Source organism: Oreochromis niloticus, linkage group LG18 (genome assembly GCF_001858045.2).
Source record: "Oreochromis niloticus isolate F11D_XX linkage group LG18, O_niloticus_UMD_NMBU, whole genome shotgun sequence".
NCBI lineage: Eukaryota > Metazoa > Chordata > Actinopteri > Cichliformes > Cichlidae > Oreochromis > Oreochromis niloticus.
In genome coordinates this window covers 19,338,936-19,483,114 of record NC_031982.2, presented here as the reverse complement: position 1 = coordinate 19,483,114, position 144,179 = coordinate 19,338,936, and the positions used below count along the sequence as shown (strand labels likewise).

Below are 144,179 nucleotides of genomic sequence, written 5' to 3'. Positions count from 1 at the left end.
GGTTGAAAGTTTGACAGCAAACAGGCACAAAAATGTTTGCATTTGCAGTTATAGCTAATATGTCAAGAGGGCATGGAGAGAAGCAGGAAAGCTTAAGAGCCACAGCTGTGAGTAAAAGATTACCCAGTATCTCTTCCTTGGGCTCTGCTGGCTTGTCTGCTTCAGTGGTCATTACTCAAGGCTTTTTAAGCGGTTCAGTCGTCCTTGCTAAACAAGAGGAGACACTCTGACAACCCTACCCAATCTCTCCTTCATAGCAAATGTTCATTGTGTGGTACTTATAAGGCATGCCCAGTGAAGCTACTACTCGTGATTTTATGAAAGCTGAAAGTTGATTGTGCTTACTTTATTACTTACTTATCGTCAAATTCTAGCACTCTAGCAAAACCTCTCTGGTCTCCACTTCTCAGATGTGAGTATTTGCTGGTTTCCTCAGTCTTCTGATGTTGAACTGATTAGCTTTGCCCTTTTCCCAGCAATAAACAGCCACGAATAATAACGCTCACCAGCCTTTGACATGTTCTCAAACAGAAGTGGTCAGACGCGTCCTTTTTTTTTTCTCTTCCCTTAACCTTCCAAATCTGTATATTCAGTTATGAAGCAAAACAAACAAACGAAAATCTTCACTTGAAGGAATGGTAATGGTTGTAGGCGCTCTGTCTCCCTCCTGGTGTGTGTGTGAAAATTAAACAAAATCTGTCCTCTTCTCTCATGTTCAACTGAGAAAAGCCGCTTCTTTAAACTTTAAAGTCGGACTGAAAAAATGATCCCAAGCACTGAGCACATTTGAAAAGAACATATGGTACGGGGAATAAACAAGTTAGACTTAATACTCACCACATTCAGTATGCACCGATGTGATCATTCTCATTAGCTCATTTCTGAAATTCATTGAAGCGTCTAAAGTGAAGTAGAGTGGCAGTCATAGATCCTCTCTTCCTCCCTTCATAAGGGATTCATTCTTCAGCTTGTCAGTACTGTGTACAATAGGCTTGTTCGACATGATGAACCTTACAGAAGTGCTCAGTAACCTTCAGTTGCCTGCTATTACTTACTCCAAGGTCTTTGATTTGTTTCGCCTTAAAACTAAATGAGCTGTTCGTCATGCAGAAACTTTATAAGCTTGCTCAGAAAACAGACCATTTCTTTCACTGAGCGTTCATAGGCTGCGTAAGCCTGTTATTAGGCACAAAAAGGCTTAATGGTAAAAGCTAATATTAACCTACAAATGTTCATAAATGTAAACTCAGACGACTGTATCACCAGCATCATTATTCATTGTATCTGGGTGGGGCTGAAAAAACAGAGCAATACATGAAATATATTTTAAAATTCTGTCTGGACTAAAGAAGGAGACTGACCAACCTTTCGATAAAAAAATTAATAAATGTCATTTTTTCTGTTTGCATATTTCTGTTTCTTCAAGATGAAATATACAGTAAAGTGCAAAAGCCTTGAGCCCACAGTACAGAAATGATGGCAAACACACTGCCAGTGCAGTAAAAGCATACCTGGATAGAAAAACACAGGCACACACAATGGAACTTCTGTTACTCGTGGATTAGCCTACCGAGAGCCCAGATCTTCACATTGCTGAAACAGTGTGGGATCATCGTGACAGAGAACAGAACAAAAGGCAGCCAAGATCCAAAGAAGAGCTTTGAATGTCCTTTAGAAACCCGGAGAAACTATTCCTTCAGACTACTTAAAGAAATTACAAGAAATCTGCCTAAGAGAGTTCAGGCTGTGCTGAAGAATACTTGAAAGTCATTTTTTTTTGGTATGACCACCTGTTCATACAAAAATATTCACTTTTGAGCTTGCTGGAATTGTACAAACTCTATTTATGCCGTACATACTGTATTTCCAAGGACACACACATGTTTCAATAAATCATTTCACCTTAATTCCTGCTTTTTCTGACAGAATATGAAGACATGAGTACTGTACATGCATATACGTTTTGATTCTATTATAGGTAATGTACTAATGGAGTGAGTAATTACACATTAAAGTAATTATATATGTATGAGAACACTGTAAAAGTCATGATATACTAGAATGAGCGTGTTTGAGACCAAGATTTTCCTTTAAATTCCTTTAAATATCCTTTGAATTCATAGAATTTCTGGATTGAAGTGAGGCAATTTGTTATAAACATGTTCTGTACAGACTTTTAGTATTTAGTGATTATTTCATGATGTATCCAACCCACATCTATCTAAGATGCAAAGCAAATCTGACTTTTTTGTTTTTGGTACAATGAGCAGTGAAGGGTTTTATAGACTGATTTCAGTGTGTGTTTTTTTTTCAAATAAGTGTATAAACTGTATAAATTGTAAATGAGACTTTATTGCCTATATAGAATAATCAGAAAACGTTGTTTTATGACAAATCATTGCCCAAACGTTGGCTTTTTACTAAATGAAGTCGAACTTTAAGAAACTCAAATTTGATTTTTGCAAGTGAACTTTTAAAGAAAGACGTTCCTGCTCTGTGTATTCAGCATGGATGCAGAATAAAGACATCAAAGTAAGCCAGCTGCTGTTTGGGTGAGCATTTCTTGTTGCCAAAGCTTTTAGAGTAGCCCCATATGTCTTTTGTTGATTAGCTCAGTGGGGGTCGACCAGTGCTTGTGTGGTTAGGTGGCCCATGAGGCTGCTCTACGGCTGGGTCTTTCTGAGAGTTTTCTCTCTGTAAACCTAGTGAAGCGTTTCTACAGCCACATCTCCAGCTGCCATCTCAATTGTCAGCTGTAGGAGGAAGAGCATGACACTAAGGCTTAAAGTCGCTCTGAGAAAACACAGAGGCTACAGTGGGATTTTCGACTCAGACAGATTCCCTGCGCTAAATTTAAACATCCATGTGTTAATGGCTTTAGTACATATTTACACAAGACATTTTTCTTATCCATGGTGGCTGTGGTCTCAAGATCTATATTGCATTTAAGCTATAAGATCTGTTGTACAGTAAAAATGGATGACTAATTTTGTCAGCAGAAATATGTCAGGAACATTTCTGCACAAGCCTGTGTGCAGCACAACTGTGCATGAGCTACTGCTTCCCTTGGGCTGTTCCCTTTATAGAAGTCATGAGTGTGCGTAGATTTCACACGAGTCTGATTATAAAACAGAGATATTCACCGCAGTCTGCTAAATGGGTGTTTGATTTATAAACTTTAAAAGTTTGCATTTATTTTTCATTTTATTAGTGGCAACATCTAATTTATTTGTTTGGTAAAAGAAGGATCTTATGATATAATACTTGAAAGCAAACACTGCTTTTTATGAAGCTGGTGACAGGCCTTGCACTAAGGTGTTGACTACTGGTAGACATAAATGCATGTGAAAACACAAAAAAGCTCAGTGCTTAATGGCACCAAAAGGGCTTGTCTGCGAAATGAGTTTAAATCCTTTGTGATGTATGCTTGACTTTGATCTAACAACGTCTGGGCTTTTAGTAATGTCGCAGAATGAATCACCCAGAGATTTATTTCAGGTAATCCAGCCTCAGAGTGTGCTGATAATGCCAGAGAGCCAGAGACTGTTTTGGTTTGAAAAGGATCAGCACCTCTGACAAAATGTATAACAGAGTTAATGTGACAAGGACGAGACAGTAGGTTTTTGGAAAGTTGTTTAGCTGCCACGTTGTCTTTGATCAAACTGAGGTCAATGAAGGGCTTCGGAACAGCTGCATTTTAATGCAGCTGTGTTGACATGTCAGTGTTGACGGGTTGGGCTCACTGGAGACATTTTATGATCTGAACCACCGGTGATCTGGGTCAAACATAAATCTTTGGGAAGCTGGAGGCAGTGAAATATTTTTTTAAATAAAAATAATTACTTTTTTAAGGCGGAGAATGCTTGCTTCCTGCTTTCATCAGCACAAGTCAATCACAAGTGTATTCTCTGTGTGTTTTGGGCTGACATACCATTTAGGCCAACTCCTTGTGGGAGACATGTGATCAAAAGGGAAAAAAAATGCCCTTTGAAACGGACTCATTTGCAAGAGAAAAAGGGCTAGGTCAGTCGCTGACACATAAAAAAAGAACATGTGATGCTATCCCAAAAAAGGAAACCGTCCTGACAATGTTAAAAAAAGCAACCCAAAAACTCACATTATAAAACAGCTCCAGACAAATAGTGTAAATACATATAAAAATAATACTATGAAGTCATTTTTGCAGTTATATAGCATCTGTTTAAAGCCATCTCCTTGTAAAGCTTACAATATTAGAGAAAGAACCCCACAGATCCAGCGATAAACCTGTGTCCAAGCATTAAGATGATAAGAATTTCTGGAACCAAAAGGCTGGACGAACATACTCAGGTTGGCAGTGACTCAAAACAAGCTTTTAGAGTGAATACTCAAGTAGAAGGAGCGAGCAGGCTCAGAGAGCAGAGAAGCAGACGGAGGACTGATGCCAGCGGCAGAGAGTGTGTGGTGTGGCAGCCTGAGTGAGAGTGGGCAGGTGACTCTCCCGTCACTCCTCCGTCTCTGTAGATGAACTGACGAGCGGAAGCTTGGGTGGGCAGGCAGGGAATGCGTTTGTAAGTCTAACCATCACAGAGTTCAATTAGTTCCGACCAAAAGACATACGCAGAGTACAGCATAGCATAACTACCACAGCAGCAGTCAGAAAGCTCTAGCGAGCAATGACTGCAGACAAGGGCATACTGCACAAAATTGAGCGCTTGAACCACAGGTGTGCACACTGATTGGAGTGGATCCAGGAGAGTGGGAGATGGAGGGCGCCGCATAAACCACTCACAAACACAGATGCAACACAGCAGAGATGGAAAATAAAACACGAGTCAAAAAGAAGAGCGGAGAAAGAAAAGGACACATGGGGGGAAAGCAATGGGTACAAAGACAGCATGACAAATTAAGATACTGCAATACATGACTTTCAGTAAGCAAGAGCAGTAGTTGTGTTAGATAGAGCTCACACATGCTGGAGGATCAACTTTTACAGACACATAAAATAAGGATTTTTGTAATTATCAGTGCTGTTAATTGAGGTCAGCTGCGGCGTAAACCGTACATTGGGTGGTGGTCTAATAAAATTGCTAAGCTCTACGTGAATTTAACAAAAACCTCAACTAACTGAATGAAATCAGTCATGTAGTTCAGAAAGTAAGTTTCCCAATGCAACTCTAGTAAGAGTGAGTGAGTGAAACAGAACTTTGAGTTGCATAAGAGATAAACACATTTTAGAGTAATGCATCGTATCGCTGCTGAACCACAAAGCGTAGATGCAAAGAAGCGGTTTATTCAGCAGGATTTTGAAAATCCAAAGCAACAGAATGAGCGATGTCACCCTTTTGTTCCAGCCAGAGTTTCTTTTTCAAAACGACGAGACTTACAGTACTTAATGAATTTATTAGGCCACCTGTCATAAAAATAAGGAAGCACAAATATTTTAGAAATCTCTCAAATTATTTATCAGGCAATTAACAAACTGAATTAATGTCTTTCTACCCAAACTTGAGCCGGCACACTGAATTTATCCGAGAAGTCAGAAATTAATTAATCATAATAGTGGAACACTAAGACCGTTTTTTTCTGTTTAGAAATGCAAGCAAATGAATGTAATTTGTCATCTTAACTAAAGTATAATAATAGGTTTTACTATTTTTCCCTGCTTTTAAAAAAAATGGGGAATTTGAAAAATCATTGATAATAGCAATGATAATAATTTAGCACTAAAAACATCATTTTGATTAAAGAGCTTGCACATACTGCTGGATTAACTGTTAAATACCAGTACAGTTCATTTAGGGCTGCTGTGGCATGAACCTTACACTGAGTGGTGGGCTAATAAATCTGTGAAGTACTGTATGTACTTAAGAAAAAACCTTAGTTAACTGAATGTAATTTAGAATTGAGTTTTGCCACCTAGTAATACTAGTAAGAGTGAGTCACCACCAAGACCGGGCAGATTTTAAAAGATAAATGCAACAGAATGAGCCCTTTTTTCTCACCCGAGTTCTTCTTTTTCAAAACTAAGTAAGACGTATATACACATATACGTCTTGCAGAGGCCCATAGTGGCCACAGTTTAGTATAAACATTAAACTGGGACCACCGTTTCCTCAAAATTATTCATTGGACTAATTGGCTGGTAAATAATTCATTCATTTTCTTTAATCCTCTTGACTTTATGTCCTTGCTTGTTCTCTGACGTAGATGTCTGTAATATGGCAGCTTTGCTCTAGTTCCTGCTGCTTGAATAAAATATCAAAGTGCAATGAGCTATGAGATTCCCATGTTATTGTATGGCCTAGTTTATTCCATCTACTCAGCTCATGAAATCAAATTTCATATGGCTCGAAGTAAAAGCTGCTGTAACTGGCTCAGGTGCATGGCTTTAATGTGATGCTTTCACTCAGTTTTTAGATATCTTAGCCTTTCAACTTCACTATATTTTGAAACTTATCCACATAAAAAAACCTCAGATTTAGTGACTATTTCTCAAAACAGTAGAAAAAAAGTGGGTAATTTTTGATAGCCTATAAAGAGCGGCTTGGTCTTTTGAGGAGGCGTAAAAGTCATGTCAAGTTTTTCTTTTCTTTTTTAACCCAACCACCTGGGATAAGAGGAGGTCAGAGCAATCAAACACCACAGCCTTGTGCAAACATTAAGTGAAATATTCCTGTTTATTGTAGCTTCACAGTTGGTGTAGCACAGCTGACAGCACAGCCCACAGATAAAAGAAACAGGTCAAGTTTAGCTGAAGTGAAAAGGCACTGATTTGTTCTTTGGATTAGGTGTTTTTTTCCCCAAATTTATTTTACAGTTTCAATCAAGATCAAGCAATATTTAGTGTTTTTAATCATCTGTCTGAACATTTATGCATGAACAACCAAGCCACACTAAATTTAAAAGCTCTTTTCCTCATTTAGAGCTTCCAGTTTTTCTAATCTTTGAACAGCCGTACAGTGTTTGTTTGCATGCCTCCAAGAATGAGAACTGGCAGAGTGGCTAGCTGAAGAGGTGGGCTTTGTTGGCAAAGACTACATCAGTTGGAAGTTGCACGTTTCTTCCATCTTCTTGTGCGTCTTTACCCCAGTGGAGTGTGGTCAGTGTTAAGTCGCTTACAGCATTGTTAGCACCTCACATGGAAGCTTTTAATCCTCCTCCCAAACTAGCAGAATGAGTCATTTAGAGATTTTTTTAAAAACTGCGTGAATATAATACCCTGTAAGGATAATATGAAGAAAAAAGCCTCATCATGCCCACTGCACAGATGGTTTGTCAGAAATGTGCTCTCCCTGCACCAGTGCTTTGAATTAGTCCTGCCTCAGTGGTGTAGCTCACAGGGAGAAATCCACAACCTGCTCCCCTTCCTCTCTTTCTTCACCTTCGCTGCTTGATTCGCAAACACAGTAGGATACTTGGAAAGTAACTGGAAAGTACTTTGTGCTTTAGCTATAATAATAGCTTAGCTTACTTGAAGGTGTCACTTCCTATTAATATGGATATTAAGTTAATGAGATTTTAAAATATGTGTTTTCACACAGATTAAAAATAATGAATCAAAAGTGCCTGGAGGAATTTTGGCTGTTAATACATTTAAGCAATGCAATCATCCTGTTAATGCCATCATACTGACTTTTAGCTTTATTTGCCTAAACTGAGACACCTGTGATTACTCTTCTTTTGTAATAAATGTGAGAAAATGTTTTTAATACCTTATTTATTTGCTGCTCAGTAGCAGCCACAGATTAAAATAAAAATAATTTGCTGTTCTAGTTTTGTTAATTCAACAAGCTTAAATTTGCTTCCCTGAGAACCATTGCACTAGCTCAGTAAGGCAGTTTGCAAGCTGCAAGTAATGAGTGAAGTGGTTACGGTGACACTACACTACACATCAAAGTCTCGGCATGTTTTTAAAATATCTTGGCGTTGTGCTTCATAAGTTGTCCCTGGACAGAAATGTGGCGATGCAGCATTTAATCAGTATTTAATTCAAAATAGTGGTTTTTCTACACTACAAGCCACATTCACATTGCACTCTTTTCTATGCCTTTAAAGGGACTATCACACCCACCACTGGATGCCAAGGTGGAAAACTGAACCATTGACCTTATGATTGCTACATGGCTCCGAGTGCAAGACGAGCACGACCACACCTGACATTTCTAATTCTGCAGTTCAGTTTAAGCTGCTATCATCTTCCATTTCTCCCTACTAAAATGATCCTTTTCAGCTATTTTAAGCATGTTGCCTCCAAATGAATGCAATCTGTTGAAGTAATGCTCCTGTTGGAGATCCTTGACGTCTTCACTGCTTGTAAAAACAACAAATTAAAAAAAAAAAAAAAAAAATCCAGGATCTCTCATTTGTTTGAATCGAACTTTAAACCCTGCAGAAATGGAGACTTAAATGCATCGGGACTTTGCTGAATGCCACATGGCACTTGATCAATAAACACACCGAGGCAGTTTTCACACGATGAATATGGTTTTGGAATATTTAAAAAAACCAACTAATTCACGGTGTCGTATACCACAGAGTCAGTTGTTTTATTGGTTTCACTGAATTGCCACTATGCCTGCACAAGTCGATCCCTCTCACATGGCTGAGAATTAGGATTTTCCCTCATGAAGAGCACAAAACATTCTGCAGTCACGACGTGTCGCCATCAGTCAAGTGAAGAGCTTAAACCAAGCTCATTTTAAATCTTATTTCTCCTTGTCTTGTGTAGCTGCCACAAGCAGTTTTGTGGTCTCTGCTGTCAAACAGCAAAACTGTCACATTATATAACATTAAATTGAATGCAAAGGATATTACTCTGTTCCCGCCACTGCTTCAAAAATCGCTGTAGGCACTTCTGAGGTGGACGTTGTCCTCGCTTTCTGTTTTGTTGTTGACAAGAATGTTTGAATTAAGATGGGTTAATGTGAATGTTACAGTTTACAGTTGGGTATGATATCATTTTTCTATAACAATAATCCCCAGGGAAAAAAACCAATGCAGTTTTCAAAACGTCCAGAGGAATACATTTATTCATTCAACAATGCTTATTGTCAGGAAACCTTGCAGGATAATAAGTTAAATTAATGATTGCATGGATTTTGAAAACTGCACAAATTAGTTAAATAAAGGAAAAAAGTGGATTAAATGATTACTTTAATTGGTCATCATAATAATACAAAGGCAGAAACATGCTGCTGTGTTCCCCCCTGCCCTCTATACATTTTAGTGTTAAAGAGATAACAAGAGCCCACTGATTACACAAGGAAGAACTTCAAAACGAAAAATGCAGTTCAAAGTTGATTATGGGAAGCGGGTTTTTAGAGATATGCAAATAAACTGACAGAGTAAGAGGCTTTGCATTTCTCTCCCATGAATAAAAATTTGTATTGCTAAATTGGTCTTCTGAGTGAGAGTCAGACGGATAGTAGTGCTCAACTTTGAACTGAGCTCTGAAGAAATTACAAGGATGGTTTAGCTTACCTACTTGGAAAACACTACTGTAACAGCAAATCACTGGTTTATGCCTGCACTTGACTTAGCTGATTACAGTGCTTTGGAATAATGAATACGTGAGATCTGTATTTATCTTTATAGCGCAACGTGCATTTTAAAACAATATGTTTGCGATAATGCCAAAGCTTTACCTTTTCTTTTCTTTTCTTGCAGGGAGCGCTTACAGGGAATGTATGGATAACGGAACATGGGCGCTGAAGAGTAATTACTCCAACTGTGAACCCATTTTGGAGGAGAAGGTAGGTGTGGTGACACGGGAGCGAATCCTGCAGTCCTTCAGATAAACACCGATCATCGTCAGAAAAATTGCAATCAGATGTAACAATGAAAATGAACCAAACAGAACCGTATGTCCCTTTATGATATGGTGCTGTTAAAAAAAACCCACTTCAAAACATGTTCTTTTTGTGCAGTTTTGTCTGTGTCTTTGTAAACAAAGCCGGAGGACAAACTGCAAGAGCGATGCACTGTATGTAGCAAGTTTTGGCCCGATTACCTCGTACTGTGGCTCTGATTCTGTGTCTTGCTCTATATTCTTAGATAATTTTAAGCCAAGACTGAAGTATGTCAATGACATTTGCTTTTTATAATCATAGTTAAACCTCAGTACAATGAAGCCTAGATAGAGAAGCAGCTGAAACGCTGCAGAGACAGCCCTCTCATACAAATGATGTTCTTGTTATCATTCTCTTGCCATTAATTCAAAAATCTCGGACTAAAGTTATTTAACTGCAGCCTAAGGGAAACGTATTTGCTCCACCAATGTTGGGATCATTAGGTCTCTCAATAATGTTTGAGAATGGAACAGTTTAAAAGACAAAAAAACCCTATTTTCATTCAAGCATAGAATACTTTACTAACTGCTTCATTAAAGATGAGTGATTATTTGCATCAGTAATATAAAAGCTTGGCTTTGAATGCACTCTGCATGCCACTGCCTCTTGGTTCCTCTACTGTTGTCACGACCTAAGCATGTAATTACTTGTGACGACCCATTAGTGCACTGAACATGTATTAACATTAAAAATTTGCAGGGAAAGGCACTCTTGTTGTTAAACTGCATGCACTAGATAGGTTCTTCCACTGTGTTTATACATTGCTTTGTCTTTGTTTCTATTATCCAGCTGTAACATTAAAGAAGTAATTCATGGGCTGTCTTTTCAGAGAAAATATCCGATGCATTATAAAATAGCGCTGATCATCAACTACTTAGGCCATTGCATCTCTGTGGGAGCTCTTGTCGTGGCCTTCATTCTCTTCTTGTGCTTAAGGCAAGTACGAAAATAGTGCATATTTCAAACGTGTCCTGTATGCACCTCATGGAAGACAATCAGTGAAATCCACATCATACTCACACTGCTTATCATTAACTCGCTTATGTCAGATGAATAGAACTCTGCAGCTCAGCCGCGATGGAGCACTCGGGCACAGAAGGGCCTAATGTGCGTTTCCCAACACTTGTGTTTGAAGTTGTATCTCTTTTCATATCCTGGCTTGAAAACACGCACACACACACACACACACACACACACACACACACTCCCACTCGTTACATCAGTTATGACAAAAAAGGGCAAACACCAGCATCCTGAGATACTTTGTGTACTGAGGTTAGATCAATATGGGCTTCTGAAAGCAAATACCGATTATTTCAGCTTGGAAACTAAAATAGTTATTGTCTTCTGAGGTTAAATCTCCCTAGACTTCACAGAAAAATCAGCAACTACTTCTCCACATATATATTTATTCTTGGCCGTTTTGGGAAATGCATTTGAAGAATCACCTGCAACTATAAGGCAGTGCTAAATCTTGTACAAAGATTAACTTTCAGCAGCGTTTTAAAGCTGAAGATGTCTACATTTTTTTTAATGTAAAACCCTAATTTGCATGAAAGTGCCTGTTCCCTGAGTCAGAACTGTGTCAAATCTGAGCACACAAACATTATACATGCATTTTTAGAGTTAGCACACTTTCAGCTTATCGTGAAGTTTTATGTAGTGCTAAACTAATCTAGTAATAATTGCCTGCAAACAAGAACTGGCAACTGGAAAAAATTGATTGGCCTAAAAAAGGCTCAGTTTTCACACACTGCCTGCAATTACAGAACTGCCAGAAAATTGATCAAAGGTGTAAAAGCCAATAACCGAGCAAACCATTACAGGGTCTCATCCCAAGTATAAACTTATTCTGTCAATATTACAGCCTATAATGTCATCTTACTGTGAATAAACTGTCCTTTATTTTTAAACTTTTGGCACTTAGACAATGATGCAGGAGAGCACAAAAGAAGCAGAAAAAAAGTGCCTTGTGAAATTTTAAGACATTCTCTAAACACATATCAGGAGGCTGTCAAGGTCTTGAGAAACAAATGCTTTATTTATTTCTCCTTACCCCAGCAGATGAAGAATCCTGTTCAGCAATCGGTTTTGTCCTGAACCACACTGCCTCTATCTTTCCAAGTCATTCTCCTGCATTGTGCGACAGCTTTCTAAATTTTTTCTTCATACGATCTCACTTCTTAGAATTAATGCTGCATTGTACAGCTGGTTCAAAATGCTGCTGCTAGACTTCTGACAGGTACACGGAAGCACAATCGTATCTAGCCCTGTCTTAAATCGTAACACTGGCTTCCTGAGACGTACAGGATGAATTTCAAAATATTGTGGCTCACATATAAGAGGTTGAATGGGCTCGCTCCAGGTTATCTATCAGACATTTTACAGTCCTACATCCCATGCCACTCACTTATGTCCGCTGATTAACGTCTTACAGTAATTGGCTTGTGCAGATGACCTGGCAGCCTTGGAATTGTCTCTGTTTCTGGATTAGATCATTTTCCTCAGTAACCCAATCCAACTGAAAACATACATCTTCTCATTAGTTTTTCTTTTCAGCTCAAATTACAGTAATTTTGATTTATTTTGTCATTTTCATTCATTAATTTCATTAATTTTCATTAATTTAGTTGCTTAAAAAATTATATTTTATTTCTAGTTCTTAAATCATTTTGTATTGTTTCTGTGATAATCGTACTTGTTGTGCAGCACGTTGGTTTGTGTGTCGTGTGCTTAAACGTGCTAGATACAGTAATTAAACGGACCGGACTTGAGTTTGTTTTTAAAAACATCCTAATCAGCCGTCTGCGTTTGTCTTATTGTTTTAGGAGCATACGATGTCTTCGAAACATCATCCACTGGAACTTAATCACCACCTTCATACTGAGGAATGTTATGTGGTTTTTGCTTCAGCTGATTGACCACAATATCCATGAGAGCAATGAGGTAACAGCAGTGATGTGTTATGGGGTTTGAAAGTATCATTAAGGTGTTAATTTACCAATACAAAGTCTTTAAAGTCTTTTCTGAATTCTTTTTTTTCAGCCTTGGTGTCGCTTAATAACGACAATATACAACTACTTTGTGGTGACAAACTTTTTCTGGATGTTTGTTGAAGGATGCTACCTTCACACAGCCATTGTAATGACATATTCAACTGATAAGCTGAGAAAGTGGGTCTTCCTGTTTATCGGCTGGTGTAAGTATGATTGTTATCAGTGCATTTGTCATGCTATATTCAGCTCAAGGCGTTTTTTTTATGAAACACATTTCACATTTCAAAACCGTAGTGCTTTATAAACTCTTCAAAATAAACAGGCTGAATATACAGACTCTAGTTTAATAAAATGGTAAAATCTCACATAAAATGAAACAAAATAAGACAAAGTATTATTAGGTAACATTACCTTTACCTTAAGCCAAGCTATCATCTGTTTGGACACAATGAACATAAGCTTTCCTTTGATGAACCAATACTTTTAAATGAGTGGATTATGTAAAATGCACCATTTCAAAGGCCTTGAATAAATCTAAAAACAGTGCACAGCAATGATATTTTTATCCACTGTGTTATTAAAATCTGTCACCGTATTTATAGAAGTTTTTTTCATTTTACTATACTCTGATCTCTCTAAAAACTGGTTGATAAGGTTATAAGACATTTCTTTAGAAGATTAAAGTACAGCAGAAAAAAATTGGAAAGCGGCCCGTACGAATGTCAAATATTTATTTGTGTTATTGATTTCTGAAGGACATACATAATCAGCTAATCATTAAATCAGCAACCAAAGCACACATGCATTTAGACATGTAAACATGATCAAGACGGCCTGCTGAAGTTCAAACCAAGCATTGAATTGGGGAAGAAAGGTGATTTAATTGACTTTGAACATAGCTGGGATTTTTCAGTAAATCCTCTTGAGAATTTACAGAGAATAATTAAAAAAAACAAAACAAAAAAACAGTTCCCTGGGTGAAAATACCTTGTTGATATCAGAGGTCAGAGGAGAATGAAAAGACTGCTTCAAGCTGGTGAAAAGGCAGCAGTAACCACTCATTACAACCAAGAAGAGCATCTCTGAATGCACAACTCTTCAAACCTTGAAGCCGCGTCAGAAGATGACACTGGGCGCCACTCCTGCCAGCTAAGAACAGGAAAGTGAGGCTCCAATTCACACAGGCTCACCGAAATTGTACAACAGAAGATTGGAAAAATGTTGTCTGGCCTAATGACCCTCAGTATGTTCTGCAGCACTGTCAGAATTTGGTGGAAACAGCATGAACAGAGGTGGCAAAAGTACAGACGTTCTGTACTTAAGTCAAAGTACAGATACTAGCTAAAAAAAAAAAATACTCCAGTCAAATTGATTTAAATTTTTTACTCAAGTAAAAGTACCGGCTCTAAAATATACTCAAAGTAAGAAAGTAAAAAGTGGGTCCTTGAAGAACATTTATACCAACCTTGTGGTATATCAGTGTAATAATAAAATACTAGTATATAGTTACACAATTTTTATCTCAATTTAAATAATCCTTAAATGTACTCAGCTTGAATCAGTTCAAGAGAAAATGACCAGAAAAAAAGAAGGAAAATGAAAAATAGCTGTTTTCTGTTGCCCACATTGTAGAAGGTAACTTTGCTTGCCTCTAACGAGGAGCATGAGTAGGGAAGAGGTTAAAGTGGGATTAAGCAGGTGAGGAAACCCTAAAATCAGTTGTAGTGGCTCAGCGTGGGGAAAAAGAATCGCAACTCACAGTAATTTCTATTGAGAGCTCCAGTAGGTTTTCTTAATGTAGAGGCTGTGATCAGCTGATCTAAATCCATCACAGTGCAGCAAGCTAACCTGTTTATCCTGCACTAACCTGCAGAGTATTTTCATGCAACCTTTAAATAACACAGTTAGTCTAGCTCAGTTTCTTTTGCAGCATGTTTCAGAATATGAAAAAAAAAACATGTTGCATTTACAGACCTGTACATACCTGATTAAAAAATATGAAAACTTACATATCCAATTTATCAAACACTACTGAGCAGTCCTTAAATTTAAATCTAACCTCTGTTCTTCATCTCCCGTCGAGCCTTTCTGATCTTTCTCTGAGTGACGTTAGCTCTTTCTTTTCTCTCCCTGTGAAATACAGCAGCTGGACCTTCAGCTAGCAAAACACTAAAATAAACTGCGCACAGACAGTTTGTTTGTTAAGCTGATAGAAACACTGCATTTGAAATTACCTGCCACAGTGACAAAACGTCACTCCTTTAATACTCGCTTGTCTTCTGTGGAGCTGACTATGGCACACGTTTGGTTTTTGTGTGTGTTTCTGATGCTGTTATGTCAGTATGGACCAAAAGCTTTGAGGAATTCAACCTCATTCAATCTATGCCATGAAATATTAAGGCAGTTTTAAATGCAAAATTGGATCCAACACGGCGCTAGCAAGCTGTAACTAACAGAGTGACTGGTGAATGTGCTCAAAATTAGAAAAAGAACAGTTTGTCAAACCATACATATACTCAAAAGGAGAATTTTACTTTTCTTGCATTCATTGAAAACCAGGTTGTGACAAAACACTGTTATCAGGCGTTATTGTTTGAACTGAACACGTGCCCGAGAGTACAATCACTTCTCCAGTGAAGAGGAGGGAAACTCTTTAGTGGTTCATATCCGAGATAAGACTTTAATTTAATGAAAGAACCGGCATGCAACGTGCTTGACTTTGAGTCCTGAATATGCAGCAGATATCCCATCATGACCCTATAAATTATCTACGCTCACCTTGACTGATAAAGCAAGCATATTATATGCTGTACAGAGCCAACATCATGAGGCACAAAAATACACAAAGTATTCTGCTTGCATGCTTCCCGGAAACACTGAGATTTTCTGCTTCTGTTTATGTAATGGACATAGTGTGCTCAGCAGAAGAAGAAAAAAAAAAAAACACACTTTACTTCAAACTAGGTCATGAGAAAATGAGTTAATGGAGCTTTGTGAGCACAAGATTAAAATATGAAGTCTTATCAGCAGATGTAGAGAGTAGATGACGGTGAACGACAGATGGATGATACTATTGGGAAGCTAATGTTAGCTTTGAAATAGAAATTAAAAAAAGATCTCACACATATTAATCAGATTTTTAATTCTCTAATATGATTTTAATAAGAATATAATAGTAAGTACTGGCAGCTTGTTTTATAAAGATTAGATTAGCAGAGTAGTTCCTATTTGCAGGTCCACTCATCCACTCTGCTCTCTGTTGAAATTTAATATGACTGGACTCCATATATAAAGTATTATCCATTTAAGTTGTTAATTTCATGTTAACAATCATAGACTACATACAATATAATATATGCTTTATTTTAAATTGGCTTATTGCAGGTGCTTTCTCACTGGGTTTCATTTGAAGAGGCTTCTAATTAATTTCATTAGGAGGTGATAGAAGTGGGGCGCATGAAATCTGTCCGCTACCAAAGGTCTGATGAGCTGGGATCAAAACTGCTTTTGATGTGTGTTTTATTTAAAGAACATTTCGTCCGATTTGTGGACATTTTCCTCCTGCAAAGCTCGACTACATCTGCTCAGCGTTCTGTCTGCTTTTAATATTTCTGATTTATGCAATGGATAAGCTACCTGGAAGATATTTAGCTCAATTAGCGTGTCAGATCAGTCGCAGAGGGAACACGAGTAGAATCAGCTGCATGTTGAAAAGGAGTGGACTTTCCCTGAACCGTGGTCTGGACTGCTTTTGGGCAGCACTGAGATATTCTTTACTTTTTCACTTTAATGTTACATGTAACAAAAAGCCTTTGATGGAAAACAGTCTGAAGACAGCTAATAAAATTTGTATGCTCTGAACGATGATTGCATTCGCGTTAAAACAAACAGCAGACTGCAGATTGATACGGTCAGTGGAGTTGCTCTTTTCTGGAAAGGTCAATGTTTTTTTTGTTTGTTTTTTTTTAAAATCTCAGCCTATTCAAGCACACTTGGTCTTACTTTGTCAGGCCTGGTACCTAACACGCTGATTTGACACATTGTTAACGCATGGCCTTTATTCAGCAGCGACTAATATTAGAGATATGGGGAATGGTCCTTTTTCATTTTATTAAAGCAGTTAAAAAAGATTGTTTTGATTTCAACGTGCGTGTTGTTTGTTTTATATGTGAAAAACCTTCTATTTACTTTGTCAAAGCATTGACATCAAATAATTTTTCCAGATATACATTACATGCTGGACTAGGGGGAAGCAGTTGTGATTCATGAGTTATATGGTATGACTCTGAAGCCCCTTTTGGCAGAAATTATGTTACTGTTGCCGTTACACTATAACCCTTGAGGGCAGGAAAAATGGGAGCATGTTCTGTTTTAACTTTATTCTTTGTAGTTGAAGCGTGTTGGCTTGTTACCCCCTCCCCCTCCCCATGGCTGTGCATGTAACAAAACAAAAACCGAAAAGCAAAGAAAAATCAAATTCTTTGATTCTCGTCTTTATTATTCTGACCTTCTTTCTTCAATGCCATGAAAAAGAAAATCTGTTTACCAAATACGTTTTATTTTATTTCCACGACTCTTCTTTGTTATTCCAGGTATTCCATGTCCTATAATTGTGGCTTGGGCCATAGGAAAGCTGTATTATGAAAATGAACAGTAAGAAATCCCCTAATAATTTGTGGCCACAATAATTTGAATGTTTTCTGGATGATTTCTTTAATTAATGGTACGTTTCTTCTTTTTTTCCTGTCAACAGATGCTGGTTTGGTAAAGAACCTGGAAAATACATGGACTACATTTACCAGGGGCCTGTTATTCTTGTGCTTTTGGTGAGCTACAACAAAGAAAACCGACTGTAAATTTATTGCCATCAATTTGACATTATTTGCTAATTAATCTAGAAAATCTGCCCTAAACTGATTTTTTTTTTTGCATTTCTGTGCAGTGACTTGATTAGAAAGTCACAAAAGCAGTACAGTGCAAACGTACTGAGCCCCTCATTTTTGAATATTTTGTGCAGCCATTTATTGAAACGTGCAAACATGGAACATTTTTGGTGTGACCACCTTTATTCTTCAACACAGCCTGAGCTCTCTTAGGCAAGCTTTCCAGCAATTCCTTTAAGCAGCCTTCAGGCTCAAAAAAGAACTTTTACAATACCAGCAAGCTTCAAAGGCAGCACGACCGTCTGGTCATACCAACATACTGACTTTCAAGTATTCTTCAGGACAGTCTGGACTCTCTTAGACAAGCTTTCTTGTAATTTCTTTAAGTAGTCTTCAGGAATAGGCTTCTTTGAAGGACATCAAAAGCTTTTCTTTGGATGTTGTGTTTTGTTCTGTTCTCCATGAAGATGATCCTACACTTTTTCAACAATGTTGAGGTCTTGACTCTGGGGAGGCCAATCCATGACTAATAGTATTCCACTGTGTTTTTCTATCCAGGTAGGATTTTAGTATATTGATTGTTTGAAGTACAACAAAAAACAAAACAAAAAACAAGCTGTTGCCAATCAGATGCTTTAAATATGATATTACGTAGTTAATCAACATCAATTAATTTCACTTTTCTGCATTTTTGATTCCATCAGTTTTGAGAAGATCCAAAAGACATATGAAAAATACAGCCCCAAAGCAGGACACAGCTTCATGTTTTTTTTCATATGGCCAGTGGTCAGCATCAAGTGAGCTGACAAACAAAAAGCATTCCACTGAAAGTGGTCAGGTACAAGGACTGGACTGAAAACTTCTGTCTGACTCCTTTGAAGCTAAATATAAAGAAATGAGGGGTGACTCATGACTTTTGCACAGAACTGTAGTCTTAAGGGTTTCCAAACAAAAGACTTCTGAAAATAAGAAACTGATTTCACATAAATGTATGTGCTTATGTAAGTCCTTGTGCAAGTCCTTATCAACATGTAATATGATTAATCACTGCCTTGTTAAGGAAGATTATATGCTTTGACTGGTGTTGCTTCTTCTCTCCCAGCTCAACACTGACTGAGCTGTCTGATATTTTTCCCTCTGTATAATATAAGTCATTAGCACAGCATTTTAAAGTAATAATTTCCTTATGTCTTCTTCTTCTAGATAAACTTTGTTTTCCTCTTCAATATAGTTCGAATTCTTATGACCAAACTAAGAGCTTCAACCACATCAGAGACAATACAGTACAGGTGAGTTGACTCTGTTGGTAACTGCGTATAAATTTAGCAGCAGTACACTTTGTCTTCCTTTGTTTCAAGGACATTAAGGAGTGTTTCAGAAGAAGCACGTTTTTAGAGTTAGTAGACTCATTTAAACGTTTATCATCAGCATCAGACCTCATTTCATACAAATCTAAGAGCGTTAATATCCTATCAGTGAACAGATGTTTGGTGATCAAAGGGTCCGGTGTTAATGATAATTAAATCAAACTGCTATTAAGGAAGAGATCTGTTATTGTGGTTGTGACTTTTGCCTTATGACTTTAAGGCTAAGTATTGGAAATTTTGTGGGAAAAGAAAACAACTTCACTAAAAAACTTTAGCTGTGATTTGGTGGCTTAAAATTTGGATGGTAGAGTCAGAGACCACATGAAAGCATCCATCCAACCTTGTATGAATGGCTCAGGCTTTTGGTGGTGCTGTGATGGTGTAGGGGGGATATTTTCTTGACATACACTGGGCCCTGTAGTACTAAATGATCGTCATTTAAACACTGACCACCTCCATCCCTTTGTGACTACAGTGTACCCATCGTCTGATGGCTGCTTCCATCAAAATAATCCTCCATGTCACAAAGCTCAAATCATCTCCAAGTGGTTTCTTCGACATGACAATAAATTCACTTCGCAAATGCCAAATGTCGCCACATGTCAATCCAACAGTGCACCTTTGGGATGTGGTGAATGGGAGGTTCACATCATGGATGTGCAGCTGACAAATCGACAGCAACTGCGAGATGCCGTCATGTTAAAATGGATCAAAGTCTCTGAGGAATGTTTGAGGAACCTTATTCAAACTACGCCACAAAGGATTAATGCAGTTCTAAAGGCAAATGGGGATCCAACCCAGAACTATCCTGGTAACCAGTGTGCTTAATAAAGTATATAATAATAATATAAGCCTGAAACAAGATAAGTATATTTTCTTGTCTTTTAACTTATTACAGGACACTGCAAAAGTATTATAAATGTGCTTCTTACCCATAAAAAAAAGATTCTAGACAAATGCCTCAACCTGAGTAAACTCAGTTGAAATACTTCATGCAAGAGGTTCTTTCATTTACACGCACTAGTAACAGTTAAAGGGGAAAAACCTTGAATTTGTCTGATTCTGTGTGCCTGAGAAGAGAGCAGAGATTTGGTGTACGCTTGAGAGGCCCGAGCTGAGTGCATACCCGAATTGTGTTGTTAGGCTGTGTATCTGAAATGGCTGAAATCGCTAAAATAGTGAGCTTGTTTTCCTACCTGCTGTTACTGTGTCAAGTGTGTTTTTCTCCAGTGGAGATTATTTCAAGCGCACAGAGTGTTTTCAGTGTCACGGCTCAGACAATTTGAGTGTAGTCTTTTCAGGCTGGGGCTGGATTTCTGGTGGTTGTTGTGAGCCATGCAAATTTAAGCAAATGAAGCACAAGGATTTCAAGATGAACTTCTTGACCTTAAAAAAATTGATTTTTTTTAAAATTAAAATTATAATCAGTAAGGGCAAAGAAAGGTTTGTGGTCATCCCTAAATTATGGGACTGTCATAGCTCATATTAAAAGTCCCCACCATGGTCTTTTCTGTTATTCCTCGAATTATGTTTGGCTGTTGCCCTTATGATCTTGAATCTTTTTCTCATGTGAGTGCTTTCAGAGTTTTCCCTGTCTGAGCCCGTGTGTATTTTGTTCTGCAAGTATTGTTTTTTTGTCCTTCTTTCTTTTACTTGCCCTTTTGTTTTCCTTATGTGGCTTTATGTGTTTTCACTTTCTTCCTTTTATTTCTTTTTCCACCCTGTATTGATTGATTTCACCTGTGTCTTATTATCCCTCTCCCTAGCCCGTATAGGCCTTGTCACATCTCTCGCCTGTTCTCGAGACTCCCTTGTTTTCTGCTGCCTCCCTGTGTTTTGGATTGTTCCTGTTGGGTTTTGGATTCCCTTCATTTGAGTTTTTCCATCAGACTGCACACTGCTTTTGGTTGTCTATGAGTTCTAGATTAAGGTTTCTAGTTTATCCATCCACTTGCCAGTGCCTGTTGTGTCTGCTTATTGGATCCTCTTGTGAACATTTCAAAGTATGGGACAGTTTGAGCTTTATTTTGAAAAACAAATTCAGAGAGCCAAAGCAAAAATGGCTTGGACATGCTCAGAGGAGGCGTAGTGGACATGTTGGACATGTGACAGGACCACAGAGAAGGTTTATGGATGCAGTGGAGGAGGACATGCAGAAGATGGCGAGACAGATGATAAATCATCCATATTTTTATCTATAGATGTGATGGCCTTTTGCTGCATTGCAAAACCAGGAAAGCTAAACTTTGCTCTTGTTCACACTGTCAAAATTATTACAGAAAGAACCAGAATTAATTGTGACATACATATTTTTGCTACCCCTGAAAAGGGCCCATCTTCCAATCTGAAGCATCCATGTGGTGGAGGGTGACATTTTTATTTTTATCCCAGTCTGCCGCTGACACAGAGTCATGCATTTTCCAGAATCAACTGGGCTGACATTCAAGGCTCCATTTTTGCAATTCTATAAATGAGACTCCAACTCTGTCTTCACAGAAAAGCCGTGAAAGCAACACTAGTCTTGCTACCTCTGCTCGGCATCACCTACATGCTCTTCTTTGTGAATCCGGGGGAGGATGACATCTCGCAAATTGTGTTCATCTATTTCAACTCCTTTCTACAGTCTTTTCAGGTGAGATTATGATTAATAATACAGTGTGACAGTGGCCAGAGTTTGAAAGCCCACACTCACTGCCCACAAAGTTAAAAATATGAATCATTCTGATTTCTTAATGTGTTTTTATCTCAGAGTTGTATCGCTACTTTCAAGAGTGACTTTTCAGGTTCTAAGGCTTCTTGTGGGAAGATGATTTGAAGTAGCATCCTGGCTGCGCTTACACACAACATGGCCCTCCTACCTCATGTTCAGTGCTCTCAGCTGTCAGGAATAACAGAGCCATGTGGGCATGATTTCTGCTCTGTGGCTATTTTTTATTTATTTATGTATTTATTTATCTCCTGTGCTGAAATGTAGGGCTGAGTAGGGGGAGGGGGGGTTCGAATAGAGCTTTAAAAATTCTATATTTTGCTTTGGAAATTTGTTTTGCCTTTTCTTTATAATGATTGCGTCTAATTACAGTGCCATTACATAATACAGGCACATTTTCTGCTTCTAATTCTAATGTGTCTTATTTTGCAGGGGTTCTTTGTGTCAGTGTTTTACTGCTTCCTAAACGGAGAGGTGAGTCACTGGAGTTTAGCAAAACACCTGTTATTTATGATGTTAATTTTACTGTCAATGTCTTTGGGTTTTTTTCTTTGATGCACAAGCTTAATAAAACCGTAAATTGATAGCCTTAATTAGTTTTAATATTGTTTTTCTAACTTGCCTCCAAGTTAACGTTTTTATGTTCAACCAGGGGGAGGATCAGGTAGCCGTAATAGAAAAGAAAATGCCAAAGAGTTTCCGTGCAGTCAGTGAAATAACAGCATAGAAAACTTTCATGAGGCTGTCTCATTTTTGTCTGATTGAAATAAAAGCAAATTACCAAAACTCCAGCTGGTTAAAAGTCATTAACGCCATTATGATTACACATAAATTGTGATGAATTGTGATAGAAAAAAAATGAAGGACTCTCTTGCTGCGCGCTCTCATCCCTCAAATTATTGAAACTCGGGGGTAAAGAGTTTGTTCATTTAATGACGTGATGTGAAGAAATTGAGTCACCCTATTTGAACAGATATTTAATGCAATTTAGGACCTCAAGTGGCAAACAACAAAACAAAAAAAGCAATTGTGTGACTTAATAGAATATGTTTCAGGCATGTTTTTAGGCCACATTACAAACGACTGCTGTAAAGCAATCCTTATTTAAAACCTGAAAAATTAGCAGGCTTGGCTTAACTATTGCTATTTATTATATGATTTTGCTAGAATAGTGCATAAAACCCACATAGCCCAGCTCTGTCACAGCTTGTTGTTTTCAGATTTTGGTTTTTGTCCATATGGACATTCTGGCTTCCTGTTTTTCTGTGTCTGGCTTTAGCATCATTTTTAGAAAAAGAAATAGTGCATAAATATGTAGAACACTTTTCAAACCACAGTTACAAAATGCTCCACTAATATAACACAAAATGACAAATACCACAAATATAGAAATGTCATTAAAACTTAGGCTCCCTTTTTATGTGAGCTGTCAGGCTGGGTGTGACACTTTAATATAACCCCTGATTTTGCTTCATTAGTTGGAAGGAAATTTGGACCTATCCAGCTTTGTATTGCTGACAGACAGACAGGGATCTGAGAATGGTCAGTATAGTTTATATATCATCTGACATAAATAGAAGTAGAATCAAGACTAATGAGAGACTAATATATCTATTTGCAGGACTCAAACTGAAATTGATTAAATTGGCTACTGACGTGGTTCATAAGACAAAATACTTAATAAACACAAAAATATCTAATACCAGGGGATCCAATTATTAATTTCCTCTGCAGTGGTCAAAGTCAAACTCTGTTATGTTTACTACTGTCAGTTATCTAGACACAGAACAAGTGTTAATTGAAAGAATTTGTGAGGAAAAAAATCAAAACATCCTTTTTCTGTCATAACGCTGTGTGAGGCAGGCAGGAATAGGACCCAAAAACTAAACTAACTAAAAAACTAAACAAAACTAAACTGGAATGACACTAAGAAACTAAACAGCCAGAATACACAGCCGGAGGAATGAGGAGGAGGAATGAGGGAGTACAAGAAGAGGCAGGAGGAGACACGGGCAATATATACATCAGAGGGAATCAGGGCAGAGAGGAAACACCTGGGAAACACAGCTGGACATAATCTAACTGACGAGACAGGGGAACCAAAACTGAACAAGACGCACACAGGACAAGAGACTGTCAGAATAAAACAAGAAACATGAGAAACATGCACTGAGCCACAGACTGACTGAATACAGGGAACAGAGGGAGGAGGAGGAGACAAGAGTAGGTAGACACAGACAGGGGGCAAGAGAGCGAGAGAAACCAGACAGACACACAGAGACATGACTGGGAAACAGGCGAATAAACATGGAGACAAGAGAGACTTCACAGGGAGGCACAAATAACTAACACAGGAGATGCTGGGGAGATGCTAGCACCATGACAGTTTCAGAAAGTGGGTTAATTATAGACCAGCAAGCCATTGAAATCAAATGAAACATTACATCCTTCAAGTCTAAAGGATGCATTTATTTACATAGTGAGGCATAGTGTTAGCGTGTTTAGTAGGAAATTTGAAGCGTTGACTTAACGCAGGGGTGTCCAACTCCAGGCCTCGAGGGCCGGTGTCCTGCAGGCTTTAGATGTGTCCTTGATCCAACACAGCTGATTTTTAAATGGCTAAATTACCTCCTCAACATGTCTTGAAATTCTCCAGAGGCCTGGTAATGAACTAATCATTTGATTCAGGTGTGTTGACCCAGGGTGAGATCTAAAACCTGCAGGACACCGGCCCTTGAGGCCTGGAGTCGGACACCCCTGACTTAAAGGTATACTGATTGAGTTGATTCTCTTGAGTTGATGTAACGTGGTTGTAATTTTGTAGCAAGGATTTTGCTTATCGGGACTTTTGGATTAATATTGATGTTATCTGGAATTTTTGAGCCTGTTTAGCAATCAGAAACACTGAGGCATGTACAGTGTGATGGAAAGAAAGATTCCTGAATAAAAAGCTGTTGGAGGATTTCATAATGACAGGGACTGCATTTCCCGCTCTTAACCCAAATGAATCAATCAGATGCTTTCTGGCAGCCAAACTATGAAACAAATTAGTCACTCATGTTGTTACAAGTGCACAGTTTCAACATTTTAGTGGTAGACATAAATATGCGTAGTGAAGATGTTGTTTTTCTTAGTTTACTGTACCCATATTAATTAAACTGGCATTTCCTCAGTGGTCTGGTGGAATGAGTCAGAGATGAGGATTGTGTCGGGACTCTCGATTGAGCCGATAGTGAAGCCAAAATGTTGTGTAACTCTTCACAAGTGAAGTAGACGTAGAACTTCTGAGAAAGAAACCTTTTTCTTCCAGGGCAAAGTTGCCAGGCCTTTTAAGCAGTTTCACTCAATGATTTGATGCATGCAATTTTTATGTTCTGGGGGATCATTGAAATTCCCATTCTTTTAAATGGGGTCTTTAAAATAAGTGCTCAAATAACTGCGTGAAAGTGTTAAGAAGATGTCAAGTCCTAGCAAGTGGCAGGACTTGCATCAAAGAACATTGACTGCAGTCATTAAAATTAATGTGAGCGTGGAAAACTTTGTACCTGACTTGGATTCAAAGGACTGAATACGGACACGGGGAGGTGGATGAGCAGCAGAGACAGAAATTAGGTTTTGTGGCCAAATATGCTGAAATCACCGTTTATTTGATTTTAAAATATAACGCCAGATCATGGTGGAAGGTTGTGAAGGTGACTTTTATTAAGAATCATATTCAGAAAATTTTAATAAAAGAAAAACCTATAAATCGAGACAAAAGGACAACAGACGTGGAGTATAACGATTATGTCACGTTTGATTGTAATCGAGAGTAAACAGAAATTAAATCAGTAAAATAATAGGGTTTAATTTATACATAAAGACACACATTGTGGGAACAGAGCCCTTTAAATTATTGGTAAAAATGTTATAATTTTTTAATATAACATTTTTACCTGAATATTATTTTTCATTAGTTAGTTAGTTAATGTGTTTATGGTCTCATAGTCTACTGGATAGAGTGTGATACATTTACAGTCATGAGAAAATCAGAGTTTTAACAGGACTCATTATAATCTCATTAAAAGCTAAGCACACCCTTACTGCTTCCACAGGAATTAAGTGGGTATTATAAGTAGCAGCCAGGTGCTGCTAATCAAATGCACTCGATCAGCTGCTCATCAACAAGTGTGACAACCTCTTTGGTGACAGAAATAGCAAAAAATCCAAGAACCACATCGCAGACTCTACAGGATTTAGTTAGCATGTTAAGTGTTAAAGTTCATGAGAGTATAATTAGAAGAAGAATGAGCAAGCATGGTTTGTTTAAAAGGGCTGTCCCGAGAAAGCATCTCAAAAATCACATGGCAGGAAGGCTTAGGTTTGCAAAGTTGCAACTGAACAAACCACAAAAAGTCTGGAACAATGGAACAATTTGGACATGTGAGACCAAAGTAGGGATGTTTCAGCACAAACACCTGAGACCAACTGCCAGCATGGTGTTGGAGAGCTGATGATTTGGGCTGTTTTTTGCTGTTACAGGACCTGGGCACCTTGCAGTCACTGAGTCGCCCACAAACTCGACTCGCAGGACCTTATGCTTAAGCTTAGAGCTGTGCATAAACAAATGCCTACAAAAAGTCAATGAACTGAAGTGTTGTAAAGAAATGTGGGTCCTCCACATTGATGCGAGAGACTGGAAGTCATACAGAAAACAATACTTCAAGTTAAGGAGTGCTAAAGGTGGTTTCTACAAGCTGAACTGAATCATGGAGTTTCACAGGACTGCACAGAACAAAAACAATTATTTATTCACATGGCTCTTCTTTACATTAAACAATTAAAATGACTTCCCAAAATGTTGTATAATATCTTAAAAAATAATTTGAAGTTTATTGTAGTATTCTTTTCTTCTCTTTATATCTTGTTATTAGGATTGTTAACATACCGGTATCCTCATCGTTGTAGGTTCGCTCAGCAGTAAGAAAACGGTGGCACCGCTGGCAGGACAACCACGCTCTTCGAGTTCGAGTGGCACGAGCCATGTCTATCCCGACCTCTCCGACTAGGATCAGCTTCCACAGCATCAAACAGACCACAGCCGTGTGACCACAGAAACACGCAATCTCCAGACTGATTCCTCCAGCAAGGTCACTGTTTGTCCAGTGTGACTAAGGAGTTATGCGATTTATTTTGCCTGGCGACAAAAGTACATTTTAACTGCACAAAAATGACATGAAGTTCTCGTTATAAGGTACCGTTTGTGACGTAGAGGGGCTGGGTTTTTCTAAACAACGGAATGGTTCGATCGTCACATCACAGCAGGTTTGACCCTATAATTTTAGTGTTGTTACTACCGGCATCCAACTTGCCTAGTGGTTATGAGTACTTGAAATTTGACTGACCATGACGCATTCATATGTTGCCAAAACTGCCATTTGTATCTATTATGATAAAAATGCTAAACTGCTCTTTGAATTACCTTCTCTTTATCAACAGCTTAATTTGAAAGAAAGAAGCTTTTTGTGGATGAAGAAAACAGAAAACAGCACAGAGTAAAATAAATAAAAAATGAGTCATAACTCTCTGAAGTGAAAAGAGACTGAAAACAATTTAACGTAGAGTCATCAACTGCTTTTTTTTTTTTTTTTTTTTAACTAAAACACAATCTCAACACATGATATGTTTTGGTTAATGTGAGATGTGGCTATTTTATACAAACAAGCCATTTTAAGAAGCTTTTATAATGTGTCTTTTTTTAAATCCCTTTTCTTCTCTTTCTTTTTTACATCTTTCTTACTGTTGTAAACATTGGTAAATACTTCTTTTTCCTCTTTGTTCTGAGGATTTGATTTCACAACTATTTTTATTTCCTTTTGTTAGACTTGGTCTTATTTTTTTTGTTGCTTTTTTTTACTGTGCAAGGAAGGTGTCAACATAAAGAGCAATTTAACGTGTTATGTGTTTGAACTCCCCGAGAGCGATAAATGAGCGTTCCCAACTTAGAGTTCTCTTGCAGACGAGGAAAGATATGATCATATATACATTATTTTATGGAGCCAAGTGATTCTCATTTATGTAATCTGTTAAGTGCTGTGCATGGATTTGTCATGCAGGCACAGTGGAAGCAGATTAAATTCTTTTGGCTTTATGAAATCCTTGTGGCTTCCTTATAATCAGTGTCACATACTAAGCTTCTGGGTCAAAGGAAGAGGAGCTTGACAATATGAGGAGGACCGATCCTTTTCCTAAACCCTTGCTCTGGTGAGATCAACCTTCTGCCTGCCTGTAACCCCGGATCTTACAGCTGCTAAGGCTGCTCACCCAATAGTAAATTAAACAGCCATGTATGGACCTTCAGATAAAAATAAGGGAGGGAATGTTTGTTATGAAAAGGTTTATTGATCAAAAAGTGAATTACAGCAAGCTTACATTTTGATGCAGCACGGTGGCATGGTGGTTAGCACTGTTGCCGCACAGCAAGAAGGTCCTGAGTTCAATTCCACCACCAGGCCGGGGTCTTTCTGTGTGGAGTTTGCATGTTCTCCCCGTGTTTGCGTGGGTTCTCTCCGGGTACTCCGGCTTCCTCCCACCGTCCAAAGACATGCAGCTTGTGGGGATAGGTTAATTGGATAATCCAAATTGCCACTAGGTGTGAATGTGAGTGCGAATGGTTGTCTGTCCCTGTGTGTTAGCCCTGCGACAGACTGGCGACCTGTCCAGGGTGTACCCCGCCTCTCGCCCTATGACAGCTGGGATAGGCTCCAGCGCCCCCCGCGACCCTGAAAAGGATAAGCGGAAGAGAATGGATGGATATTCCCTTCTGCGTTGATAAATTAGCTACACATCTGTTAAATAAAGCTGTCTGACATTTGATGGGTGGCAAAATCAGCATCACTCATTTCTCTTAAATGTGTGTTTTGTATGGATTTAACAATAACGCTTAATACTGCGATTGAGCTCTAGAGGGGTCATTAAGAAGATTTTGTAAGCTTCAGACAGAAAGTGGATGACCTTCCCCTGTTTTATTCATTTATTAATTTTATGTATTTATTTCAGATTATATTTGAATTGATATCAGGCTTTTTATTTAAAAGTGTCACATAAAACATCCAGAATTTATTTCAAAATCTGAACCCATGTGAAGATGGTGTACATAACACAAAATATTTAATCACATCTTGATGTTAAAAAAAAGAAGTATTTTGTAAACTTTTGCTACATTACAACATCTGTTTCTGTTGATCTTGGTTCATTTTTGCTGTTGCTGCTTGATGACGCTTGATGTTAGCTGGTAAATACTGATCACCTCTCATTATTTACCCATTAATATATAACTCTGATCAAGGGCATCATAATTTAGCCATGACATTATGCAAACTCCCAAGACTTCACATACAAAGTGTACTACATTACATTACAACTGTGAAGTATTTTCATAAAGAAACTTTTTTTAAACAAATGTGAATAAAATATAAATAAAACTATATTTTATTTGAACTCACCAAAGAGAGAAACCATGTTTACTGACATACTGACTTTTTAACTGCCTATGTATTTCTATTATTTCCACTGGACTTTGTCGACCAAATCTTGTTTATTTTGTACATCGTTTGTTGTACATGATGTGTATTCAGTGCTGTTTGATGTCAGACATCATTTTATAAAAAATCAAACTCTTTGTTGAACAACCCGGGTTGCCTTATAAACAAAAGACAAAAAACATTTCTGTGAAAATGAAGCCGTTGTCTCTGTAAATGATGTATCTTTGTGTTACTTGTATACACTTGGACTGTATGTGTGAAAAAATGATTTTGATTAAAATTGTACTTTAAATTATATAACACACTACATATGTTGGAGGGGGGGGCATTTCAGTGCATTGGGTCCATACAGTTTGAAAATCTTACAAAAGCCACAGATTGCACTAATAGGATCTGTTCAGCTGATTCATTTGCTGTGTATCTCCCTCACCTCCAGGCACTTTATAAAATAAATACAGCAGTTTTATAATGATCCAATCTCACACTTATTCTTCTGATAGACTGAATGACTGCTGCTTCACTGGCATTGTGGCATGGCATTTCCTGATCTGAAATTGTAGTTTTTACTCACAGAATGGAAGACACACTCAGAGAGCGCTTGCTAGACACAGTTTCATACGCTTCAGGCTTGGCTGGAGTGAAATGGAGCAGAAACTACAGCCTATGCCCAGAACCCTCAGGACTCGAGTTATACATCCCCAAACAATCAGCCGGGACTCTGATGTAGCCCAATCAAGCCTTATTGTGACAATTAATGTTTCTAATGGTTTCCAGCATTGCAAAAGATAGACAATGCTATCAGATTCTTCAGTATCATGCCAGACGTGTGCAGCACATCTGCACAGCATCATGGATTATTTGCCCTGAACTCCCATGTGTCTGCATTAAACTGCATTCCACATTGCATCAACTAAAAATAAATAACCAGCATGACAACATAAGGCTGCCACTAAGCCTCAGATGCTTTGTGAATTTCAAAATAAACCCATCTGTAATGTAATATTTATATCGTAAGCTCAGATAAACTAATAAATGACCTCGCTTAATGAAGTATCTCCCATCGCTTAATTATTGCTGCTTTAAGCTGAAACTGTCATGCAAAGGTCACCCTGCTGATTTTATACATATAGGTAAGTTAATAGCAATTCCCACAGGCAGCATCCTTCAGCCTGTGAAAATGTCAATTATGGCTGTAAAGGAACTTTATTAAGTTTGAGTTTTCAACTTCAGACTTCAAGACTACAAATTTCTAAAAGAAGGTATGCATCACATGTGCACGTAGAGGGCGGAGTAAACCTTAAAAACACATTCATCAGACTGGTGGGGCTAAGAAAACAATGTTTTTGGTGGTATTTGCCTTCAAGGTTTTCTGGCAGAGAAATTCTCGACAATGTAGCGAGAGGATATATTTTAATCCAATCCCTAATATTATTCTAAGCCTTACCAAGTGGTTTTGTTGCTTAAAAATAACCAACAGCACCTGGAAACTGAAAACATTACAAAAGAAAATAAAGCTCTCTGTCAGGAAGCCTTGAAGGGAAACTACTCCCACTGGCAGCTGCTCACATCTTCACCACTGGCAAAACAGTTCTTACTGGTTGACTTGAAATGAGTCAGAACCACTGTGCCAGCGCATGAATGTCATCAGCGACACCGGATTTATAGCTCTGCTTTAATGTTACCTCGTGATGATGGGCCTAATCAGCATTGTGTGAACTCAGTTGGCAAGGGGTCTAATGTAAATTATGCTCTCTGGCTTTAAAATTCTTGATCTTAAAAACTAATTTGACACAACAGAATAACTCTTTCTTTTTTTTCTCTGGAGAAGCACCATGCTTACAGTTACACAGGTAACAGGTAATTCAAAGTAAACCAGGACTTTTTAAACAATACTTGATTTTTCCTTAAGGGTAAGCCTTCAGGGTGAATAGCATTAAAATATATAAACTGTTTTCTACCAGGAGTTTTGTTATTATATGGAATTAATGTGGAAATTATTCCAATATCATGCTGCCAGTTTACTGAATTACTCAAACCATACAGTCAATATGTCCCAGCAACTAAACTGGTGCCAGCCTAGCCGTCTGGTGGAAAATTGGCTGTGAACACATAATAGGTAAATATACTATATAGCCTGAAGCGGCCGGATGAGGAAGGCAGACTGAAAAAGATTATGCGGCATGATGAAGGTCAGCAGAGCAGTGAAAAAGAAGTGCTTGAAAAGCTATTTGAGGTGAAGGAGAAGGTCACTGATGTTGAAATACAATTAAAATAGCTCCGATGAGCTTGTTTCAAAATGAGTTAATCCCAAAATGGGATAGTCTTTACTGTAATGTCAAGATACAAGCGAAAAATCAAAGAAATTTCTTTTTTATATCCATATTTCAGACTTATGCTGTTATTTGTTTTTCAACAATATCAGGAAAAAAATGTAGGCGTAGAATGTTTGTATTTGCAGCCTCGGGCCTCAGGTAACAATCGTTTGTTAAAGTGGGTCCTTTTCAACTCATTCACAACTAGAGAAACCCCACAGGTATAAATAATGTATAAGATTTTGATTCATTTAATTGAATGGTGCAGGCATAAAGCAACGCCACTGAATATTTTACTCTTAATTATTGCACAGGTTCATAGAGCACCTGTTCAACCTAATCTACAACATGACAATGCCGATATTGTTCAGAAATCCGAGCGTTTTTGTTCCTCTGAGGGAAATAAAAGGAAGATCCTTGTACAGGGTTGATGTTGTTAAGCTTGTATGAACTTTACCACCAAAATAGTATTTAAGCAGTACTACATAACAATGCTCACAAACAGCGAACATTTTATCAGTTATGGTAAATTGGCTCATTATAGGTCTTACTTGAGGCGTGGGTTTACACGCTGATTAACGAGCATTATGAAACTAACCCTGCCATTGGATAAAATGCCAACCAGAATTTAAATGACTTTCAGTAATGTGGGACTAGCAGGATGGATAGGCTGGGGCACCTTAATGTCCCTCATTTATATATTTGTAGCAGGGCTGGAGGTGAAGAATGGCATGTTGTTTTTCATTCGTCAATGTTTACAGAATCCCCATATTTACCGCATGTGAGACATTTTTTGAGCAACAGCTCCCTCTGTTGGCTGATTAGGGAAAGTACTACACTTTCAAAATTTCCTTTGACATTGTAGTAAGTGCTACTGCCTTATATTAGGTTTAATACAGACTTTAAATGTCAGTATTTATTTCTTTACTCTAAAGATGCTTTTCTCTTGGGGAATGGCTTTGACAAAACAAAATACATTTTGAGAAACATAATTTAGGTATAACATTTTTAGAAGTAATTGAATCAAACATATGCTCATTTACAGCAAACTACAGAGATTTTATGTAGTTTCCTATTTTAAATGTTGTTGTCCTGTTGCTATCTTGAGAATAACAAACAGGACACTATTGATTTGTCTGTTAGTATAGCTTCTTTTATTCATGAGGGGTCACCACAGTGGATGGTTCCACATTTTTGATTCAGCAGTTTTTTTTTTCTCAAATCAGTGAGCTTTTAGATTTGGTTAATGTGCTACCTGCTACACAATGGAGTCACTGATTTGCTTCTTAGTGCACTATATTATATATTATGACTCAATCTGAAAAATGAACTGCCTTCTGTGAAAGGTGCAGACAATAACACACATTTCTGCGTTGGTTTTTGAAAAATCGAGTACAGCCACAACGAGTGTATTTATTTACCATGCTCTACGAAATGAACAGGGGCAATGTGCAGTGTGCGCACAGCATTAACATCAGGGACCTTAGAAAAAAAAAATAAAACAGTGAAATATTGATGAGTTATGCTGTAGATCAATCCAAGACGCATGGAAATGAAAAATATACAAGATGAGATGTACAGAAATCTTTTGCGGTCAAGAATTCACAATGAAGGAGAGACAAACTCATTACTCACTCATATTGATTTCATTATGTACTGTGATGTAGCACCAGAATGACAATGAGGCTGAAAGAGACATTGGCCCCTCTTAAGATGCCATAATGTATTTAACAAAAGCTTCATAATTTATGCACCCATTAGCATCCTCTTGGTTTTGCATTAGCTGCTCCACCTCGTCCTCCCTCATCTTCTCACCTATGATCCCCAAGGAAGAAAGCAGGAAAGCAGTCACTTCAGTACATTTCCTTATGATGACAGCTTCATGAATTAAAGCTGTTAATTAACTCACCCAGTGTTGCCAAAACGTGTCTGAGTTCTGCACCCATGACCGTGCCGTTCCCCTCCTTGTCAAACACCCGGAGGCCCTCTACAAAGTCCTCAAATGTTCCACGGTCCTTGGCTTTGCAGATGTGTTGGTGGATGGGTAGAAACTGGTCAAAGTCCAGCATCTTGGAATTCATATCTGCAGAAAATAATGAAAGTGTAACAAATAAAGCACACACAAAAAAAGAAGACGTAATTCCTTTGTAGTGGTGAACTTTATTTAGCCCGATATTATGCAGATTCTTGAACCACATCCAGCTCCAACTATTAACAACAGCAATGACTCAGTTTACACACTTGTCTTATTACTAACCTTCAGCTTTGGGTTTTCCAAGCACGTACATTATCTCTGCATTTGTGGGATTCTGGCCCAAAGCTCTTATTAGGTCACCACACTGGGCATAAGTGATTTTCATCTCATTGGTTGGGGTCCTGTCAAACAGCTGGAAAGCATCTTTGAAGTCTGTGAATGAAAAGAAAGCGCATTATTCCTTTTGATTTCTCATCTTGTTATTGTAATCTAAGAAAACATGCAAAGTCTTTGAGAAAAGGCATCGCATGCTCTCTGTTTATGTAACGATCAACAGCATAATTGCACGCCTCACATAAAAGAGCCCACCGCTAATGAAAGAGTCAAACCCTCAGATGTTCCTCTCTACCTAGACAGACATGCATCTTAAAGCCTTTTCAAAGCGACGGACACAGATGGATGTGTTTATTTTAATATAATAGCATATGCTGGCTCTAGTGTATCACCAGCTGCTGCCGAACATTTCTCACACACTTATGGGTGGCATGATCACACAAACAATTTATTCACTCTATAAATAACTCACAATCCATGCAGCCCAGAAGACAACTGTAACAGCCGTCTGAGCCTTACCCTCAATTTGTTCAGGAGTAAATTCCAGCTGCAAAAAGACAAAGAAAACAAAGAGACCGAGGGATGCTGATCATTTGGGACATAGTACTGCAAACAAAGTGAATTCATTTAAGACGATGACCTTGATGACCCTCCTACAGCAAGCCATTTTAGCAGGTCGAGTTACAGCCATTATCTGTTCTGATCAAAGTGCATTGTTTACTTGTGACCTTGAGGCTAAAACCCCCTTCTTACTGGATGTATACTGTCTACCAGTGTCAGCGTCATTTGAGTTTATTTTTAGACGTAACGTGGACTCTTTGGTGCTGTCAGCTCCACGGGGAAGTAACAAGGTCATTATGTCATGTGCACATGCACACGAGCAGCATTATTAGATATAAAGAGTGTAAAGTACATAAAATCTGTTAAACACCATTTAGAGTTAGAAAACCTGAGATCCAGCGATTTAAAATATATGCTTCTAATTATTCTTCCATTTGTTCAGCAGAACAAGCAGTTCAAAACCTTGAAGGGAAACCCATCTGTTTCACCTCATTTTAATTTTTAATTTTTGTGTTTGTGTGAGAGAGCGGGCAGGGCGGTCTTTATCCTTCAAGCTCAGGTCCTCTACCAGAGACCTGGGTGCTTGAGGGTCCTGCACAGTATCTTTGCTTTTCCTGGGAAACTGCTCACATGTTTGACACTTAAGTGGTAGAATATATAGTAGAAAGAGAACTGAATGTTAAACCAGCTGTACAGCTCGTTTCTACAATCAGCTTTGTGCTCCATTAAAAACTGTTATTTTAAATCTAAAAATAGCTTTGCCCTCAGTACCCACAACAACTTTTGAAGTTTTGCACTTCAAGCATATTTTGAACTGTCACAGCACGCCCTCGGTTTCTGTCTCATGTCAGGCTATCTACAGACCCCTAGACCCTTTGTGAGGTTTTGTAAAAATATTATCCAAAAACGTATCTAAGCATGTTTAAAGATGGATGAAGATGGCTATAATTATCTGTATTTTTCTTCCTCCCAGTTTTTCCACCCTTTTTCCCCACAGAGGAATGGTGAGGGTGGTCTGCTATTTGCAGACATAATGAAGATCATATTTTGTGGATTTAACCACGGTCCATTGTAACATGGCAGCTCGCTCAACCAAGAAAACATTTATCCATTGAGAAAGGGCCAAGTCAGCAGAAGACAATGTTTCCATGATGTCTGATGTATCAAGTAGTTTGCTTCTGAACCTCGCCCTGACAGTGAGTTGCATGCTTTTTTCCCCTTAACTGTCAAACATGCGTGCAGTTTATAAAAAATTCTGTAAAGCTATGAAGGCTAGAAAAAATATTACAAGAATCACCATAACGCCTTGAAAAATCTTTACCCTCCTGTTTGTCTTGCACTGCCAAGTAAATGTCACATGGGGTCTCTGATGCACTTTAAACACGGGCATAGGTAACAGCATTGGACTCTTTAAATGAAGTCTCCTTATCTCTCTAATATGATTGAATTTTTTAAAAAAAGGTTTTAAATTCACCAACAACCTGTATCTGAAGTCGATCCACAATCTGTGTGTATAATAATCTGTTGATGTTTTACCGTCACTGATGTTGGGTCAAACTCCGGGGTCTTGGGGCGCTCAGGCTCTGGGGGTTTGGGGGCAGCTGGTGCGGCAGGTTTTGGCTCTTCTTTCTTCTTAGGGGCCATTGCAAGAGACAAAGGGGAGGACTGACACACAGCAGAGTGATCCTGGACACTGCGGTCAGAGATGGGTGATTAGAGGCCCTTTATCCACTGTCCGCAGGTGTCACCTCCACCCCCATGCCAAACCACAGTGCCAACAATAGGGGAGGACTATAAAAGGATATGCCTTTGTGCTTCTATTTAAGACAAAGGTTGTTGTGTGTGTAACATCATCAAGACAGGAGTGATGGAAAACTACATTAGCTGAGATCCCCGGGCCTGGATCCTTCTGTTAATCAAGCTATGCGAGACCTCATGTTACCTAACCAATCTTTGACTATTGACCTTGTTCGGTGAAGTGTGGCGTTTATTAGTGAGGAGAGGAAGACGAGAATGATGATTGCTGAACAAGAGGGGAAGTTGCTTAAATTCCAGTGCCACAATGCTCTGTGATGAACAGCAATTATCCTTGATTATTATTTAAAATTACAACCAATGAGACGGCATCATCCACTGTGCACACTGTGTGCCAGGACAAGCCTTTGTGATGACCATTTATCTAGTGCGATCAGAGGGATTTTCAGGCCATTAAAATTAAATCCGGCTGAAAATAGGATTCACCGAGTGTTGTGTCTGTGTGATCCTAGTCCTGCGAGGGTGATTATATGTGTACAAACCACTCGCAAAGTTGAATACAACAAACAAAGAAGTGAAGAAAGTCATCTGTGATAACACTGGGTGCTGCTTTGTGTAGCTGCCATTCACACTTTAATGGAGACAGAGTGGTAGCCATCTGATGTTTTTGGTTTTATTCACACGGTTATGAATTCAGAATCATATATGCAAGAATAACTCACACAAACATGCAATTAATTTGCTAATTAATGCAGAGTGAAATTTCTTGGAAATTAAAGGTCATGCTTGACATTCATATTAGCATCACAGTTCCTGTGATTTTCTGACTTAACAAATCTTGATTAAGATCCTGATTCACATGGATGTATCCACACTGTGACCTGTTTATCCAGCTACAGAAATAAACTCACTGTAACCCACTTTTATTAGGTTCATCTTGCTGGCACCAGGTTAGACTACCTTTTCCCCTTTTCTTCATGGGATAGATTCATAAAGGGGCTGCAAACATTTCTCAGGGATTTGAGATATTGTAGCATTACTCAGCTGCACATTCATGATGAAAATTTTCTGATCCTAAAAGTCTTTTTTCCTGTCTTCCTTCTCTCACCCCAACTGGTCACGGCAGATGGCCGCCCCTCCCTGAGCTTGGTTGTTCTGGAGGTTTCTTCCTGTTAAAAGGAAGTTTTTCCTTACCACTGTTGCCAAAGTGCTTGCTCATAGGGTTGTTTGGTTTTTCTCTGTGTATTATTGTAGGGTCTGCCTCATTCTGCTCAGTTTGAACTTCAGCAGGTCATCTTGATTATGTCTATATGCTTAAATGTACTGAGTCCCAGCAATATGACTGCCTGATTAATTGAACTGATGTACCTAACAAAGAGACCAGTGAGTGTATAAATATTGTAAAAAGCAAGCCGTTCATTCACAGATCCAGTGGAGACTTAATTATTCATGCTCATAAAGAGCATGTTCACGGATGCATTGTGGATTTGATATTTTAAAAGTTTGTAGATCTTTGTTAACACTTTCTCCTTTTTGAGTATTTTTGTACATCATCATTCTGTCACTAAAGCACTTTTCTCTGCATGTATAGAAGATTGTGCAAATACGTCTGATCTATGCTCATATTTCATTAAGGACATTTGTCCATATAGTTAAAAACTTTAACAGTGCGTAAAAACCACAAAATCCAACGGCTGATATGCTATGAACATCTCATTTCTTTGGTTGACACGACAGCAGGTAAAAATGAAGTCAAAAATAATTTTTATTATCGTAATGATAAAGACGGCAATCTTCAATTGATTGTCTACACTCCTCCAAGACTAAAAAGGGCTTCTCTCTCTCTCTCTCTTTTTTAACGCTGTGATTAAACAGTCGCAGTTTTCCGAATTTGTCATTTTTCTTTCGAAGGGCTAAAGGTAAGTGGTGAGCAAGGTAGGTATTGATTCAGTGGAGTATTTTGAGTTTTTGTTCTGGTGCTGCGATCTATGTTGATTTTGCAGATTCTACAGCAGAGAAAATGTATAAATTTGGCCTGTTTTTAGAAATATATGCTTGATGTGCTCCATGTGTTCACTCTACAGACTGATCATGATTACATCTCCATGTCTTTTCAAGGAAAGATGCTTGTCAGCAGCTGCTCTTGGCTTGCCTTTAAAGCCTTCAAAGAGCTCCCATCAAGCTCATGTGGTAAAAATGGGAACTAATGAAGTCAATATTGCCTGATGGTAAGTTTGGCAAATCCTCTGTTAGGAAGTGCAAATACTGAATAATTTGAAACAACTCCTTTAACCATCAATTTTGTAGGAGCCTGAATCATGTAATTTCATGACAGTGACGATATTCAGGCGCTTGATTTAAATCTTGATCTAACTATAATTTCCTTTATTAGGAATGATGTCACAGACAATATGAACTAATGAGGTAATTTAGATTACTAGAAAAGGAGAGAAGGAACTAAATCATAATTTATGATCAAGGGGATATTGTCTTTAAAATGCAATGAAAGACAAGAGAAGAGAAACACACAGGAAAATAATTTGGCACGCTCTTCTTCTGTTGCTTTGCTTGACTGTGGCCTCGTGGAGGAGATGGTGCATAAAATCGTAAAAAAACAATCTGATGAGTGAATGCTTGAGAAATAATTAGTCACGGCTGCAGTTTGTTCCTCATTATTTTCAAATGGGAGATGACTTAAATCGTCAGTGTCTGGTTTGAGCGAACCTACACAGAGACAGATGGAAACAGTGTATGTTAGCCCAAGTATAAATGGATCCAGCCATACATAGCTCACTGCCACCTCCCCCCTCAGATACTGTCAGGTGATCCCATCAACAGGCTGCAGCAACAACTCCTGACATGACCAACCACATACACTCAAGCTCTCAAACCATCTAAGACCTGTGCAGTTTGCTATTTTGGAGTTAGTCTGTTGTCTGGCTGGCATGCACCTTGGAAAGACTCCAGTAAGCGCACAATGCCAATTGTTACTCTGACCTATCACACGACCTTCAGTGCAGCTGTAGCTTTTAGTGTATGATGTTTTAGCAGCCAGGATAAAGCAATGCTATTACACTGCCATTCCAAAAAGTGGCAGTCCAGTTCTGATGACTCACTGAAAAAGTACAGTTTTTATCAGTCAGACATCAGAAAGACACAAAAGCCATAACAAAAAAAATCACGATGTGTCAGTGACATGTGGTTTGTTTCTGAGGCAATTAATAGTATATGATTCTGCTATACTGTAGATGTGACTCTAGTCTTCTGAGGATATACTTAGCAATCTATGGGACTTTGGTAATGTTTAATTGATTTAAAACCATGAGAGGTGATGGATTCAGGGCCCAGTCACGGGGTAGCAACTATCTGTCATCCCTTGTAGAACTTCAGCACACACTGTACGCTGCTAATGTTTTTAATTCAGAGACATACACCAGTGAGGAAGGCAGCAGGCCCTACAGTTAGAGGGACATGCTCCTATGCATAGAACTGGAGTCATATTCATTTACAACCATTTTTATTTTGTACATGCTTCCAGCTCTAACAGACTGTTATTTGTTACCACTGAAGGCAAAGTCCTGAAAAGGCTGCAAAATGACCCCCCCAAAAAACCTTCAACATCGTCGTCATAAGACCCCAGAAGCCCTGGGCCCATTCAGCACTGTCAAACAATCAGAACACGTTAGCGACAGGCTGGGCAAAGACCTGCCAGATCTGTTCTGCAAAGTATGGATATCGCTGCTTGGATAATATAACATGTATCACATCCTGGTTAAGATTTCCTTTTACTCCAGCAGGCATCCATTGTTGAAGATTTTCTCATGTGCAGTAATGAACAAACAAAACATTCAGTTTGTCATCTCTGTAGTCCAGAGGCTTTAAACATTTCACACTGAGCCACTCTCGGGATGTGTAGCCCCTCCAAAAAACAGTTTTTTTGTTGTTGTTTTTTTTTTTACATGTAGGTGTAGTGTAGCACAGCTGCACATGCCAAAGCATTGTGTTGCTTTCAGAATTTGTTGTGCATTGTGTTGACGTCACTGACGTGGAAGCAGCCTGAGCTACGGCCGATCTTCAGTGGGAAAAAAATAGATAACCTCTCAACCAAACATGTAAAAGAGGCTGAAAGCAAAACTGCAACCTGAGCACTATACTGTATGTAGATGGAGGCTTGAAACCTCTGTCATGTTTCATGGCTGCCAAAAGCAGCCTATTCCCCATGAGCGCATCTGCTCATGTTGAGGTGCTACATTATCACTCATAATCAAAGAAATAATCACCAACTGCCTGACTTTAATGCAGAAAATATCTTTGGTCATTTCACGTCCTATGCTCCTATGCACACAGTACACGGTGTGGATTCGCTTCTATGATCCACAGCAGAGAACCTGCAACCTTCCTCAGGGGAATGACTCACTGCTGCACTGAGCAGTAAGATCAGGAGCACACAGCGCTTGACCACACAACCTGCTCTGCTAACGCGATCACAGTGATGGCATAGAGATGTAAAGCCCCTAATGCACCTGAAAGCCTCTGTTATGCCCTGTGCTAACATAATCGCTGTGTGAAGTAGGTGAAGAGAAATGGGCTCCGAGCAATGCTCCTTTACAAGGTGCCTCACTTATGTCAGCATAGGGACCACATGGTGCAGGTCAAGAGGTAAAGAGGTAAACACAGCCATCAGGCTGTTCCTTATCTAGCTATCAGCTTTCATCTGAACCTATTGGTCTGATCGTGCAAGCAGTGTCAATAAAACACACTGACAGCCTGCATATTAATGCTTCTGTCAAACCTGGTGTTCCCTTATTCTGTGAGTTAGCTGGGGGCTTCTATTCACTTGCCAAGCTAACGACTGAGCTCACCTGTGATTGTGAAAGTAGGAATAAAGCCCATAGCTAGGATCCCCCTTTATTTATGCCACCTATAAGCTAAAAAAATCAACATATTTCTGTGCAAGATAGAAGCTTGGAAAAGGCCTGCACTCATGTTAAGTAAGAGGTGGGGGCATTAGCAGGTCATATCTCCGCTGTGGTCAAATCTGTGATCTGGCAGTTTTTATTGTGGGAAGTCTGCCATGCAGGAATGCTAAACTGCTTGCCAGGGCTATTGCCTACGCATAGGAAGCAAGAATACAATAGAAAGCTAGCTAATGAGCAAGGAAGACTGAAAGTGTGCCGGCTGGGACTCTAGAACAAAAGACAGAAAGCTTCTCTGTGTTTGAACTCGGTGCAAGCCTTTCCATTGCTGGCATGGAGGGTTCAGACAGATTCCACGAGCTGCTGTGGGCTCGGGGTTCGCCTTGGCCTGGTGAGTTTGACTGAGGGAAAAACAGGCCTTGAGGTGAGTGTGAAGTCTAAACCTGAAGAGACATAGAAGCTACTTAATTTTCTTTTTCTTAAATTGCTTGTAGACTTTGATACCGGAGGCAGATTTATTTAGGTCCTGCATCAGTGTAGCAGAAAGATAAAGGAAAATAAGCAGCTTAGGTGGGCAACAGAGCTTTTGTGAAAAGAAAGAAATATTCTTGGGATTCGTTTCTGTCATTGAAATTGAACATAAATCATCAGAGAATAATCATTATGGGGTTGATATATAATAAAAAAAACAGGTGATCTGCAGTAGATGAGCAATATTTCATAAATTGAATAAATTATTTGTAGCCTATATAAAATACTGCACGTTCACTTAGAGATTTAAACACAGCATTAATGTGATTATCAGTTTTAACACTAAACATAGATCTGTTCTATACAATTAAAAAAAATGAAACCTGAAGCTGGGGAGATGTTGTCTTTTCCCTGTTGTAGCAGGTGCCAGTGTTGGGGAAACCTTTTTTATTTGCTTTCATAATTCTTTACAGGGCAACATTAAGTGCGTCCAGTGCTCTGTAACTGCATTAACAGACAAACTACCCTTTGGCTCTGTGACAGGGCTCTGTGGAGCTGGGGCGACACTGCTCCACAGTGATCATTTACGAGCACTCAGGATACAGCGTGTCCTCGCCAACGTTAATACTAATAAGGTGGTTAATACACCAGCTCAATTCCTGGTAGGTTTTGACGTGTTCATTATCAGGTCCACAAGGCAGTCAGTGAAGTGAAGGAGCGTGTAATTAAACTGTCCCCTGTCCAACTAGGATCCGATGTGGTATCCAGTTTAGTGTGCTGAAGTGGTAATGGTGCCAGTCTGCACAGGCTTCACTCCAACATAGACTCCATAGCTGCCATGATGTTTGGCAGAAATTCTTATTTAGTAAAGAAAATATAAACACAGGTTTTTTGGGGGGGGACTCTCAGCAGGATTTCCACTAAAACATATTTTATGCGAAACATTTAACCTATGTGTGTTTATGAAAGTGTGTGTCGCCAGACAGCAACATTCGTTTTACAAACTCCTAGTCTTACCTATGCTGTCACAAACATTTACACGTGTAATAGATATATAAAAAAGCACCCTTAATGTTCACAAGCTAAAATTCATGCATCAGAGGCTTCACTTTAAAATGTAATGAGAGAGAGGTATTATTATTCAGGCGCAAGATGTCAGTCTGTAAGCCCTAATTATAACTTGTCAACATCTGTGCTGTCAAACACAGAGAGCCCAGCCAGCATCTGAACTACACTGCCCTCCTGCGGTCACAGGGTAATTAGCTGGGTGTCGATACTGCCACTTAATTTAGTCTTCTTAGTTGCACAATACTCAAAGAATACAGAGAAGGATGACATCTAACAATCCAGTAACATCTTGTTACTCGTGCGAATTTGATAGAACATTTCTTGTTCTTTGACTACAATTTATTGATCAGTTGCATAGTCTTAAGAATATGCTAGCGTCATTTAATTGAATATGTCATCATCTGCAGAAAACGTCCGTTAACTGTCACAATCTGCCAAACCCACAGGTGTAAATTATGAATAGAAATAATGTTTGTGTGTATATATATGTATAGAATATGAAAGAGTCTGCTCAGACAAACATTTATTAGATGGCGAAAAAGAAAGAGGAGCAAAGATATGGCAGTGTAACAAAGGGAAGTCAGCAGAATACAGAGGGATGCAGAAGAGTGCAGAGGTTGGATGCAACAAATCCCCTGTTACCTTGTAAGGGAGAGCATTAGGTGTGAGGTTTAATAGAGCCTGCGGGCAAAAGGATCCAGTGATTTCACAGCACAGCTTTGTTATTGTAGCATTCGATTGCACGTAGCAGACTCATGTTTTGTTTCCACAGTACGTGTTTTTTGGCACTGATAGCTGATGTGTTTTTCAGTTTTTCTGTAACTATAACTGTAATGTGCAGCCATTTAGAGGAAAAATGACTCCCTCATAAAACATGCAAATCACAGAAAACATTTTGTTTGCATGTTGAATGTAAAACCCTAAATGCACACACTCTCGTATACAGTTGTGGTTAGAGGTTTACATACACTAGTCATTGCCATGAATGTCATGGTAGCTTTGTACTTATAGAGGTTTTGTTGAGCTTTTGTTTTACAGGGTGGAATGATTATACAGCACGCATCTTTAATCACTTTTTAAAAAGAAAAAAATAAGAATTGGATCCACAGGTTTGAATTTATTTTGGATTTTCTCTCAAGACAATGATCCCAAACACACATCAAAACTGATTTTGAAATGGATAAAGCAGGCTAACATTAAGCTTCTGAAAAGTCCTGACCTCAACCCTGTAAAAAATTCTTTAAAAGCTGGATCCGCACTAGGAAACCAACCAATTTAAATGACCTATGCCAATTCTGCCAAGAACAGTGGTCAAATATCCAGCCAGAATTATGCCAGAAGCTTGTTGATGTCTACCAAAAGCATCTGATTGGGGTGCAACTTTCTAAGGCACATTTACCCAAATTGGGTCTTTGGGTACATTTGAGCACAAAGAACAGCTCAAAGAAATCATCAAAACCCCCAAATTACTGTGACATTTATGCCCATGATGAGTCTACATTTAAACTTCAGACCACAAATGTAGCAGGTATTCTCAGGAAGGAATAACAGTTTTATACAAAATGCATTTGTTGTTAGTGAAAACATAAAGGACAAGACTGTAAGGAAACACGAAGAGAACAAACAAACTAAATGTCTGAGCATTTTTCTGCCTGGCTTTAAACACTTATTCATTTGCACAAAAAACTTCAATTTGAATGCATGTATGAGCAGTTTTGGGAAATACAGAGAAGAGAACTGAGAAAGTAAACTTCAAAAATCTTTCAAAAAATGTGCCAAAGCAATTGAATTTTTAAAACAAGCTGTAAAAGCAAATCTTTGAATCCGCAAATGTGTTTTCCTCATATCACCTTTTCCCCCATTGGAATACAAAATGTTTTACCTCAATTAATATGAACTAACATAGAGAAAATAATGGGTCAATCTGGATGTTTGGACACTTAATCGTGCAGAGCAGCACTGCTGAATTATTCTGACTTTTCGAAGACAGCCTTGTTTAAAATTATCCTCACATTAGTTTGATGTCACATTTAATTTATTTGATTAAGGCCCCGTTCTTTCTGCTCTCAGTGTAATTATCTGCTTGTACCTTGTCCCCACACGCCTACTATATACCTCTTATATTTCTGTGAGTCGGTGGGAATGAAGAAAGATTTATCGAGGTACTTCACATGTATTGATCCTCCCGAGGACATTCATTCTCTGAATTTGACCGAGCTCAGCAGCCAAGTGGTCACAGTGACCACTAGAGTGCCCTTGCTGTGAGGCAACAGTGTCACACCAAGTAACTCTGACAAGTGTTGTTTATTTAAAATTGCATTTTCAGCTCTGCAATGTGCAAACAGTTCTCTTATTAAAGATAGTTTTCGCCTAACTTTAAACCCCATGTTGCTCTTGACCAGTTAAGTGTTTGCTCTGCTCTGCTCATATGATTCCTGTTTACCAGAACCATATCTACTCACAGCAGTGGAGGCCATGGTTTCCACTGTAAATATTTTTTCCCTTTTTCCCTCATGTTATTGTCTACAGCACTGAGCTGTAAAAATTTAATTCTGCTGATGTTATATTTTTTGTAAATAATTAAAGTTTTCCTGTTCCTTAAAGTTTGAGGCCAAGCGTGATCATGTTAAGACTCTGCAGGTGTGGCCTGTTATAACAAAAAATCATATATGATTTACTTTTCAACTTTTTTAACCTATTTTTTAAAGAACTTGTTTAAACAAAAATAATGGAAATGATGACCAAGGATGCCACAACAGGACCAAGTCTGAGAGTATTATAATCAAAATTGTGAAAAACTGTAAAAAAAGAACTTTGTTCTTTAGAGCTTCCCAGTTTAGCAGAAGCAACAGTGTGTATACAGAAATATGGAAGATGGGTGAACTGTGTGTGTAAACCAAAAAAGTAAAGAAAAAACGAGGAAATACACAATTATTCCTTCACTTTAACAAGGGGAAAGTTACATACTTGATGGTGTTCGCCCTCCTGTGCTTCTGATTCACTTCTCATGCCTAAAACAACCAATTATCATTCCTCATGACTCATGCTTTCACCTAACCCTGTAAACACAACCCAATCAGAGGGACAAAGCTTCGTAGAACTCCCTCACAAAGTAAACGCTCTAAAGCATCGCACGCTGGTTCGAGACAGTTTCTGCTGTTTTGTTTTGGGAAAGAAATGGTGACCTCATTGCTGATTACATCCATTTTATCCAGATAGTATGTCTGTAACAACAGATTAATTTGCTGAGAAAAATACATCGAGCTATCAGATATCCCAAGCAGCTACCGCGCTGGCCCCTCAAACATTAACTGTTAGATTTATGAGCCAACTGTTTTTCTTTTCTCATACTTTAACAATTACACAACCCTACTTTTGTTTTTGAGTTCCTTTCTGGTTTTGTCTTATTGCTCAACACTTTGGTTATCTTGGAATTTGTTGACACTGCTGGACATGTTCAAGTCTCTGAAATTATAGCGCATTTTGTACTGAATTGCTTGCTGTGTTTGAAATGTTATTCTCAACTTCACATTAAATCTTTGTCCAAGATGTTCACGTTTAGGTTTTATGAGGTTGTAAATGTTGTAAATTTATACTTTACCTGGTGGCTTCTGAAACAACTTGGGATGATATATATATATATATATATATATATATATATGAGTCCCTGTCTTTGTGTCTTTACACTGTGTCACAAAACTGTTGATAAGGATCATCTCTCAGTTGTGTTTGTGGGTCAGTAAAGGTCATTGGTTAGCTCATGCCGCCTTATCTTCACGAGCGATGTGTTTGATCAAAGTAGTTTCAATATGATAGACATGAAAGTGGAAGATTGATGTTCGTAATCATCAAGTCCTCCACTTCCACAGTGTGTACGTGTATCCTATGTTCACAGTATCAAGTATGAAGTTTCTTTGACCAGATTTGTTCCTTTATTCTATTTCTGGGTTATACCTTTGGGAGACCTGAGTGGGTGAGCTGTCAAGACAGCAAGAGGAAAGATGAGCTGACCCTAATCCAACTTGAAAAAGCGTCCTCTGGCCCTGGGGGGCTTCACCAATTGTTTTGTGACAAAAACTGGGTATTGACTATATTGTATATGACATTTGCTGCCTTGGAATCGTGATTAAAGTAAATAGAAATGATTAAAAAGGAAGCCAAGATTTTATTCCAATTACAATCCCCAGTGATTTTTGAGTAGCACTTGGTAATTGTGTCAGAATTTTCCAAAATGTTTCTAAACATGGGGAATTAGTTATATGTGTACATTTAAAGCTTTCATTTGCAATTTCCTTTGTTAGGGTCATGCATGTACGTGAAAGTGAGGGCAAAACAAACCAAAACAAAACGATGTTTATATGGAAAAGATATAACTGGATGTATAAAAAGTAGTCCAGCACACTATATGAAGCCATACAAGAATAAGGAGTATTGTGTGTCCAGACATACATGTGCTTTGAATTTTTGGCTTCTTTCATGGTTTTTGACAATGCGTCACACAGATATACAATTTCAGTGTCCCCGTTCCTGGATTGTTGCATAGGTGCAGCATATAGCTTATAGTATCATTTCAGTGGCGAATACGTAATACAAAATACATGCCATATGTTACACTGTTTTTTTTTAACTTGTTATTTTTTTCTAAGTAGAGTCCCCTTTGAGATTGTGTCAGGAAGGGCATCTTGGGTAAATCTGTGCCAAATCAAGCATGCGGTGGTACCTGCTGTGGCGACCCCTTGTGACAAGTGGAGCAGCCAAAACTAGCTTTATTTTTTTTTCTAAGTAGAGAAAGTTAACATGAGTGGATGATAATGAGAGCTGATAAGGGAAAAAGCTAATTTCCTCCAAGTGTAACAGATAATTGATTTCTTAATAGCTTTTTTCACTTTCATGTACTTTGATATCTGATTCCTTTTGTAAATGTGAGAGAACAAGAATATACAAGTTGGTCTCATACAGAGTTGGACTCCAACCATGATGGGAGCTTGCTGAGCTCTAAGAAAGAAAGAAAGAAAGAAAGAAAGAAAGAAAGAAAGAAAGATAGATAGATAGATAGATAGATAGATAGATAGATAGATAGATAGATAGATAGATAGATAGATAGATAGATAGATAGATAGATAGATAGATAGATAGATAGATAGATACTGTGCTGTCACAGCCGAGCGTTGTCCCTAACTTGCAGACAATTACTGGATATGGATATTAATCATTCCAGATGGATGTCAGAGATCAGAGGCGCTGTGTTTCTGTGATAAATTTGATGGCAAAAGATGCAGGACAGGATGAAAAATTAAGAATAAGTACCATGGATAAGTAGCATAACCAGCAGAACTGGCACAGAGATACAGTAATTGGCTTGAAGGCAAGGTTAACCTTTCCCAGTGACTGTTTCAAAAGAAAAGCTCTGTTTTAGAAAGACAAACCCTGACAGATGGATTGAAAACTGAGTGGAGATTATGCATATATCTTAAACACAGTCTCGTCTGTTAATCTTCTGCAGCCTACTGTATCTTGAGTTTTCCATGGAGGCACAGTGGGATGCAATCTTCTGCAAGGCAGATGAGCAAATATATGGATACATCTTATTGCTGTTTGTTTATGACCGCATTTATATTGTGTATTATCTTGCACCGCAGGAATTAACCTATATTTATGATGGAAAAGAAGGCTCTGCTGGTTAATACTGAGGACATTGTTATAGTAAGTACCATGACCTCTAAGAAATAAATACACAGAGCAAAAAGAAAATAAGGAAGTTAAAAAAAAAGGAAGTGGAAAATGGGGAAGATATTTATATATCCTTATTTTTGTTTGCTGTGCAAATACACACAGTTTCATAACCTATAGTGCATTGCTGCTTAGTTAAGCGGTTGCAAAAATGGTACTGGATCTTTTTTGATTTCTTCATGCAAAAACAACTTCTCATTATGTTGTCGGCTTTTTGCTTTTATCTTTGACTGACTGAGCAAAGTGACACAGCAACAGCCTGAATCAAAAATATGAGACTAAATTGCTATATGTTGTTTTTTTTTTCATGAGGAGGCAGAAAGAATATAGCAAAGCTTGGTCTTCTTATCAGCTTTAAACAAAGACATCAACTACATCTCACTGAATCTGTCAGCAAATGGAGAGCTGGACTTATAGCTCCTATCATATCCTATATTTTAATTGCAAGTGAACAATATATAAATACCATCTTTGACTGACTTGTTCAAAAACCTATCACTGAGCAGCAACAACAACACTTTCTTAACAGGTATAATACGCATGAAAATCCAATGCAAGAGCCATATTGCGTGTATCCACTAGGGACAACTGTAAAAGGCTTGAGAGCTCCACAAATGTAGTGAACCTTGAGTTAAGGCGAGCTTTCATGCTCAAATTACTAAGTACCCATTATCCATCCTAGTACACAGAGAACTGGGGCTATGAATTTGTCCACTGAGTCATTATTCTATTTTAGTTTCACACTGTTAACAAAACTTACAGTTAATCAGCTGGTTAAAAGACATGAGCAAAAAACGCCAAACTAAAAAGATTTGGAGCATTTTAAGCCCCACAATAAACACGCACATTCAAGTATAACTGCACACGTGATGAGTGCTGCTGCGACTTAAACTTTGATTTGATGCCATATTGTATGAAGACAATGTCAACATGAGAAGCATATGGCAGTTAATGACTTTAAAGCTGATTGCTGAAACATTATTCTCTCTGATGGATAATACACACGACGTTCATCCACAACAGCAGCCAATCACGGTTGTCTATCAGCATTGATGGCTTTTATAGTGAGTCACTGCCTGATGCTTGATATATTGTATCAATTCAATGGAATTCTATTTATATATATCAGATCAACAGTTGTATCAAAGTGCTTACTTAGCCACAAGCAGTATACTCTCAGAAAAGAAATTGCCTTAATGGGTGCAGTAGTGTGTAGCTGGGCCAGTACCCTCTAAGGTGCTGCTGATGTATCATTGATACCCTTGATATTTGTACTTGCTAGCATGCTCATGGTTTGTACCATGTGGAAACCAGTCTTGAACCTCTGGTGTCAATTTTATATCCTAATGCACTGTCAGAGCACAAAACAAATTGGAGAACAAATGCCTCACAAAGGTTTAAAGCTAGCACCTTTGACAGAGCTAGCCTCAGCATCTCACAATCCCCCTCTGTTTTACTTGTGTCTGACTTCTTCTCTTTGACCGTACCTAAAAACCTCCAAGCTTGTAGCTTAATGCCTTTAAACGTTGCAATAAAAACTATTTTTCTTAATGGGAAAGACAAAACAAAATGACCAATAATTCACTGGCTTAACTTGCTAACAGATCATGAAACTTTAGATATAACTGACTTCAACTTTATCGAAAATCTTGACCCAGTTAAAGCAAAAAGCCTGTCTCCATTCTTATGTCACGCCCAGAGCTCATTCCCTTTATAATACTCAGCGTGTACTTCAAACACAATCAAGATAATATAAATCACATGCTAAGGCTACCCACCATGATCGGTACATACAACCCACCTTATCCCCGTCACCCCCACCTCCCTGTACTGTTTCTGTGTGTTCCTATGTTTAATGCAAAATTATCTTGAAAATTAATATTTCACCTAAGTCCTTGCATATCCCTGAACACAGACACACATACACAATCTTCTTAAACGTAATCCTGTTTTAAAATCTAGATGAAATGGTGCCAGCGTGTACCTTTTTACTCCCTGGGCCCAAATATGTACCCTTTTACCCTTTGAAAAGGTGTAGTTACCTAGGTATTCCTAGGTGGTGCATCTGTGTAGGTTACACCCAGCAGGACTGAAATTGCCTTTGACTATATCTCAGCTTGTGGGAGCCTGTGAGGTGGTTTTATAATCCTACAACTATTCTATGATAGCTGGGAGTCTGCATGGTTTAACAGCTGGGGCATTTCAGTCATTGTGCCATTTGATCACAACTGTGACCACACTGTAAAAAACAGCACTGTACATTCAGCTGTCAGGGTACCATAGCGACTGGAATAAGCAGCTCCAATGGTGTGTGCCAGTATTTTCCCCGAAAACCATCATCATAACCTGCAGAACTAGTGGTTCTAAAATCACTTTTGAGAAAAGACACTTAAAAAAAATCAAACAGCTGGAGATCTTCCCGCTTGCCTTGGTCAGATGAGGACATCACAGCGGGACTGAAAGACTTCAAAATCAGAAAGTGGAAATTTTCAGTGGGATGGGGACACAAGCTCGACCTGATTTACAGAATGAAATGTGAACAATAGATAGTCAAAACATATATGTGGTGTTTGCATGCATTCATGCTTGGTTTGGCATGGCAGTGTCATCATCGCAATGTGGGTCTCTGTCTCCAGGTGGACAGGAACTACTTTAGTATCTATCACAGAGTCCAAAAAGCGCTTGGACATTTGGGATATAAAAGTGACAATATGAAAAACAGAGAGACCAAGGCTCAAAAAAGTTGTGTTACATTTTGTTCATGTTAAATACCAGTTTTCACTTAATTATAATCCTGAAAATAAAAACTGCCCCCCCCCCCATTTTAATGGTCAGTAATGTAAAATAACTGCAAGATATTGAAAGCTGAGGTTATTCTGAAAGAACGCATTCACTCATGTATGATTTCGGACTTTTACACCCAAAGTTACCAAATAAGACCAGGCGGCCTGTATTATACTTGGACAATAAAGGGTTAATTATCTCTTAACCTGATAATCAGTTATAAACAGGTGTTTGATTAGGATCGACTTTGTATATATTATTATAACCATTATAATAATAGTAATAATAATAATTCTGTCTGCCTGCACGATTCAAATAACAGTGTCACACAAACATATTCGCGAAAAAGCATAAAGTGGACAAACTGCTATGACACTGTCCACAAATCCTCTATTATTTCATTTCCAAACACAAGTCTTAATTCGTTAAAAGAAAATTGTGCACGCTCTCCTGCATTATGTCTCGGTAATCCAATCCTACTAGTAGTTGCAACTTTTGAGAGAGTGCAGGGGGAAAAAAGCGGTTTGGCAAAGGCCCTGCGATCTGTTGAATGTGGAGTTTGTTTGAGGGGTGAGAAAATATGTCATTTCGGAGCCGTGGTTTATTCCAGCGTAAGAGAGCGCACCAATGAAAAGCTCTTACGCTCCACCCTACCTGCCTCCTTTCCGCCCCCCCCTCCTTCTCCCCCCTCCTTTTCCATCCACATACTCACTACTGAGCACGACCTGCCTTCTGCCACATCTGGAGACGCTTTCTCAACACGAGGAACTTCAAGTTTTGCGCTTACTCTGCGAACAAACACGCGTTTGCGAATTATCTGTCCGTCAGGGTGAATTTGGGTTTCTCTTGATAGTAAGTAGCCTAAATTATTCAGACCAAGTTGGCGTTTTTCATCCTTTCTGAGCTTTTCACATCATCATCGGTAGCTTAAACAGATCCCCGTTTGGGAGTTCCATACATGCAGTTGCTGTCTAACTGTCACCGTGGATAGATTTATAATTCGGCACGGTTTGTGGACATAACAACTGATACACTACCGTTTTGTGCTTTTATTCATTTACAAGAAAGAAAGAAGAAGAAAGAAGAAAGAAAAAGACCGGTAACCAGGGGTAGCGAACACGCGTACAGTGATTGAGTTGAAACACGCAAATCAGACACTTCTATTAAAAGTTTGAAATTTCACGCTCCGCTCTTTCACTTGGCTGCCATTTACTGTTAAATGCACAAAGTAGACCCTGTCTGCGATCCTTCTGCTCCACTGCCGCCCTGCACGATAGATCCGTGCGTTGTTGATGGTGACATGAGTCACAGGATTGAAGTTGTGAAATTCAGCAGCGACTGGTGATGGAATGATACGTTTCGGGCTTATTTTTGTACAACGCTGATCTAACGCTTGGAAAAGAATACTGGAATAAGCCGCAAGGCGCACAGCTCCATACTGAAGTGTTTAAGTTAGTCTGAGGGGGAAATTTAAAAGACCTAAAAATACAGCGTCGGTTTCTTCCCTACAAAGAATCATTTGAACTTCCCACCGCAGAGCTAGGGCGACATAAATAGTTCTGACATGTGGATGTAATTTCAGAAGAGGAAAAAAGACAGATGCAGAGAAATAAAGAGAGCAGACTGAGCCGGAGCATATAGTAGATTATAGGAAATTAAATCGAGGGCAGAGCGAGGCGATTACAGAGTTATGATTTCACAAGCCATCATAAGCATCGAGAGGCCAGATGGAGTGAAAAAACACAACTCGTTCCACTTTGAAGAGAGTTAAGTAGATTAAATAATTTCATCCGAGCTCAATCAGCATCTGTCTGAGCCCTGCAAGGACTCTTGGAGGTAGAGTTGCCTCAGGTCAGGGATGGGATCCTCTCTGCTTCTCCGCAATCTGGACTTTCTACTCATCTCGCTACTCAGCGGTTTATGCCTGGTAAGTCATTTCAAAATGAAAATAAAAATGCAATAAGCACATTTACGCTGCCTGATAGACAAGATGCTGCTTTAATGTTGGTAAAGTGTGCACAGATCACTGAGAGGTTGTCAGAGAGATATCTGCATGTGCTGTGTGCCAAGTAAAACTCAAGTACCTCCTTTAGGATGATTATTTTTTGTATCCCATATTGATGAAATCTGCTAAATTCACTCTGATTTCCGCAAAATTTGTCCATTGCTTCTTTTGCAAATCATGATTGAGGAAGCATGTGTTCAGTGTTAAGGAGAGAGTGCGTCCTCCAGAATTAGAGACAAAGTGGCTCTGTTGTCAAAAGCTTTTTACTTGCATCTGCTCAAAACCTTTAATTGTCTCTGCGCTGCAAGTCAAACTCTTGAAATTGCTGCTTTATCGGACCACATGGCTGTTTTGCCAGATTTAGTGGAAAAAACCCCCAACCTATTTAAGCTGAAATTTCAAGAGAGACGGTTGAGTAATGACAGACATATTGTCAGTTCCCTAACAGGATTTAAGAGGTGGACATAGCAGCTAACAAAAAGCAGCTGTGATTAGTGATTACGCTCTTGTTCCATTAAGTGCTTCTTCCCACCCTAACAGTACAATTAGGGTTTGTGTAAGCACACAGTAACCTAGCTGCCCTAAAAGGCAGAGCATTGTGTTTTACTACAGCACGTTTCATGCCGTAAGCTCGGAAGAGCTCTGACCTGCATGAGCTGATGCAGCTCGTGCAGTCAAAATGGGGCTAGAAATTTTCATTCACATCTGCAGCAGCAGCGGCCGAACAACCCGCCCAACACGCTGATCTAGTATTGAGCTTTCAAATGTTGCCATAGTTGTATTTAGAATGTCTGCATACACAGGGACACACACACAAACACACTGTGCAGGCAGAGCAGCACACGAAGTTGGTTCTGTGTGTTTTGGCTGAGGCTGTTGTGCATTCAACAGGCAGTTCGCCCAGGTTCTGAGGTACAGTGCATTTTCCCAGTGATGTGGTCCATCACTGTACCGCAGGACCTCTAGGCTCATTGGTTTAGATGGCAGAGGAAAACAATTATAACATAGCTGTGTATTTATAGCTGATTCAACATTGAGTCGTTCAAAGGCTCTGTCTGTGAATGGTGTTTACCCGTTTTTAAGTTTGGTGTTTGCTTAGTCTTCCTCTCCACAAAAAAAGTATTTATTTTTTTCCAGACTGTAACCAAACGGGATGTAGATGTTCACTGAATCTAAACTAAGAGCGGAAAAATCTGGGTCTGTGTTTGAAGAAAGAATATGAAGGAATATTTTAAAAATTGAGACATGCTGTTTTCAAAATACAGCATTTTACAACTTTCCCAGAGGCTCTGCGAATCCTCGTATTAAAAATACAAATATCTAAATGTGTACTCGCTATTTTTATCTGAACGAAATTGGCTGATACAGGGACTGACAAGGAATATCTCAATTGTGTTTTACACCACAGCAGGCAAGCTGTAGTGACAGCTGACAGACAAAGCACTGCCTCATAGAGCCTTTGTTCTGTGTGACTGGCTGCCTCACTTACTCAGTTATTACATTTATTAAGAGGCAGCACTGCTTTCAGGAAAGCTTGGTGAGCGTTTAATTTTTACCTCATGACTGTGTTTTCCCTCTGTGATGACTTGCATGTGTTCGGATCCTAACTGGAAGAACTCAAACTGGAATTGCATCTGCATGACATTGTCAAGGTTTATGTCAGCTCTGGACAGAATCTGACTGTGACGGCTGTCATGTTTAGTATTGCACAAGGCAGTTTTGACTAGTTTCACTAGGTGTGGAAAATATCAGTTGTTGACAACTTTAGCCAAAACTTTTTTCCTTTCGTTTCTGTTTTTTTTCTTCTCTTTTTTGTGCAGAGAATCAGCAGTTTTCCTTGTGGCTAAAATTCTAGATTAAGTAGTTCAATCAATGTTGTGTTAAACCAGAGACCGCCAATTTCCCTGAGGATATTTGTCAAAGTTATACCGAACTGAACTGACTGATGCACAACTCTTAAATTCCCCACAGATGAATGACGTCTGTGTTTTTCTCACCAGAGAACAGCTCAATTGATATTCATAGACATGGTTGATCAATTTGAAATGAAGGGATCACGGTTGTGGTCGACAGCCAAATGCATCCAAGAGGAGAGCAGAGCACCCAGAAAATACATTTTCATAATAAAGTACCCTCCGTGTCATCAATTAAAAGACTTTAAAGTTACTGATCCCCCAAAAAGCAAACAATGAATACCCCCCCCCCCCCCCCCTTCCCAATAATCATTCAAAGTAGCTTTATCCATCTCTGTTGAATCATCCTCAATAGAGATTCATAACATAGATTAGAGTGGCGGATAATCTCATCCCAATCTGTCACTGGTAATTAGGGCCAGCAGATATCGCCTTACTGATTCAAATGAACTGCTGCTGCATCTGTGAAATAGGCTTTAATATTGAAATTCATTTCTGCATACCCATTTGACTGATCTCAAATATGACTTATGATAATTTTCTCCCACTTGTCTGTGTTTGCGCGAAGATATGTGTGTCTGAAGATGCATGAAATGAACCGTCCTCCTAAATTTATTCCAGAAATGTGCTTTTCACTTAGTCATTAAGAGAAAACTGCTGAAACGACAGACTGTTTGATTGCTGCTTTTAATTCTACTTCATATGCAGCTTCACGCACAGAGTTAGCCTCCAAACTTTCTCCGATAAGAGCCGATCCAGTGTGGTAATTATATTTATTCACTATGTATTGTTAATTAATAACAAATGCTGATAAATTGTTGTCTTTGTTTTAAATTGGAATAGTTCAGTGAAAACTGAACAAAAAGAGAGGAAAAACAAAAACAGTGCTTCATCCCTCACCTAGCGTCAGTGCCCTTGGAGAAGCGGTTAACACAATGGATGATTGTAGCATCAGTTTTGTTACAATGCAGAAATACTTACCGGAATAATCATTTTGCTCACACTGCCCTCTACCAACCGTACTTTTGATTATTTTTCAAGCACATGTACAAAGGTGAAGTTGTTTTCTAATTTATTGTGCTTAATGCTAACACTTAATGCATCTTCATTCAAAAGTGGCTCCTCTTACACGTGCCACGAGATTAAAACTCCCCTTAAAATAATAACGATTGTGGTTGTAGACACTGTTATTAATGATAGCCTCTTTAATTATGACATAATGCCTGCCACTAATCAAGATAGCTCATTATTTGAATGGGTTATTTGTTTATCAAACATTTGGCCATGAAATTTAAGGTAAGTCTCTTAATTTGAAATGAGTCAAATGTCCATTTATTTTCCCCCTCATGTGCAACAGCGTTGTACAGTTTTCTAATACTAATACAAATATAACTATTACTACAATTATTAAAAGTAATGACACATAAGATAATATATTTAAACAGAGAATCATCTATGCAGTCCTGTAGGTTGAAGTTATTATTTGTTTGTAATTGCACATTTGATAGGCTGTTACATCACTTTCCTTCTTGTATAATGCTCAATTAAAAGTTGGACGTAACCATGTCTCACCTGTTAATTTATGAACAACTGTTTTGAATCCTTGACTCCTGCGTTTTTGCTTTGCCCTTCTTTTTATTTATTTTTATGTCAGGTGTGACTATGGATGAGACGGTAGTGCTGGAAAAAGACAAAATATTTTATTTATTAAAGGCCGCACTTTTTAAAATGGCATATCTTTTTAATCCTAAGTAAAATCCAAAGTAGCTGGTTAAAAGGTTTGAATTCACAAAGGGAAAATGAGCGATAATGACAAAAAACCCAAAACCAAAACACTATTTTGGGAATTGGCTGACTTCTGCAGCCAGTGTAAGGTGATCGTTCAGGAAACTGCAGTTTAAGAATTCTTTGGTTTCCTTTGTTTACCTCCGATGTTTAAGTGTTGATGTACGCAACGATAAAATATAATCCGACACACATTTTCTTTTTAAATGTCTCTGCATTGTTTCTCCTTGTCAGTGTCCTACCAACGTCTCCTTGAATTTGTTTTCACATGTACATCATCTACCAAAAACAGTGTAGCCTGTATAGCCAGTATAGCGCCTATCTGGCGCAAGATTTTCCTTCCATTTCATAGATTGCACCATATTTCATTGACTATATTATATTCTACTATATTGTACTATAATATGCTATATAGAGACAATGTTTTTTGCGTATTTTCACCAGCTGTTCATAGTTTGTGTCAGTTATTTTTTCACACTCAGCTTGTCTACATCTATACACTTACTGGCCACTTCATTAGTTACAACTTGCTTGTACTGGAACTGCCTTTTAATTTCACAGCTGCCTCAACAAGGAGCTGAAACATTTGGTCCATATTGACATGACAGCGTCACACAGGTGCTGCAGATTCGTATTTCCTCTCTGCTCTGCTGGATTGAAATCTGGTGACTGTGAAGGGCATGTGATTGCAGTGAACTCACTGTCATGTTCAAGAAACCAATTTGAGATCTGAGTGTTGTGATATGGTGCATTAGCCATCAGAAGATGGATACACTGTGGTCATAAAGGAATGGACATGTTCAGGAATGTTACTCAGGTAGGTTGTGGTGTGTAACCAATGCTTTAATGGTATTAAGAGACCCAAAGTGTGTCAAGAAAATATTGTCCAATATTGGAGAGGCCATGTGAACTGTAGTCACTAGTTTTTTGTTCCTAGCTGACAGGAGTGGTACCCGGTGTGGTCTTTAGCCCAGATGCATCAAGTTTTGACATGCGCATTTAGAGATGCTCTTCTGCAAACCTTGGTTGTAATGAATGGTTAAGTTACTTTCTATCAGCTCAGGTTTTCCTCTGGTGTCAACAAGGCATTTTTATTGGGAGCGCTCGCTGCATATTTTCTCTTTCTCAGGCCATTCTCTGTAAACTTTAGAGACGGCTGTGCAGGAAAATCCCCCTAGATCAGCAGGTTCTGAAATACTCGGAGCAGCCTGTCAGCCATCAACAACCATGCCACGTTCATACTGACTTTCTTCCCCATTCTTTCGCTCACTTTGAATTTCAGCAGGTTACCTTGGCCACGTCTACATGCCTAAGTGCACTGAGTTGGTGCCGTGTGATTTATGAATATTTGCATTAATGGGCAATTGAACAAGTGTACCTAACAAAGAGGCCAGTGAGTGTGTAAATATTTGTCTGCATGTGTGTTTTTCTGCTTATATTACCATCAGTGCACTGAGTGTGATGAAAATGCTGGCCTCACCGGCCACTATTTTATTTCATTTCCTCAGGGAGTTCAAACAGTTTGGATGCGGCTTTGATCTCGATGCCTTTTCTGTTTAGCCTCCATTAGGACAGAGAGGGACAACAAAGCCTGCCAGGGCCCATTTACACATGTCAGTGGACACCTCACTGACAACTGTCAACCGTGTGCCAGATTGAAGCCATTTTATATGGGAAAACCATCTTCCTGTCATATATATTTATATATATCTTATACTTCATATATTGAATATTTCATGATGAAAGGCTCGCTTGCTTTTTTTTTCTTGATGACAAATTGTGAAAGGGCTACTTGAGGGTTAAGATTTGGATTTAGAGTTCGAGCTGGAATGCGGTGTAGATTAGAGCAAGGGATGTGATTATATAGACACTTAGTTATTGAGGTAGCCCTGAGAGCTAAAGGCACTGCAGCTCAAGAAAACAAATCCAAATTGAAAAGCACAAGAAAATATCATAACTAATTTGCCAACACAGAGGCAGCACTCAGAAAATAAAAGGCTTCAATTACAGGAAACACAATGGAAGAGCCAAACATGTTGCAGTGATGTGATGAAAGATTGAAGATGTTTTCTTAATTTGCTTGTGTGTTATCTTTTTGCTTTTTTAAAATATTCTTTTCTTTGGTTTTTGTTCAAATTGCAGTACAACGAGCTTTCAGGGCCACTGTGCAGCATTCTTGTACTCTTTGGATTAGGAGCTAAGGAATACATCATGTCAATAAGTGTCCTCACAAAGATAGGCATGGAAATGTGTGTGTGTTTGATGCATGGCTGGACTTTCTGACCTTTATATTTCCCAAGATGGAGGAGAGAGGAAGTAGGAGGTGTGTCAGCAATGATTAAATAGTGAAGTGAGGTTTTAACATGAAAATTTACTCAAGTTTGTTACCAAGTTTCAGAGTACACCTGAAGCATGTGACACACGCTTTGTTATCTAATCTTACACACAATGAAGAAAGGACTACTGCTTGCAACAAAGGGGTTTCTTTAAGCAATCCGTGACAGCACTACTGTTATGCTCGAGTTCATCCGTTTTCACTGGGATTTGTGATAAGTTGCTTATTAATTAACCTGCTTAGCACTCAGAAAAATAACCCTAGGAAGTCACTCAGCCTTAACACAGTTTACATCTTACTTTTTCAGTTAGTTTAAACTCAGCAGCTTATGCTTAGTGGAGGGATTTGCTAATTGCTCCTAATCATGAGCGAATCAAAAACTACTGGACATGCTAAGGGAGGAAGGGAGCAAGCTATGTGGATCCATCAAAATCCATTTGAGGAAAGAAACAAACAAACAAAACAGTAATTAATAATCTAGCACGTGAGTTCACATGAGTTTAAAATTTGTGATGCGCCACCATCTACCACTCAAACACAGAATCTTTTATATTGGATCCACTTTAGCTTGTTCTCTTCATCACTAGAAGCGCAGCTTTGCAGAAAATAACTGCATTTAAGGGCGAGATAAGGAGCCATTTTAAATGGTCGTCACTGAAGTGAGCTCCCAGTGATCATTTAATGCACCTCTCTGAGTTACACCCAATTTCTAACCATGCACTATTTGTGCTGCATGAAATCTCTAAACATCAGTCACTGTGCCTTGTGTGCCCACACCTAACCGAGGTGCTGCACTGTGTGCGCTTTTCTCAGTCTGCCTCTCTGCTTTTGCCTCACTTTCATACCTTTTACAAATTAATACTTGCTTCTGAAATTGCTACCTTTTGTCTGTGGCCACAGGGCAAAATAATATAATCTAGTTAGTGAAAAAGCACTTTAATGTTTGTTCTAATCAGTGAGTTTAAATGCATTACTCCTCTGCTGGGCATTGGATCTTTGCTATAGAGCAACCGAGTGGGGGAAATAATGGATTTCTTGCTGTTGGAACCTGGTGTTAGTATGGAGCGACTCACTGTGTGACCAAATAATTTTTCATACATTGATTTTGAATTTAATATGCAGTAACATGCTCACAGTATAGAGTGCAGGGCCAGTGTGAGAGAGGAAGCGTACTGCAAAAACTACCAGGGTGAGGTGAGCAACAGAGAGTGAAGAAAGGATCAGAATCATCAGCCTCATGAGAGCCACAGGAGGCCAGTTTTTTGTTTCAGGATCCTTCAGAGCCCAGACCTGAAGATCAAGGGACATGGCAGTAGTATTTCAATGCAATACATAACACTTCAGATTTGATCAGTATTATCATTATTATTATTAGGTACTAGGCAATCTTTGTAAGTTTTAACTCAATGAAAGATCTTTAAGGACACTCATTGAGGTTATAAACTTAGAAAGAATATACTTATTTTTATCCTTTTATTTTTCAATTGCTCATCGAATTCAGGGTTGTGGGGGGCTGGGGCATGTATTCTTACCTTATTTTCAATGTTTCACTGCTTTTTTACAGCCTTAAAATGTTTTGCGCACACTCAGCATCATGCTTCTTTGTTTCAAGATGGTGAAATGACAAGAGCACAGTTTTTATGTTTTTTTCCCCTTTTCTGTATATAATGGGTTTTATCAGCTGTGTTGTGGATTTTGGTGGTCAAGCGTTTTAGCTAGTTCTGCCCTTTCTGTTTCACTCAGCTTGTCCGTCCTAGAGATGACCTGTGCTCTTGACAGGAACGCACAAGTTGAGCTGTTGGACGCATTAGAGGCCGATGTGTCCATTCTCCTCCTATCGTGCTAAAGGAGACAGCATGCGAGCAGCCTGTTTGGACAGGTGTCAGTTCGCTGAGTATATTCACATTATTGTAATGTTAAATGGGATAAGAGAGTTATACAACTGCTTACCTGCAGACTAAAACACAGAGCTATATGAGGTAGTGTCATCTAATATCTGAAGGGTTTTATGATATGATAAGAAGTTGCCAGAAGGAACATAGGACATCTGAAATGGTTTCATATAAACCCAACATTTCATAGTCGTCCTTAGAATTTAAAATTTAATCCAAGTCTGGATGGAAAAAGTCTTTATTGCTTTATTTCTTTATGTATTTTCATATTAGAAAGCTCACAATTTAACTGTTTTAGCTTTACAGGGCAAAGTGCAGCGACTTCCACCGCTGACTTGATGACAGTGCAAGGTGAAAGCTTTTATACTTGTGTTGGAGGTGTAGTCATGGATGGTGCTCTAACCACAGGAAGTATAAGGCTGAGTGGAGATGGCTCAGTGACACTGCACTCCGATTGAGTGGAGTCACTGAAAACACACCAAAAATAACACATTTACACCTCAAACAACAGAGAGAATCGTGCAATTGTGCATGATGGACTGAAAAATCAACAGCAGCACATGAAGCTGAAGGACTTAAGAGCGGGTATTCTACAGAGGGTATTTATACCCACCTTGGATAGGATATAATTTCTCCATCCTAATAAGATTATGCGGTCGGCAGATCTGAGACATCCTGTTTTGTAATTTGGTTTTTACAGCACGTGTTGTAGATTTAAGCAATATGGAGGTGTAACCTCAGTAAGCGCTCGTTGCTATATGCACTTGCTGTCGTCAGTTTGCATGTTTGCCTGAACTTTCGTGGGATCAGCACAGAGGCAACTTGTAGTGGGAAAAATAACCTTCACACACATACTCTCCTCACGCTGAGAGTTTTACTCTCAGTAGCTGACATGACCTCCTGAGATAACTGCAGAATAATCTAATTCTTGTAACTTTCTCTCAGGAGTGCATTCATCTGTGTGGCGTATTGACCGATGCATTGCTCGCTTTCAGAGGGCCTGTGAGTCAGACCCATAACGCATGTGTTAATACGCTAGTCTTCAGTTTCACCAGCATGGTAAGGTAACACCATGGCAGTATTTGACTCAGGAAAGGGGTTGTTTTCTTGACTTACCATGACCTCTGCTTTTTTTTTTCTTAACTTTTCCACTTGAAGAATGCCAGAATATGTGTAACTCAATGCCACTTTTACACCTCAATGAAAAAAGTTACACTTCTCACTGATATTTTTATGATGGTTCCTATGTTCTGTGGACTTTAGCACCCAGAAAAATATGCTGCTGTATGAGTTTGACTTGGTGAAAACATCACATTTTGTTATATTTACTGTTTCTTAAACTCCAGCTTTAGTTGTTTAACCTTGGGAACTCGTAAAAATCTGCTTCTTTATACTTAGTGATGCTTTTCTTGATGCTTCTTCAAAAGCTACAGTAGTGAGCAGCAGTTATACAAAGATGCTGAGGACAAACCAGCTGGTGATGTCAGTGATGTTTCACCTAATTGCATTTAACAATTTAGCAGAAAAACCTCTATTTATTTTTTCCTGTGGAATTTCAGCTGACTAACAGCATCATGCTCTGTGGTGATGAGAAGCTGAGCCTTCGAAGTACTCTAATTCATTGCGATAGTCTTTTCTCTCGTGTCGGTCTCTGATAAGATTAAGTCCATGCAAAATTCAAATGCAAACAGTCTTGAGAATGACCAATATGAACATTGTTTTTATTTAAAGATTGGAACTAGAAATTGTTGGACCTAAGACCAGCAGTGTAGTATAATCTCAACATTGCTAGAAGTCAGGGACACGCTGATTGATTGTCAGCTCTGTGACGAGTTTGAGTCCTATGCAGTCTTTTTTCATCAGTTACCCGCTGTATCAATATTGTGGTGCAGACTTCCTTGCGGGCAATATGCTTGGAATCCCAGAGCACCTCCGTTGAGTTGACATGTGAAAATTCTCAGCTATGCAGATGCCTTTGCCATTGACCGACAGTTCAGCTCAGCCCTACCCCCACTGTTAGCGAACGGATTGAATTTCAAATATACAGACTCTTCCAGTCTCATTCTGTCCTTTTAAATGCAACAACAAATTAGGTTGGTGGACAGTTCCAAGTCAATTCCTTAATTACTGTGGGCACAGAGAGTAGGATTTCACACGTGATTCAGTTGTTTGCGTAATTTGGAAGCGGTTCAAATTTGGGGCAGGAATACTCCCCTGGCACATGGCTTACGGCTAAGAGGAGGCTGGATTTCTTAAAAGGACCTTTATTAGTTTCATTGCAAAACTCAGGGGCTTATGGGTTTGTAAGTATGCAGTTCACAGCTCCAGATTTTCCAGCAATAAGTAAAAAATCCTTACACTGCAGTACAGGGAAAATCTCAGCCAATTTAAATTCAGATAACAGTGGGTGGATGGGCTTTTCTCTGTGTTAAACTGGTGGCATTTAGAGACAAGCCCCTCTCAATGTGGTTAAAAAGTTATAGTTTGAGTCATCACAGATCTCAAGTTTAAGTGCTTCGTATAAGATACTTGTTGGTCGTGGAGAGATTTAATGAATGTTTTCAGACTGACATTTACAAAAAGTACCGTTCATTGTGTAGTGAAGGTCAGACACATGATTAATTTCAAGTTTTGTCACAAATTATTTTGCATGAATTCCTCTTCCAGCATTATAGCTTATTGCTCATTGGTTAAGGTTCACTGTGTCTCTCTTTGCTAGACTGTGATTAATGTGGCCCTATTAATGCAACAAATAGAAATAAAATATGGCAAAAAAATTAATTACATTTAAAAGATATTTTTTTTTTAATAATTTGGGTTATTTTATTGGAACGGGCAGTTTAACAAAATTTTTATTACAATTATTTGTTGTTTTATGTTGGTGGATTCAGTTACTATTAAATATTTAAAATCGGAAAGACACCAAAATATTGAATTAGTGCACTGTATGAGTCCTACAGCGGATGATGGTGCTGTCGGCACTCAGTCATTGAACTGTCTGCATCCATATGTGGACTAACTTGAATGGATGCAATATTTAAAACGTAATTCTTAAACATGTAGCATGGTGTATGATCTCCATATACACTGATTATTATTCAGAGCTTTATTGTTCCATATTCACAGTGAATTTCTACAAAATATCCTTGTGTGATGTAGCTGTGTTCATGGCTACAGAAATGCTATACTATACTTTAAACATGATGCAATGAAGGTTTAAAATACATCAAAAATAAATGAAGGTAATAAATTTACCTTCTTTTCATAAAATAATTTCATTTCTATCTAATTTTAAAGAGATATGCGCGTGTCCTCTCTCGTGGGAAATTGTGTTTCTTTGTAAAAAACAAACAAGCAATTATTTAAGTAAGTAATATATATTTCAACCAGCCTTTTTTAACAAAAAGAAAACAAAATAAACCAGCAAGTGTGGCAGTGTTGTTGTTGTCGAGGGTTAGGGTTAGTCTCAGTCTTGCATTCAATCATACAAACTCCCATACAAGCATTTGGAACGATAGCTGAGAGTATTGAGCTGACCTGATGGGCGGGGAACGCTGTTTATTATAGTGAGAAATAAATAATGTAGACATTAAAGTCTACATCATTTATTTAGTATGCTCTTACTCACAACACAATACCCCTGAATCACTGACTGAATAACTATCCATTTTTCTGACAAGAAAGAAGCATACCTATAATGAATAAGATTTGCCCGTTGTTATTGTTTGTCTTTTAAAGGAGTTCAATAGTAAATCAGACGGGTGCTTTCTAAAGATAAAAATTTAAGTTTTAAGGTTGCTGGGGGGGCAATTAAGCTTATCTGATCTGCAAGGGAAAATATTGGTTTCAGTTTAACGCATGTGACGGGGCAGACGTTGTTTTGTCTGGGATGAATTTGACAGGGATCGATATCAGCTAAAGAGAAAAACTCTGAAAACAGTATTGATATGCAAAGGATCAGCTGTCCTTTAATTCATCACTGCACTGCAACAGTAGGTGCATTTTAATTCAAAGATGTGGGCCTTTTCCCGTTGCGCAGCAATTCAAACTTAGTTTAAGGTTTGAAGGTTCAGAAGTGGAGTGAGCGGCTGTCACCTTAAAAATAAAGTGGTCAAAAACTTTCTTTATTTGCAGCACAGCTGTTGCTTTTGTCTCTATTAACTTATTTTTACTTTCTATTGCTGTTTTCTGGTGAAGAACCAATTTGATATTTGGATTGATCCTGACTGAAAGAACAGTTTGTCAGTGACAAAAGGCTACATGGGGTTGATCTCGTCAGAGTCCAGTTTCGTGTTTACTTTGCAGCAATTAAACCGACTTTTCTTTGTAAGCTTTTTTTAAACATGTGTTCAAGTGAGTTTACACCAATGAAAACCTCGAAGAGCGTCTCTTTCTTGGCCACATGGTTTTACTTTTGTTATTGCCAATCTTCACTTGTGGCTTGTGTGTGTGACAGGATGACAGAAAAGTGCAGTAATGACTCTCAGACTGGGCTGTAATGAGTCTAAGTCAGAAAGTTTGGTTAAAAATTTAAATAGATTTTAATTTTTAATGTATGTCCCATGGACTTTGGTTATTCTAATAGTAAGCACAAATTCACAGAATTGATATTCTTGGATCTATTTATTTTTCACATATTCTTTTACAAAGTTAGTAAACTAGCGTTGAAGTCGAGCTTGGGGTCACCTTACTCATAACTGAATGATGAGTTTTGTCATTGCAATATATGTAAAACACATAACACTGCAGAGAGGTTGATTCTGTTCATCTGGACGTAGCGTTTTCAGTTTCTCCCACTGAAAACGCTACGTCCAGATGAACAGAAACAACCTTTTGGGATTTACTTACCTGGACGATTGAGCATGCATCAAGACAATATTACAGCAAATTTATACCTATAACACTGCTGTTGGACTGAGACTCAGAAGCACATTTTTGAGCATCATATTGGAACCGGAAGACAGTCGATAGCTACCATTATGACATCCTTATATCTCATCCTTATGTCTGATAGGCATTTTCAGTTTGTTGAAGCAGCTAACATGAAGAAAACATTGGTATATCAAACAACACCATGCAGCAACTAAAAGGTATGTTATAGTAAGCTTTAGGATTCAAACTTTATTGTCATTACACATGCATGAATACAGGATAACGAAATACAGTCGATAAAAGGGCTGCAGATGGGACTCGAACTCGGGCCGGCTGCTATCAGCAATGCGCCATATGGTTGGCTGCACATCCAAGTAAGCTAAACCTGCGCACATAGTGAGTCTGCTATGGTTCACTTTGGTCCAAGTGATGTTATCAAACAGCAAGTCCTAGGTTATGAGGGGACATCCACATGCTTCCAGATTTTCTGTGACCTTAACAACTCGTGTTTACATTAAAATTCAACTATTAGATAAGTGCCATTCAGTCAGGCTTTAATGAAGTATCACAAGACTGAGTACGGCCTCCAGCTTCCCATGTTCACAACAGAGTATAATCACCACTTAAAGTAGGAACACATGCAGATGAACAGATAAGCCGACCAAGGACAGGAAGAGAGAGAAAACCTGCAGTCGCACACGCACAAGCACAAACACACCTAAAGTAATGCTTTCAAAAGAAAACAGATAATTAGACAAATTAAACCATTACTTAACAAAAACTCAACACCATGACAATCCTGACTTTTTTCTGTTTTGCCACAGGCTTTTTAATCACAGTTTCAAGTAATGTTTAGTGAAACAGGAGCGTGGTTCGAAGGCCTCAGCACCAGTGGCCTTGTAAGAAAGTGTGGAAGGCTCATGCTGACAGGTCAGCTGCAGGCCTCTCAGCTGGAGTACAGCACAAACAGTGCAGCCTGTGTCTGCTTTAATTTTCCCTGCTAAATAAAGTGCATCTTATTCGTGTGCATTAATGTTAGTGTTTAAAAAATACATTAAATCCTTAAATGTTTTATTAAAGAGATCCTCTGTATATGTTTATCGCCAATAAGTCCATAATAAAATATATTTGCATTTCATTTAAAGGTTTTATAGAATCAGAAAACCTTTTCAGGCATTTTTTAGGGAAGTTAAATTTTGAGAAATTACATAAATGTTTTAATGCATTTAGAAAATTCAGGAGTATGAATTACGGCTTTATTGAAAATGCAGTTTGAATTTTATTCAGTCTTTCTTAATAGTTTGTGTTTTTGTGTATAGGTATTTTTCCTGGAAGACTATTTCAACTCTTACAATTGTATATGCAACATAAGATTATTTTAATTATCATATTGCAGATCATGAAAATTTACTGCTGTCAGATTTGATTATTATCATTGTAGAAATTCAGAAATTTGAAAAAATGCACATTATGTAGTCTTGATCTAGAAATAATTCCACTGCATTTAGTGTGGTTGCATGGCCGTGTTAATTACACTCTGAAGCAAATACGTATTTGATATTGATTGTTAGTTTATTAGCGTGGAGTATAATTCTTACTCCCTGTGCGGTTCTATTAAATTTGAGAGCATGACTTTTCCTTTGCTTTTGATTTGAAATTATATTGTAATAGATTGACTGCCCTGAAAAGCACTTCAATCAAGGTGACCATCTGCAAGAGGTTCACTCTAAGTGGCCTCCTTAATAAGCAAATCAGAAGAGTGCAATATTAACAGGCAATGAGAGACAGCTTGGGTGATTAAGCTATGCCTAATTAGTCCACAATTTTGGAGCTTTTTATTGGGAAGGCAGTTATGATGAGGGGTCTTATGCAAAAAGTGCCCTTGTCCTAGTTTTTAGCGGGCAGCGGGCCCCTTGGTGTCCCTTTGGTTAACAGTGGAAAAGGGGGCTGATTGAAGTGCTTTCCTCTGTATGTGTTGTCTTTTTGTATTCATCCCCCTTCCTCACTAAAATTATAATAATTCATAGTTATTCAAGGTAGACTTGTGAAAAGATGCAAAAATTCTAGCATGTCCATAAATTACTTTTAGACTTATTAAAAGGATAAGCTGTCTTACCTTTTTCCCCTAGACAAAGCTTTCTTGTCTCAATATATATATATACAGTATATATATATATATATATACTGTATATATATATACACACACACACACACACACACACACACACATATATATATATATCCTCCTTTACCCAGCCCTAACTGACTGTGTTAAACAGACAGCATTGCATTGTTTGGTGTTGACACATTGTCTGCATTGCATGCAGTGTGCATGCTGAGATTGCTCAGTGGTGGTTCACACTCATTTGGAATTGTAAAAGTTGGCTTTGTGATACTAATTGAAAAACTCCCTGTAGGCATAATATTGACAGCGAGATAGACAAGGCTCTGTGTATTATGTGAATTCACTGTTAATTATTGGATCAAACAGCAAAACAAATATAGCAGTAGAAAAGATGCTGATATGAGTGAGTTGACTAGAATGAAAGAAACTCACTGGAGACCTCGCCTGAGTCTTTTTACTGTCATCATTCACTGATGTAACTTTTTCATAAATGTCTGAATAAACTTACCTTTAGAAAGTTTTAAGATGTTTCAAAGTTTAACCTGTGTTTCTTATTCTTGCTACAGTATGTATTTTTGTGGGGAGTCTCATTTAAAAATGGATGAGTCTGTTCTGCTGTCCATGGTAATAAATATTGCATAATCCTACTTTCTGCAACCTCACCTAGTTAGTTTTTACAATTACTCTAGGGCAAGGCTATTTGCAGGTATATGATTGGATTGACCCACAAACCTGACATCATTCATTACTGTTACAGATGACAAAAACGGAATAATCAATTTTGACTGATTGAAGCCTGTTTTCAGTCATGCATTTAATTCCTACTTATGTTTTACATCAGCTGATGTTATTTAAAGGGTAATGGCTGTAATGCCAAGCTGTGACTGAGATGGTCTCATAATCCATTAATGCCGATCTGCACTGTAAAGCTACATATGTAAGGTCTGAAAAAACACATAAAAAAAAAGCCTTTTATGGGTTTTAAATCCACTTTAAAATGTATATTTTAACCTATAATCCTCTTATTTCATGCATAAAGTTGCATTTATGGCAGTGCATTATTTTGCTATTGAGGCCCAGTGACCTGTGAGCGTTATTTCGTTTGTTTCATCAGTGGTTTTGTGACATCCGTTAAGACATTATGAAATGTCTACTGCATTTGACTGTTGCATAACCATTAGTAGTTTTTAAGCTTTTGATGAAAATTAAAATGGTGCATTTATATTGCTTTGCTAAAGCAACAGTCTGTAGTTGCTGTATTAAATCACTTATATAATGCAAGAATGATCCCTTTTTAATTTGTGAGAACAACAGTCACAGCTATCTGCCTTGTGTGCAGCCTCTCGGAGCACACACAATGTTTCCATCAAGGACAAAAGTGCTGTTCTTCAGGCTTACGACCAGAGCAGGGTATAATTAGGAACTAAATGCTGCTTTAAGTCAGAATGTGGTCTGCGAGCATTTCCAAAGGACAACCAGTCTTGTGGTTTGTGGTTTTTATCATCAAATGCAAATTGCACAGTTGAAGAGGAGTGGCACTGACTCATAGAGTTTATAATATCCAGGAACCTCATCCGCTAAAACATTCATGCGGCGCAATATGTCAAAAGTAACATATTCATGTTTTTTCCAGATAGTAGACAGCCCATTAAACACTAGATTCAGCGAAGTTATAATTTTCTAGAACCTTGCTATTTTGTGAAGAAAAAACATGCAGGAAAGTCCAAAAGCCCTTGGGATCAAATTTTGAACACATGCCAACAACAAGGAAGTAAATGTTAGCCTATGGTGTAAAGAATGGCAAATGACCAAAACAAGTACATAAAACAAACATTCAGCTGTATTCCTAAAATTGAGGCGCTTCAGAGCAACCAGAGTAAATATTATCTGTGTAGTATTTATCATTCATGTGATGAAGTGTGATCTGGAATGGAAAGCCTTACTTATGACCATTACCTAAAAAACCTTATCTTCGCAGATGAATTGTCTAACAGAGAAGCATTATTGGATGTCTCTGAACTGATAGAAAAATTAATATGGTTTCCACTGAAAACGCTGCCAGAGTTGTGATGAGAGGTTCTATGTTGACAGTGAAAACATCTGCAAACACTGAACTGAAATAAGACAGCATGTGTGTGAGTCCAGTGCCTTTTAAGTCATGTGAAGTTTGGCCTAAAATAATTCAGTGAGTTATAGAAATTTTTTTTCAGAGTTTCTTCTGCTTTCATGGTTGTTAAGGTTTTTACCCACAATTTTGGTAGTATTTTTAAATATGAAATCATTGTAACCAATGAGCTCATATATGCCACTGCTACAGTAATCCTAGATACACTTGGGTATAAGATCAGGAATGCATATAGAGAAAGCTCCTATGGAAAGGTAGGCTGGAAGCCAAAATCAGGGAAACTTGGAAGGATGTTATAAACGTTATGAGATGTGGGTACTGGATGGATGGGAATGACAAAAAATGTCCACAATTGGGGGCTCTAGAAACTACCAAGCAAATGCTTACAACTGTGGTCACTAGGCTGAAGAGATAGACCAGAGAAGCAAAGGCCAAGAGAATAAATGGTCTGTTCGCCAAAGATCCAGCAGCAACCTCCCAGAAAAAGAACCAGTTAACAACACAAAGGCAAAAATCTTATTAGGTGTCTCCAGAATGAAAGGCTGATAGCACCAGGATCTGACATCCACACCAACTAGCTGAAGAAGTGGTACTCCATCAACACCTAGCAAAACAAAGAAGCAGGCTGCTACTAGCAGGTACTCATCTTGACTTGCTAACACAGTCATGAAACATCCCTGCAAGGTTATGACACCATCAAACTACCATGCCAACTAGCTCCCTCTCTACAACATGGAAGCTCCTCTAAGGCATCATAGCAACCAAGCTGAGTAGGCACATGAGTCAACATATGAGCACAGCTCAGAAAGGCATTGAAAATAATACCAAAAGGCCAAAACACCAACTGCTGGTTAATAGAGCACTACACCAGGGCTGTAAGACCAGGGAGACCACTCTCAGCACTGTCTGGATGCACTACGAGAAAACCTACGACTCAATGCCCCACATGTTGATACTGGAGTGTTTGGCACTATGGAAGTTAAAGTGTGTTTATAACATCAATCAGCAACTCAGTGGAAGACAACATTTGAGGCCATTTGGCTGGATAAGTGTGGCTAGAAAATTGCAAAGACAGGTAAAGTGATCAAGGGTGAAGGGGTGAAGATACCTGAAGACATAATGGCAGATATACAGGACAGCTACAAACACATGGGTATCGCATAAGCCAAGAGGGACCACAACAAAGATCCATGAAGATCAACCATAGTCAAATATTTCCAGTAGGTAAGACAGGCCCTGAGAAGGTAGCAGTAGGAATAAGAGCTGAACTATTAATACATATGACCTACCACTCATCAGACTGTTACTCAGCTGGAATAATAAGATGGCCACAGTAGGACATAAATGCCACTGATGTCAAGACATGAAAACTCCTTACAACATATGGTGCTCTCTACCCAAAGTCCAACACACTGAGGCTTTACGGCCAACAGAAAGTAGGAGGGCAGAGCCAGAATCCAGGAAAAAACATGAAACATCAATGAATGCTTTAGAAAGATGACTCCAGAGATAAGCTGCTCTAAGATTTCATAACTCAAGACACAACAGTGACGAGAAACTATCATGGAAGACTAAGCCACTGCATTGGATATATCATGGACAGATTGAGGAAGTGGTGGACATAAAGTAATCTGACTAGTGGCTAGAAAAGCACAAAAAACAGGCAAGTAACAGGGGCTGAAGGAATAACTGGAGCAGATGTGAAAGGTAAAGACCAAAGTGGTCCCCACAATGGTAGGAGCAATAAGACCTATAACGCCCAAGCTGGAAGAGTGGCTCCAGCAGATTCCAGGCACATCAGCTGTCCAGAAGAGTACAGCTCTAGGAATAGCTAAGATATTGACACATTTTTACTCACCTTCACCAAAGACATTACTCACAAAAAAAATATATATTTAACAATTGTCCAGACTGAATTTTGAGCCAGCTTCAGCTATCCCTAACATGTATTTACAAACATTCATTTATATTAATGCAAAAACTCTTCTTGATTTGGAAAAAAAAGCTCATAGCTAGTTTATGTAGTCTCTTTTTATCTCCAGCATTGAGTTCTTGCTTTGGAACTTTTGGGGTTGTGGATTTAATTTTTGTTTATAGCTGAAAAAAAGTAAAAAAAAAAGATTCTGGCCGATGATTGTTTCTTGCAGATCATTAATCCTTTCTCTTAGACTCTTGTTTTATTAGCGTAAACTGGAGTGTCCCCAAAAACTGGTGATATAACCCCAACTCTATAGAAATGTTGGCTTTTCGTAAGCCTTTTAAACAATAACACGGAGGACAGTCTGATGTTGAAAAAGGAGATGAAAATGCACACCTTTGACACTGAAAGCTAAAATCTGCATTTTCCTAGTGCACGTGTAAATGCTGAAATGGAGTGCCTGAACATCTTTAACCATGGAAGAAGTTTTTCAGAGACCTACAACACCTTCTACATGCATGTAAAAAGCCAAAATGCATAGACGGGGCTTGTGTACAGGCAGGATTTCAACAATTCAGTTTTAACGAACTTTTGAAAGTAATTAAAGCTGATGGGATGCATTTTTTATTGCCCACTGAGCTTAGCTCGAGGATAAAGTATATTAATTTTGGCAGAGGAATTGTCCCTACATTCAACTTTCTGGGAGATCAGTACAAAGGTCAAGCCGTGTTTTGCTCAGAAATACTTGCGTCTTTGCCGTCATGATATTTGGAACTCGCTTTATGTTGTTTTTGATATAACTTTTTCATGGTCTGAGATAGTACTAATGAGATCACTGAGCTTTATTTTGAATCCAAATACACTGTTGACTCACTGCAGATAATTATACTCCATTGAATCCAGTGGTTTTTGTGGTTCATTTAAACTTTTTGGATACTCGAGTTTTTGTTTTGTTTTTTCTAATGAAAATCTACCTCACAAGCTCCAGCATTTGACTCTCTGATTCCGTGTAGGACATTACAGGAAATGACTTTGGTTAGCCACAACTTTCTTCAAAAAAAGAAAGAAGAAGAAATAAAAAGCGCAAGGCAGTCCGCAATGAAGGCTGTTGGTAATGCAGTGGAAACCCAGTGTCTCCACTCAATGTATGCATGGCGTCTAGCCATATGACACATTTCTGATGGACAGTTTATTAGAATCTTTTTTTAACCTTTGGTGCAAACTACTTGAAAATCAACAAATGGACACTGAAAATATTCAACTGTCATGCCAGACAAATCAATCTCTGACAGATAAATACAACTTGCATTAATGACCAAATGCTGAAAATAGAAAACTAAAACTAAACTGTAAATGTGCCTTCACTCCCACACTGTATAATGTTAGTATTTCATCCTAGCGGTTAAACACTCTCTTGACTGAGCACCCTAAATACAGTTCTCTCAATATTGGTCTTATATTCTTGCAGAGGGCTGCAGTTTAAGTCATCAAGCTGCAGTTTGCAAAGACAAATAGAAACTTGTGGTTTATCCAAGTGGAGTTTGTATTCTAGCGACCGGTGATGAAAACACACATATTTATATGGTGTGTATTTTTCTAATTCTCATTTTGGCACAAACTCAAAAGCATTTCACAAAAAGAATACTGTGATTTGAATGAAATGCAGTAAATAAGAATGTCCACGTTTCTCCCTGTGAGAGGTGTGTTTACTTTGGCGGTTTGGACTCTGGCCAGTGGAGGAGGAATAGTTTTCAGAAATAATCACGGGGCATACATATTACCCAAGATTCTCCTCTTGAAATGGTAAATGATACTCCTCTATATCCCTGTATGCAGGAGTCTGGTTTTTAAGACAGAAAGCTGAAACTCCATGCCTCATTTTGGTTTACTGTTTCACGGGGGCTTAAACACCGCTATAAAGGCCGGGATGTTTGTTCTTAATGTGCTGGAACAGCAGTCTCACTCAGATGGCAGAAATAACTTAGAGAAATTGTAACCCTGCGATTTCAAAGTAATAAACTAGCGGACATTTCACACTGATTTGAAGTATGTGGAAAAATTCAACATATATCAGCATGATGCATGCAATTATTTAAATGGTGAAAATACATTATGCAGCTTCAGCTCGCCTTGTCACTTATTCTCCAAATCTCAGGATCTCTTCTCCCAAAAGAGCCGTCATTTGGTGTTTTACGGTGGTGGTGAGGAAAATTATCTGCCAGTACAAATTCTCTCATAAGGCTATAACTACCTTAAAATCTGGTGACTGAAAATGCCACTGCACTTTAATAAATATGCAGGAAGTGATCGCTCGTATCGGAAAAGAAATATATGAAGATAAAGATGATCATGATAACGCCTTCTGCAGCATAACAGTCCCTGAATCCCCTTAATGTAGAGGTTAGACATTCAGTGTTTTTCCTTTAATTTGTCACATATGTCTGTGAGGTTCTCAGTCAGTTTAAGTTCTCAGTTTAATTTGTCACCTGTCCGCAAATAGACAGAGTAATGATAGTGGTGTTATTCTTACCAGAATAACTTCCAAATTCACTGTTTCTGGTTACCTATTGGTCATTACCTAAAGTAACACTAGGCAGCTTTTTAGATGAAAATAGTGTGAACGTCTCAGAAGCTGTCAGTGGAATATTCTATATTGGCTTAGTTAGTACAGTAAACAGGTAGTATCTATCCTTGTTCGCCTGCGGTAAAATGTTATTCCATCTGTGGTTGTTTACTGTGCAAAGCCATAAACGTCTTCATTCTGTAACCTTATTCAGTTCTCAGACTGGACATCCTTATTTCAGGGCTGAAAGTAGTGAAAATATTGATGGATTGAGGTATTGTGGGTTTGTATGGAGCAAACCCACAACGGCTTGGTATTTACAGTTAAATTTAAACCTCGTGAAGTTGCGTACTTCTGTTAGAGACAAAGTATACATGTCTTTGTTCCTATCTGTACTTAGTTATTTATTTCTAATTATGAACAGGCACAAGAGATGGCTGGAAAAGTCTTGAAAAAGGTTATACAACAGTTGGTTCCTGTACTGAGTTGCATTGCCAACTGCAAAACTATAAATACTTCTTAGTAGACTGTACATCTACTATAGTAACTGTTAATAACTTAAATGTTGTACTCAGGAAAATTCTTGTAATTTATTTCAGTACTTCAGTTTTTTGGTAAAACCATTTTTATGGTTGGTTCTTAACATTTTAACTGCTGTTATCAGTAAAATTTCATATACTTTAAATAAACACCACCGCAATCGGCTGTACTAAATTATAAATAAGAAGAATACAATATGAAATACTGTTGCAGAATGAGTAAGCTCACTTCCAGTATTTCTATATTCACAAAAAAGAGTTTAAGATAGAGTAAATGTCTATTACCAAAACGTATTTTTCATAAGATGTCTCTATCTGTAGCTAGAGGCTTGAACACAAATATTAGAATGCAAACATCAGCTTTCACGTGGCTCATCAGACCAGGTAACGTTTTTCCAATCTTCTGTTGTCCAATTTTGGTGAGCCAGTGTGAATTATAGCCTCGGTATCCTGTTTTTAGCTGACAGGAGTTGTACCCAGTGCAGTCTTCTGCTGCTGTATCCCATCTGCTTCAGGCTTTAACATGTTGTGCATTCGAAGATGCTCTTCTGCAGACCTTGCTTGTAACAAGTAGTCATTTGAGTTACTTCTGTCTTCTATCAGCTCAAAGTAGTCTGGCCATTCTCCTCTGATCTCTGACATCAACAGAGAACTGCCACCCATGGATATTTTCTGTAGAGATCAGCAGGTTCTGAAATAACCAGGCCAGCCCATCTGACACATTCAAATTTACTGAAATCACCTTTCTTTCACATTCTCATGCTCAATTGATCATGGCTACTTGGTTAAACACACTGAGCTGGTGCCATGTGATTGACTGATTAGATCCATCCATCCATCCATTTGCTTCCCCAGCTGTCATAGGGCGAGAGGCGGGGTACACCCTGAACAGGTGTCTGGGTCTGTCGCAGGGCCAACACACAGGGACAGACAACCATTCACACTCACATTCACACCTAGTGACAATTTCGATTATCCAATTAACCTATCCCCACAAGCTGTATGTCTTTGGACGGTGGGAGGAAGCCGGAGTACCCGGAGGGAACCCACGCAAACACGGGGAGAACATGCAAACTCCACACAGAAAGACCCCGGCCTGATGGTGGAATTGAACTCAGGACCTTCTTGCTGTGCTAACCACCGTGCCACCATGCTGCCTGATTTGACTGATTAGATATTCCGGTTAATGAGCAGTATAACAAGCATACCTTAAAAATAAGGTACACAAATTATTTAGTTAACATCTGTCTGAACAAATTAACAAATATTGTAGAGATTCAAATAAGATTTTTCAGGGAAACGAGAGAAAATCAATTATATTACTTATATTTAGAGATAGAATCAGGCATAATCATTATATCATTATAATGCATTGTGTCACACGTTTAAAAAAACATACACCCTTGATCCAAAATGACTGTAATAAATGTTTAGAAAGGTAAATTATTTATGCATAGATTTACCTTGTTCTCCCTGCTGTGTCTTTCTCATTGGTAAAATAATTACTCGTTACTATTTGAAGTGTTCTGCTTCTTGCATTCATAGAAGCAAAATTCGATTTCTTCACATCCAGACATGTAATTTGTGTCTGAAACCGACAGATGCAACTGCAGCCAGGGAGTCAGCTGCTCTGAGTAAACGTCTGTCTTTAATTTGCACTATTTGCTCTGGATCACTGGACCAAAAAAACAAGACTGTGTGTGTGTGTGTTTTTTTTAGCCGCACCTCCAGGCGCACTGTACGGCATACGTGTTAGTTTATGTGTCTTATAGTTTTGCTGCAGTGTGGCTCAGAGAACAATGATAGTGCCTACATGACAGCATTAAATATCCTGGTGATCTAGCCTTTAGTTTAGGCGGCCTGTTTTTTCATTTCCACTCTTCTTGTCATGCTCTGCTAAAAATTAATGTTGTCGTTTTCAATACAGTCACATTTGTCAATGCCCAAAAGTGATCCACAGGCAAACAGCAAGTCAGTCACTGTGACCTATTAGAATGGAAAAAGTTTCCCTGACTGGAAAACCACACCTGAGTTACCACGTCACCCTCATATAAAACGTTCAGAAGCTGAAAATATATAAGGGGTAAAAAAAAAAAAAAAGCTGCAGGGAATAAAATGTCATTTTTGTCAGTGTTAAAATTTTCCTCATGTCGATCAGTTTACCACTGGAATGAGCCTGCATGCTGCAAGTGAAACTGATGCTGTTGAGTCAGGGAAGTTTAGCTTTCACTTTATCACAGTAAGACTGATAGAACTCTTCAATGAATCCACTGATGTGGTCAAAGTACAGGACTTTCTAATATTTATCTACTGTATTACTGTCACTCATATCCGGTGAATTTTGGAGGAAGGAAACTGGATTTAATTTTTTTCTCCACAGCACCACGAGCCGGGTTCCAGACAGTTTGACAGTTTTGAAGCAGCTGTAAAGAGAAATTAATGTCTAAGTCTGAACTGATTTTCATGCTCATTTCAGATCCAGAGTCTACATCTGCAGCGAAATATTTACACTTTTATGTTGTTCTTGTCATTTTAACTGCCATGTAGCTGAGTTGTAATAGATGTTTGGTGTTTGAAATTTTGTTTGAAATTATCTATTTTGCACACTATTCCTATTTCCACTTCCATATCCTTTGGTTAACTCCGCTGCTTTCCCCCTGATTTGCAGGTTTACACCGATGATGTGCTGACAAAAGAGGAACAGTTAGAGTTTTTGTACAGAGCCAGGCAGAAATGTGAGGCCATCATCAATGCAAAGCAGAGGATTCCTGGTGAGTACAAACAAATCTTTCAGTCTTTAGCCATATGAGTGGCTTTGTGAGTCTGCAATGACAATACTGTTATTCTTCAGGGGGACTTGAACTTTCAGTATTGAATTTCATGGCAAAACAGTCAACAGCCACATAGGAGATTTAAGTAGGATTCATCATCAGGGGGCCGGAGGAATATCTGTATAAAACAGCATGGCTCTTTAATATTTGTTCACATATTTCATTGTGTGCTACAGCTGTGGATTGAGTGCAGTCATGTGAAAAAAATCACAGATCCCTAAATCCAGAATTAAACCTTAAATCGCCTGTAGGATGTCTTTTAGCTGGAGACTCATTTTTAACCGGGGGCTTGAAATGGATGTGCACCGCTTCTCTTGCAAAAGCTGAAATCTGTAAAAAACAAACAAACAAAGTTAAATGGCATATCTGCACACCTGACCCCAACCCCTTACATTTTGTAGACTGGGGAAAGTGGTGACACAGATGGTAAATTAAAGCCGATCTTTAAAAATTAAATGTGGGGACACTTTTACTAACACTTTATATCATGGAGTACTCATGGATCCACTTAATCGTAACAGTTTACGCCTGCAGTTTTATTTGTTTGTAATGGTGAGCTGTAACTATTCTATTAGCGCTCAAATCAAATTTTGCTGGATAAATGGTGGGCTTGAGTGGATAACTGGATTTACTGTGAGAAAGTCTGGCTTGCCTTTCCCTGATATTTAAGCGTGTATATATGCTATTTTACTTCAGTGTTAACTAGGCTAGCTGCTAAATCATTGGTTTTGTATAAAATCAGATGGCATTAAAATCTGTGAACAAAATGTTAATAGTTTTAGTAGTAGGCTCTAATGCTTTGCTTAGATATGGTCTACAATGTTAGTTTTCATTTAGTTTTTGTGTTTAATCGCTGCAGTGAACACGACTGAGATGTAAGACACACAAGGAACATTGGAGACTCACACTTAACTTTCCGATTAGATACATTATTATCACATTAAGATACAAATGAGCAAAACCTACAAATAAAGCCAGTGGCAGCTCTTGCACAGCAATTACACTATGTGTCTTTATTATGTGTCCTAATCATGATGCTTGTCAAGTTCACTGGAATGAAACTCAACTATATAAATCATCAACCTATTTTCACCTCTCAGCTGTTTCCACTTTTACGTGAAAACACAGGTTGGAGGTACCACTGACTGTCACCATAATTTTGGTAAACTGTGGGGCAATTAGTGAGATTACGGTAGGCATATAAATACTACAGTGAAACGTGTGTTGGGTGGGAATGCCTGAGGACCGTACGAATGGAGGAATTGCTGTCATCGAAATCAACATTCATGAGACGCTTTGCACTGAAGATTTCTTGTTTAATGTGTGTGTGTGAGGGGTGGGGTGTGGGACATGAACGCACTTATCAAGGTGTGCTGTGGTTTATAATGGGAACATTGCCTGCAGGTGTGCGTGTGCATGATATTGTAGATTTGATTAACATTTAGCGCATGCACAGGACATTGGTTGCTTTTGGTTCATTGTTTACTCTGTTAGCCAGATTGTGATTCTCCTCATGCCAAAGCAGAGTAACAAAGGGATTACAGAGTCAATGTTTGTCATGCAAATCACCCAGTAAAAGGGGTGTATTAGAGAGATAACAGATACAAATCCATAAGCTCGTCCCTAATAGCTTCTGTATATCGAATAAAATGTCTTGTTTAGCTACAGATTATTATTACAAGATAACTAATAGCTGAAAACTGGAGGAAACCAATCAAGCGGAATGCGTGAAATTGAAATGGGATCACGCGTTTGGAAGGTGCCGCTTTATTTGCCTTTTACTATTGGTTTCCAATAGTGTGATTTTCCACTACCTGCTAAAGGTTTTTTAATTAAAAGATTTCTGTCACAGGCGCATTTGTCAAAGGCGTTATCACTTAAAAATAGTTTGGGGCTTTCCGCTTGTGAGGAAGCTCCCCAGTGAATTCTAGCTGAAGCTGGAGGTTCAATGTGGAGTGCAGTAAATCCCCCAGAGGCTGCACAGAGCAGCGCCTCATTGCTGCCGAGCTGAAATATAATGTACGAGGCGGAGGATGCCATCAGACATGGGAGGTGTACCGAGAGAAGGCTGTGCGTATGGAGGGAGAAACCAATCAACAGTGAAGTTTACCAAGAACTGTGGAAGTAAACTGCATAACCAGCAACATGATGAACACAAGCTTGAAAGTAAAGAGTGCATCGGGACGCTATGTTGATTGAATGTGATTGGTGACTTGTTTGAGTGTGACTGTTGATTACAAGAGCTTAAACTAATCAACTGATGCTGTTCATACTTCACCATAATAAGTAAATAAATAAATAAAAGGGACCGTTTTGCCTATATTTCGCTGATATGTTCAAATCACGGACCATTCTTGGAGCAGTTGCAAGACATTTTTTGTGAACTGTAAGTTGATGGTTACATTTAAAACCTCAGCTTTGTTTCCTTTGTCTTCTCTGTGGCTTTCCGAAGGCTGAGCTCGAAGGCGAACCTGGTCCTGGGGTGTTTTTCAATATTTATGGCTATCTGAAGAGCGCCATTTTCCTGCAGACCCCAGCACACTGTATCGTCATGTGGTTGCTGTCATTCTCCCAGTTGATTGTTTGGAGAGGAATTCCACAGCCAAACCAATCATATTATTTTCTCTTTAACCCCAGTGCATTGTGGTCACATGAAATTCTTTGCCCTCCAAACGATACTCCTTGTAAATGAAACACATAATTAAAAACGTTTACTTCCTGGCTCAGAACACAAAAGCTATTGTTGACTGTTCCCTGTAGTTACATTACCCATGTGGTATGTCCCAACTTTTCATGGTTTTGATAAATATCCACTAGCTCAAATTAGATTTAAAAAAAAAAAATGTCAGAATTGCTACTTTTGAGAATTGCAGAGGGCCGAGCAGCAGATTTTGTTTGCTTAGGGTTTATGTTCCAGCTCTTACAGCACACTTAACAAGATGGCTATAGGCGCCAATGCAGAGGAGAGCAATCAGTCAAACATCAGAGATCTCGCAGACGAGAATCTATCCTGACATGTTGTAGTGACAGGAAAGGTTGGTGTCACATGTCCGCATGCACCTCCGAGCGCATGCTATTTTCAGTACGAACTACAATGGGATAAAACCTAATTAAACATTTTGCACTATCTTGACTAGACATATGGGAGTATATGTACATTTATATTTTAATCTGGTATAAATAGTTGATAACCACGGCCTTATTGCACTCGCATGTTCCTGTGTCTGCACATTAGGGGAGACTTTGGCACTCAATCTGGACTCTAACAAGCCCATCAGGAATGCCTGACTGGGATTCTGTGAAATGCTTGAGGTGCTGTTTAGGGGGTACATCAGCACAAGAGAGCTGACCTGCATACCTGATGATGCTGGTATGCCGGATGTGACTCATCCTGCATGTAGTGATTTTTTGCTGACCTCTTTTGGAAGGTTGCACATGTCTGTTCAATCACATTACAGCTGAAGAAATTAGAATAACCCTATTACCTTAATAAAGAGTAGAGTCCTCAGTTAAGTCCCCCAGTGTGGTGGAGACTCTAACGGCTTGAGAAGCACATATGCGCTCCTTGCATGTGCTTGATTTGAGATTTTCTTTTTCCCTGTAATGCCAGATGAATTGCTTTAACCTTAACTTCATTTGGATTTGATTTGAACTCCAGAGCCACATCTGGCTGTTTGTAATTATGTAGTGTGGAAGTCATTTAAAATCTGGGTAGTGGGTTTGCTGTGATGTTGAGTAAAATTATAGATATTGTCAAGATTTTGCCATTAAGTTCAAAGAAAGCCTTACTTGCGCTTTCTGATGAAGGATGTAAGTATTTTTCTTGAAAAAGTCATCAAGATTTCAGCAGAAATCACTTTTTAAGAGACATTTTCCTTCCTTTTTGCATTGTGGCGTGAACTTCAAACCATGGGTTGAGATAAACTGATAACACCAACTACTAGCTTTAGATTTATATCTGTAATTGTCTTGCCTATTCTCCCAGGATTTTTTTCTGGCTCTTTAACTGTAATCCTGTGGCTTTTTGAACTATTATAGGAGATTAGGAACGATGACTGCTTCAAACGCCAGCAGAGTAAAATGCAGAAAGTGTAGAAAAATTATCCAAAATTATGCGTTAATTAGGAAAGCTTTGAGTGCTGCTTGAAGGGGAAAGCTGTTGTGCTTCATTTGGGCTTCAAATGTATAAAATTCACCATTTGATGCCTGGGACAAGGTTTTCTTTGAGGGATGCAGTGAGGTTTGCCTGGGGAGGACAGTGGAGGGATGTGGGTTCAAATCCCCAGACCTTGCAGTGTGAAAATAGCTCAACCTTCAAGCTTGTGGTCTGGGTGTAGAATAACATGGAGAATCATTATAAAAGGCTGCATGTATCAGGAGGAACTGCAGTGTGTGTTTTGACATCTGCAGGTCAGAATCAAATGAGTTGGGGGAGAAAAAAACATTCTTCAAACCCCAGTGACATCACAAATACCAAAGTCCCCCCGTAGGCACGTTTATATTTAAATTGTGGTCAAGAAATTTACAGGAAATTGTATCTGTGTGTGTGTGTCGGCGTGTGTGTGTCTGTGTGTTTTGGTGTTTAATTTAAGCCTGTTAGTAGGTGGTCCTATGGTAGTAAAACCTATGGCAAAAGCAAGCAGCAATTCTACTTTTACTCCCAGGATGTGTGGTCAGCGTGATTTTCAAAACTAAACGCAGTTTTTTTCCCACCATGCATCTGCAAGAATCAGTCAGCTCCACTCAGTCTACTCTTTAATTTTGTGCTCCCAGTGACAAGCAGTTAAAAGCAAGTCGTCATTTTGTCAGATGTTTCTTTGTAAGTTTGATTACAGGAATGAGAAAATAATGGATCTACTGCAAAGAGAGGAGAGTTTTAGTTCTATGCTTACCTACTTATTAGTGGTCAAAGTGGGGCAGATGTTTTCAATAATACAACATAAATGCCAAGCCATAAGAGAGGTTTTGCCAAGAATCTGTGGTGAAAGGGACTCCGCTCACACTATCAGTAGGCTCTGTTCCACGGTTTAGCTGAGAATTAGGGGACTGTGTGCACTCATAGGTTTCTTTCCCCCCTTTGAACGTAAAGTTCTTTGTCTGAACTTAGCACAGATGCTTTATGGCAAAGTTTAATGTAGCACAGTCTTTGCTAATAATTTGACACAAAAGTTTCTGTTGTGATCATCGGGATCACCATGCATCTTGTAAAAATCTGTGAAAAGTGTGGAAAATACTTTTTTTGCTTTAATGATTCCTGGGAAACATTTTGCATTCATAATCAGCCTCATTAAAAAAAAAGAAAGAATTATTATCATTAACCAATTCTGTAGTTCAAAGAGAAATATGCTATAACTGTTTTTTATGTGATATTTTTATATGTTAAAAAATGAATGCAAATATGGGATTTCATGATCTTTATTATTATTATTATTATTATTATTATTATTGGTCAATACTTCACTATATAAGTTATTATTATTATTATTATTAAAGTGAAATGACCCAAACCACTATGGTCACCTAAGTCCAGACTGATACAAAACTGTAGTTCCTAACACATTTATTAGATGTCTCATAAAAACAAGCAAAAAAACCCAAAAAACCCTAAAAACTAAAAATGACTGAATTCACATTTTTACCTAAATTTGAACAGGAAAAAACTGAGAAGTTTGAGAAGCCATAAATTAATCAAGCATGACATTCAATCACTGAAACAATAGTTTTTTACTATTTTATTATGGTTGTTTTGAAAAACAGTGAATCTGAAAATTCATTTATAGTAAGAATAACTATACTTTAGCATTAAAAATGTGATTTTGATTAAAGAGCACGGGTGTACTGTTGGATTAGCTGTTATAGAACATAAAAATATTTTGGTAATCATAAATACTGTTAATTTAAGGCAGGTGTGGCACAAACCTTACATTTGGTGGTGGTCTAAAACATGTTGAGGACTGTAAATGCAAGAATGTTTTATTGTGATGAGAACTTGAACATTTTAAAATTTAAATTATTAAATATTTTAAAGTAAATATTTTTCCATTTTCAAAAAATTCAAATATACATAACATTGTTGCATTGGGAATAATGATTGGCCAAATAAGACATTTGTTTTACATCTTATCAGCATTTTTTCCCATTCTCTAAAATTTCATTTACCCTAGCAAGAGATCACTCTGTACGTAAATGAATAATCAAATTGGATGTTGTTAATTAATTGAATGTGATCCATCTTAAAAAAAGACTCAAAACATATGATACATATTGAAAGTGAATTATTTAATATAGTGCTGTTATTTAACCATAATTTGCCAGTTAGGGCACCACAATGCAGCTAGTGTTGCAGGAAGTCTTTAAATAAGATCCATGCTAAAACCAATTCCATACAACATTATAATAGTTGTCGTGTTATCAACAGCGGAGCAGTTATGGAAATATCCAGCAGCTAACAAACAAGCCTTAATGAACACACCAGATTCAATGGACAACTTGTTGTCAGCATGCGGGAAATTCCATGGTTGCAAGTCTTAATTATGTGACAATAGATGGGAAGTGGACAGGCATGTGTTTTCTTTTGGTGACCCATGTTTCCCACAAGCAGAACAAAAATGAATAAAAGGGGGGGGGGTCAGTTATGCCACACATGAAATTACAAGGCTGCTTTTGCAGTGCCATTCCAGTGCTGTTTATGTATCGTGTGTCTGCTTTTTAAAATTCAAACAAAAACCCTGAAAACAAGCAGATCTTGGAAATGCCTACTGACCATTACTGCAGTGCTATAGTCATGACAGGATTTGGTTTTAAGCCAACTCTTTTCTTTTCTCTGCAGATGGTTTCTGCTCACCAGATTGGGATGGCATTGTTTGTTGGCCTGAAGGGCCTCCTGGAAAAACTGTATCCACTCCCTGTCCAGAGTATATCTTTGACTTCAACCATAAAGGTAAGCTTGGCCCTGGATACAGTAAGCAGTTAAATCCCTGAATTTTAAATAGAGTTAGGCTGTGCACTGCAAAGTCATTGCAAATCATAACTGGAGCTCTCTCTGAACCCTCTTTGGCAATTTATTTAATTATGCAGCTTTAAATCTGTAATTAAAAATAGACTTCTTTTGTTGATTTCTAGGATTAGCACACCGTCGTTGTGACAGCAAGGGGATATGGGAGCTGGCAGTAGCCAACAGAACATGGGCCGATTATACTGAATGTTCAAAACACCTCCCCGAATATAACCAAAGCTATCAAATGGTAAGATCCATCTGATTTCCATTTACATACTCACTGACACTGTCTCCCACCAAAATAATTAACAGCAGCACCATAGCAAATTGTCTCACTTAAGGCATTTAAGAAAAAAATGTACCCTGCAATTATACTTCCTTTGAAATGCGTAACAAATTAACAGCATGCCTTCTTAGTAATGTGCAATGCAAATAAAGTCTGATCGTATTTACTGAAATGTTGAGAAGATGATGAGGGGATAATGAAAGGATAGTAGTGTGGTCGCTTTGTGATAAAATGGCTGTAACTGGCTAAATTTATGTTATAATACAAAGTGAAAACAGTGCCAGATTAGTCTTGAACTGAGTCATTCCCTCGCAAATCTAAGACCACTAAGAACTCACCAGACATGGCTCAGTTGAGTTACTTAACAATAATAAGACCCGCAGTTGCACAGTTGAGTCATGCAGCTTTATTCATCGATTTTAATGATTTTTATGCATCCTTTCTTGTGAATGCCGTATCGTCAAATCTTGCACAAATGTTCTCTTGAATTAAGGAAGAACCGATTAGATTTTCATCTTCTTTGAAAACCATTAGTGTGGAGCATTAGCAAACATTTTTATGCTTTTGTAACAGCCTTGACCATTTTGGGAAGACTTTGCTGCAAATCTTTGATATAACCTCGACAGCATCACTGATAGGTGACGAGACCTGGATGCTAGTCAGGGGTCCAGCTTATAGCAGGTCTCTTCAAGGTGTTTGATAGGATATATGTCAGGGCAGGCCAGACCTGTGTGGGCCAGTTATGTCTGACAGCTTATTTCTATAGGAAACCCCACCTGGATTGTGGGGTGTGTTACACATGGAAGAAGGGACTGTTTTCCAGTGCTTGAGGCACAGCAGTTAGAAGTGCAGTATTTTTAATTAATCTAACAGGCTGACGGCAGCTTAAATTTCAATGTCACCGTGGTGTTATTTTGCATCTGTAGTCCCCTTAAAAGGTCAGAACATTTGACAACAGAATAGTACAGCGTAGCAGCAAAGCACAGAATTATTCATTAAAAGGCAGACAACACACACATATAAATATAATATGCTATTTCCAAGTGTGTTCATGACATCTATAATATAAAAGTCAGTGAGTGCAGAGTTGAGAAGGTTTTAACAAACTTTTTAGGATGGTTGGGAAAGGGTTAATGAAGTTGCACCACCTCATACTATAGTGCAATCTATTTCATTGATTTGAGGCTATTACAGTGAAAGGTAATTGCTTATGACCATTTTATGCTGTAGAATTATTATTTTTCTTTTCTAAAGCCAAACCATAAAAATGGACATACTTAGGCCCAGAGTGGAGTGTGTTAGTTCAGCTAATGTTTTAATGTTCGAGCTTTGTTGTCATTTACCTGACGTTAAAATTAATTATCATAATGAAGTCTTTATAGTTGTTGTAATTGTTTCATTGTTTCATAGCAGACCTGTCAGCTGATAGTGTTTCTTTGCTGTGTATCCTGACACAGTTGCACATTTTAAGCGGGCGTACACGTCTTACAAAATGGACACGTTTAACTTTAATAAAGAAGATTATGTGTTGCATAATCTGTAATACCATAAGCACCAACAGCACCATTACACTGCAAAGCATCGTGCACAAACAGTTAAAAGAAGAAGAACGGCAGCCTTTGTACTACAACCCAGTGTGACTGACAGCTAGATGTGACCTTGATCGCAGGTGCCTGTGTAGAGTTCCTCTATCATCGCTCGGGGTGTTAGATGTCAGTGCTGGCGGTAAATAGTTCTTGTAAGAAGGATGGAAAACTTGTTAAAATTATTGATAAATGAAAACATTCAAAGGCTGTGAGAAAGCCGTGAAAGCTGTCATGCTTTGATCGCCACCCTTTTCTGGCCTGAAACGATACCGCTGTCATCTTTATGACGTCGAATGTTCAGATCGATGTTCCAGCAGTGGAGCAGTTGCAGTAGATAATGATAAATATGTGCGCATGAACTACACAGCACAGCAATACCGCAGACGCACGTTTTTTTCTTGCACATGATCCTGATGCTAAATGATAACAGCAGTGTAGTATCAACTTACATCACAAGGAGGTCCTGGCACTTATTAACTTGGTGACGTGCAGAGGGTTTGGTTTTCTTGCAGCCAGGCTTCTGCTGGAGGATTAAACTACTGCCCAGTGTACTAATGCTTTCCAATGACAAACCAGGTTATTTGGAGACATCCTTAAACAAATTTTTCCAACAAACAGAATTAGCATGTCTGACTAAAACGTACAGTGGATCAAACAATGCAATTAGGAGAGGATAATTTGTCTGTTGATGTTCTAACAAATTATCCTTTTCCAACAGGACGTCTTTCACCGTCTGTATCTCATTTACACGGTTGGGTACTCGGTCTCTTTGGGGTCGCTCATGGTGGCTGTCGTCATTTTGGGATATTTTCGGTGAGTCGATGCTGCTGCTGGACTTTTTCAATCAGTACTTTCAACCACAAATGTTCCCAAAAGAGAGGGCGTTTGATACGGGGTCAGAAATTAAGGTTAGAGCAATTGGAGAAGGGATCAAAACAGGGAGTCCAAATGATTCACAGCATGATGGCATGCTGTGAATCCCCCATCACCCCCACCCCGACTCCACCGGATAATCGTGCATCGCAATATATGTGTTGTGTCACAGCGACGGCACGGAGCACACAATCTGTATCAAGCATTACCTTTGACTTTTACTTTGACTTTTAACAGACTATGATATGACTGCCTTTGAGGAGGAGCCTGCCTTCAGGCGTGCTGTAATGCATGCCTCATTGCCTGACATTTAGGTTCTTTGTTATTTTCATGCTGATTTCAGATTTCGCTGACACGCAACCAAAGTGTGTATGCTGATTTTTTACTTTTTATTATTCCTCCCAGCTTACAAAGATTACATTTCCTAATCAACATCCCCCTTTTCCCACATGTAAACATGTAAACAAGGGAGTGAAGAGATGTGAATTCAGAGCAAAGTGCTGTGTTTGAAAAGCTCGCTCCTCCTACTGTACAAACATAAGAGGTATCAGCCTTACCTTAGGGCTACTTTCTTAAATGAAAAAGGAAAAAACCTTAAAACAAGGTTGAATTCAGTCTGAAAATGTCTGTTTTTTTAAAATCATTATGATTAACACAGGGCAGATTTGTTATTATTTGCTTATTTTGTTGAGCACAGGGACTATCAGTAATCAATGGGAAGGAACTGTTTACCAATGCTCCAACCAGCGTGACTTACTGTACAGGCAGGCAGTCAGAAGGTTTTTAGGAATGCTCCCAACTGGCACCAGGAAATCTACGGGCAAAATGAGTTTAATAAGTTGTCCCAGGGGCCCATCTGACATTCTGGCTCTGTGCTCAGAGTGCTCCAGCCATGTCTCCTCTTTAACACATCAGCTTTTAGACAGGAGAGCTCATAAATGTTTTCCAGGGAGAGAGAAGAGGGGATATTTTGCATTACCACTTGTGTTCAGAATTTTTCACTGGGGAAATGTACGCTAGATTAGTTTTTCTCAATCAATAGCTCTCTGAGGGTTGCTTGTCAAAGAATTCAGCTCATTAAAGAGTCTTTAGAGAAAGAAACAGTGGGTAGAAATTACACTGGTCTAATGTCAATGTCAAGTAAATGTTGACAAATTTAGACTTTAAACTGTCATGCCTTTTAGATTTTTTTTTTTTTTGCACTAGTAAATATTCAAGAAATTATTGCAGTCATGATGTTTTGTCTTGACTGCAATAATGTAACCTTTATGTCTATTGATCCTGCAGCTCCCTTTGGAGCACAGTGCCAGAATGCAAATGTTAACATTTCTACCAATGTTAAGAATGAAGAATTTTTGACTGATAAACTTCTGCTTTTGTGGAAGCAAATTTGGATCCTTTTCAACACATGCTTGCAATTTCGTTTTTACTGCTCACTTTGAGTGTAACGATTTAATATTTGTGTGTTTCAAGCTCCTAATTCTCGAGAATGTGTTGTAGTCAGCGTGGAATTCAGCTGGCTCTAATTAGGATGCGTATTGTTTGTGTGCGTGTGAAAAGTCGAGCACAAACTTAACATCGAGGTGTACCAACTGTCTAAAAAAAAAAAAGGAAAAATAGGAAAAATTTCTCACATATCTGATATTTGACCATACCACTCTTTTTTTTTCTCTCTCTTTTTTAGACGGTTACACTGTACCAGGAACTACATCCACATGCACCTCTTTGTGTCCTACATGCTAAGAGCTATAAGCATTTTTGTAAAAGACGTTGTTCTCTACTCCGGATCGACATTAGACATGGAAGGAGTCAGTGTGGAAGACATCAAGTCTATTTCCGAAGCCTCACAAACCGACAAAACGCATTTTGTAAGTAAACCAAATAGAAACAGAAGCAGCAGATGAAGTCATTGTCGTAGTCAGTGAACGTGCAGTATTCACAAAAAATATAATGTCAGGATTTGTTTGCTTTACGTGTACAGATCATTTGATTAGTGTTGCTTGGTGTGAAGAGTTGTGTTTCCGCACAGGAAGTGTTAGGTATGTTTTGCAGGAGTCTCAGTTGCTTTTCCAGTACTGCAGCAAATAAACTGTACTGCTTGTCACCGTGCCAAAGGTTTTACTAGGCCAGGACTTGGCTTTCCCGAAGAGTCAAGTCTGAAAAAATTTGTAAAGACTGTGTACTTTTCACGGATGCTTTAATACACAAACAATTTACGCTATATATTTAGGGATGTCTTTCATCCTCTGTATCTCTGTAAAGTGACTTATACTGTATTCAGACTGCTTAGTAGGTGAAATATTGTGTGTGACACAATGAGGGAACTTAGGTGTGTGTACTCTGGCATAATTCATCATTTTATGTATGGAGCAAATAACCTTTAAGAACCACTTATTTTCTTAATTAAGAAAAAGAAAATGTAAGGTCTGAACCACAGACCAGTCCAATCACAAAAGGTCCCCACTCCTGCAGAAATCACAGGCTGAATATGTGTATATAATGTTGTTCCAATGCCGTCATCTTTCTAGCAAAATGGGAATTAGGTGCAGCAATTTATTGCAGTTTATTAAGGATGTATGGAAGCTCAACTCAGTCTGAGCTGTCTTACTCAAACTTTCTTGTGTTTTCTTTAAGTAGTCTTCAGGATTAGTCCCCCAGGCTTCTTAAAGAGATTCCAAAATTCCTATTTGGATACTTGTTCTGTTCTCTGTGATTGCTCCAGAATTTGTAAGGACACACTGCAAACCATTTGAAATATGTCAAGTTTTCAGCTTTGGGAATCACCTTTTGGTGCAAAAATACCTGTCAGACTGTGTTATGTGTGTACTTTCTTTGGAAATTCAACTAAAGAAATGGAAAGAAATGATGGGTTTTTGCAACAGGCTGCTGGTAGAAAATGTTTAATGATACTGTTTAAAATTGGCTCTTTGCTAAGTGCATGTTTATTGTAGACACAACACTTGCTCGTCCTTTGAGTTAGGTGCAGTACTCTGTGCTTTGAGTCCCAACTTTAGTGTTTGCGGTTAATTTTGTTGGTAGTCTATTGATACATTTATGTCACATTGCTTTTAAAGATTAATACAATTGGCATGAGAGACACCAATCATTCATATATAAAATGTGCTTCCCATATGTTGAATGGTGATAACTCAGTTTCAAAACTTTATTCTGTGCATGAAATAAAACATTTTCACTCAGAACTTTGAAACAGTGGGTTCAAAAGCTTTGTTCCACACAAACACAGATAATGGATTAAGACGCTGGGATGGACAGAAAATAAGAGGCTGCGAATAACACAGGAACAACATTTGTGGATTAGTGCGCTTGGGACTGATAATTAGACATGCATAAGAACTGAGTTAAGCTCAAAGCCAGTGAACTACATCCATTCTCTTTATTTGTGGTAGAAATATATATAGATAACAAGAAGTAAAACATTTAATTAAATTATTATTTAATTGAATGTTTTAATAAAACAGATGCATTTCAGAAAGCTGCAATAATAATCAATTGGTCGACCATATAACATTGTAACTATGAAGCACAGATGCTGTGAAAAAACTCCACAGTGGACTCTGTATGTGCTGTCTGCATGCTTTTAATCTGAGTGCTGTTTAACATGCAGCGTATTTACCAGACTTATCATCTTGTCTTAACTCGCTAGCATGATGATGTTTTGGTTCATTTACAGTACAAACATAACACAGCAGAGGTTAACAGAAATGCCGTTAGTTTGCAGGTGATGAATATTAACCTGTTGCTAACTCTGCCAATTACAGCAATGTTTATTAATGTCCCTGTTAAAAATAAGCAAACTCAGTTCTATTCAATTCAATTTTATTTAAATATTTAGAAATGATAAAAATAATGAAACAAATAAATAAACCGACAATTACTGATCATATGGAAACTTATGAAGGTACTAGATAAAAAAAATCAAAAGATTACCAAAGCCAGTCATGGTAAACGCTAACCTCTTTTTGTCTGTAATTCCACTGATACCCATCTAATAATCTAATAATTGCTAACATTTTGTAATCAAGAATCTCAACCCTATAATGGGAAAGGCAGATGGCCACAATGCTTGGGACTTCAAGCTTTCCTAATAAGTGAAAAGTATACTTGCTGGTGGTGGGAGGAAATTGATCCACGCCCTCTGGGGACCAACAAAATTTAACAGCAATCCATTAATGCTCAGATGCGTACAATGGATTGTTAGCTCTCAGAACTGTTTAACACCCTATGTTGGGTCATGTCTGGGGAGGAGTCATATCTCTGTAACTACTCGCCCCAGTTTGTTGTTTTAAAGACACTTTATTTTTATCAGAAAAAGAGTCTGGCTAAAAAACCAACATATATATAGTAATGAGCCTAAACTCACACAGTGATCGGGCAAAATGTGTTGTGTTTCCACAGTAACAAAATGGCATTGTAACTCTGTTACAGATGTAGTTCAGAGCAGTATTTTCCCACTGGGTGGGTGCAATGACAGTAGCGCTGCAAATTTAGATGTTCCTGAGGTCACTGATAATGAGAAACCTTTATGTGTTATTCAAGATTTGAACTACATTACATTTGCCCATGCTTTCACAACATATGACCTAGCTGTCAAAATATGTCCGATTACTGAACCAGTCCTAAATAAAAGGAACACCTGAAGATGGGGAAATCTCATAAAGTTACCTTGTTTATCTCAGCTGTTCTGCTATGAGTATATAGTTGTCACATTGTCTGGCTAAATTTCTCACTTAGCTAGTCAGAAGATCTACGAAGATTCCTCTCGAGCTGCTGTGACCGCACTTAGAGAAATAGAAAGAGGTCCCATGATTCCCAGTAAAAGTCTTTATTTTGTCCAGAACCATCCTTCATCACAAGGATCTGTGAGCACTTTGTGCACTAACCAATCTGCAGTAATTACAGACAAGAAAATGTGATTAGAGATCAATGTGATCTCTAATCACATTGGGCTAGAGGACTGTAGCCTGTTTGCTTCAAGGCTTAACACGGTGTGCGGTCAGAGATGCTCGTCTGCATACCTTGGTTATAACAAGTGCTTATTTGAGTTACTGTTGCCTTCCTATCACTTCAAAGTAGTCTGGCCATTCTCCTCTTACCTCAGGCATCAACAAGGCATTTCCACTCAGAGAGCTGCTGCTCACTGGGGATGGATGAGGGATGGTTTTCTCTGAAAACCCCAGAAGATCAACAGTTTCTGAACTACTCAGACCAGCCTGTCTGCCACCAAAAACCACACCACATTCAAAGTCGCTTAAATCACCTTTCTTCCCCATTCTGATGCTCAGTTTGACCTTCAGCAGGTCATCTTTATTATATCTCCATGCCTAAATGCATTGAGGTGCAGTCATGTGATTGAATGATTTGCAGTAATAAGCAGTTGAAGAGGTATACCTAGTGAAATGGCAGGTGAGAGAGTATTCATTTTTCTGACATCTATCAGAGTTGTAAATTGCCAATATATCATTTATGTTTATACTAGCTGGAGGTCAGCTAACAAGACTTTAACCTCGTTCGTGCCACTAAAGTTGCTCAACAATTAGCGGTGTGGCGAAAAGCAGCAGGAGTGAATCCTGCCTGAAAAATAATCATGCCCGCAGTCCTGTGGTGAATAATCGGAACATGAGTAACATAAGCCATGTTGTTTTGCACCTTTCAACAAGAGGTCAGTCAAACGTGCATGAAATAAAAATGCATGAAGACAAAAGTTGCGGCTGCAGACACAGTTAAATTAGAGCAATATTAAATGGGAGACTATAAAAAAATAAAATATATTTGAAAAATGGGTAAAGCACTTAATGTGTAAAATAATTTCATTTATTACAAGGTTGTAGCAAACAGAAATATCCAAGCCTTCAGTGGAGCAGTCCTGCTGAGTTTTTTTCATGTTATCTGGATTTTTTGGGAGCTCATTTCAGCGCTGGTGCACAGTATTGCAAAAATATATTCATATCCCAACTTTCTCAATGCAATTTAGACAGTGTGCAGGACTCTGCACATGTATTTCATGAGACAGGTGAATATGAGCGAAGTGTTTTTCTGCTCAGCTGTGTGATGCATAAAAAGCAAATTCTTCCTCTCCATGCTTAGTCCTGACCCTGGAGGATAGCGAATAAAACCGTACCCAGACAACTTGAGAGGTGTGAATGGTCCATAATGTATCAGCAGGCGTGAAATGTATTTTGGACCCAAACCTTCCAGTGGTCTTTAAACCAAGCAGTATTTGAAATTCAGTTCTGTGGCACACTGACATGAGAAAACTGTAGAGGTCCACAATCCGTGTCAGTGTCAATACAAAAACCTATTGAAAGTGCCCTTCTAGTTTATCACCTGTAGATGAAATCAGAGTACCATAGGTGTATGTTAGAGTTATAAGGTATGTGTTAAAACTTTAAATCTTTTGCTTTTTTTTATTCTTCTCTCTATAGATTACCTGTAAGGTGGTCGTGACCTTGTTTATGTACTTCCTGGCAACTAATTACTACTGGATTCTCGTGGAGGGTCTCTACCTCCACAGTCTCATTTTTATGACCTTCTTCTCCAATAGAAAGTGCCTGTGGGGATTTACTGTGATTGGATGGGGTGAGTTTGCTTGCTTAATTTACATTTTACTTGCATGTTCAGTAGATCCAATGACCTGCAATGCAGCTCTTATCAAAGGAATTTAATTTTTGATGGTCTAATTAGCATGCAAATAAGTTGGAACACTTTGAGGTACTTCTATATCTGCTGATGAAATTCTCATAACTAAGAAAGAACAATAAAGAGTGACTCATCTGGTTAAAAAAAAAAAGCATGAATATGAATATGGGCTTTACAGTTCCTGCATTGTACACACTGTGCGTATAAATGTCATAAGCACAGCGCATACAATGTGGATGCTGTGCTACCCGGATTCTTCTCACATGAGCAAATTATTTTTTGTCTTTTTGATACATTTTTTATGATACAAAGTTAGACAATTTTTATTTTATTTTGCAGGTGTACCAGCTGTGTTTGTAACCATTTGGGCAACTGTGAGAGCCATGTTTGCAGACACAGAGTAAGTGATCCATAGAAGCAATTTAGTTTCACTACTTTCCCATTAAGTGTGTGTGTACAGATGTGTATGAGTTAACCACACATATTTGGTATGAGTGTGTCAAATAAAGTTTAAAGTGACCAAAAATCAGTGTATTCAAATTCGATTTGCAAATGGGCAACTTCACCTGGGTCAAAACTGCCAAAACTCCCAAACCAGACGGGCGGGACCTCAACCACCTCCAACTACCATTATCTGCAGTGTCCACATTGGTCCTGTACCACAGTAAAACATGAAGTTTCTGCAGCTGGCAGCTCGCGACTAAGCTAGTATCCAGCAGCTGTAGAGTGGAACTAAACCACATAATTCTCTTCTCTGTCGGTGGGAGAGCAGCAGAACATTTCTGCCTCCTGTCTGGGTTGTTTTTTTGGGGGGTTTTTTAGCAAAAAAACCTACCATACATGATGATAACCACAGCATGTACCTTTGCAATATATTTGGGAAACTGAGTAAACATAATAATATCCATATGGCTTAAAATCTATCAGTAAAAGCAGCCTATGGTTAATGCCATACTTAACCTAAATCAAATGCTCTCATTGTGCATTCTCTATAAATCTTTGAAATAACATCTGGGGTCAAGTGAACTTTTAATTCCAAATAAAAAGAGCAGATTTTGTTTTTTCAAAGCCTTGAAAATTTTAAAGATCTTTGAAAGCCATAAAACATGAGCTGATGTGGTATTTGTGCCCTTTCTGTGTATCCCACATGATGGCAGAAAACAATACCCCCCCCCCACACACTTGTTTATTGATGCCTTGTTATTATTTGTCTACCATAGGTGTTGGAACCTAAGCGCAGGCAATTTTAAATGGATATATCAAATGCCCATCGTGGTTGCTGTAGTGGTGAGTACGTGCTGATTTCAACTTTCCCCTACCGTGTGCGAAATGACAGTGTTTTGCTGCACCTGTGGCATCACAGCTGATGGATAAGACACCTTTTAGTGAGTCCAATTACATCTAATTCTAACATTATGTTTCTATTTTCTCTTCAGATTAATTTTCTGTTATTTCTGAACATCGTCCGAGTCTTGGCAACTAAACTGCGAGAAACAAATGCTAGAAGGTGTGACACCAGACAACAGTACAGGTGCTGCGTACTAGCAAAGTGCAAAATTATTATTTCTTTTTTTATATATTTTCTTTTCTGAGTCTTGTTATGATTCAATTGAAATTTAATGCTGCAACCAGCAAAGGTAACATTTAGTTACATCATGAGATGCACACTTTATGGACCAAAGTCTTGGGCCACATCTCTTAATCTTTGTAAAATCAAACATCTAGCCATGCAGTCTGCCTTTACAGGCGTTTGTGAATTAATGGGTTGGAACTGTAATAGTATGTCACCACTGCAACAAGTCCGTTTGTGACATTTCTTTCCTCCTAGATATTTGTGATTAACTATAAGTGATATTACTGCAAAGTGGAAGAGCTGAGGAACCACAGCAACCACAAGTAAAGTTACAGAGCAGGGTCGCTAAGTGCTGAGGGGTTTAGTGCGTAAAAGTCACCAAAGCTCTGCTGACTCAGTAACTGCAGAGCTCGGAACCTCCTCTGGCATTAACATCAGCACAAAAATTGTGCGCCCAGAACTTCATGGGAGAGCAGCTCCTGTAGGCCTAATGTGGAGGTGACCCAGCACTTTTGTCCATATAATGCATTTTTGTAATCACTTATGCTTCTCGGGGTGTCAGTCTATCCCAACTGTCAAAGTAAAATAAATCCTGGGAACATACGCGACAGGTTTCTAGTCCATCACAGTGCACGTACAAACACACCTAACCCTAAACCACACACTTTTATCTGCAGTGAATTTCACCACATAGCCTAAGTCTTACAAATGTGGGAGAAAACCCACACAAACACAGGGAGATTAAAACGTGGGAAATTCTCAATACAGACTACAAGGTCATCTTCAAATTGCATTCCAACTGTTCCGCACGGTTCAGCATTCAATTTCAAATGATTTCAAATAGAGAAAAATCATCAAACCCTTGCATGTAAAAAGCTGGAAATTAAGCTTGATTTATGTTCTTTTTTTGCTAACAAATTACTTTAACCTTCAATCCACCAACTCATCTTTATTGTTGATCTATCAAAATGAGATGTTTGTAAAGTTTTCTGTTACGATTGTGAAATGTTTCTGTTACAGAAAACTGTTGAAGTCCACACTGGTGCTGATGCCTCTGTTTGGCGTCCACTACATCATATTCATTGCCATGCCATATACAGAGGTGCATGGGATTCCATGGTTGATCCAAATGCATTACGAGATGCTCTCTAACTCCTTCCAGGTAAAACTGCTGTGATGAAAATCTCATTTTATTCTGACGTAAATAATGACGTGCTCAAAAAATCTGATAGGCTTCGAAATGTCCTAAGGGTTAACCTTATCACCAAAAAACAGTTAGCGAATGTCCAGTTGTTGCTTATTGATTAGTTCTTGAGTTATGGTTAGATCCTAATCAAGATTAAAAGAACAACAGGAGTAGCTGATGACTGAAAATATCAAACAAAATGCCAAATTTTACAGCTAAAATGTCAAATTAAAGTGCATTGCAAAGATATTTCACTCACGGATAATGGAAGTAAAAATCACTATTTACTATGTTGCAGGGATTCCTAGTGGCAATTATATACTGCTTTTGCAATGGAGAGGTAAGAACTCAGAAATGTTGCCTTTTACACATTTTTGACTCTTCTGCTTTTATGCATAAGAAAAAAAGTATTTTCTCTTCTAAGGTGCAAGCTGAGATAAAAAAGTCCTGGAGCAGGAGAACTCTGGCCCTGGACTTCAAAAGAAAAGCTCGAAGCGGCAGTAACACTTACAGCTATGGACCTATGGTATCACACACCAGTGTTACCAATGTCACTGCCAGAGGACCGCTGGGCCTCCACCTCACCACGAGGCTGGGACCGGCGCCTGTGAATGGGCACAGGAACCTCCCTGGGTATGTGAAAAATGGCTCCGTGTCAGAGAACTCTATACCGTCATCGGGACAGGAGCTCCACATTCCAGCCGAAGAGCATTCTGCGCATACGCGGCCTTGCGAGGACGAAAAACCCTCGCCCGTGGTTGAGGAGGAGAGGGAGACAGTCATGTGACCTGCAGGACGCTGTCTTTGTCGGTGAAAATCGAGAAAAAAAATTCATCACGAAACAGTCTCAGGATGGTCCGAAGGGGATGGCTGCATGCATCGACACTGCCAGTTTTTTTTCTCCTGTGAATTGAGCCGGAACATTGCCAAGCGATGAGGCTCGAGGCAGAAAGGCCGTATCGCTTTTGCGGGCTTATTTGATGGGTGATGACTGTCGTTGTTGCAGCAAATAACTCTTTCACCAACCGCCTGCCACACTGAATGTGTAAAATGTTGAGAAGAGGACTGCCGTTCTTTATTTCTTATTCACTGCCATAACTGTTGTTATCCTTCATTTATGTTTCCTCTGGAAGCAATCGTCTTGTGGTCATTTTTTTTGTGCATAAGTAAAAACTGGGGTTTTGTAGTTACTACAATGGCCAAGAATACCCTTAATCACCAAAGTAAAGCCAGGTGGGTACTGAGCGCTCTCAGAGGCACAAATATGGGCAATTTAATCAGGAATTTTTGAATGAAGATTACGTGTGGCTTTAAAACTAATAATCTTACTTGTTGAGACATGTGTTCATGTTTCCTGGTGTGGAATCTCATTTGTTCTGCATTGGATTAAATCCACTTCAGCGTAAAAGGGAAGTTACTCAGGTAATTGAAGTCCTCTGTTGTTGCACACCTATTTTTATACTGTTCAAGTGGTGTTTTAGCATAGTCAGCTTTTTGCTCCAGAGGATCCATGTGTGTCATAAAATATTATTTCGTGTTTCTCTTCTGTCCCCTCCCACCCAGTATTCAGCCCTCTAACTCCACAGATTTTGAATGGTTAAAATGAATGTACTTGTTTTTAGTTTTTTGTCCATATAAAATGTTAATACTCACACGGCCAAACTAAAAACACCAAAGTAAGAATGTCTTTGCAGACAACCTTTTTCTTTGAGTAACGTCATGTAACTCAAAGGAAAACTGTATATACTGGATATATTCTCAAAGTTGTCAAAAGATGAAGCCCTATTAGAAGGCACAGGGTGCAGGCAACAGTCTTATTAATATTCCAGTGGAATATTAATTTAAGGAGGAAACAAAGAGTCTTAAATTCCCAGTGGGATTCCAGGAGTGATAATTGTGATGCTATAGAGAAAAAAAAAACTGAAGTTACTACTACACAGTATTTTTTACAGGTAGTCAGTCCAGTGTTGTGCTGCTTTTATGATGTATATACAAGTCACGATGTTTACAAAAATCAGAGATACATTCTAATTGTGAGCTTAAAGTGTTCCTATGTATGGATATGTTATATGTTATAAAGCTGTTTTGATGTTATTTTTTCATGTATTGGTTTATGGGATGTTGGCAATATTTGGTTATGTATATAGGCCGAAACACAACAGTTGAATATCTCTGTAATTTACTATACTTAGCCTGCATGATTGGCAGGGTAGCTCACATGATCTATTATACCAAAGAGAAAAGACATGATAAGCTGCCAGAGAAGAGGTTATACTGAAAATTTTATTTGTATTATCCTCCACCATCGCGTTTACAGTGACCAGATTGTCTTAATTTTGCAGTAATATCTTTTTTTTTCTTTAAAAAAATCTTTAGTTTCATGTAAATAGCAGTGAAAGATTCAAAACACCCAGACACAAAGTAACAACAGACCAAAGCCTTTAATATTAAATTTGTTGTTAAATCCATAACATGGAGACTATGTTTCAAGATCTAACATTAGCTTATATAATGATTCTGAATGTCACAAAATTTTCAAGCAGTATCTGGCCAAATTTCTACATATTCTCGAGTGAATACTATTTAACTGTAAGCTCCCATGTATGGCTCTTTTGGTCATTTCACACTTAGTTAGCCACCTCTTTAACTTAAAGCCTGATCTGTTCAAGTTACTGCTTACAGTACAAACTGGATACAAGGTAAAAGATCCAATAGCACTAGAATGAAATCAACTTTACACACCGACTGTTTACCCTTTTAGCAAGTATTTAACGTTTTTAACATGCTTCATTTTTTCCTATTATTATATAAAAGACAAAAACCAAGAATGATTTAACTTCAGTGTCATATAACAAATTCCCGTTTGCCATAGAGCTCTATGATGAACATTCACTGGGTGATTTTTATCGTTCATTTTTCCAGAGTATTTGTCTGTTCTGCATATTACGGTAGCACATCTAATATGCAATTCATAACTCAAAATAGTAATGCATTTATCAGAGACTAATTCCTGTTTCTTTTACCTCTGCTAAAAACTGTAATTGTAAACTACATGCTCAAAATTTTTCAGCTTTTTTCCCTTTAATTAAGAAAAAACAAATTGAAAATAAAATGTAAGAGAAGCAGACAGCTCCTAGCTGCTTTTGACAGTCAAGAGGGACATTTTCATTCTGCTATAATTATGACGTAAGCTTGACTGGATTGACTACAATAGTAATTACAGGTGGCTGCATGCCGCAGTGATGAAAATAGAAAAAGACAGGCTGAGGGAAACCTTTATAAAGTCATGTTACCGTACCTTGCTGCCACAGAAGATTTAAATATCTATCATCCATCTGTATCCTTTATAATGGGTAATTTAATGCATTTCTCCCAGGCTTGTGAAAACTGAAAGTTAGCCTAATTTGCAAACCATCAAAGAGTATACCGTGTTACTGTTGTATAATCCAGTTTTTCACTCAGAGGTTGGGCAATGTCAGAGCATGAAGATCTTTTTTTTTTTTTTTGTAAATCAAGAACACTTGGAAAATTCTCTTTGACCACTTTAATACCCTGTAATATGGTGTTTTGTTCTGATTGTATTATGTAAAAAGATTGTGTTTTGGAATCAAGTGTACAATAGGGCCAATAACCGTAGAGCTAAGGTTGTATTTCATTGTTTCAAATACCTCTCATGGAAGTATAATGTGTATTCCATTGTCATTTATTTATCTTGTGCCGAAGTGTACTCAGTGGACTTGACTTTATAGTCTTCATGCTTTAGATACCGTAATGTGGGCAGTGACACATCATTCAGTCATTCTCTCTTCACTCCTATGTGATGTAGGCATGTTGTAGATACCAGTGTAAACTTCAGATGAGATTGGACGATGCTTTCTGATCTCTATTGTTCATCAGTGAATTGTGAATAAGATAATAAATCTATAATTCTACTGTCTTTTCATATCCTAATAAGACAAAAACATCAATAATGTAATAATGTATCAGAATACAGTTTATTATCAATATAATATACAAATTTCACTTTAGAAAAAGAGTCCCAAAATGTGCCCAGTGAAAAAATTGGATTTTTTTTTTCCCGGTATTTACAGAAAAGCAGAGTTTACTTTTGAGCTTTCTTGCCCCCTCCTTTAGCCCCTCCTTTTGCTCCCTTTTCCCCTTTGTCTCCCTTCTCTCCTGGTTTCTTCCCTTTCCCGTCCCCATCTTCCTTCTTGGATGCTCCCTTCTCGCCTTTTTCACCCTTCTTCTTTGTAGATGCGTCCTTTTCATCTCCTTTCCCCTCTTTGGCACTCTTGCCCTCTTTCTTGCCCTCCTTGGTCTTTTTCTCTCCTTTTTCAGCATCCACCTTCCCAGAAACTGTTTTTACCTCCTCACTGTCTTCTGCTTTTGCAGCTGCAGGAAAAACAAGAAAAGGGGTTAAAGGCTTCACAGCGACATCGGGTATCATCGCCACTCTCTGCCTCCAATTTTAATTGGGTGGGAAAATTTAATCCAGCGGAGTGTTGGGCTAAGTAGGCTGAATATAATGAAGGCGCATCTGTTTCCACCTTTTCTAATAACCATTGTCTGTTTATTCTTTTAATGGGATTGTTTGAAGTGCTTAACAGGTGAGAACAGGAGAGCCAAAGTTAACAATCAGGTTTGTTTTCGCTCATTATTATTCAGGAGGCGAGATCTTGAGGCTGAGGCCAACAGAGCTACTGAAGATGCATATCACATAAAAAGCTGCTTAATGTTGGAGAACGATACATTTGAGTAAAATAAAATGTATTTTTATCTTGTCTCATCTTAAATATCACCCTGCCTTTCTCGCTAGCCCTTGATATTAGCCCTCATCTTTGCTTCATCTTAATCTCAGACATACACTAAACAAGGATATATCCAAGGTTGTCACACATTATCAACACTAAGTGAATATAAACTCCACTAACAAGGATTAATGGGCACCCAACAATGTAACACTCTCAGGAACAACTGTGAAAATTCCTCAAAGGACATACAGACGACGAGCTGGAGTGAAATATGGTTTCTTCTGTTTTTTCTTCTTCTTCATATGATTTTTCCAAAAGCTGCAAAAAACACTGGCTATGTAATCAAAGGCCAAGAAACCAAATGACAAACACACACCAAATGTCAAAAGTTGCCAGAGGGACTCGGAGTAAATCTAAGATCATTCAGTCCCCCGTTTAGCTGAAGTGGGTGAATCCAGCTGACTTAAAATAATCAAGCAACTATAAGAATGTCTGTGAATAGAATTCTTTGTGTTTCCATATTTTGAAGCTGTCTTCTGCTCTTATCCTCGACTGTAAAGCTCTTTTCTCTTGGTTTCTTCTAGATCTATCAGCCGGGTTTTGATCAAACCTGGCGAGCAGAAGCAAGCATTTAAATTTCCAACATCTTGATCCCACGTCCATCAGACTCATATGTCATTTAAATTCCAATGTCAGACATGTAGGCTTTGTGCCATTTTGCCAGTGTCCTGTTGTTTACTTACTGCGGTGGGCTAGTTTAAGGTTAAGAAAGGCTCTGACTCTCACTATTAAATGTCAGATGTTCAGCGTGGATAAAGCTGCCACAGTTTCTGATAAAACGTGAAGGCTTAGTGAATTTTAGAGTTGTGACATTTAGAAAATTAAAAAGTGAGTTCCCTCTCACTAAGTGTAATAAAATATTGACGAATTCAGCTAAAAATGGCCAGGAAGACATCATAAACAGTGGGTGTTTAAGAACAATAACTTTTTATCCTGCCCTGAGATGGGCTTGTAATAAGACTAAAGTTGTTTTTGGAAGTCTTTGCACATCAAACTACGTTTTCCTTACTGTCTGTTCCGAGCTGCAGGGGGCAGATGTGCGAGAAATGCATTTGATTTCTTACAAACAAAAGATGCAACTACTGGCTGACACACGGGGATGTCTTCATTTCCAGCTACTTGAAACTATTCACTTTGAGCTCCAGAAGCAGCAGCTCTGGATGAGAGATGATGGTAGATAAGCGAAGACGACGAATTGGAGGAACTGTTTCACAACTGTCTTCTGTGAGTGTTTCTGAGGGAGATGGGGAGAGAGAGATAATAAGTCGAAGCTAACGCTCTGAGGCTTCTATCTCTCACTGTAACAGTAGGTGAAACAGATACAGGCTGTGAAGCCAGAGATGCTCACTACTTTCTTTCTACAGATTTCTGTTTTGGGGCCAATATGCTTCAAGCTAGTAGGTGCATGCAAATGACACAGGATGCCCGACATTTTAGTGGTGCGAAAACCAACTCGGCTCCTTTTACAGATGCTCACAATATCTGCCTTTTTGTTTAGTTGTGTTTGTGTTTTTTGTGTCTTTTTTTTAACTTTTATGCAATGAACCTATTTTATTCCTGATTTGTAAACAGATCTGATATCCACGCACAGATCCAAAAAATAGGAGTGGACACTTCATGATCCTCATTTGTAACATTTAATTAATAATTCAGTGCTACTTTTACCGATTAGCCTACTTTGGGAGAGCATTTCATGAATTTGATGTTGGTTTGCATAATCAAAACCTCATTTTAGAGGAAAAACTTGCAAAACTTTTAATCCTGAGCTTCATATTAACATATTTGCTGTCTTACATTCAGCAACACAGGATTCGTTTTATTTTCTTTACTTACACAATCATTTGGTTTGTCAGATTTTACTGCTTATTATATCTTATATCAGCTGGTTATAATCCCCAGAGAGAGGCGGCAATTTGCATGTTTGCTTGTGTATTAGTGCTCCTCTTTTGTAAACAGTGTACTATGGTGTTTTTTGAGCACAAGCATATATGTTTTCACTCTTTTGTTTCCCTTCAGCCCGACTTCAAGACATATGGTCACTCAGTTTATAGCCAATAACATAATATTTACTCCAGTGCATATTGGACCAACTCTCTGGTTGACACTAGAGAGTATAAAACTCTGGATGCTTTGACCACAGCAGAGTCATCATGTGCTCAAATGCAGGTCTTATTTTAATAAATTATCACCTGGGAACTCAGTGACGGCTGAGTGTGTTGTTTTTTCTTTTTTTCTGATTTTTACAATAACTAGTTAATGTACTGTTACATGATATAGCACCTAGAGGAACAGGAAGTGACAGCTGTCTGTGGTTATTTGCCATTATTCTTACCTAAGAAAGCACCATCTTTGAGGCAACGCACCAAAGAATATTTGTAAGAATAAGAACACTAGAGATAGAGCGCTTTAGGTTGAAGTTGTAAAATGTTGCTTTTTTTGTTTCTTTCTTTGGGTTTTGTTTGTTCAAATAATTAAACCCAGGAGTGCCGTGCAGATCGTCCATTTACACTAGATAAACAGAGAGTGCTTGATTTGCTTTATTTAAAACCACTTTGGAGAAGCAAACATACAGAGAGGGACGGGGACAAACACAGAGCACAAACATTAGATACGAGGCGTGCTACATTCATTACAGTTTACAATGATTTTGTAATAGCAATATCCTGTCTTCAGAATTTCTGATCAAATCCATTTTGTCTTGAAATCCACATTTTCACCAACATGAAGCAAAAAATATTGGGACATTTAGGGACATAAGGACACAAGAACATACAGTATGGACTACAAAAGCCAAGCCGCCCTATAGAGCCCGAGTACTTACATTCACAGAAGCAGCACAATACCTACTATTCAGTTCCATTAAAACTCACTATCAAGCAAAGTTTGGCGAAGTTAGATTGTGCTCTAATTTCTGACTAGTTCAAAAGTGATGATGTAAGCAGCTGAATGAGAGACGCTCTTTTCTGGTTGAGCTTCTCTTAAATTTCATTCAAGGAAAACCAGATGTACTAAAAATCAAACAGGCCGATGGATGTGTGATAAATGCAAAAAGGGGACTTTTAGAGCAGCTGCCAGTGTGCATGCTATGTTTTTTTTTTTTTGTTAAAGCGATTTAGCCAAGAGGAGTGTCTGAAGGAAGATAAGAGCCGAAGAAAAGGAGGGGAAAAAATATCATCCTGTCTCTGGCAAAGTGAGGGAGCTGGGATGCTCCTCACTGACCCTAACAACTGAGGGCTGGCTGTTGTTAGCACTTTGAGTTTGAACCTGCTCAGAGAGTGTCTGTACTGCAGAAGCATCAGGGGCAGCTGGAAGAGAAGAGAAGAGAAGAGAAGAGAAGAGAAGAGAAGAGAAGAGAAGAGAAGAGAAGAGAAGAGAAGAGAAGAGAAGAGAAGAGTTTAGTACATGAAAGTATCAGAAGAAGACTTTAACCAAGCATGAAACATTTTGTGAGGTGAAAAGAAGAGACAGCAAAAGTTTAATAAATCAAAGCTATCCTAGAAAATAAGTTATGTAAAAAGAGAGCTGTCCTCTTGGTCTTAATCACAAAGCAGAACTGCAATACTAGAGAGAAAAAAACTATATTTAACAAACTTCTGTGCTTGTAGATAGAGACCCAAATTCATATTGTAACTCATCCATACAGAACTGAAGTCACCAGTGTTACCCCCCACCCCCCATCCCTGTCTGTGATGTGCTTTGGTCTAAGGGAGTCTGATGTCTCTCTCTGTCTTTCTCTGTGCACTTCACTAATGGTTCAAGAGGAATGCACGGAAAATTCAAGCAGTTATCCATCATTTCTCTCATTTGAAGGAACTGGTAGTTGAAGTATTTAAGGAGCAGGACAGTTCTTGTGAACTTCCGCAGCTGGTATGAGAGTTCATGCTCCTGCTTGCAATTATAACTCAATTATTAAAACCAATGTAATACTATCATATTGATATTTGAAAGATATGAGAGAGGGGTACTTACAGCCTGGGATCTCAGTCAGCTCATTAAGAGGTGGCACTGTCTCTAATGTGTTGGCGTATTTCTTGGCAGCCTGCCTTTGTGCATGCCGTGCCTCAATTTCCTTTTTTGTTCTGGGAATTCGGCATTTGAATATACAGCACAGAGTGATGACTAAAGGAGAGAAGAACAAGGATAAAGACAGGGTGATGTTATTTCAATAAGACATTTTAATATCACCTTACACAATTAATAAGAACTTAAGGGGCAGTGGCAGTCACAATATACAGTGGGGTCCAAAAGACTGAGAACACTAGCTAAGGTACATTTTTATAAATTTCACATTACAAATGAACATAATCAACATATAATATATATTAACGTTCTGACTGAATGTTTAAAAATTAAATAAATTTCCGAATATTTTTGTATTTGATTTGTGTTTTGGTCTTCCTCCTCCCATTCTTTGATGACAGAACGCAATCAAGCTGGAAGTGTGTGGAAGAAAATACCTTACGCTTTCGTACCATTACTGGACAAAATTCCAAAGAATGTTTTGTGACATTTTTGGCTTTGTCAGTACTCAAATGCGTCAGTATACAAATGCTTCCTCAAATATTTGGTGGAAATGAGGTCTGGTGAGTAAAATCCAGCTACTAAGGAGTCCACGAGTGCTCCTTAATCCTGGTTCACTTGGACTCATTATCCTGCTGCAGTATGAATCTCTCTACACAAAGATGCAAACCAAAAGGGAGAAAATGTCTAAAAAACAGGTGTGAGCGCTACTTGTTCTAAACACGTCCGTCCATGACTAACTGACTGAAACTGATACTGACGTGTGATGAAGTTACACCACAGCCTCATGGCTGCGTAATGAAGTGTAACCGTGTTACACGCCTAGCAGGCCAACTAGTTTTGCTGTGTTGGTTTGTTGTGTTGCTCTTCCCGGTCTAGGTACAGCCCTTCTTCCTGTGGAGCCAGCGAGCAGCTGGCTCCACTCAGCAATCAGTTGTGGTAGTACTTAAGCTGAGGAGAGGCCAGCCAGTGTCAGAGAGCCTTGTCCTGACAGTGACTGAGCTGTGGTGTTTGTTTTTGATGGCGCTTGCTGCGTGGGCATCTTTTTTTAAAGTTAAAATGGTGATAAATTTATTTATTTTTTCCCCCTAATTCTGCCTCATTTTCCCTGTAGACACCATTTGTTTGTTCCTCACATCCATCCGACTTACTGGTGACAGTTTTAACATTGATTGGTGTGTTTTCATTTTCTTTTTTTGTAATTCTAGTTGGAGAGAAGGTACAAAGCCACAGGATATGTTTAATAGCGTCCTACATCTTGCATGCTACTTCTAGTCTTGCTCTCTCTTTCATCACTCAAACAGCTATGGCATGCTCAGCAGGGAGCGGTGAATGAAACATCCATAATTAATCTTTATTTACCAAAATGCTGGTTATGAAGAATCCAGCTAGAATGTTAGATTAGGTTTAGTCATATTTGCCTGTCTGGGTCTCTGCATGTGCGAGTGTAAAGTTTAAGTTTGTGAAAAGCTTTCTATTGTTGTAAACCGCTGTGTGCACGTTGAAAAGGTTTTGTATATTGTATTGTTGTATTGTTGCCTCGCTTTTATGTTTGTAAGTGAAGCAGAAGCAGCCATGCACGCAGAGCCCTTTTACAGATTACATTGTCTATAGAAGTAGAGATAAAATGTTTGGTTGATTGAGCACAAAATTAATTAGCAACTATCTAGTTAATTTTCTAAAATCATAACATTTCATGCATGAAACGATAGTCCTAGCTTTAAAACAGCCGCCCTCCAGGCACTCAATAAACTCCTAAAGATCCCAAGTATATATTTAGTAGTTTTTTTTTTTTTATTTACATAAGGATAATTCCTTCATGTCTTAAAAAGGCTCAGCTGTAACTCAACACCTTTGGCTCATTTTGTATATGCACATCTATGAATATGCAAATTAATCTGCGCCTCTTCCCTGAGTCTTTTGCCTACAGCCTCCACCTACACTCTCCCATGGCATCTGAAGGGCTCTTGCAAGATGAAGTCAGACATAGAGACCGCCACTGTGTGTGCCTTTTTAAGCAAGAGAGGAAAACAAGAGGTCTAGGACACAGTCGGTACTTTAAGGGTCAGGGGAAAGAAAAAAAACTACAAAATGCTTAAAAAATATGCAGCACATTGAACAACAGCATCAACAACAAAGCAATTAAAAGATTAACACTGTTAGGGTAGCTTCTGCGCACCGAGTCCCCTCCTCGTGGCTCCACGTGTGTCTTCTCCACTCCACTCCATGTGTCTCCAAGTGGAGCAGAGGACACAACAAATGCACAGAAATGGTGCAACAGAGAGCACAGGGGAGCAAAAATAAAAGTAGAGCCTCTCAGGCAGGGATTATATTCGTTTCAGGAAGTACGCACGGAAAACTGCAGACACCATGGACGAATGGTCACTCTTGTTATACCTTTTTTCCATGAGTCCCTCTGATGACACATGCATGAAGGGCATGTGGGTGTCCCCTCAGAGCCTCACATTCATTCCCAAGTAGGCTGTCATACATGCACGGACACATGAAATTAGTGTAGATTAGGTTATCAAATAGCTAATAATGCGTCATTAAGCTATGACTTGTTCCCTATTACCTGCTTTGACAAGTTAGCCCCACTTTGACAAGTTACCAGCTTCTTGTTTTCTCGGTTTGTCTGAATCATGTTAGTATCATGTAAAAGTTTAAGGTGGAGACAATAAATTAAAGTGCTTAACAGATTTATCAGACCACCATCAGTGTAAGGTTTATGCCACGGCTGCCCTAAATTAAAAGTATTGGTAGTTACAAAAATATTTTTATGTTTCTGTACAGTAAATCCATGAGTATGTGCAAACGCCTTAATTCAAACACCATTTCTAATGCTAAAATAGAATTACTGCTGTTGTCCATGAATTTTCAAATTTACCATTTAAAAAAACAAAAAGAAAATAGTAAAGCACAGAATAATTTTTTTTGATTAAGATGCCAAATTACAGTTATCTAATGTATGTAAATTTTTTTGTTTTAAATCATTACGGAGTTTGAATGTTATTTTTGATGACTTTCTCTCCAGTGTGTCAGCTCAGTTTTGACAGATTTCGAAAATATTTGTGTTTTCTTGTTTTTATGACGAGAGTCTAAGAAATTTGTTAAACACTGTATGGATTAAGCTTTGAGTACTCAAAGTCTGGTTTCCTAATTACACTCATATGCTTTTACTTAAGCAACACTTGCAATGCAGTACTGTCACTTGTAAATGAATAGTTATACCCAGTTACGTTTTAAACCACTGGACAGCATATATCAGCTATTGAACAGGTGTCAGTGTATAAATGAGTTTATCAGAAAAGCCAAACCTGTGACTTTCATGGATTTAATGGTTTTATCGAGATATTTGTGAATCACTGATTTTGTGGGTGTGCATCTTGAAACAAGATAGATGATTGCTGACAGCAGATGTGTTATTATTATTATTATTATGTTTTTATATAGTTCCTTTTTGTATTGTCCATTGAAGAAGTTGTATTTTCTATAGTTTAAGGGTTCAGCCCCGTTGCTCAGTGTCTTCAGTGCTTTGGCCTGGATGTTTGTGGAGGTAATTTTTTTCTTCATTTTTTTTGGAAATGCATGTTTTCTAAATCTTTTCATAAATAGCCAGCCAAGACAGATAACCCGCAGGGTCTGTTGTGGTATCTTCACTTAGGCCACCGGGAGTCAATTGACCTATGAACAATGGCTGTGAGTTTATTTGTGAAAAGAAGCCTGTGATGAGTAGGTCAAATCAATGTGATGCCAGCTGAATACATGTTTCTATGAAGGTCAACACAGAGAAATAAGACCGTCCATGGGGGAAATGCAGACTTGGTAGGTGGACAAACCATAAACTGTCAGCAGCTGCTCTGTCAGTGCTACAGTACTGCCTGCCTTGGAGGACCTGATGCTGCTAGCCCAAGTTTACAGCAGGACTGCAGCTTTGGGATGAGTAATAGCAGTTAAGCCTGGGGCAGCACTACCAGATAGGGTTAGGAGGGATAAAGACAACTCCAGTAGAGAGAAAGATCTGCTGCTAATAGTAATATGATGCTTCTTGTCAGGACCTTTCAAGGAGAACAGTCCTTTTGGCAAATGTTTACAATGTTAGAAACTATCTAAGGATAAGACAAAGACACCCAAACAGCCTATCACTTATGGCCATTGAACTTGAACTGTCTGGTAGTTGGACTTGATTGATTTGAGCAGTGACTTTTCCCCAAAGAACCCCAGAAGAAAGTCAGTGCTTTAAGTCAGACATTTCTTCCGCCAGTTTTATTTCAATTAAATATGTCTGACTCCTTAAGATGAATACATCGTGCTGTAAAATATTATATACTGCATATACAGCATACAGAGAACATAACAAAATAGCAGAAATTTAACATTACAAAATGAAAACTATGAGGTCAAAATAACACATGCTGTGTGGTTGTAAGTATCCGTGTGTTACTGTGCAACCAAAATCTGTGTTCTCAGAAAGGGCACATGGAGTGTTTACTCTCTGCATGAGTAGGTAAGTAGGCCCATGGCATTTTTGTGACTAAGGCCAGTGGTCATGATAAGCCATCCATGGCACCAAGAGCGTGCATGAAAGCAGGATATTTTTTTGCTCGCATAGTGACATGTTTCAAAGTGGCACTAAGACTGTTTGTCAGTCAAGTTCTTGAGGATGTGGTAAAATTATTATTATTATTTTTAAATCTAAATGCACCAGGAGGTCATGTTTTCTAATAAATGATTGGTGAAGTATCTCAGAAGCAAATGATGTGGTGTCTCCCCTACAGTATTCCTTTTTAATATGTAATTAATGATCAGCCCCGGCTGAACTGCATTAGGGAACAAATGTGTAACCTGCTAAATATCATTATGCTACCACTGCCAATGTGAGCGTGCCAAAGACTGCATTCAGGCCAAAATGCAGATACAAATAAAGACTAGAACTGTAGGACTTACACTGCATTTTCTTTTTAAAACAAATCAAACAAAAAAAACAAAAAAACAAAGTCTCACTGCCCTCATCCTGCAGTTTTTCTTATCAGCTGCTTAGATAAATTGTTCCATTTGCTGACATAATATCAGTATTACAACTAATCACACTGTGCGTGATAATCACATTGTGAACTCATAATTGAGGACATTTGTGCCCTGCGGCTACATCTCAAGATAGCTGTCTTCTTTATGAATGATTTGTGAAGGTGACAACAAAGTGATTTCATGAGAAATACTAACCAACTGCCAGAACAAACACGGAAAAGATGCCAATGACCTGCCATAACCGCAGCCCCCAGAAAACCACGGTCTCTGAAGTGACAGGGTCGGGCTTCTTTGGGGGATCTGTGGGTAAAAGCTGTGGGCAAAAAAAGGGAGACAGAGAGAGAAAGAGCATCAACTGTTTTTTATATATGCACACAAACTTAAAAATAAATCTTCACAAAAAAAAAGGATTAACAACAGAGTGCAAAGCGCAAGGAGCAAACAAGATCTCAGAGGACCTCAAATTTCAGAGAACTATTTTTAGTTTTCACTGTGATACTTCACTCTTTAGGCAATGCAGCATGTCAGTAAAGTACTTGGCGTTCGAGTTTTCAGTCACTCTGCAATCTTTTCTGACTCCAAGTAAAATAAAAAGTTTTTGAATCTGTCATATTGTCACAATGAATCACCATTTAGATAAGAAATAAGGGTTGAAGTCGCAAGGGCATTGATTCTTCAGAATACAGCTGGACAAAGCATTCAGCAATAATTTCTGCCTCCTTTCAGTGAATTTACTACAAGTGTGCAGCCAAAGTCCTTGTACAGCCTCACATTTCATTCTGAGCAATGTCAGCGCCTCAACATCATTTCAGTTATTAACAACAACTACAGTGTAGCTCATATTGTATTTACCTGGCGATGATACTTTGGCAAATGTTTACATGTCCACAGATTGTAGATTTTCTTAACACAATTTCATGATAATAAAACATTAAAGGTGTATAGCTGATATCAAAATGAACCCATATAATGAACTCATATAATTACTTACTAGACACCATCTGGTGCTGGCATCATATCAACCCTAATGCCGTCACCACCAACTCATGAGTACACAGTAGTCATTACAACATTATTCCATTAGTAGGCAGTACTGAGTCTTTTCTTTGAACTCTTTCAGTTTGATGACACCTGTGAAATCACACTCACAACAGCGTTTTTGGGCCACAAAAACACATTTTGACAGCCACCCGCATGCAGTACATTTGATATATAGATGTACTGTAAGAAAATCCCAAGAGACAAAGCAAACAATTATCAGAGCATTTTCTAACAAAGAGAGAAAGTATAACAACTAAAAGGCAGAATAGTATGGAGGACCTGTAGTGTCATGGAAGGACGTTTGTATTATTTAATCAATTATCGTACAAATAAAAAGGCAAATAATAATAATAAAATAAAATAAAAAATAAAAAGGCATAAATAAATGGATTCATAAATGGATAAATGGAAGTAATCAATAAATAGCTATAAATAAAATCTTATTCCCTTGTTAACTTAGTGAATGGAATAGAAATTGTAGAAATAATTTTCAAACAATATATTAATCCATAAATATGTTGTTAAAATGAAAAATGTGTTAACTTAAATAAACTAAATGTATTATTAATACTAATTAATTAATTAATATTAATAAACTAAATGTGTTAAATGAAAAATGTATTAAAATAAAACATAAAGCCATCCATAAGTATGTAGTGGGTAAATACAATAATTAATTAAACACAATAACAAAATTAGGGATGGGTATCGAAACCCGGTTCTTGTTCAGAACCGGTTCCCACTGTTTCAATTCCTTGGAATCGTTTGCCATTTTTGCAAACGATTCCCTTATCGATTCCAGTCGCCCCGAATGACGTCACCACGTTGCGGAGCGTCATTTACCTGGCAGGGCGCCTAAGCGGGTCAAACGCTCAAAAGTTTGGTTATACTTTACGAGAACGGATGACAACAGGGCAACTTGAAATATCTACTTTGCAAGTATTGCATTTAAAGGAGGAAACACTACGAATATGCAAAAGCATTTGCTCACAAAACACGCGACAACCTTAAATGAATGTCGTGTTTTTAATTCCGCTCCGGACTCGTGAATCTCAACCCAGCAGCAGCGGTAACGTTTGCACGTCCTCTCCCGTTAATGTGGCAGGTAAATAATCAACTAACAGTGCATATTATGTTAGCGCGATCTGCCTTATTACAAAACCTGCCATTACTGTGCATTTAGGTGACCATGATGAGAGAGACAGAGAGTCTGGCTGGCTCAGATGCTGGCAGTTCTCGCTGCAGTCTACCGTTAGCGTCTCCTTTCAGGCGAATGTCACCGAGCAGTGACTAAGTTTGTGGTCAAAGGCTTGCACCCATTTGCCACAGCAGATGCCCCCGATTTTCGGTAAGTGAATGTGTTTAATTGTAGGCAGGGACATTACTGGATAGTCTTGTGTAATTGCTACAGAATAATTTATGTTATGTTAAGAATATTTGTTTTATTATTTTACTTTTACAATTTTTTTTCCTGGGGACCCTGTGACACCCCATTGAAGAGCCGTAGGCTGTGGATCTCTTAAGATCTCACTGTTGGGTTTGTAAGGCCATGTTACTCCTAAATTTCTATCTTGTTCAAAGAGAAGATATAAAACAAAGTTCTAAGCTAATCGACCTTAGTGTTCTCCTTTTTTTAAAAATAAGAATCGATAACAGAATCGATAAAGCATCGAATCATTAAACAGAATCGAAAATGGAATCGGAATCGTGGAAATCTTATCAATACCCATCCCTAAATAAAATGTATTGTATTGTATTCCTGATTTAGTCTTTCCTTCACATGTTGATCCCTGTGCTCCATTCCTAAAACAATTTGTGACTGTTTTGTAGCTCTCTTTTAAAAACTGCACATACATTTTCATTATGTTCTTAGATTTATTTGTAACACTTTAAGATGATCGAATTGTATTTTTTATGTGAATTATTTATGGTTGGCTTCATATTCAAAATGTTTGTCAAAGCTCATATACTTTATAATGTCTATAGAATTTTTAAAAAGTGATTAACTAACATGTCATTTACTTAAATATTTAACTTTTGATTATTTGATTATTTAACTGAATGTATGTTTTCCTATTGTACATTAAGTTAGTGTGACTGCATTTTATTTCTCTAATATTTTAATGACACTCGTGGTCCTCCATAAAAAAGGATCTTTAGTATTTCTTTAAGGAAATCCCCCCAAACCCCCTGTATGTGTTCATGCCAGATGTGAACTTACATGGTCCCCCTTACAAACAAGTACACACAGTGACAGCAGTGAATGTGTTGCACAAGTTGACTGCTTTCCATAAACTTTCTCAGTGTTCTTAGATGTCTTGCATGTTGTACAAAGTTTTTCTTGTTACCGTCCAAGACCAACTATTTTGTGATTTCAAAGCTCTCTCCGGAGCTGTGGATTAGGGAACAATAAGTGTAGAAACTGGCTGTAGTATGCATTTGTCTTCAGCTAGATCAATGACTTGGATCGGTACTACCACAGCCATCAGAGGGCCGGTTCCCTGATAAAATTACTGAGTAGATTTCTCCCTGTCTCCTCTGTATCGATCACTTGATTTGATGATACAAGGCTGTTTTGGAAACTCTATACTTTAGTCCATAAACCAACAGAGAACAGATCAGAAAATGGACATCTATTGCATTTGTTGCCTTTATGTGTAACACAATTATGAGGTGAACCACAAAAAAGCAAAGTTTCAAAAATAAACTAAAGTGCTGATATCATACACGTGATGAACAGCAGTATAGGATGAGATGAAAAAGAAACAGTTAATAGGAATGGTAACTCAGTTAAAATACTAAAAAGGGTATATTTTGAGAGATGTTACTATCATACTAGAAATTAAAAACAAGGATCCCAGGATATCTCTGCTTTCTTTAAAAGTACCAGCGCAAAAGGACCAGTTTGTTTACTCAAGCCTATAAAGAACTGATAACAAGCAAACACGCCAAATGTGACAGTGTACATGGCTTCAGGGTGTCTGTACTGATACAAGAAGGGCTGTGATCTTTAACACAGAAGTTGCCAAAAAAATATGTTTTTTGTTGCGTGTGTGCAACTCACTTATTGAAGATATTTCGCACATCTAATAAAATAACTTTTTTTTTCTTTAAGAGTGATTGTGTAATGCTACATACTTTCCTCCTGAGGACATTTCTTATTTTATTAATTATTTATTTGCCTTTTTTCTTTCTTTCAGTGAAACAACAAGCACAAAATGACCTCAAGTAACCCTAATGTTAATGATTACATACCCAAATTTATTAAACATTTTTATTTGCTGGATGTTTGGCTGATTAGTTAGTGTGTTAAATCTTCAAAGCCTTGATTGAATATTCTCCCTTAAATAATAGTTCTGTTTTGTTCCGCTAAGGAAAACCTCTGGGGACTAATCAAGGAAGATTAATATAAGAACAGGGGATTAATACCTAAAAATAGAAAAGTGTGCACTTGGTTTAAAAATGACTCAACATATAAGAGCAAAGGGCCAATTACTCAAGTAATAAAGTACAGGACCAATATTATGCACAAAGAATATGGACAAACAATTTCCTGATATCTAAAGCTTTATATTTAATTCTCCATTTAACACATGCTTACTAGAAAATAGTTTTGCTCTTCTCTACAGCAACAACAAACATTATTATTATTTATTAACCATCTTCTGTCTCAAGCTCTTAAAAGGCATCACACAAACACCCAGAGGGAGACTGTTTCTCGTGCTTTCTCTCATCTTCCATAAAAAACCCTGTTTGCTGCAAACTGAAGTTCAGAGGATGTTGATGCAAAAAGAAGTCATATAGGTAAACATTGGTACATCGTTTCCTTGTGCTTAGGAACAATTAAATATCACACTATTAGTATTCAAAACAAAATTCATTCACTTTCATGTTCCTGTAGTTGACTACTAATGATTGACTTGATGTTATAAGAATGTTTAGTCATGCAGTCATCATTTATTGTTTCATACCTAAGAAAACGGACTTCAGATCAATTTTGTAGCCAGGTCTAATCAAATTCTCTGAATGTAACTCTTTTTTTTCTATCCCGATCAAAAGTACGCAAACCTTTCGAGCACTAGTCACCCTAGCTCCCCTCTACGAGCACCCATTTAAACATGTGTGACATGGCTGTTCATGTCAGCCCATATAATATATCAGGGTTCAACATAGGTTCACCCTCTCCTCATCCAATAAGGCAAGACACAACTACGGCGACAAAACAAAGGAGCATTAATCGCACGCGTTTAGGCTTCCCCTTAAAACACCGATGTACCTGCACCCGTCACTTAGAAACCTCGAGGCTCTTTCTGAGAGGAACCTGTGGAGGACAAGGTGATGTATCAGGTTCTTACCTCAGGATCCGGGATCTGGGAGAACACGGAGGACAAACACTGAGACAGCAGCACTGTTCCCCAGCCCCGCAGTAGGAGCTGAGGCGGGCATACAGGCTGATCCCCAACCATTCTCTCCCCTCTTTCTCCCTGCAGCCACCCTGCCCCCTCTTCCTCTCTTCTTTCTCTGCCTGCACTTGCGCTGTTTACAGGACAGGACCACAATGGCCCTGGGTGATTAATAGTGACTATGGTGATGAAGTCTTCCTCCTATCCACGGTCATGTCTATCTGTTGCTTTTATGTCACACCAGAGCAGGAACCCAAAAGCACCGGCAGTCACCAGCACAGCCAGCTGAAAACTGCTCCACTAGAATGGAGGGATCCAGCCCTGCAGTTAGGGTACATTAATTAATTAACAGACCTGGTGTGGTTTACAGCCAGCTCATCCTGCTGGGGACAGGCTGTTAACTCTTGGGGGGGGATGGGTGGTGCAGTTGACCATGATGAGGCTGGCCTGCACAGACACAGAGAAGCGAACGAGTGAGTCATCGCCTTTATTGCCCCTGGCTGAAGTGTAAAATCCTCACAGCCTCATCCTTTCAGTGTGGTAAAAGATGACGAGCCAAGCTGCCGTTTTCAAGTTGGACTTGCCTGAGGAAAAACGAATGACTTCTCTGTGAAAATGAACACAACAGGGTAAATACTCGAGAAAAGAGCCAACACCACAAACCTACATTAACTCTATATCCAACTGCAGTGTTAAAGAGCTTTAAAGTTTGCTGTCCAGCGACCTTGTAAGTGCAATATTGCCTTTATTGTAGCTCTACTTTAGTCTCCATCAAACCCTGAGAGAATGTGATGATCTGGTTCTGCTGAATGCTCAGTTTGCCTCTTAACAGTTTTGCTTTTGCATGTTGCAGCTGGCAAGTAAACCAGATAAGACATGTGAAAATCAAATGATGCTAATACCCCATGTGGAGCCTGGGCGAATAAACTGTATGCGATAGTCCTCTGCAGACAAGAGCCTTTGGATAACACATACTCAACTGATTGATTGTTAATATGAAATATTGATTAGACCGGCTGTAGCTCTTGTTCTCAAGCAAACACATTTAATACTTTCCACAGCAATATCTGGTTTTCTGTTTTTGTAAGTCATCATCATTTTCATTGCTAATGAAACATAATGTCAGGATGTCTTTTATTATCAATTATCTCACTAGCTCTCATCCGCTTCCGCTGTAAACGTGAATTTTCACAAATTTCACATATACCGCTTTATTAGTGGAAAATTACAGATTACATAAAGGTTTCTGTGAAATGACTGCAAAGAGACTGACTGACACATCCTGCAGAGAGATGCTTTTCCAAATAGATTCGAGTATCATGCTGATGTCTCGGGGCACGTCTAATAGGCCCTTTGACATGAAATGTCATTAGTCAAAGTGGATTCGGTGTCATTATAGCTCCATTTTTGCCATCCAGCCTTTTTCCCATTCATGAGTAAGTCTTTAATTACTAGTGACAAAATACCTTGTCTTTGAATGTTTTCTTTACAGCTAAAAACAGTCTGAATTGTCCCTGTAATCACCAAAGAAACAGGGACATCTTGTATTATTTAAACTGATGGGTGAACACACACTTATGTTCCTCCATCACACTTGAATCTGACTTCCCTGATTAAAATCACTGAGAAACATACACTACTTTAGAAGGCAGAAGCCCCATCCTGAGGGGGTTTCGGTGATAATGAGAACCCTTATCTGCAGAATTAGTCAGAAATAGCTCTCTGTGATTGGCTTTCTGACAGAGGTGTAGGATGTAATCACTATACCAGTGCAGGATCTGTTAGGTCCAACCACTGGCGTATGAAAGAGCCTTTCTTGTTGTTTAATGCAATATGCTTGCACAAAGCTTCTTTTTTTGGTTGTTTTTTATTTTTGCCATGAAATTGTTATTCGTCAAAAAATGTTATTTCACAGGCAGCTTAAAAGAAGTCTTTGAAATTGTGTTCCCCTCACAGACTATAAATATATATATATATTTTACACAGTGAGTGTCTCCTCTCTAGCTTAGCATTATATTTATGCAGCAAGCAGGTCTGCCGGGAAGCAACCCTTAGTGATAATGATGCTTTTGTTGTGACATTTTATTTGTAAAATGAGATGGTTATGAAAGACTGAACAGCCAATTCACACCCATTACACGTTTGTTTTTGTTTTTTTAACCAAGGTTAAAGTATTAAAATGAAGCACCAGCTTAATATTTTACATTTGAGGCACGTCACATATCTACTGAGTGCACCTCAAAGCCCTGAGCAAATGCAAATCTTGTTTGATTCTATACCACTGTCATTGTAATTGATGGTGAGCAAAAATATTTATACAACAACATATCGCTTTGTTTTCTCTAATGAATATTGATACACTGGTGCCAAATGTTCAAAGCATCATCTTTCAACATTTTGCATTAGACGAGACTTCCTGAACCTCTGTGGTCCCTCTTATCAAATGAATCATGGAAAAGTGTAAGGAAATGAACTTACCTGCAACAAACACAAAAAACCCCACAGGATAAAAATGGCAGACAGTGGTAGAAAACAAAGTCACAAGCTAATTAATTTATGAAAATATACACATGCTATTTCATTTCAATGCAATGATTAAAACATCTGTTTTTTCTTGGTTTTGTTGCTTTCAGGGATCTTTTTGGCTTCTTGGATTAACTCTACCGTGGTGCATCTATTCTAAGTAATTGTCTTGCACATCACATAATCTGTGTTTAGAGATAACACTGTTAGTGTTGATACATGTGAGCATGAATTGCAAAAATAAGAAAACAAAGGGAAGGAAAAGGAAGCTGCTCAAACAGTACAATATTGCTATCTATATAGCCATGGTGGCTGGCACACTTGCTTACTGTTTGTACTTTCAAGAGAACTATAAATTCCTTCAAAGATGTGTATTATTCTTCCTGCAAAAATGGCAAAATCAAAGGTGATACATAAGTGTTAAAGTAGTGCAATGGTGCTTGTTAGAAGTGTTTCTTGCTTATGGACACCTGTACTCTTATCTGCAAACAGTGTACAAAGGGGACCAAGCGAGAGTCACAGAACTTTTTATTGCCTCATTATTTCTGAAGTTTAACAAAGTGCTAAAAAATTGTTGAATGCACTGCCCTTTGTCACTAAAAATAACAGTAGTATTGCTTGAGGTGGGCTTGAGGCTTGAGGTGAGAAAGAAGAACATGAAGACATGGAAATACGGGAGAAAAGAGAGCAGTGGTGGAGGAGGAGAAAGACATGATCACAAAGAAATGATGAAAAGATACACTCACAAATGTTAAATGGTCATATAGCGTTTTAAAAAGCTATTTGTGATCATGAAATTAAAAGTAACTTATAAGACATCCTATGTATCTGCCTGGTATCTGACTGTGATAAGGCAGAACAGCGATGTCCATCTCAGCCACTGTATTCAAGATAGCAAAGTTACATGGTAGCTTCCACAAACTGGCGTCCTCTCCTTTTTTTTTAAATGTGTTAATTTTAAGTTTATAGGAATGGATCATATGTTGGAAGGTGCAATTACACAGTAATAAATGTATATTCATGAGTACAATATTATTTTTTCTGTTAAACACCTTTAAAAAATGACTTAATGTACCTTTAAGGCTCATGTTGAACTGTCTTGGTCTACATGCCTCATATGGAAGTCCAGGACTGATTGACAAATTTGAGATGGAGGTCCTCCCTTTTTAAAAAAGGGAGCAGTGTCGCTTCCAACTTAAAGGGGATTACACTCTGTGGCCCCCTGGGAGGGTCTATGCCAGAGTACTGGAGAAGAGAGTTCATTGGTTAATTAAACTGTGGATTGAGGAGGAACAATGTGGTTTTCCTTCTGGAAAACACTGGACCAGCTCTCTATCCTCTTGAGGATATGCAGGGGTGTGTGAAAATTTGACAAATCAGTTTACATGTGCTATGTGGACTTGGAGAGAGCATTTGACCCTTTGGGGTGACCTGTAGGATATATCCTGTAGGGGGTACTTTGGAAGTATGGAGTGTCAGGCCCTTTGTTATGGGCTATTTGGTCCCTGTACAACTGTTTGGAGAGTTTGGTTTGCATTCCCAGCAAGAAGTCATGCTGGTTCCCAGTGGGTGTTGGACTCAGGATCCAGGACCGCCCTTTATCACAGATTCTGTATCCACCTCAGAGGCACAGCATCCACTCCAGAGGTGTTGTTCACAAGTGAGGGAGGGAAAGGTAGCCTGGCAGATGGATTGGTGCAGTATCTATAGTAATGGGGATGCGGCCATAAGTTTGGTAAGGAAACTTATGGCCACAAGTTTTGAGTAGTGAACAAACAATTAGATCATAGACACAAGTGGCTGAAATGAGCTTCGTCCAAGGGTGGCTGGGCTCTCTTTTAGGGTAAGGGGGGCGATCATTTGGGAGGGGCTCAGAATAGAGCCACATCCCCTCCACTGAGTCAGTGCAGTTCAGGCATGCTCAACTGGGATGCGACCCAGGGCAGACCCAGAAGAAATTATATCTCTCAGCTGTCCTCTGCGTCCTCCAAGAAGAGCTGGAGGAAGTGGCTGGGGAGAAGGAGGTCTGGGAATCTCAGCTTAAACTGCCCCTGCGACCCAGAAAAGCTGCAGAAGACGAACAGATATTTTCACCAAATTTTATTCACTTGCCCATTTTATTTACTGTTTGACGTTGATTTGTTTTTGCTTTCTTCGTGTTGGTCAAAAACATGATAATAATGACTTGTTGCATGTTCATGCCTCAGAAAAGGTCAAATGGCTCGTCTGATTATAATGCAGGGAGTCAAAAGGTCTCCCAAAATGTTTGACATTTTCGTCCTATGGCTATGTGCTGAACTAGATTCAGTGCAACAGAGGAAACACGCTCAGAGACATTATGCTATGGTAGTAGAAAACAGCAATGGTAAAATCTTATAATGTGGGTTTGTCTTTATTACACTCTTTTTAAACGACTTATATATATTTATATTATGTATCAGGCTACATAAAAAGTGTCAGCTTTTTAAAATAAAGCAACTGTTAGTAGTACAACACACAGGGTGATACCCAGTTTTACTAATTCAATATGAAGTCATAATCAGAGACTATCTGTTGCCTTGCCTGAGAATATTCAATCACTTTCCACCCTTACACGCCTACATAATGCTATAGTATATGATTTTGCACAGACACCTTGAGGACCTGTTAAGTGTTAATTAGTGGATGTGACTGTTGTGTCAAAACAAATATTCATACATTTATATTCAGAAAACATTCACAGACAGCATTTCAGTGAGCAACTGGCCTCCTGGGGCTTCACTGCATCTCAGCTGGTGTGTCATTCCCCTTTGTCTCACCCAATTATTTCCATCTCTCTCTCTTTCTTTAAAACTTTCAGACAAAGGTAAAACTAGAAAAAAAAATCACACCCTTGTTATCAGTGATGCTCTCGCACACATCTCCAGAAAGCTGCAGATCTCACTAACCGTGATCATATCTGTGAGCAAAATGTCAACCCTAACATGGAAGCATGCGTTAAGGGACTTATTAAACAATTTTTGCTTGTTAAAGGACCTCCTGCCACGCGGCTGCAGTCAGGCAGAAAGTCTGCTTGCAGGAACATAAAGGATATCTGCACCAGTGGTGATGCATACATATGACGAAACAAATGGACAGAAACAAACGGCCACTGCTGCCCAGTTATCATGAACACGATGGCATTAGCATTTTGGTTTCTTCATAAAAAATACATACACTGCATCTCTTTCTTCACTGACAACAATAGTTTTACAAGCGTGTTCAAAAGCAGTTGGGCAAATAATACTGAATAAAAACAAAGAAGCTTTTTTATCCTTTTTTATTTCCCGTGACCATCATCGGATATAAGGTGGAGTGGTTCCAGAAGAAACTGATTATTTCCAAGTTTGATACAACATGGTGAGCAATTCAATTTAGAGTGAGAAAATTGCCGGGAGGATTAGATGCGGAAGAGCCATGAGTCGAGAACGACACTGGGTTACTAAAGCGACTGGGGAGGGGGGGAACACAGCCTTCAATGACAGAGCACTTAGAGCACAGAGTGTGAGGAGCTACAGTTTGTCATAAGACAGCATTTTTGTAAGCAGTCCCTCTGATCCAGAGTCAGTGTGTTGTCCTCTCAAGTATCTCAACCAAAACATCACAGCTGGTTTAGTCCCCAGTATTAATAATTCTGTATTATAACTGTGTTCATCCTTTTTATCAACTCCAAAAGCTGGAAAAATCAATGATTAAATGACAACTGTGTCACAATAACGGCAATTAAACTCTGCTGTATGAACTGATAATGCACATATTTGCTGTTAGTGTCACATCAATCCTGCAGGATCCATTTAATTTCATTTTTGGCTTCAGATCAAAACATAGGAGTCGCCATCAAGTACTGTACTTGACTGACCACACTGCCATCTAGTGATAGTACTTGTATTTAAACATATTTGAGTAAACTGAAATTACTACAGGGCTCATGCAGTATTGACTCACTGCACTGTACATAAACGAAGTGTAAGCAAAGGAAGGAGTTTGAAAATGAACAAAAAAAGACTCAAAAAGGTTGAAATATGGGTGCAAGAGGCACAAATGAGTATCATGCTCAGGTGATCTGCTCACGAGCCTCAGAAGGCTGTAGTGAACACCTCCGCACCTGATTTTTAAAATCAGTTTCAGTGTTGTTGTTTGATCTTTACCCTTTCCCTCACCGCCACCTGGAAAAGATAAAAACTCATTACTTTAATTCTACTTACTGTAAATGAGCACATTAGGACCCTGCTGTTTATTTTCTTTCCATTACATGTAAATGAGAGGGACTGGGAGATGAATGGATGCATAGAGGTCCAAACCGTTTTCTGGCCTGAGCAAAGTTCACAGATCCCTCATATACTGATGGCTAACTTTAACCTCTGCGTTCACAGCTGCACTATTTACTTTAGTTTCTGGATGCAGTCAATGGTCTGCAGGAAGCATTGGTCCAGAACGAGGGAATACCTCTGAGGAGAAGGATGGAGAAAGGAGTCATTCAAACTTGGAATGACAAATAGGTGAGGCTGTTTACGTATGCTGTGTTTACATAAGTTTGTGTTTGGTTTGGTGGGTTATTGGGCATTTTGGAATAAATCTACACCTTTCTGCGTAATACAGCTACATAAAACAATAATAAAATTGTCTGGCGAGGTGTAATTTATTTGAAAGTGATGACACTCTTAAATAACTGAAGTCAACATGAGTAGTCACATTAATCCCTGATATTAGGTCAACTGAAACTTCAGTATAACATGTCTGAAAAAGAAAAGCTCACTGAAAAAGGATGGAAATGATGCAGTCATGCACTGCGTTAAAATTAAATACGATTACAGGTTTGACAAAATGCTCAAACGCTGGCTTCATATAAAGTACAGTTTTGTGGCAAAGTTCGAAAATGACCCCCCCCCAAAAAAACCCATATGAAGTTGAACGCTTTCCTGGCAATCAGACGCAGTTAGGGACCGTGACAAGCATTTGCTCCATCAACACCCTTTCTGACGCACATTTCCTCACTTGATACGTATCTGGCAATCTTCATCTGCTCGTCTCTCATCTTGCTCTTACGGTGACACGTCTCACTCTGTTGCATTAAAGAGCGCCTCACCTTCCATCCAGGAGGTATTCAAACACAAGCTGTTTTTTGTTACTCTGAGCATAAAGGCTTTCTTCATCATGTCCAAACTCTGATATTTTTGTCTTGTGGCACTTTCTCGCTCAGTCCAATGGGGACCTGCCAATCTCCCACAGGGTCCTGGAAGACATAGTGCGGTATTTGAAGCAGCACACTAACTCAGCCATGGTTTTAAATTAAGCGTGATGTGGAGAGGGAGGAAAGGGGGGGATGTTCTGCTGAAACCCTTTTGGCTACATCGGAAGAAAATAACTCGGATGTTAGTATGAATGTAAGGGCCACTCCCACTGGGCATATCCAGACAACCTTTGGATTAAGAGCCATATACTGTACATGTGTGACCTGCTCTGGGGAATGTATAGAGGACTACAGTGGGAGTTTGTGCAGCTTGAGTTTGCAGTTATTTTCAACCGCTATTCCCACAAAACTGGTTTCAAGTCAGAAATGATTAGCGTTAATATTTAATAGGAATATTGAAACGTTTTGGGAACTTAACTGCGGTGATTACTATTTAGCCTGGCCTGTCGCACATTTATTTACAACTGTATGGAGCCAAAAAAAACCTTAAAAAAAAGAAAGAAAAAAAATCAACCAAAGTCATCGCCATGAAGGTAAACAATGTATTGAAAATATTTGGTGAGGGTTCGGTTCCTTTTCACTGATTAATTTGGATGTTTCTTTGGTTTACAGAAAATATTTACTTTGAAAACAGACAGCATTGGTCTCGATACCTGTAATGCATTTAAGGTTACCAGCCGAGGAAAGACAAACATATATTTAATAAAATGTGACAGTGACATTTATAAAACAGCGAGCAGACGAGATGTGAAACCACGGGGAGACGTCTTATCAGCGCCGACCGCTCCTGCAATCACTCGGGACACTTGTCTGATGCCATCAGGGTTAAGTTGAAAGCTATTCTACTCAAGGTACTTAAGTCGTTAAACCGAGGTCACCCGACCTTACGTCACAAACTGTCTTTCGGGGCTCAAATAGAGAGAAAGTCAGAGATGCATATAATGTTTGTGTGGCTGAAGAGGAGAGTTTTTTTTTTTTCCTTTCTCCTGCAGGCTGCTGTTTGTCACATGTGACAGGAGAAGGTAGGGCTCAGCTGGAAGTGAGGCTGAGCAGGGACCAGCCAGTTCCCCTGGTTAGTGTCTTGTCTGTGCTGTCACAGAGCCTCTAGGAAAACATGCCTGACTTGTCTCATCACGTCACTGAAAGCTGCAGGTCATGGTGGAGAGTGCTCTTTAGGGATGCCCTCAGCGCCCGCGTTTCCTCCAGCTGAATGACCAGCCAAGAGACAACATACAAGAACAACATGAACATCTCCGCGCAACCCCGATGTGACGGGCAGAACGAGCACTGCTGTCTGTAGCATGTCTACTGCCGCACATCATTATTTCTGTCATCTGGTTAAATCTTATGGTTGGAGAAAGAAAACTCTTGAACTAGAACCAGTTTAAGGCAGTGTTGTCAAAGTTAGAAATAAAGTGTTTACAAATGCCAGCTGGACTGTTGGACAGTCTGTTCAGGTTTGTCTGTGGACAGTTCCTGTTGCTCAGAGACTCCATGGTGCTCAGGGACTCTGCTCCTGCCGACAGAGCTGCGATAGCCACGAGCAAGAAAGATAAGGGGGAAATTGAAAAAAAAAAGAGAAGAAGAAAATCTTGATATTGTCACATCATGCTGTCAGTGAGCCTTGGCATATCAGTCCTAGCCATGCTGGATGCACAGTGCTTACTTTAATCTAATTTTATCCTCTCAAACTCCTCCAGGATCACTGGCCTGTGGTGCTCCTCTTGGTACTTGTGCCTCCAAACATGTGCGGCTCATCACTTTCTCTCTAGAAGATTCAGACAAATGTTGGATTGCATTAGAGTTAATGCAATGGAATTCTTCTTAATAGACACAGCTTTGGAGTGACAAATATAGATTATACTTACTCAGACAAGCTATTAGCTTGATAAATATGCGTAATTTTATAGAAAAGTTTCATTTTTGCACCATTAAATTTCCGACGTTAAATTGAAAACTGTAAAATAAACCACCACGCTCTCATTAGTGCACACCACAGTCATTACTGTGGTGTGCACTGCATAAATAAAATGAACAAACACCAGCAGAAATAGCCTCCCTGTGTTTGTAATCTTGGGATGGAAATATACAAACTGATTTAACATTTTAGTTGTGCAGCATTATAGCATTTAATTTTTACACTGACAAGAAAATAAAAGTGGCTACTTTAGTTTTGTGCAGTACGCAAAAGTGCAAACTTGAAATGTGAAGAAAGAACATTTGCGTGAATCATCCGACCACTTCATTTGGCAAAAAAAAAAACAACAACCAGCGCATGGGTATCGACTCAAGTGGCCTTTTTTCACCAATAAAGCACTCCTTCATCACCATCTTTGACGAGTAAGAGAGCCAGCAGCGGTGGCATAAAGATGCCGTTCCAGATCAAGCTGGATAGCTGTTAGCTACAGCAATCTGGATCCTCTGTAAGAAAATGAAAACGATCTCGCTTTTGGAGACATTTCGTGACCTGTGCTGCTTGCTTGACGTTTTTATCTATTTTTTTGGTTTGGGTATTTTGGAGGAATCAATCAAAGCCTTCAGGTGAAGTGGTATTTTTCGATCTATACTTTCACACAAAGATGTGCATTTCAAAATCCTGTCCCACTGACAGAATTACACTGTGAGCGACAGATTGGAAAAAAAAAAACAACTACAAAAGAACATCTGCAGTCTATTCTACAGACCTCTCAAGCTTGTTAGTCCTTCTCCATAAAGAGGACTTCGGTTATCACTGTGCTCATGTCACAGTCAGGCATTTTGTTTACTAATTTCATAGTGATGCCCATGTCAGTACAAAGCAGACATGATACACATTAAACTTACGTGAATTCTATGCCACTTCCCACAGCTGGCAGCACCAGTTTGTGACCAAATTTAGAAATTGAACTGAAAAACAAAACATTTGAAGGCGGTAAACAGAAATCCCGAGGAATACGGAAGTGTTTAACATCACAGTCATCAATACGCTGATAACAGTGCACCCCAACGTTAACCTTAGGTAATTATTTAGCCTTATGTTTCTAGACAAGACGAGAGATATCAGTGCTATGTGTGACACTTAGCCTCAGAGGCTGGTTTCAAGTGCAAAACAGAAGATGAGATGAACAATAATTATCTGTCCTGAAGAGGTAAATCAGGGTTTCTCAAAGTTGTATGAAGCTAAAACAGTTCTTACTCAACACGTCATAATTCTTTATCAAACCTCAAAAAAAAAGGTTCCCAGCTTAATTTTACTTAAGTAATTTTTTGCTTAAATATTTAATTTCTCACCACGTGCAATGGATCCATATCCCACAGATTGGGACCCACTAAGCTAAACTAACAATAAGCATATTTTAATGATTATCAGATATTAAGCCAGCACACGTACCCTGAAGATGGAATTCTATTGGTAATGTCTCCCTCTTCTGGGGAAACAGCAGAAGTACAGTTTGTTATCCTGATGCTGGGCTGTCTGTGCACATCATTGTTCTTCAACACCTATAAACACACGTTTAATTGCTGGTCAGACTTCTCATGTTGAATCTCGGAGAATGCACAAAAAAAAAAACACCCCAAAAAACAAAAAACCCTGGTAATTATTTCTTGATTACCTTATCAGAGAATTGCTGGCTTTTCTGTAGTTTTTTGATAATGGCATCTTTCTCAGCAAGTATCTCCTTAAATCTCTGGACGATAGCACTGTGCTCTGAAGGTATGTTGCTCAGCTGTTGTCCTACACTCTGCTGCATCACCTTGCTCTGTACGTTTTGTTTTTGGCTGAGTCGTTTTAATACCGTTTGCATCTGGGCCTGCTGCTTCTGCCACAGGTAGAAAAGATATGCTAACTTAATAGGAACAGTAGTAGTAAAGCATGGACACATCACAGGATATCCTCTGCTTTGCAGTATGTTGACTTCAACTCATAAATGTCAAGTGAAATTGGTACTAACTGCCATGGTATTTAACAACACATGCATGAGATACCTTATTTAAAGTCTTACAATGCCTACTTTCTTATTAATATATTAACATATATTAAAAGATAGAATCTATACGAATCGAACCAGATATTTGTCTTGAGTCTAATTTCTTACCATCAAAGCAGCCACGAACTCATCATCGTGTTTCCCCTTCTCCATCAGGGTTGATATTTGATGCTTCAGAGTTTTGACTTCAGCAGATAGAGTTTTGCTCCTGGCTTTAGAGGCTTCCAGCTTTTGCTTCACATCTTTGTGTTCTTTCAACAGTGCCTCATAATCCACTGAGAGCCTCTGCACAGTTGTGGAAGGAGAGAACGGCCTTAGCGCATTAACAATTTAATGTCTCTGTTCATTTAAAATCATTGCCTAAGTCCCAGTTAAACAGACAGAGAGACCAGTCAACAACCCTCTCGCAATCCAACATGCACGTGACCTCCAGCAGCCACTAAATGGCAGTTTCTTTTTTTGATTACATGTAAAGTCTGTGTGCTTAACATAAGAAATGAAATCAGAAAAACTTATGTAGGTTTGCACTGGCTCAAGGTGATTAAAAACACAGAGACATAACACACAATTATTAACTGTAAGCCTGTGAGGATAACATGGTTTGAGTCTGTTTTTGCATGTAGACACAGTTGTAATTGACCTCAAGTCAGTGGGATGCTTGTTCCAAACAACAGGACCACAGTAACTAAAGCACCTGAGCACACTTAAATCTAATTTTGGGAATAGCCAAAAGATCTGCACCTGGTGACCTGAGAGGTCTAATTGGGTTAAAGAGGCTGCGCAAGTCAGAGATGTACTGGGGGTGCCAAGCCATTGAGAGCTTTATGAACTAATAGAAGGATTTTAAATGTAATTCTGCATTGAACTTGGAGCCACTGTTGTGACTTCGGTCCTGGAGTGCTAATAAAATGTTGAACTTGCAGCATATGTGTAAGGACTCTCTTACAGCAATACAGTAGTTTAACCTGCTTGATATGAATGCATGGACCCATTTCTCATAGTCAGTTTGAAATAAGAACTTTTGATACACCTCTGAAATTCAAATTTTCATTTAATAAGTGGTTGGCATTGGTAAAAAACACACTTTCGCCAAGCAACTGATGGTTGGTCTGCAGGCCTCTGTGGTTGTGGCTATACATACCTCAAGGGCTTCCCTCTTCTCTTTCTCTATAGTGCGGATGTAGTTGACATTTCTTTCCTGCGGAGGAGTTTTCTGAAGAACACCCATGCCCAGAAACTCTTCCTCTCCACTCAGAACACTTGACTGCCTTTGTTGTGTTGACTTGTTCAGCTGCTGCTCAAGCTCCCGTACCTGTTGTTCAAGTTTTGTTCATCATCAGTTCAGTTATTCAGGGTTTTTTTTTTATGCTTTCCTGAGAACTCACTATTTTGAAAAGCACTTTATTGGTTATAATGTTCTAACTTTAAAATACATTTATGTAAAATCAAGTTAAACTTCAATTTTGAACCTACCCTTGTCTGCAGAGCCAGTATCTGCTGTGCTCGACCTCTAAAGCTCCCAGGGCAGCTTAGTAATTGCTGAAGGTTGACCTCCTCTCCAATCTCACTAATCAGAACCTGAAGTAGTTCATATTTTAGAATCTATAAGTCACTTGTGAAAAATCATTCAGATATAAAATATTCTTCTTGAGTGATTGCATATAAGACAGAAAATGAAGTTAGTCTCCTACCTTGTGTGCCATTTTCAACTCCTGCTTGGCAGACTGCACCTGGTTGCGGTACTCGGTCACCTTCAGTTGGGTAGTTGCTAATTTTTCCTGCAGAGATTTAACCAGTGCACTTTCCTGCTTTTGGAAACAAGTTATAAATGATCCTTTCAGTGATGCCATTATTTTAGTTAGGACCCTACAGCAAAATGTTCTTTTTGTTATTATTCCTTACCTCACATTCTTCAGATGAGATCTTAACTGGTGACTTTGAATCGACTTTTTGCCCAGGTACACCGTGTACCAGCATGGCCTGCAGCTACAGAAAGTCACAACAGTTTTTCTGAGAAGGACAAATTTTCATGCATCAAATTATTTCAAATGATACAAATAAAGCAAAACTTTACCTCTCTCTCAAGCTCTTTGATTCTGTTGCCATTTTGCTTACATTTAATCTTCTCTTGCTCAATTTCAGCAGTTAATTCTCTATTCTTCTTGGATAGCTCAACAATCTTGGTGGCAGCTACAGCTCCTGCCAAGCCTGAAGTACCTAAACAGATGAGTGGATGAAGCAGGAAGAAGCTGTCACATGTCTGTAACATCTCAATGCAAAAAAAAAAAAAAAAAGAGTAAAACAATTTACATTATACCTGCTAAAGCCAGTCTTTCTTCTTCTCTTTTCCTCTTCAGGTGCTTAATTTCAAAATCCTTCTCGCTCAGAAGTTTGAAGAGCCGACCATTTTCATCCTTTAGTTCTCTCAATTGGTCAAGGACGGCCTTATTCTGAATGTGCAACAGCCTATGGAAGACAAAATGAACGAGTATGAATGTAACATGACAGAATGGTTATTTACAACCATGTGAAAATGAAAGTTTTCATGGGATTCTATGCAGTCCTGTGAAAAATTCAGTCCACCCTTAGTGGTTACCTTTAAATGGGTTAGTGAAAGCCATGTGTGATTAACTGATCATCAGAAAGTGTGAGTGCCATGAAAAGCAGAAATTTTGGCAGCACCATTCAGGTGCCACAATCTTCCAAAAAGTGGGTGCCCCAGCAAATTCACCCCAAGGACAGACTTAGCAACACTCAGAATCTACAGGCCTCACTTGGCATGTTAAATGTTGAAGTTCATGACAATACAATTAGAAAAAGACTGAAAAAGTATGGCTTGTTTGGAAAGGCCAAGAGAAAGCCTTTTCTCTCTAAAAAGAACATGGCATGGCATTGCAAAGTTGAATCTCAACAAACCACAAAACTTCTGGAACAATGTCCACCAAAGTGGATGTGTTTGACCATAATGCACAGCAACATGTTTGGTGAAAACCAAACACAGCATATCAGCACAAAAACGCCTCATACCAACTGTCAGACATTGTGGTGAAGGGGTGGTGATTTGGACTTGTTTTGCAGCCACAGGACCATTTGCAGTCACTGAGTAACTATCAGCTTCTCTGTATACAGTACCAAAGTATTCTAGAATCAAATGTGAGGACATCTGTCTGAAAACTAAAACTTGGTTGAAATTTGGTCATGCAATGACAGGACAATGATCTCAACCACAGCAGCAAATCTGACTGAACAACAACAAAAGAATGTGTTGCAATCGTCAAGTCAAAGTCCAGACCTCAGCCTGACTTATCAGGCCATGGGACCTACCCTGCAAAACTCAAAGAACAAAAGCACTGTTGTATGGAAGAGTGAGCCAAAACTCATCATACAGAAAACGATTACTTCAAGTTATTGCTACAAGCCAATTAGTTTTTCACAGGACTGCATGCAGGTGACAAAGATTTCCAGTCCGGAATATATATTCCTTCATAGGATGTTTATGTAGCAACATTTATGGAAAATACCTTGAAAAACATTTAATTCCACAATTTAAGTCTCACCTGTTTTGGGGAGCATCACAGTTTGCCTGAACACCTTGGTTAGACAGATCCAAATCATCCTGACCGCCACTGTCATTGAGCTTGTCTGGCTGTTTCTCCTTTTTCCTCTCCTGTTTCCTTTTTTCCTGCTGTTTTTGCAGTGCTTGAAACTGAAGCCGCAGTTCGTTCAGCTGATCATCAGACTCCATGATCTCTGATTTATGGCTTTGGAAAGTTAAAGGTTGATATTATAATCGAATCAATGCTGAGGCTTAAACTATTATGTCGTGTTGTGCTTCTTATGTGACACAGGTAAAAGCAAAGTTCTTTAGAATGATCCGTGCCTTCGTTATTGTTTCACAGAGAAGCTAAGTCAGGCAAGACGTTTTCATTGATAAACAAACCATGAATCCAGAGAGAATGCCTTCGACGTTTACAGTACGTAAACCGTACGTACGTACCGTAAAGACTATTCTCTGAGCCTAAGCGAAAAGTTCCATTTAAGAGAGATTAAGTTGAAGAGAAAATATCTCACCTGTTAATTAGTCGGGTCCGTGTAAACAAATTGGTTTTAGACTTCACCACAGGTGAAGACAACTCCTGTATCCATAGCAACTGCCGTCCGGGGACTCTGCTCGCCTTAAAACAACATCTCGCGGGAACAGAAATGTAGTCATAGAGACCAGGGGACGCTTTTTTACTGACCAATGGCGAGCCTGGTAGCGCAAAGGCTTAATGGTGCCCCGGATATGTGACCTTTAATTCAAAGTCTGACTTTCTATGGCACAAATGTATTCACTTCATTTTTTTTAACTGCATTGACAGATAAAAGCATCTTCTGCATCTGCAGTGCTTCTTAAACTTATTGGGCACTGTGCAGGTATTCGTTCAGTATAGCCTAGGTTTTGCGAAACTTCCATTGTTTTTGTTCTTCTTTTGCTCTTTTGTTTTTATTTCCCAGTGTAGTAGGAAATAAGGAGGCTACTTGTACTGCAGCTCCCTCCGGTGGATTGTAGATTGTTCACCACTACAAAAAATTTAATTGGAAATTTTAATTTAGTTAGTTAGTTAGCCTAAGGCTACGTTCACACTGCAGGCGAAAGCGCATCAAATCCGACTTTTTTGACCCTATGCGACCCATATCCGATCATGGTATGACAGTGTGGTACTTACGGAAGAGGATTAGGGCAACTGGGGAAAAAAAAGTGGGCACATTTTTTTTTCTTCTTTTCCAGAATTCTGAGAAAAAAGTCAGAATTCTGACTTTAATCTCAGAATTCTGACGTTTTTTCTATCAACCCCACACTGGAGGTGTGCTGGAGGTTACTGCTGTCATTTCATAACACCCCCTGGGTTACTTTTGGTATTAGTGGTAGTTTAGAGTTTTTTGGGGGAAATTGTTGCATACAAAGAACTGATTTTGTCAATTGATAATTATAATGTAGACCTGTAGCTTGGACAAACCCACCCACTCCCCCATGTTGACTTTCCTCAAACACCAGTGGGCCTCTGTGCACTACTGCTTTAGGCCATCATTAGGCAACATCCTGCGTGAATATATGAACCGAGCTGCTATACAAAGCAGTTTTTGTTGAACTGTTAGAGGTAAATGTGATGTGACTCTGCAATATGAAACAGGTAACACACAAGAACACGTTTATTTAGTTTTTTCCATTTGGAAGATTTCCAGTATTTACATCCAGTCCATGTTTTTAGTAGAGATCATTTGGCAGGGATTCCCAAATGGCAGGGACGTCAAACTCATTTTACATTGTGGGCTGCATACAGACCACTTTGATGTGAAGTGGGCTTGACGAGTAAACTACATTATAAACATGTAATGTTACAGAAAAGGTTCTGGTAAATTATTGCTCAGACCTTGTTGTAACTATAAATTTATTATATAAACTTTTTATGAACTCACAAAAAATGTTATTGTACTTTGGTATATTATGGATCACACTAGGTGGTGTGGATCTGTAACAATAACAAAGCATTAAAACTTAGGTAGTTCAAAATATATGCACTCCTTGGCATTTTCTAGTATACCACTGGATAACTTTGTCGAGACTGGAGCTAGGCTGATTTGGGCCCCTGGACCTTATGCAGTCACCCGTGCCACGGGACCCTGACTATGTGTCACTTCACATACATTCAGATATGGAGTCTGTTTGAGGTCACCACTCTACTCTACCACCTTTCTTACTGATGCTGTTTTTGCATAATTGTGTGCAAGATAACAGCAGGATCTGTGCATGTTTACGCATGCCATTGATAGGTGTGCTCTTTTCGGTACAAGATGTAACATGATACATGGCACATGTCACGTAGAATATCAAGGAAATGCCTGTTTACATACTTTCCAAAGTCACAGTGACAAAGCATTTTGCCACCTTAAAATGATGCCAGCCATTCCCTGATAAGAAAGTGAATAGAAACAGCATACGACTGAGCAAAGCACAGACGCTTTATTTGGTAGAATTGGAAAGGGTTAGAAGATTACCTGTTAGAAACTGTGTCATTAGTGAGAAGCTTTTTAAAAAAAAAAAAAAAAAAAAAAAAAGACCCTAGCAACAAAAAGCTGCAATGTTATATTGTGGTTCAAACTTGGGGAGAACTTTAGGATCACTGTAGAGTCTGTCCTTTCATGCTGTTGAGTTCATTAGTTTACAATGTTTTGAGCCTTTCCTGTTAACTAAATGTTTTAGCTGCTGTAGGTGTACTATACAGCCCAGAAGATGGGTGTTCAATAACAATATAATGGCACAAAGACAACATTTAACAGTCAAAACACATTGCGGTTCCAAAATCCATACACAAAAGACCTTTTTTCTTTAACACTTAAAAAATAAAATGACATCCTGTATTTGTGTACAACTTAGCTTAGAGAATAACTTCACAAGGCAACTATTTAAACACAAGGCTGCTACACAGTGTATAGACGTTCCATGGAAGCCAGTGCTAAATTGAAGTGAAAAAATAAATAACAGAACTTCACCATTACAATGAAACTGCATAAAAGCTACAGAATTAAAGCCTTTTTCTCCATACAGTTTCAACATAATGGCCATATAGATTTTTTCTATAGGATAATATAGCTCAACACCACCAGTATCAGTTATTTTATCATGATCATTATTATTACTTTAGGGCTCTGCTCCATCTGACAGCCAAGTGCTGTGAAAGGCTTTAAATACCCGAAATGCACTGGGATGCTTATTTAGCAATATATGAGCTCAGGTGCAATCAGTTTTAATCTGGCAAACATCCCAGTATTAGTATAGGAAATGAACAGGGATGGTTAGCTGATACGAGACAAAAATAAATATGTCAGGCCGGTAGCATTTGGTGGTTAATTTTTAATCCAGGCCCAACTTAGTAACACACACGTTCAGCAAATTTTATACATTTTCTTTTTGATATTTTGTAGATATTTCACTCACAGCAAGAGCAGGTGAACTTTCAGTAATGCCCCCAAACTATCAGGGATAATAACCCCAAGAAAAATCTGATGGGATCAATACAACTCCTACTATGCGCAGTGTCATCAGATAGTTTCAGCTATTTACAGCAGACATGTGCATATAAAAGTCAGGACATCTATGAAACAAATCTTCTGCACACCTTAATATGAGGCAATACTAAGGGACATAAAATATGAGTCCAAGAGGCCATGTTCACTTGGGTTGGGTTGCTTTCTGTTCTTGTTCAATGGGCTTTGCAAAGTACTCTCTGTACATGGAGAACAGAACACCTGAAAAACAAAAAAAGCATGTGAAATGACCCGTGTTTATAGTATTATCATTTCAGGTTCAAACCACAAATCAAAAAGAAAGGACTGGTTGCAGTTTGGCAGTAAGAACTGAAAGATGACCCACCAACAGTCATTGCTCCCACCACAAAGCCTTGGGCAGCTACACGCATGTGAATCAGGTGCACCGACATTTTTGTATCTCCACGACTTTTCATTTTCATCAGCCTGTAGCCAACAATCGCAACAAATCCAGCCATCCCTGCAAAAAGCAAAAGTCACTAAAATAAAAGACTGCAACATATCCCCCAAATCCCCTGAAAACTCACTCAATAAACCCAAAAACTTAAACTTTTGTCTTTGTGAGCACATATTTTATTTGCCCTCGTCATAATATGTACTCACCGACTGGGACAAATGGATTCTCCTTTGCCTTTCGCCAGAACTTGGACTCATTCTCCTCATAAGAAGACATCTCGCCTGAAACAAGAACGAGGTCGACTGAGTTCAAACGTTTGTTGGCCGTGTAGCAGTACAGCATGCAAGCTAATTCAGTGCTGATAGAAACCAATAAAACGCATAGAGAAACATGTCAGTAAGCATCAGGCTGTGCCTCACAAAAATTCTCGAAAATCAGGCTTTAAAAGTCGTTCCCACGTCCGAGAGTCACTATTTATTGGGCATGAAAACTTCAGAGGTGACAGATGAAGGGCACGGACTAGACCTATCTTTCACAGACCTAACATTAAACAACTGTACCTGATATGCACATCACAAAAACGCGACACTTTTAAGTAGTGTTATATTTAAATATTATATATTTTGAAAGGGAAGAATTTGTATTCAGCTGCGAGGCCTTTCCGTGTGGCGCGGGAGAAAAATGTGGAAAAGCAACAACTCGAGAGTTAAGATGAGCTACACTTTAAAAAGCACGTAAAGACACTTCCACCGAACTGAAGAGGGCTCCCTCTTACCTGCTTTAAGGTGTCGTTAGCTGGAAGCACCAGTGAAAGAATTATCCGCGGAGTTCTACGTCTCGTCCGAGCAGCGGCCTGTCGTTATGGAGGAAGTAATAAGCCGGTGTCTACGTGATACACTTCTACGTGCTACATAACAGTTCCCTCGTACGCATGCCTGACGTCAGCAACCGCTGTGCTGTGTTCACGTTCCAAGATAATGTAGTAAATACAGGCAACATCTTCGAAAGCCTTGGACCTACAAGCTCAAGAAGGCGGAGAAAGTGGATGAGGTCCTGTTAACATTTTCACAACATGTTCTGGAACATGACCCAGTGTGACCTAGAGTACTGTGTGTATACAAAGGATATGCTGGAGCACTCCCTGTACGTGTTAATGTGCTTTGGTTTTGTTTCAGTTTACTGTACTGTCATTGCTGTAAGTCAGGGATGTCAAACTCATTTTACATGGTGGGGGACATAAGTGGGCCAGGCCATTTAATCCTGGAGATATTTTATTATAAGCCAAAAGAAGTGCTAAAGAATTTCAAGAACTTATTTGAACAATCTCATACACTTGCACACTTTCGTACATAAAGTTTCTTTTTGCACAATGCTAACTACACTGAAATACAGGGTAAGTATGTTACAGTTTAAACTGAAACGATAAGTCAATAGGAAAACAAAAATAAGTAGGGTAAGGAAAGAGGTGGTCGGCTGCAAAACAATAACAACTATATCAGTTTAAATAAACTACAGAGTACACTCAGACTGGAAAGCTGTTCTAACAGTTATTTGGCAATATCAGGAAAAAGAAGCTTTTTCATACCCAGTCATAGGGTGCAATAAGTAGCTATAAAAAGTGACAGCACATGGCAGTACTGAGGAGCATGAGCAAACTCAGACAGTGGACAGATCACCAGTTAAGCCAGAGGTGATTTTAGCCAGAATACTCAGAGAGCAACTCACACTGATACTGGAAGAACATGTAAGCACCACACAGAACTGAACCTGCTGTGAACCACCATGCCATCCTTTATCACTATAAAAAAAATAATTATTAATTCATTGTTGTTTTTTGTTTTTTAGTAATGTAAAAGATCGAAAATCTTGATGAGAATAAGAAGAAAATGCTTAAATGAATTCTGAATAAGAGGCTCCATGGCTGTATGAAGACAAGGACAGCTGCTGCACTCTGGTGGCTCGGCTAACAGAATGGCAAGAACTAAAAGTTTAAAAAAGAGAGAGAAAGAGAGATGTATTAACATGACAGAGTAGTAAATTCAATAGCCAATGATAGACATCTGTGCATCATGATGACCCCTCCCACTCGATTTGTTCTCCTGGTCATGTGCCGGAGGGTTGTAGAGTGGCGGAGGTGGGGCTACAAAAGAGCCACGCCTGACACTAATTCACTGATTTGCTTTAAGGAAACGTTTTGTTTCCGAGGTGTCCTAAATGCAGCGTGAGTGTGGTAAAACGCACTTTGAAAAAAGGAAAAATGGGGGCACATGATGCAAAATAGCTCTCTGCCTGTTTTTTGTAATGTAATGTCAGGTGACATTTTGGGTTATCGGGTTGCAGTTTTAACGAAGCGAGAGAACTGTGAACTAATCTCTATTTAACCGATCGCGGAAGTAGGTGTAAGGGAATCTTCTTGCTTCTCGTGTTCATCTCGGGGATTACGTAACTGTGGCCTCACGTCATGTGCAACGCTTGCAACGTGCTGCATATGCTGTTCCATGATGCTGCTGGAACAAAAAAAAGGAAAGAAAAAGAACTCTGTGAACCAAACCTCTCCATCTAATAACAATACACTGAGAACGAGAACTGTGGAGGCTTCACTGTGCCAGAATAAATCACAGTATTTGATTAGAAAATTACTTATTATGATCAATTTAATATCATCAACTCAACTTATATATTATGATTGGTTTGTTGTTGTATCAAAAAATAGTTGTCTGTATTCCTGATGTAAAAGATTTCACTGCACTTTACTTTTTGTAAATTACACCCCAAACAAGCCAATTATGTGAAGCAGAGGAATAAATTGTTTGTTTCTTAACAATAGTAGTTGGCCGTGCCTCTCCAAAAGCTTCTGCACTGTGTTCAGCTTTCTTGAGAATGAACATCAAACGAATCTTTCAAGTCTTAATGAGCCTGTGGTATTTCCTTCATGCAATAATGGTCCAGTTACCACTGATTATATGCCAGAACAGAGTGTACACAGGAGATTAAAGTAGAGATACAAAGGTGGGAGAGCAGCAATCGGCCTTCCAGACAACCTTCTGAGAGCACAATTAAATAAACATGGTTCATATTTATTCCCGTTTCCTTTTAGAGCTTTAGTCTAATACCTTCTGAAGTCCTTTGTACTATACAACCCATAAGATTCTCATGATTCTAATGATTTCAAAAAAGGTGTATTTTAAGAAGTACTGACTAATATACTTATATACTATAACTCTTATCAGTGACCAGGACAAGTCACTGATGCTGTTTAGCACAGACCTGAACCCCGTGATCCAGCTCATTGCAAAGACTGGATACAGATACAGATTTAGAAGCAGACACCAAGCTTTACACAAGGAGGAAACAAGACATCAAATCACAAATCGACCTCACCAGGATCTACTGCAAGGATATCAGGATGTCCTAAAGATATAGTAACTCTGGTAATTGTTAGAAGGCCTTCCTGCAGTAGATAGGCTACAAGTACCTAGACCACAAGTCAGTGAAAATCACAATGGAGATACTGAGGACGTCAGCTAGATACAAACATCTCCTGAAGGTAAAACGGATGATGTGAGCTTAGTCAGCCTTACATATACGGCCTACCAGCCACAGGAGCACATCGATAAAACAGATATGAAGACATAATGCAATGTCCAGCATAGAGCTGGGCGATATGACCCAAAATTCATATCTCGATATTTTTTAGCTGGATGGCGATATAAGATATATATCTCGATATTTTTTTAAAGCCATAAAGTAAGAACAAAAAGAGAGTTCTTAGTCAAAGCTGTGTCCCAGATGTCACACAGGCACTTTTATTAACATACAGCATAGATCATGTACATGAAAAAAACTACTCAAAAATAAATTATGAGCATTTATTAAATAATGATGCTCTATAAATAAAAGAAAACTATGTTGTTTTGTGCATAACAAAGAGCTCACAATTGTGCAGTCAAAATGTAAACTAAAAGACGCTGAGCATAATAACATAGACAGATTTCACAGCTGCTCTGTTCCCAACTTCTACTGCGTGACTGACAGCCTGGAGTTTGAAATCCGCTTCGTAACCATGTCTCTGAACAGGTGCCATTTATGGTCCTTATACACACATAATACGGTAATATTACGTTGAAGCACAGTACGTATTACTCCGCGAGGCTCCTCGGTAGCCGTAATGCTCCGACAATCCATCAGCTCCGTAAGTCGAACTAAAACATTTTTTGACAGATTGCTGAGCGCTGTGTATCACATAAAATCGGTTCGCGGTCATCAAGCACAACCAGAATTCATACAAAAGGCGCGCAGTCAACTTTTGAGAAAATGAAAGGATTTCAGGCCGTGCATGGCGTTAGCATGGTTAGCTCGTTAGCGTGGTTAGCTCGTTAACACGTTGACGCCGTCCAGCCCCACGCACGGGGCGATGCGCAGTAACTCATTAACGGAGATTTGCCGTGTCCATCTTGTCGCTGCCTGCATGTGAAGCGATGGGGGAGGAGGGGGAGTTGTGTTCAGTGAAGGAGAGGTGAGGTCGAGTAACGTTGCGTAAAGACAAAAGTGGACGAAAGAGAGGCAAACTTGCGGCTCCACAACTATGTTTATTATGTAACATAGACTATATCGATATAAAGGATATTGTCACATCTTATATCTCGTATAAAAATATATCGATATTTTTAAAAAACTCGATATATCGCCCAGCTCTAGTCCAGCACCCTGAGACTATACATTGTTGCAATAAAAAAGAGACAGGGTAAGGATTACCAAGGGTGGGATCCACAGTGGAGGATGAAACAAGGAGTTCATCAGAGGGATGACAGATGATGATGGGAAGGAATAAAAAATATAGTGGAAAACCAAGTCTCTGGGATATATCACTGGCACGTAGTGGAAGTGGGTGACATAGTTGTTTATATTAGCTCTAATAAATGAGACAAATGCCAGAATTAAATTTCTCGTGTTGCTAAGGCCGTTCTCACAAGGGGACCCTTTGCTTAATTTAACTTAAGGGTTTCTTATCAGATCCTGTAACTAATGAATATCTCCACCTCTGTGAGACTCAATAGCTGAAGTGGGTGACATCAAGAAATCCTCCCAGTGGTTAGAAATGGGTAGCCTGGTGAGTAGCACGGAGGCTACATATCTGATCCATAGAGCAGACAAAACCCAAGCTTCAGGCCCTGCAAAGATGAGACAGTCCAGAACATAAGACCAGCAGGGAATTATGAAGCAAGCTAGGCATAACTAAGTTCATGGGATAGTGCAGAGGAAGACCTATTTATGGATTTGAAATCCCAAAGGTACAAACCTCCAACTACTTTTAGATTTCTCTTCTTCTTTTTTTTCTTTTAGTGATCCCTTTGGGGGTGGCCACTGTGGATCATCTGCCTTCATCTTACCCTCTTCTGTCACACCAACCGTCTGCATGTCCTTTATCACTACATCCATGAATCTCTCTGTGGTCTGTTTCTTTTCCTTCTGCTTGGCAGCTCCATATTTAACGTCCTGTGTCCAGTATATGAACTATTCCTCCTTTGCAACCAATATCACATGAGTGCTTTTTTACACACATATCAGAGCACCAAATTTACATTCATCAGGGTGTCTCATCTGAAAATCGATATTTCCTAATAATCAAGTGGAAAACTGCAAGGAAAGCTCAGGATTAATTTGCAAATTTTGAGAGTTTTGCGCTTTGGGAATTTCTTCTGAAAAGGGCTTTATCAATGGCCATCCCCAGAATTAATAAATGAATTTTAAATTTACATGCAAAATTCACCATATGTAAGAATTTATATATTTCCATTGGAATTTACAGCTATCAGGATTCTATACTGACCTTAAAAAAGCAGATGGCTGCCAGACCTAAAGTTTTTGTGTTGTTAAGGCTATCCTCAGCCATTTGGGGACGGTGGCTGAGATTTAACCTGTAACTATCTGCACCTCTGGGAAACTGATATCATTCACTTATATCATTTTTATATCTTTGTGATATACGAACTATCAAAGTACACATAAATTTGCACATATTAGGCTAAGCATCCCTATAATATTCTATTCTTTTGACTATTTTAATAAAATTTATTTCGTTTAAACAGTGTGACACAGAAATGGGCACAGCTGTGTTAATGTAGTTCACATACAGTTCATATATGCTACATTATAACGTTGATATAGCAGCATACCCTGCTTCTAAGCCACATTGTCACTTGTGTTAATGTTTAGATTAACACCTGTACTGTTTTCTACGGAGCCCCGCAAGGGACATGGGAGAAAAAAAAATTAAGATGAACTTTTGCGAGATCTTGCAAAAGTTCATCTTAATTTTTTTTCTCCCATGTCCCTTGCGGGGCTCCGTAGTTATCCTTTAAAAAAATAAAATAAAATAAATGGCAACCTGAAAAAAAGTCAAGCACTCAATTATGCTGATTCTTTTTATTGTTCGCCATTAAAACAAAAATCCAGTAGATGGCGCCACATTCCCACTGAGTTCAGTAGATCAGCGTGCAAATAAATTAATAGAGTTTAACGTTCAAAGACAATCTCTAATTATTTATGATTGGTAATATTTTTAAGGGTCAGTCACACAATGCATGCGAGCTTTCAAATGCTTTCTAGTTATCGCAACCATAAAACTCGAACATATATAATCTCCAGGAAAGTCTGTAAAAGCGTGTCCTTCCTACATGTTTCAGCTCAATAGTTTCCCTTTTGGTCAAAACAGTTTCTGGGTATTGGCATGTTTTGCTTGCCTTGAGAAATCTGCAGTTTTTCTTTTCTTTCGGTGGGTTAGATTTCAGTCTGTAATGAAAATCAGCTGGCCTCGATGTGTCAGACCTTTTGTCTGGGAACAAATGGGTGAGATTGGAATTTTGCTTCAGGCCAGATATTAACTGTTTCAGTTACAGAGAAATTTGACACTGACTTCATAGGCCATGCACGGGTTTTTAATCTTGATTTTAACGATGTTTGAATATTATCGTATTGCATAACGGTAATTATAAACAATTAAGATGAAAATTTTTCTTCCAAAAGTGAATTGTTGATTGAACATAAGGTGAACTGTTGCTTGTATTCAGGACACCTTTTCTTTTTTCTCCAGGACTATTTAGTGATCACTTCCAGGAAATGTGAAACCCATTGGGCTTGTCAGAGGGGAGGAGCAAAGGTCTGCTCATTATAGCAGACCTGAAACTTTCCTTCAGATGAATCTGTGCTGGTTAACTGAATCAGTCATGGAGCTGCTGCTGCCGATCCTTCTTGGCTTCCTTGCTTGTCTGGTCGGAGGGCTGTACCTTCTCGGAGTGTTCAGACAGCGGCGACCAGGAGAACCCCCCCTTGATAAAGGGCTCATTCCTTGGTTGGGTCATGTCTTAGAGTTTCGCAGGAACACCTTGAAGTTCCTAGAGAGAATGGAGAAGAAGCACGGTGATATATTTACAGTACAGCTGGGAGGGTTTTATATTACATTTGTCCAGGACCCTTTTTCATTTGGGGGCTTTGTTAAGGAGAGTCGGGACAAACTGGACTTTCGAAAGTTTGCTGTGCATCTGGTGTACAGAGTGTTTGGATACAAAACTGTTGAAGGGGAGCACAGTATTCTCCACAATTCCAGCAACAAGCATCTGAAGGGGGAAGGTCTGCAAGAACTGACCCAGTCTTTTATGAGTAATTTACAGAACATGATGTTGCACAACATTGGATCAGCTGCAGAGGACAGGACCTGGAAAGAAGATGGACTGTTCAGGTACAGCTACAATGTTGTTTTCAGAGCTGGATATTTGGCCTTGTTTGGCAATGTGCCACCCAAGTCTGAACAAAGTGAGGAGAAAGCCAAAGAGAAAGACAGAGCTGAATCAGAAGCTTTGTTTCATGAGTTTCGTAAATATGACCAGCTCTTCCCCAGACTGGCGTTTGGGGTCCTCCCACCGATGGAAAAGTTGGCTGCAGAGAGGTTGAAGACATACTTCTGGGATGTTCTGTCAATCCTGAAAATGAAAACCAAGGACAATATCAGTGGCTGGGTGTGGGACATACAGCAGGGTAAAGAGGAGATGGGTATCGATATGTCAATGATAAACAGATACATGTTTGTGCTTCTTTGGGCCTCTCAGGGCAACACAGGGCCTTCTTCATTCTGGCTGCTCCTCTTCCTCATGAAACACCCAGAAGCCATGAAAGCAGTGAAGGAAGAGGTGGATAAAGTTCTGAAAGAATCTGGACAGGAGGTCCGGCCTGGTGGTCCTATGGTCAACCTGACCCGTGAAATGCTGTTGAAAACACCGATCCTGGACAGTGCTGTCGAAGAGACCCTCCGACTCACTGCTGCACCCCTCCTCACCAGGGCAGTGATAAAGGAAATGACCTTCAAGATGGCTGATGGGCGTGAATATTTACTTCGCAAGGGTGACAGAATTGCAATCTTTC

At 38.7% G+C, this 144,179-nt stretch overlaps 7 protein-coding genes across 16 annotated transcripts in view; 3 read left to right on the top strand and 4 right to left on the bottom strand.

Moving 5' to 3' along the window:
* LOC100692941 (corticotropin-releasing factor receptor 2) overlaps nt 1-28,007 on the top strand; it is a 36,068-nt gene extending 8,061 nt beyond the window's left edge. Inside the window, exons 3-14 of one of the 4 annotated variants that reach the window (XR_002056991.2) lie at nt 9,649-9,734; nt 10,660-10,766; nt 12,659-12,776; nt 12,876-13,029; nt 17,419-17,479; nt 17,580-17,652; nt 18,913-18,998; nt 21,573-21,708; nt 22,216-22,257; nt 26,731-26,912; nt 27,017-27,087; nt 27,262-28,007. Coding sequence is in view for 2 of the 4 variants with exons in the window: in XM_025900598.1 (XP_025756383.1) it covers nt 9,649-9,734; nt 10,660-10,766; nt 12,659-12,776; nt 12,876-13,029; nt 17,419-17,479; nt 17,580-17,652; nt 18,913-18,998; nt 21,573-21,708; nt 22,216-22,257; nt 26,731-26,871 (1,004 nt within the window). In the remaining 2 variants the exon portion in view is untranslated. Of the gene's footprint in view, nt 1-9,648; nt 9,735-10,659; nt 10,767-12,658; nt 12,777-12,875; nt 13,030-17,418; nt 17,480-17,579; nt 17,653-18,912; nt 18,999-21,572; nt 21,709-22,215; nt 22,258-26,730 lie in introns of those variants that run through there. The other 3 variants (XR_003215025.1, XM_025900598.1, XM_025900599.1) reach the window with 3 other exon arrangements.
* Nucleotides 28,008-32,995: 4,988 nt separating this feature from the next.
* On the bottom strand, nt 32,996-36,209 carry myl13 (myosin, light chain 13). 2 transcript variants are annotated; one of them, XR_270056.3, is made up of 6 exons: nt 36,024-36,209; nt 34,446-34,473; nt 33,876-34,025; nt 33,528-33,701; nt 33,254-33,433; nt 32,996-33,100 (listed from the first exon to the last, which is right to left on the bottom strand). XR_270056.3 is itself a non-coding variant. In XM_003438087.4 (5 exons), exons 1-5 carry the CDS (start codon nt 36,129-36,131, stop codon nt 33,327-33,329), a joined length of 567 nt encoding a protein of 188 aa, XP_003438135.1. In that variant the 5' UTR covers nt 36,132-36,209; the 3' UTR covers nt 32,996-33,326. The 2 variants fall into 2 exon arrangements, 1 of the variants encoding a protein (XP_003438135.1); XM_003438087.4 differs by having other exon boundaries at nt 32,996-33,433.
* Nucleotides 36,210-51,936: 15,727 nt separating this feature from the next.
* On the top strand, nt 51,937-101,205 carry pth1r (parathyroid hormone 1 receptor). Of its 2 annotated transcripts, none has more exons than XM_019348457.1 (13): nt 51,937-53,138; nt 77,952-78,054; nt 84,944-85,054; nt 85,237-85,358; nt 87,702-87,796; nt 89,541-89,724; nt 94,300-94,453; nt 94,853-94,913; nt 95,734-95,800; nt 95,950-96,020; nt 97,107-97,248; nt 97,571-97,612; nt 97,697-101,205. In XM_019348457.1, exons 1-13 carry the CDS (start codon nt 53,070-53,072, stop codon nt 98,057-98,059), a joined length of 1,584 nt encoding a protein of 527 aa, XP_019204002.1. In that variant the 5' UTR covers nt 51,937-53,069; the 3' UTR covers nt 98,060-101,205. The 2 variants fall into 2 exon arrangements, with proteins under 2 accessions (XP_019204002.1, XP_005476501.1); XM_005476444.3 differs by having other exon boundaries at nt 95,950-96,044.
* Nucleotides 101,206-101,276: 71 nt separating this feature from the next.
* Nucleotides 101,277-116,943, bottom strand: tmie (transmembrane inner ear). Its single transcript, XM_003437857.5, has 4 exons — nt 116,528-116,943; nt 111,327-111,444; nt 106,053-106,202; nt 101,277-101,664 (listed from the first exon to the last, which is right to left on the bottom strand). Exons 1-4 carry the CDS (start codon nt 116,636-116,638, stop codon nt 101,375-101,377), a joined length of 669 nt encoding a protein of 222 aa, XP_003437905.1. The 5' UTR covers nt 116,639-116,943; the 3' UTR covers nt 101,277-101,374.
* Nucleotides 116,944-121,471: 4,528 nt separating this feature from the next.
* Nucleotides 121,472-132,699, bottom strand: ccdc13 (coiled-coil domain containing 13). 5 transcript variants are annotated; one of them, XR_002057275.2, is made up of 15 exons: nt 132,347-132,692; nt 131,833-132,036; nt 130,593-130,741; nt 130,350-130,492; nt 130,178-130,261; nt 129,967-130,083; nt 129,749-129,853; nt 129,417-129,587; nt 128,384-128,560; nt 127,901-128,107; nt 127,678-127,787; nt 127,131-127,193; nt 125,974-126,075; nt 125,731-125,835; nt 121,472-124,349 (listed from the first exon to the last, which is right to left on the bottom strand). XR_002057275.2 is itself a non-coding variant. In XM_005476442.4 (14 exons), exons 2-13 carry the CDS (start codon nt 132,018-132,020, stop codon nt 125,994-125,996), a joined length of 1,593 nt encoding a protein of 530 aa, XP_005476499.1. In that variant the 5' UTR covers nt 132,021-132,036; nt 132,347-132,696; the 3' UTR covers nt 124,990-125,835; nt 125,974-125,993. The 5 variants fall into 5 exon arrangements, 3 of the variants coding, with proteins under 3 accessions (XP_005476499.1, XP_005476498.1, XP_005476500.1); XR_270055.4 differs by lacking the exon at nt 121,472-124,349 and adding an exon at nt 124,990-125,513; XM_005476442.4 differs by lacking the exon at nt 121,472-124,349 and having other exon boundaries at nt 124,990-125,835; nt 129,967-130,080; nt 132,347-132,696.
* Nucleotides 132,700-134,260: 1,561 nt separating this feature from the next.
* On the bottom strand, nt 134,261-136,693 carry higd1a (HIG1 hypoxia inducible domain family, member 1A). Its single transcript, XM_003438088.5, has 4 exons — nt 136,537-136,693; nt 135,968-136,042; nt 135,690-135,824; nt 134,261-135,565 (listed from the first exon to the last, which is right to left on the bottom strand). The coding sequence occupies exons 2-4, from the start codon at nt 136,035-136,037 to the stop codon at nt 135,489-135,491; spliced, it is 282 nt and encodes a 93-aa protein (XP_003438136.1). The 5' UTR covers nt 136,038-136,042; nt 136,537-136,693; the 3' UTR covers nt 134,261-135,488.
* A 6,240-nt stretch (nt 136,694-142,933) lies between these two features.
* The window catches only part of LOC109195699 (5-beta-cholestane-3-alpha,7-alpha-diol 12-alpha-hydroxylase), a 1,893-nt gene continuing 647 nt past the window's right edge, over nt 142,934-144,179 (top strand). Inside the window, exon 1 of the mRNA XM_019348341.2 lies at nt 142,934-144,179. This exon is cut by the window's right edge and continues 647 nt beyond it. Coding sequence (XP_019203886.1) covers nt 142,958-144,179 — 1,222 coding nt within the window. The 5' untranslated portion in view covers nt 142,934-142,957.

Coding starts and splice junctions, on each gene's coding strand:
- ccdc13 (XM_005476441.4), bottom strand. CDS start 132,020: ATGGAGTCTGATGATCAGCTGAACGAACTGCGGCTTCAGTTTCAAGCA. Junction 130,493..130,592: donor AGAAAGACTGGCTTTAGCAG/GTATAATGTAAA, acceptor TCATCTGTTTAG/GTACTTCAGGCTTGGCAGGA. Junction 130,262..130,349: donor TCAAAGAGCTTGAGAGAGAG/GTAAAGTTTTGC, acceptor GACTTTCTGTAG/CTGCAGGCCATGCTGGTACA.
- pth1r (XM_005476444.3), top strand. CDS start 53,070: ATGGGATCCTCTCTGCTTCTCCGCAATCTGGACTTTCTACTCATCTCG. Junction 85,359..87,701: donor ATAACCAAAGCTATCAAATG/GTAAGATCCATC, acceptor CTTTTCCAACAG/GACGTCTTTCACCGTCTGTA. Junction 95,801..95,949: donor CCATCGTGGTTGCTGTAGTG/GTGAGTACGTGC, acceptor TTTTCTCTTCAG/ATTAATTTTCTGTTATTTCT.
- myl13 (XM_003438087.4), bottom strand. CDS start 36,131: ATGGCCCCTAAGAAGAAAGAAGAGCCAAAACCTGCCGCACCAGCTGCC. Junction 34,474..36,023: donor TTGACCCAACATCAGTGACG/GTAAAACATCAA, acceptor GTCTTTTTGCAG/CTGGAATTTACTCCTGAACA. Junction 34,026..34,445: donor TACTCCTGAACAAATTGAGG/GTAAGGCTCAGA, acceptor TTTCATTCACAG/ACTTCAAAGATGCTTTCCAG.
- higd1a (XM_003438088.5), bottom strand. CDS start 136,037: ATGTCTTCTTATGAGGAGAATGAGTCCAAGTTCTGGCGAAAGGCAAAG. Junction 135,825..135,967: donor GAATCCATTTGTCCCAGTCG/GTGAGTACATAT, acceptor TGCTTTTTGCAG/GGATGGCTGGATTTGTTGCG. Junction 135,566..135,689: donor GGTGGGAGCAATGACTGTTG/GTGGGTCATCTT, acceptor TTTGTTTTTCAG/GTGTTCTGTTCTCCATGTAC.
- tmie (XM_003437857.5), bottom strand. CDS start 116,638: ATGGTTGGGGATCAGCCTGTATGCCCGCCTCAGCTCCTACTGCGGGGC. Junction 111,445..116,527: donor CCCAGATCCCGGATCCTGAG/GTAAGAACCTGA, acceptor TTTTGCCCACAG/CTTTTACCCACAGATCCCCC. Junction 101,665..106,052: donor GCTGACTGAGATCCCAGGCT/GTAAGTACCCCT, acceptor TTTTTCCTGCAG/CTGCAAAAGCAGAAGACAGT.